Below are 144,179 nucleotides of genomic sequence, written 5' to 3' on the forward strand. Positions count from 1 at the left end.
CCTCAAAAAATTCGCCAGTATCCCTCTCTCTTTTCCTTCCTCAGAGAGCCATCCTATATAATGAATATTTTTTAAAGAAAAAGAGGAAGAGAAAAAAAATGAACAAAAACGATCAATACAATGAAAAAGTCTGAAAATATATTCAATGCTTTATACTCATGCAACTCCTTCCCCTGCAAAGGAGTGAGGCAAGGATGTTGTCTGGGTTGGATTTTACGAATCCAAGAATTAAAAACAGAGGCATCTCAAGGTGAAAGTAGAAAGCAAAGTTTATTACGATCCTGGGAAAGGGCCACTTGGACACCAGGAGCACCGGAGTTCTCTCAGTGTCAGAGCGCACTGGACACAGAAAATTGGGGTGTTTATATAGGTCCCTAACTGTAATTCCCCCTCCCAACCTCCTTCTTCTCAGCTTGCAGATGTAAGCTTTGAGGGTACAATCTGGACGCGATAAATCTATCCCAGGGACAATGGCAAGGAACAAAGTTTTAATTATTTTTGACAAGCAAGTGACAAACATGAACTTCCCACCATTCTTATTTCATTCTACTATCAATCTCAAGGTAGTAAATCTGTCTTAATGACAATGACAATGACGATTGAACAAACAGTTCGGTTATGGGTGACAGGCAGGAATTAGTTGTTAGTTACCTCATTTTCACATCTGTGGCTATGACGGATATCCCCAGTACCCTTACACCTTGTCTCCCATCATTCTTATACCTAACTGGTCTTTCACGTCTATATTGCACCTGGCTTTCCGGCTTTTCATCCATTCTTCTCCCAAATGGAGATTCCCTTATCCTAGGGTCAATATACAGGGGGTGAGCATCCTGTGTCCTATCCTTACCCTCAGAGAATTTTATGGTTGCTGACTTATTCACCTCAACCCTTCTTTTTTTAAGTCCTCTTGCCATTAGGTAAATACACAGGGCAGGAATATCCGGTGTCCGATTCCTAACCCCGGGACCCTGCGGTCACTAGCTTAGCTTGCAGAATGTAGAAGGAAAAATATCTGAGTAGAGAAACAGCCTCACAGAAAAGAGAATATCTAAGTAAATTGCTATCCTATTTATTTCTACTTATCTAATTCTTCCCTTTTTATGAGAGGTCTTCACTCATCCCACACAATGTTTTCTCATATCTCTATTTTAAGGCCATATTTGTTCTTTGTAATTTTGCAACAAACACTTTGGATTATTCTGTAGTGGTTATTCTTTCTATTTACATTATAATCATTACAAATATTGTTCTCTTGACTCTGTTTATTCCACTCTGTATCAGTTCATTTAACCCTGTGTTTCTCTATATTCATCATAGTGGCCAATTCTTATAGCACAGTAATATTCCATTACATTTATATGCCAGTTTGTTAAGCCAGTTCTCTATCAATGGGCTTCTACTTTGTTTCCAGTTATTTGCCACCACAAAATGTGCTGCTGTCAATATTGTGAGAAACGTGGTTTTGGGGATCACTGGACTTCCTAGGCAGGGCCAAAGTCCTGAGGAAGAACACTGTGATAATCCCTAGGGAAGGCTGTACAGACCGCAGGACTCCCAGGGAAAGACCAAGTGGTAGCCCCCCCCCTTAATCTGTGGGGAATCACAGGGCCTCCTAGGGGTCAGACCCTAAGGAGGACCCAAGTGATGGCCCCTTAGGACAGCGGAAAGATCACAAGGCTCCTGGGAAACAGGTCCGGAAGTCCCAAGTGATGTCCCCTTAAGAAGGCTGTGCAGACCACAGGGTTCCCCAAGGGAATCTGGAGTGGTAGCCCTCTTAACATGGCAGTGGGGATCCCAGAACACCCCAAGGCAAGATCCGGGAGTAAGCCCAGGACGAGCTTCCACTGCCTATTGTTTCCCTTCACTTGACCTTAGGAAGATCCATGTGATTTGCCCATTCTCACCCAAAGAACTCAAGACCAGAGTGGGCAGAGGAGCATCTCGAGAGAGCGGGTATAGTGCTCACGGGAACACTCACATTGACACAGCTGCAGGAGCAGGGGTAACCATTCCCTCCACTCCTGCTAGAGTTACGGTTAGTTTACAATCTTTGTTTTTTTACATAGTTTTCGTAGGTTATACAGTTTATATAAATAGGATAATAAGGATACAGAAGCAAAAGTGAAGTTAATTAGATTTTCCTTGTTATGTCAACTGTTTTTTAAAAGTTTGATGCATCAGGACCAGGAGTTTCCCACACCACCCCCTCAACCCTTTTGGTACTTCCTTTACAGCAAGTTTTATTTCCTTTTCTGACATTGGATCTCTTTTTGGATTTCTGTTAGTCTGAGTATTTTATATTTTTGAAGGCATGTAATTTTTTTTTTTTGCATTCTCAGATTTCTTATCAAATTACTTTTTAGCAGCTTCTTATAATTTTTATTTCTTCTGGTTTTTTTCTAATTTGACGTTGTTCATTTACTATTTTATTCCAGGTTAACTAAAGGTTTATCAATTTTGTTAGTCTTTTCAAAGAAGTTTTTATCTCTTCTACAGTCATTTTGGTTTCCAATTTATCTATTTTCCCTCTAATTTTCAATATCTCCTCTTTTGTTTTTGTTGGATTTCCGATTTTTAAAAAAATGTATTTTTAATACACTAGTATCCTTTTCTATTTTCTTAATGCATGTTTTTAGGAATATAATTTTTCCCCTGAGAATTGCTTTAGTTATATTTCAGAAATTTTGGTATATTGTTTTGATTTTTTATGTAGTTATTTTTATGATTTATTCTTTGACCCACTCATTATTTAGGATTTCATTGTTAAAGTCCTAACTGGGCTTGTATTTTTTTTTCTCCTCCATGAAATGATTACTATTTTATTGGATTATGCTCTGTAAAGGACATGTTTACTATTTTTGCCATTTCATATTTATTTACAATATCTCTGTGCCCTAATATGTGGTTAATTTTTTTTAAAAAGTTCCATGTGGTATTGAGAAATAATATTCTTTAATAGTTCCATTCAGAAGATGTGATGAGTTTTTAGCTCTGGTTTATCCAAAAAATTGTTCAATTCTATATTTTCCCTTTTACCTTTCTGTTAGATTTGCCCCAAACTGATAAAATACTAACGCCTGCTATTATTGTTATTGTCCATGTGTTCTTATAAATCAGTTAATATTTCCTTTATGAATTTGAAGCATAAAAGTTGGATATTGATACTGGTTTGCTGTTTATAGTTCCTTTCAGCATAATGTAATTCTTTTTTTAATCTCTATTTCTGTTGTGAATTATTGTTTTACCTTTGGTAATTTGATTGCAACTCCAAATTTTTTTGAATCACATAATGCATAGCAAAATTTTATTTCCAACTCCTCATTTTTATTCTGTATATATGTCTTCATTTTTAGGTGTATTTCTTTTTTTTAATAAGTTTTTATTGATGTTTTCTGATTTTTACGTCATTGTAATTATCCTATTTATCCTTTCCCCTTCCCCATGTGTATCAGTAAGGCAATAATAACAATGTATATGATAATTGTCAAAATGCCTATGTAGTTCTGTATCGCAAAGTATACAAGACTCTCTACGTAGAAGGCAGAAGAAGTAAACCATTTATTTAGACACCAGAGAACCATACCCCACAAGCCATTCATCCAATCTATCAGAGCAGTAAAACATTCAATACACAATATCACAACATGGAGCCTCGCCATCCCCAAACCTGTCTGAACTCCTGCTGGGGTCTTCCCCAAAACAAACTCACAGTACAGCTAAGTCAGCCTGTTCAGCTCTATCAGGACAGTGGGCATTAGCAGTCATAACTGCTCTCTCTTTCTCTCAGCATTTCCTGCAATATAACATCCTTTTCCTGTCAGGAAGCTCCTCCCACCACACGTGACTTAGGCTTCCTGTGACATAAGCAGGTCACATGGCCTATTAATGGGTGGGAAAGATCTTCACATCTAAATTGCTAATACACCAGGAGAAAGCCATCCCATGTGATGAATAGTATTTTTTTAATAGAGGAAAAAGAAATTAGCATAATTGATTGATACATTGAAAAAGTCTGACAATATGTGCTGTGTGTAACACCTGTGGACCTTCCACCTTCTCTAGGCTGGAAGGAGAGGGTGTCTTCTCATCTCTCTTCATTTAAGTCCTGTTTGATCTTTATGATTCTGTTACCTTTACTTTTGATTTTTTTGGCGTATCACTGACCTTTCTATTTACATTGTTGCAGTTACATATTATTTTCTTGGTTCTGCTTACTTTGTTCTGCCACAATTCATAGATATCTTTCCATGCTTCTATGTATTCATCACATACATCATTTCTTACGGCACAGCAATATTCCATTACATTCATGTGCCACAATTTAGCCATTCTTCAGTTGACTGGCATCTACTTTGTACCAAATTCTTAGCTATCACAAGAAATGTTCTGCTATAAATATTTTGGAGTATATGGAGACTTTTTTCTTATTGATGGCTTTCTTGGGGGTTTGAGTCTGATAATGGAGTTTCTGGTTTAATAGGTATGGATATTTAGTTACTTTGTATAATTCCAAATTGCTTTCCAAAATGGTTATACCACTTCACAGCTCCACCAAACTATTAGTGCACCCGTCTTTCCACAATCCCTTCAATAGTGACTGTTGCCATTTTTTGTCATTTTTGCCAATTTACAGGTGTGACATGAAGCCTCAGGATTACTTTGAGTTAAATTTCTCTTATTATTAATGACTTGAAACATTTTTTATGTGGTTGTAAATACTTTGCTGTTCTTTTAATAAGTTTGTTCATATCCTTTGACCATTTTTTTCTATTGGGGAAGGGCTATTACTATAGATAGATTATATACAGTTTATGTACATATGGTTTATATACATAAATATATGTGTGCACATATATGTGTATACATATTTTATATTGGATTCCAAACCCTTATCAGAGAAATCTGATACAAAGAGTTTTCCCCATACAACTGCTTCCCTTCTTATCCTAGATGCATTAATGTTGCATGTGCAGAAACATTTCAGTTTAAAGTAATCAAAGTTACCTATTTTATCTTTTGTAATTACCTCTACCATAACATACTATAACCCAAATGGGGTATGAACCATAGTTTAAGAAGCACTGAAAGGGTTGTGAGTGAAAAAGCTTAAGAAGTCCTAGCTAGTCCATTTGCCAAGACAGTTTACTTGGTTGTGGCCACTGTACATGCTACAGTTTCTTAGAGCCACAGGTGAGAGTTGAGTGTCTACCTGGTAGAAACCAAAGGTAGATGAGCAGCTCCAAAATGGGCTCAGCAAACCCTTATGCCAACAGTGCTAGTCACTATGGTGAGCTGGGAGGAGAGGGGAAATGTCTACCCCAAGCATGTGAAAACTTCCCCCTGGTGGAATGGGCAGATGAGAGTAATTTGTTCCGGAAACCATGAAAGTGGCTGAAGCAGGTACTGTGGAGTGCTTAGAGCCTCATCAGACATCGAAGACACTAAGGTCATCCACTGTATCCCAGGCCATCACCAGTCATCCTAACTTTTGTCTTGCCATTGGACTTTGATGATTCTGAAAGAGAGAGGCTGATGACTTGTGCAACTCTGCCTCACTTAAATCCAATTCACACGATTCAAGATGTCACCCCATGATGTCACTGATCCTTTTTGAAAATGAATTACGAACAACAACATTTCTTTAAAGAATACTGTAATTAAATCTATACAAGTTTTTTCCCCCTGTGCTTTGGGAGGTTGATCCCTATATGTTAAAACATCCATTTTTAGTTATTTGGAATGGAATTTCCTTTCTATTATTTTGTCTTGTGTTTTGTTATCATTCTGCAGAAATGCTATTGAATTTTTGAGGATTTATTTTGTAGCCTGCAACTTTGCCGAAGTTATTGTTTTAATCAATATTTTTGCTGATTCCCTAAGATTTTTCAAGTAAATCATCACGTTGTCAGCAAACAGGGATAGTTTTATCTCATCTTTACCCATTTTCAGTCCTTTCTTTTATCTTCCTGCTTTTGCTATCATTTCTAGAGCCAAATCAAAAAATAGCGGGGAGTGTGGGCATCCTTGCTTCATTCCCATATTTATTGAAAAAGTTTCTAGTGTATTCCCATTGCATATGATGCTTGCTTTTGGTTTTATATAGATGCTTTTTATGATATACTTTTTAAAGAGGTCCTTCTATTTCTATACTTAGTAGAGTTTTTAGCATAAAAAGTATTATACTTTGTCAAAGGCTTTTTCTGCATCTATTGAAATGTTCATGTGGTTTTAGTTTTTAATGTAATTACTTAGGTTGTTTTCCTAATGTTGAACCATCTGTGTACCCTTGATATAAATCCCACTTGATTACAATGAATGATTCCTTGGGGAAAAAATCATTGTAGCCTCTTAGAAAAGATTTTGTTTAAAATTTTTGAGTCAACATGTGTTAATGATATTGGCCCATAGTTTTCTTTCTGTGTTTTGTCTTTTTTTGGTTTAGGCACCAGGACTCAAATTGTCTTAATAAAATGATTCTGGTAGGGTGTTTTCTTTATCAATTTTAAAGAATAATTTGTGAAGTATGGGTATTACATTCTTTATAAGTTTGGTAGAATTCTCCTGTGAAGTCATCAGGACCAGGAATTTTTTTTTAATTTTGATAGTTTGTTTATAGATATCTATTTACTTTTCTGAGATTTAAAAAAAACTCTTTGTTTTTCTGAATCTTTACGTATTTTATAGTTTTGAAGGTATTCCTCTATTTCTTTCATGTTCTCAGTTTCTTGGTTTGTTTGCTTTAGCATGGGACTGTGCATAATATGTTCTGATTATTCTTTTTTTTCTGATTTTACCTTGCTCATTTACTATTTTATTGATTTTATTTTCTATTCTCTTCTTTTTAAATCAGATTAACTAAGGGTCTATCGATTTTATTAATCTTTCCAAAGGACCAGCTTTTATATATCATTTCTATGGGTTGTTTTTTCATTTCCAATTTATATATTTCCTCTCCAAATTTTTATACTTCTCATCTACTTATGTTAGGTTTATTTTCTAATTTTAAAATACAATTTGGTTCATTAATCTAGTCCTTTTCTATTTTGTTAATATGTTTGTAAAGATATAATTTCCCCAGCTTTAGCTGCATCCCAGAAATTTTATGTTATTTCATCATTGTCATTTTTTGCATAGTTATTGTTTCTATGATTTGTTCTTTGATCTATTTATTATTTAAGATTTTAATATTGTCTCCATTTGGGTCCGTATCTTTTGTTTGTGGTCCCTGAAACAATCTCTACTTTTATTGTGTTTTGGTCTGCAAAGGACACATTAACTGTTTTTATCTTTTTACACTTGCCCAGGACAAAGTCAATTTTTGTAAAGTTCTATGTAGTACTGAGAAATATTTACACTATTTTGCCATCCTACTTAGAAGATGTCATAAGTCTTCTAACTCCAATTTCTCCAGAAATTTGTTTAGTTCTATATTTTCCTCTTTGTTTTTCTGTTAGATGTATCTAAACCTAACAGATGGATGTTGAAATTTCCTGTCACTATTGTGTTACTGTCTATGTCTTCTTGAAGCTCAGATAATGTTTCCTTTATGAAATTGGATGCTAAGGCAGTTGAGGCATATTAGTTTATTAATGATATTGGTTTGTTGTCTATAGTTCCTTTTGGCACAATACAATTTCCTTGTTTGTCCCTTTTTATTTTTGAATGTTTGTTTTTATTTCGTCTGATACCATGATGGCAAGTTCTGCTTTTTTGGATTCACTTGATACATAGTAAAAAACAATTTTTTTGCATCCCCTCAGTTTTATTTTGTGCGTCGTTTGTGTGTGTGTTTTTTAAAATGTGTTTTTTTGTAAGCAACAGATTGTAGGGGCTTTTTTAAAATCCAATCTGTCACTCTTTTTCATTTATATGGATAGCATAATCCATTCACATTTAACATTGCAAGAGTGAGATTTATATTTTCCTCTGTGTCTAAAATTATTTTTCTCTAAGATATGACTTTCCCCACTCTTCAACTGTAAACACAACATGTTCCTTCTGTTACTTTAATCTTTTTTTAAGGTAGCCCTGTTCCCAAGAATTCTCTTCCTTTCACTCCTGATTCCCTTTTCTTAATTGTTACATATTTCTCTTTGGTTTTTTTTTCCTTTTCCTTTTATCTAATTATATATTTCTTCCCCCTTTTTTTCCTCTCGGTCAAATAGATATCCCTTCCCTTCCTTTCCATACAACTACTCCTGCTTATTAGTTTTTTTAATTTCATTTTTTGCACTGCTTTCCAAAAAGGATTTCTCTCACTCTCTTCATGAACTATCCTTTTGGTCTACTCTATATCCTCATTCTCTGATTAATGATTCCTATAATTATCTTGTCTCTTTTCTTCATGCATCATGCAGTCAAAACTCATGTATTCTAGGCTTTCCATTTCTGCCACTTCCTTATAGGGATTGTGCCATGGATTTCCCCTTTCCAGCATGCCTCCTTCCCAGAACAAGGCCAAGCATTGCACGTGTCAGAGAGGACACTTCCTCTTCCCTACCACATCTCTGACTATGCAGCTCCTTCAATGATCTACACCTTCCTCTGTTTATAATTTTTTTTCCTGCATTTGCCTCAAAATCTCCTGTTTTCATGCTCTCCCACTTTTCCAAGTATGGAGTTTCAAATTACCCCATACCAGTGTAGGACAATTAGACTTTTAAAGCAGCAAATCCCCAATGCCTCATCCAGTGTAAGGTACTCATCTCCCTTCACCCATTAGCGGACCCCCCTCCCACCTCCAAGGTAAGGCCTTCTTTCTGCCACCCACTCTCCTCTGGATACTTCTCTTTCTGAGACCAAATAAGCCCCCTTCCCCTCATTTCTAGCCCTTGATTTGATCCTGGCACATCACGCACTCTTCTCTATCCTCCCCTTTTCTTCCCTTATTTCATATATCCTCCCATGTTGTAATATAGCCCCACAAAGAAACATTAATTCACCTGTTGGCAAGGTGTCTCCAGATTCTGTCCATAATGCCCCCAGTCTACCTCTTTGGTTATCTCTACTCAATTTTTGCTTTCACTTGTCTTTTTGTGTACATTTAGCAAGAAGTCTCTTATTGGCCTCTGTTATTACTCTGTTGCTGTCCTTGCCTGATGCATTTATTCATTATGCCTATATTTATGTTGTTTGGGATGTTCAAGAAGCAAATAATCTCTTCAGTCTTGGTTTCTTTCTAAAAATGTTTCAAACTCTTCTTTATTACTGAGCATCTATTTTTATCCTATATGGCTAATTTTAGATTTGCAGAGTTGGTCACCCTGGCCTGCACCCTGAACTCCATTGCTCTTTGGAACATACTATTCCATCCTCTTCTACGTTTCTAGTGGATGCAGTACAGTCTTTCAATATTTGAATGTCCTTTCCTTTGTATATGAAGGTCTTTCTCCTGATGGCTTGCAGAATTTGTTTCTGAATTGAATTATTAAATTTAACCATTATGTGTTTTGGAGTTTGCAACCTTGGGTTTTGTTTTGTTTTGTTTTGTTTTCCTGGAGGCAATTTGTAAATTATTTCAATTGGAATTTCATTTTCTATGTTCAGAAGTTCTGGACAGTTCTTTTCCATTTTCATTATGGTGTTAAGGTTTTTTGTCCTGTCATTTCTTCTGGGAGACCTATGATCTTCATGTTGTACTGACTCTCTTTGTCTTCAAGATCAGTATGTTTTGCTTGCATAGTGAAAATATTTTCTTTTAATGTTACTGGGTTTGTTTGGCTTTTTTTTTTTTGCTTCTCTTCTAGATTGTCCTTCATTTCTGTGTATTTGCATTCCTAACCTATTGTTTCTTTGTTTCTCTCTTTTGTAGGATCTATCATTGCAGATTCCAGTTTATCTATTCTGTCCATTATTTTTGCTATCTAGGACATAAGAATTGCTCTCATAATTCTCATTTCTCTTTTGAACCACTCAGAAGAAGCATGTTGTGGTCTCATGTTCTCTTTGAATTCCACAGGGTCCTCTATCTCATCATGTATTGGATTGTTTTCCTTTGTTTTGCAGTATTTTTTCAAAGATACTTGAACTCATTTACTGTATTTTGAGGCCATATTTCTTTCTGTTACTGTTTTTCCTGTTCATTTATCTGTCTGTGTTCAAGGTCTTTGAGTTTTCTTCTTCCTGAAATTTTTGGTAATTTTGGTCTGCCCTTCTCCCCCTTATTTTCCCTAGCACTCACTTTCTGACTCCTTCCCCTCTGATTTTGTGTGTGCGTGCGTGTGTGTGTGTGCGTGTGCGTGTGTGTGTGTGTGTGTGTGTGTGTGTGTGTGTGTGTACTTCTTGAGGGCTAGATCTCAAAGTGTCTCAGTTTTCTCTCATACCGAGCATGGTTCAACAGACCAGGTCTCTGCTCCAAATGACTTTTGGGTAGATAGAACTGGCCGAGCTAGGTGCCTTGCTCTTTTTCTCAGGCTTGGTGGAGTGCTGCACAGTTCTCCTTCCCCTCTCAACAGTTTCCTGTTATGGTGACTTTCCCCATATTTCTTTTTCTCAGATCTCTGGCAATTCAGAGCCTATTTGTCCCAGTACTGACAGTTCAGAGCTTTGCAGGGCTGTTTTTCCTGGCACCAGTAAGATCAGAGCTATCAAGCTGCAGCTCCAGGCTTTTTCTCCTCAAGGGCTGTGGCCAAGCTAGCTGTCAAGGTCCAAGCATACTTCCCCAGCCTGGAACCAGAGTCTCTATGCATTGGAAAAGGGGAGAGGAGATGAGGGTGTAAGGGTGGGTATTGTTGCATGGGAGGTGGGGGAAGAGGGTATTTTTTTTTAACCTTCTTTTGGATTCTAGGTATCCTAGATCACGGAAAGAGCTGAAACTACTTCATCTTTGTCATATAATTTTTATTTTGGAGATGTTTGAAAGGTCACGGAAATCAGAGAAAATGTCCAGCCTTAAATGCTCACATGACCTGGAAGTCTGGTATATTTTTTTGTAAGCTAGAGATTGTGAGGTTTTGAATTCTTTTCTGATCTGTAGCTCTCTTTTGTTTTTACCTGGTTGCTTAATCCATTCAAATGTAAAGTTATGAGTTACGTTTATGTTTTACTCCATTTGCCTCCAATATTTTTTTTTAATTAGAATTTTTCTTTGTTCTTCCTTTTACTTGTTCTCTTCAGTCACTTTTGCTTGATTTACTTAAGGCAGTATCATTCCGCAGTCTCTCTTCCCTTTACTCTCAAGCACCTCCTTCTCATTCATTACCCATTTCTCCAATTTTGCTTAATTTCTTGTCTTTTTCTTTCTTTCATATAGTTATCTAATTCTCCCCCCTTTTCCCACCTTAGTTAGTCAACTAAAATCTCCCTTTCTCTCCTAACCCTTCAATTTATTTTGTTAATTTTTCAAAAATAGTTTTTTTAATTAAAAATTATTTCCCTCATTCTCTTTGTCAATTCTCTTCTCTTTCTGTTTATTCTAAACTTTCATCCAATGATTTCTGGTCTTTATATTTATTCCTTCATTTTTTTTTTTTGGAGGGGGAAGGCAGGGCAATTGGGGTTAAGTGATTTGCCCAAGGTCACACAGCTAGTAAGTGTGTCAAGTGTCTGAGGCCGGATTTGAACTCAGATCCTCCTGACTCCAGGGCTGGTGCTCTACTCACTGCGCCACTTAGCTTCCCCCCTTCCTTAGTCTTTATCTTCTAAAGTACCTATTTTGAATTTTTTCTTCTAAACAATTCATATGGTATTGCCTTGTAGGCTTGCCCCTACTCTTTTTTTTAGAAATATCAATTCGTACAGGGAGTAGTGAGGATAGTATTACCCCATGGTAGAAATTTCCTTGTGCTTTTGATCATGAGGTCCATTTTTACGTCCTGTCCTCATCATCATTTTTCTTCCCATTTGCCAGGAAATCTCCTTTCTGGATCTGTGCTCTCCCACACTTTTGAATACTGGTCGCCTCCAGGAACTCTGATTCCTCCATTTCTGAGGGATGATGCTGTCCATGGAGGCACAATATTTTCATAGGTGCTCTCTCTGATCACCAAATCTCTGCAGATGATTCCCATTGTGAGATGCCCATATCTTAACTGTAGACTATATTTCTCTCTCCATGAGAGGATTGTTAGGATGCCTTCCCACCACTGCATGAAGATTTCTTCCCTTTACTTCCCATTTCAATCTCTCCCTTTGCCATTTCACCCCTTCTCCCATAGCTCCCAGTCTTTTTGAGAATTATAGGAATTATTTTCCCTTCATTGTTTATCATTGACTTGATTAGTGTATATCACACATTACTTTCTCTTGTCTTTCTTCCCTCTCCCCCTGTTTATGAGCCCTTACCAATAAAGTTTAATCTCAACAAAATATTTTCATGTATAGTCAGGGTTTAATCCATAACGTTAAAGGCCTGTTCCCTTAACACCACTTCTTTTATTTAAGTTCTGTTTTCAACTTTATCTCCTTGTATACTTTTAGAGAAAAATCTCTTAATGATCTATTTATTGTTTTTTAACTGTTTTTTCCTTTTTTTCTAAAGAAATTAATTTTCTTATTTGTGCATTTCTTAGTAGCTATATTTATTTATCTCTTTTGTGTTTCTGTTGTCTAGGATGTTTGCAAAGCAAATAATTGTAGGTGTAGGTAGGAGTGGCTCCAATGACTCTCTTTTATTGAATGTCCATCTTTCTCATTGACGATTTGGCTTAGTGCATGGTATGTTGTTTGGGTTGCATCCAGTTCTTTTGTTCTTCAGAGAACACATTATCTCATTTCCTTCTGTGGTTTCTGATGAGTGTACAATATTCTCTTTATTCAAATTTCCTTTCCTTCATATTTGAAGATTTTTTCCTTCTGCTTGCTTGCAAACTCTGTTGTCATTGGAATTGTTAAATTTAACCATTATGTATCTTGAAATTTGTAGCATACTTTTTTTTTTTGTTTTGTTCTGTGGAGATGATCTTTGGATTCTTTCAAATGACACTTTGATTTCTGTATTCAACAGTTCTGGGCAATTTTCTTGCATTGTGATTTTCTTCTGAGAGACCTATGATCCTTAAGTTGTTTCTATACATCCTGTCTTTGAGATTATATCTTGCTTCTATAGAGATAATGTGTTCTTTTGATGTTACTGCTTTTTGTTTCTCTCCTTTCGTATATTTTCCCTCTTGATTTATTCATTTGTGCCAAAGGTTTTTACTAAGTTTTTTTTTTTTTCCTCCTGAGAGCTTTGGTAATTTAAGGGTTTTTTCCTTATATTTTCCCATTGGTCACTCCTTCCCCTTCGATAGTGAATCTCTGAGAATTGGACCTCAAAGCTGTTTCAGCTTCCTCTTACTTGGACACCAGCCTCAGTCTCTGTCTCCAAATGGATGCCAGTCTCCTTTCTTTCCTTCAGGCTTGATGCAGCTTCACATAAAGTTTAGTACCCTGCTCCAGCTCCCTGTGTTCTTTAGTTCTCTGGCTGAATGATGCAGTACTGCATCAGGCCACAGGCAGAGCAACTCTTTCTTTCCTATAACACAATCTCTCCCACAAGGGGGCAGGGTGTTTGAATTATGTTGTTTGTTGCCACAGAATGGTAAGGTGAAGGCCCGGGAAGTTAGCAGAGACTGTAGTATTACCAAGGAATTTACTGAGTAGACATACCTCAGAGCACAAGCCTGTGGGTCATTTTGTGATGCCCCTCCAGAGCATAGGGGATGGTCTCAGAGACTAAGAGCTGAATGAGCTCTAAAGATTAGTCTTTTCTGCTATTAATTCATTAGGGTGTTACCTCACTAGACTTCTTGGTGTCTTAACTGGTCGAAACAGCTGCATTTACTTTATGTCTTGTGTATAATTCTTAGGTTGGAAAGTATTTAAAGTGGATGAGGATTGAAGAACTTGCTTAACCTTCTTATCATGTGACCCAGAAGACTCTACTCTCTTTTATTTCAACATCCTGTTATTGGTTCTATTTGATTACAAGTCTAGTCTCTTCCTTCTTCCCTTCCCCATAAGATTCCCCTTCTCCCCACCTACTTTCTTCCTTAAAAGAACATAATCACTTTCAAATGGCTCTTTAAATCTCCTATGTAGAGGCAAATTTCTTGCCCTTGACCAAGGGCAAGGTCAAAGTTCTCCTTGGACAGGAGCATCATATGGGGCTAGGGATAACCAGTTCTTGGTATAGCTTCATAGTTAGTTTATGGTGCTAAAGAAGGGCTTAGCAAAGTGATACAGCTTAGACCTGGAGAGCTCAGAGCCATCCAGTTATTTACTAAGTAGACACAATTTTACTCTGATGTTCTTACATCTTTGCGTGTGCATTATACATTTTACTCTTTCCTATCAGGGTTACGACTAGTAATTTTGATGCTTACGGCAAACATCATAAAAAGTACCCTCAAATCAAGTTTTTAACATTAATTCAGTTGAGCAAGGGATGGGGAGAAATATCAAAACACTAAAGGAGTACTGAAGGGGGCTACTATGTAGGCAGGGCAGGGCAGGAACAGGCAGGAGATGATCAGGGAAGCTGTCATATTGGGACGAAAGTATTCCATTTGGTAGCTTCTGATTTTATTCTTATTAAGAAGGCATTAAGTTCAGTTGTTTTCAGCTACTAATGGTATACAAGTGCTTATATATTGTATATTTATTTGTCTTGTATATTTCATTCAGTAGTTGGGTCACCCTAGTTAAAGCTGTATTCCCTAAAGGAAAACATTCCAAAGAAAACAGGTCACTTTTATCCATAGGAATAACAACCTCTCATCAAATCTTTTCTCAAAGTTTACAAAGAATAAAGCATATTAAACCTTCCTTGTAGTGAGTGGTCAAATCATTTTTTTTAAAAGAGCTAAATTAAAGGAGGCCTGGATTATTTATTGAGTGAATAGTCTAGTTAATTATGCTTCATAGTTGTCGCTAAAAAAAGGAGGGTAGAATAGTCATGCTTTGTACTGGAGAGCATCAGTTCCCCCAAGTATCATTAGATTGCAATGGTCTTTCTTTGCACCTTTGACATTTGGGCTCCCTGAAGGTAGTATGTGGTAGTATTAATTTAGAATGCCTTATTAGCATTACATCCTAGAATTTTCTCCAACGATGAGACATTAATTACATTAGCAGTTATGGCATAATAAAAATACCTCTGTGTGCAGCTCCTATTAATTCCATCCAATTGAAGGTAGAACAACCAGATAGTCATCAAATCGGGGATGTTTATCTGTGTTCCTGGCTTCCCTTTTCTTTGTCTTTTTCAGTAGCCTTCATGATCTCTTTATCTCCTTTACCCAATCAAAACAGGAAAAGACTTTTCTGTAAGTTATCTGCCTGAGTTTAGTATTTGGCCCACAGTCTTCCTCTCTACTTCAAATCTTAATTTACATATTGGTAACCCTCAAATACTCCTGTTTCTCAGCTCAACTTCCTTAGATTCCATGATTTGCATGATCACTCCACCTTAGCCACACATATGAACACATACCTTTGGCTGCGTCTTCTCTAATACTCACAACTCAGGAGGACTGGAAGAAGATTCAGAATGATCTTTGCTCTCCATTGCCATTTCCAAACTATCCCTCTACTGCCATTATTTAGCAACCTCTTCACCTTCAAGGTTCATATCTAAACTTATCACTCAATCCAGATCCTGGGGGCTATCTACCAACACTCAGAACGTTCTCCCTCTTTTCTCAGTGAGTTCCATGCTTGGCCAATAGTTTCGCTCTCCACCTCAATTCCTGCTTTCATACTAGGGGAACCTCAATATATATGTTGACCTCCCCTCAAACACTGTAACCTTCCAGTTCCTCAATCTGCTTAATTCCTACAGCCATAGGAGGTCATATCCTTGATCTTGCCATCAACTGTAAATATTTCACTTTTTTATGATCAAGAATTCTGATGAGTATGATTAGATAAAGATAGAAATAGTTGGAATAATGATCTGTGCTACACATTTCTTGACCAAGAGCATTAGATTTGTTACAGAATAAGATATAAATTTTTAGATATGACAATATAGGAATTTGTTTTGCTTGACTATGCACATTTGTTATAATTTCTTTCTTTTAAATTGGGGGTAGGTAGGAAAGAAAACACTTGTTAAAGTAAAAAAAAAAATTCATCTTCACTGCAACCTCCTATCACTCCATCTCCTCCCTCCTTTTCTAGTCCATCACCCATGGTGTAGTCTCATTTCCCTCCATTTGCAACTTTGATGCTATAATTAACCAATTCAACTACACTGTCCTCTGTCCTTGAATCCTTTGCCAAACTTGAATCCTGGGTTGTCCTCACTATATGTTCTTATCTGCTCCTAATCACATGCTACTGAGTGCTCCAGAAGGGAATCATTCAGCTGTTGTCTGCATTCACTAAAAATCTTAACTAGGCACTAATTGCTGCATTGCAATCCTTTTACTCTTCCCTGATAATCATACTTCCTGTAACTTCTATTCCAAACCTCTTTTCTCATCATCCACACCAACCCTCCCCCTTCTTTTCAGCAGATATCACCTTAAACTTTAAAGAGAAAATGAGCTCCCTCATCTCCCTAATTTTATGCCTCAAATTCTCTCAACATCCCCTATTCTCTCTTTTTGCCCCAGTCCAAGAAAAAAAATGACTCTTGCAGAAGTCAGCCTCTTTACTTGTGTTCTTGGTCCCATTCCTTCCTTCATTCTTAAAAGATCTGCATTTGACTCTACCATCCCTTTGTAGGTTACCTTTATAGGTTAAAGTGGTTTTTGACTTGGGGTCTATAAACTTGTATTACAAAATATTTTGATAACTACATTTCAATATAATTGGCCTTTTGGGTGATCCCATGTGTTTTATACATCTACAAACATTACGTAGGCTTCCCCAGATTGCCAAAGGAGTACGTGAACAAAAAAGACTCAAAGAAGTTTAAGAACCCCTGCTTTTAAGCTCTGTATCTCCCTCTCACAGCTAAACTCAGGAAAAGTTTTCTGTACTCATGACCTACTCCTCATGCTTCACTCCTAAACAAACCCCTTACAACAATATGGCTTTCCTCCCCACCCCCTGAAACTGCTGTCTCCAAGATTCCTCGCAGTCTCAATAGGTACATCCAAAGACATTTTCTTGGTCTTCATTTGACCTCTCTGCAGCATTACACACAGCTCACCACCTCCTCTTCCCCAATGTTCTCATGACACTACTCACTATTGTTGTCTGACAGAACTTCCCCAATCTCCTTTGCTGGAACATCATCCATTTCTTGACTCCTATGCAAAGTTGTATCCTAGAGCTCTTTTTGTCTCTCACTACACTCTCTGTGATCTCAACAGCTCCCTCTATAAATTTTAGGCCCTGCTACGTAGTGATTGCTTAACAAATGCTCATATACTCAGCCATCCATTCATTCAGCTACTTATCCAACCTTATGAGCTCCAGCCTCCCATCAACTGCCTGCTGCATAGCTCTACCTAGTTATCCCAAAGGCAGCTCAAACTCAACATATCCAAAATGGAACTCATTATCTAAACCAGTTTTTCTTCCTAATTATCCTATTCTTGTAGAGCTGTGGTGTTAAAACTCCACTAGAGAAAGCAGCCACTAAACCATATACAAGGATCCCTGCAGATCACATATTAACTTAGAAAACCATGTTAACATTATTTGTCTTAATGTATTTTTATTTTGTTAAATATTTCCCATTTCAGTCTGGTTCAGGCAGCACTTGGGAGTGTTATGGGCTTCATATTTGACACCTCTGCTATAGAGGATAACAGCATCCTTTCTTGTCAATCATGTTTCCTACGTGGTTAGCCTCAACTTTTCTCTATCCCTTGTGTTCATATCCAATTAGTTGCCAAGTTTTGTTGATTCTTCTACCACATTTTTTATCACCTTCTCTCCACTCACACAATCATGACCCAAACTCTCCTTTTCAACTCTTACCCGGATAACTGTAGGAGCCCTTTAATGGATCTCCCTTTCCATTTTCTCCCCTCTCCAATCCATCTTCCATATAGATGCCAAAATAACCTTCCTAAACTCCAGGTTTGACTGTGTCAATCTCCTGCTCAAAAAACGTCAGTGGTCCTCTATTGTTTCTAGGATAAAATAGAAACCTCTCTGGTATTTAAAGTCTTTCACAATCTAGCTCCAACTTACCTTTCTATATTCACTTCACATAGCATCCCCTTTCCTCCCAATCCTACATTCCAAACTGGCCCACTTGCTATTCCCCATAAATGACATCTCATCTTCTCCTCCATGCCTTTGTATTAGTTATCCCCCATGCCTAGGAATGTCCTCCTTCTACTACTCCACTTCATGGAATCCCCTAGCTCTATTTAAGGCTCAGGTGGGATGTTCCCTCCTTTATGAAGTCCTTATCATTCCTCCAATTATTTTCATAATTTGTATTTATTTGTGTTTATGATGCTTTCTCCCATCAGCTCCTTGAAGGCAGGGACTATTTTAATTTTTGTTTTTGTATCCCCAGCATCTAATAGGTGCTTGCTGAATAGTTTTAAAGTCTTACTTCTCTCAATTTTTATTACAGATTTATGGATTGAAATTTACTAGCAAATAGCAATCAAGGGAATTTTTGGCAACATTAAGACTGGAGGTTTTGGGTGGTAGTTGGGTTGAGCATAGTGTCTCTAAAATTGTACTTCCTTTCTCCTTCTACTCTTTACTTTGTTCTCTTCTGGGAAATATACTATGTCTCTTGGGATTGACTTCTTCCAAGACCTGAAGTTCCCTCCCTTACCAGGGTCCCTTCCTACCAAATCCTTCTCTAAGTCCTCTTTTTCCTTTGCTTCCCTGGGCACAGGACGACTTCCTCTCTAGAAACTCTAACCTGTTCCTCTGGCTCAAGTCTCCAGTACTTTTCAAACCATTTTATTAGAACTTTACATTTTCATATCATAACTATTTTTAACTGTGGAATGTATTCTTATACTTCATTATCTGTTTCTATGAAGTTTCTGATTAAAATGTATCCTTTTAAAAAGGTTATATTTTACCCCTACATTGGTGGAATAGGTGATCTTAAGAACTAAGACTCCCTTAGAAATAAGGCCAACTAATGGTGGCAAGTGGGTACATTAACATTTACTGGGAACACAAATCAGTATCGGTTATTTTATGTTCAAGTATATTAATTAGGTCTAGCATTTTGTAGGAAATGAATTTTTCACTGTGCCTTGTTCTACAATACAGATAGCACAGTGTTTTTGCAGCTTTAACAACTTGATTATAAACTGTTTTTAAAAGTAATTTATTTGGATTTTTCACATCCTTTAATGAATTGCAAATATATTAACAGAAAAGACTTTCCCCCCCAAAGACTGTACAATTTCTGAAATAAGTCAAGAAAAGCAAAAAGGAAAGACACAAAATTACATTGTTTCAATGCAAATAGTACACATCACACCCACACTTGCATCCCTCCCTCCCACCCCTCCCCACCCTCCCACCGTGTTGTCATGTTTTGTATTAAGAAAATGAGTCACCTTATTCCTCAGTGAATACCCACACTGTGCTCCAGATCAGAGACCTCCAAACTATTTTCTTCAAAGTGTTTTTAATAGACTAAATACTGGTTATCACTGAGTTTTTTTGTTTAAGGTACAACAGCAGCATGGTTCAAAGGTTATTTTTTAGCTCTTGGAAAAAATAAAATTTCTTAAGTAATGAAGCATGGAGAAAGCAGGGACCATCTTTCATTATTGAGTACCACCATCCACTTTAGAAGAAGAATTCCTATCCTTCTAAAATTCCCGAGTTAAGAACCCTTTCCAAGGCAATTTTTCAAAACTGAATTCCAATGCAACAACTTGTAACTTCTGAACAAAATTAAAAATACATATAACACAAAAAAGGAAACTGTTAAGTTATACTTAGTAATTTAGTTTAAAAAATTTCTTCTAAATGAACTATAGCTGTTTGAAACAACTTTTTGTTCAATAAAAATGAGTTTCTTCTTTGGGTTTTTTTCATAACTCCCTTTTCAACCTATTATTTGAATGAGGAAGGGAACTAGGGGTAGGGGAAAGAATTAAGAGACTGTTGCTGGGTGAGGAAAAGCTCCATAGGATGACATGACTTCGAAAACTGGCCTAAGGAAGAAAGAAATTAAGATTGATCCCAACAAAATTGATGGATTCCCTTCCACAGTCATGGTATGCCCTTGACAATGACCATTTTCCACTCATCTCCAATGGACTAGCACCAGAAAGATTTCTACCTTTGGTGTAGTGGATGTAAACTTCCAGTACAGAAAGGTATCCAATTGTAGTTTAGGAAATAATGTTACTAGCTTCACTTTCTCCTAACAGTGCAGTGTGGGGTTTTGCAAGAATACCCCTGTTGAAAACTTTCTATGAAATGCTAGATGAGACAGCTGGCTTAAGGCTGGGCAAAAAGGGGGGAAAAACTAAACTAAATTTAAATGCTACAGAACTACAAGTGGATAACAAAATGCAATACTCTGCTAGAAATCCAAGCAGCAGCCCTTGGGAAATTTCAGCGGTGCTCCTTTCATTCAATCTGGGTTTCCTCATCTATTTTCTCAAGGAGCTTACACTTATATGCGGATCAAGTAGACAAATTTGATGAAATACCTCTCTGGCACCAAATACCTTCATCTAGTACTCTGACTTGCATTAATTGGCAACAGGATTTAGTGCATGTTTAAAAGAGCAGACGAATAGTGAATGAAAAGTCTACTCAATATTCTAACATTAGTAAATCCATAGATTAAAAATTTTTCATATCTCCTATAATCCACCTAATTTTCACAGCTTGGTTAGCAAGTACAAGTCAATAGCTGATAAGTTTTTCCTTCATCAAAATGACCCAAAACTGTATCTACTCCTGTCATTAAGAAATTGTCATTTGATATACACTATGACAATGGCACTAAATAAAAAAATGTTAATAACTAAAGGTCCCCTAAAAATTTCCTATGTTAAAATAAAGGAGGAACACACATTTAAAGACTACTTAAATAGGTTGTTGTGAAATTTCAATCATTTCCAATTTATTGTGCATAATTGGCTCTTTAAAATCCTGAAATATCATAAACTTCTGTCCATTCCCCAAGGGACACCATCGACCTAAATTGCTGTACACTATTTTGACACAGGAGAAAACTTCTGCCATCTTCATACAGTCTGGCTTATGTTTCAACTAAAAATTTCTAGTGGCCTAAACCTAACCTACTCCAAACCAATATTTTGGTGACCTATGCCATTGAAAATGAATTAGAAGCAGAGAACCTTAAAAATGGATACTACCACAACCCAAAATTAATTGCACATTCTTGCATCCTGCTTAAACAACACTTATAAAAGTTGAAAGGATACTGTCTTGAACAATATGAATTCAAGTTTATGGTAAAGGTTCTAATTATATTAAGGCTTCCACTGTCATGATCCCTTAGATTCTAGATTGATTTAGTGTTTGTATACTGTTTATTATTATGAATTTTATTTCCAGTTAGGGGACTTCGTTTGATCTTTTAATAGGCAACTACCCTATCTTTGAATGTTAAAGGTGATCCCACAGGGCTCTGAGAAGAGGTGACAACCAACTCTTTTAGTCTGTAATACCAAAACAACAGTGATTGACACTTTGAAGCTAGGTGAATAAACTGAAAACTCTCGGTTAGGTATAAAAACATTTTGTAAAAGCTGCTGTTCTGGGACACTCTCCTTTTACCAACCGCAAGTTTACACTGTATGGAGGGACATTTTATTCTTACACACACTGGTGTCCAGATTATGCCCATCATATTTGTTTATAGGAGACACTGTAGCTTTAAGGTAATTTACATTCCTTGGCATTCAAGTTACTCTGTAATAGGCAATGTCTTTTATTGTTCCATCTAGCACTTGCCAACACCATCCTTGAAGAACCTGGAAATGAAGGTCAGTCACTCCACTTACCAAGAACACAACTAAATTAAGACAAGTTTCTGGAGAAAGACCAAAAAATTCTGGTTCATCACTATTTCCCTTGGCTAACGGTTCCCTTAGGGCAAAACACAACTCTTCCTTCCATGATAGCTTTCCAACAAAGGGAGGCTTTAAAAAAAATTAGAATTAAAAAAACAAACAAAAAAGACAAAAGAAAAAAAAAGTCTTTCCCCCACAAACTGTCGTGTTCATATAGGTGAAAGAGCCAGTCTTGGTAGCAGATGAATATTGCACTGCCATTCATTCATTCTGTGTACAGTCTGGGTCCGATGAAAATGGCACATTCCTGGTGTGAGTGATGGACAATGACTGGCTCAAGATGTGAAGACTCAGAACATGGAGGGACAAGAAGAAATAACAGCACTAGTCATACATCCAGGTGCAAATGTCTGGCTTCCAGAAGTTAAAATTCATCACTTTCTGCTGCATGGAGTTGTGTGTCATCTGCATCTGTCATGCTGCTCTCTTGTGATTCATCTGTTCCCACTTTAAGAACAACAACCACAAAGACACAAAAATACATGTGATCAGTAGTAAGCTATGTAACAAATATGTCCTCTGTTATTATGAAAACAAGACAAGTAAGCAGTACTAGATCGAGACAAAATGATAGAAAATCCTAAACACAAATATTTAAATGTTTTCCTTCCTTGCATAAAGTACAATTCTTTCGGACAGAACTAGAGAGGGTTACTAAGTTATCCTGTTAAGGAACTCAAGGATAGCATGTCAAAGAGAAGTGACACTGGAGTTTACTGTAAGGATAAGAAAGGTTAGTGGATTCAAGGAAGTGAAGAAAAACACTTTCTTCTCTGTCAGACATGAAATCCAAAGCCCTTTACTTGAATGTCTATTAAAACAAACAAACAAACAAACAAACAAACAAACAAACAAACAGCAAGGGAATGTGAATCCCTGCTTAGTCTTCTCTTCTAATGACTCTGGACAGGTAACCACTTTCAAGCAAATTCTCTCTGAGAGAGGTATCTGGTTCTGGGGTTGTCTGTTGAAAGCAAGTTTTGCCATACCAGAAGGGAAACTATTAAAAATGAGATATATTGCATTTATGGTAAACATTGCCTAAAACAATCTAACTTCATAACCAGATATTTTTATACAATGGGATTTCCATACAATTCTAATAAAATAATAATTATGACAATTTTTATATGCTTTCAATTTTATAAAATATTTTACATGTTTTATCTCATTTTTGCCTTATAATCAACCATGGGGTAAACAGTGAGAGAAATGATTATTACTTTCTCATATTAACAATCAATTATTGAATTAGGACCAGAACTTTTTCAGAAGCCCGCAGGTTGTTCAGTCTCTGAAGGACACTGCTGACAAAGAGATCAAACTTTCTCTTCAATGTTGTTCAGACCCCATCCAGGAGGGGAAATCCATTGTGTTCTACACGGGTTTGAGTGGGAATAAATTATATGATTAGACTGCCCAAGGCAGGGCAATTTAGAAGTACATGACACCAAAGAGAGTCATATCCCTAGCCCCTCATTAGAATAGGTCCACCTCTCACTGTAATATTCATTCTTCTGATTAACTGTTAACCAATCAAAGGTGATTGCCACTCTCAGGAACACCCACTCTTCCAAGGACATATAAACTGTTAGCCCACTGTCATGACGTGTTTTTGGCATTCAAGAATGTCACTGACTCATTTTATTGGTAATATGCAAGCATTATTAAAAAACAATTAATTACCCAGAAACTATGTCTCTTGTACATTTTGAATGTTACAGTGACAGTATTATACTCATTTTACAGATGGGATTCAGAAAGAGATTAAATGGTTTGCCCAATGTCACATCACTAGCAAGCAGAGATTTTCTGACTGCCAAATCAAGTATTTTTCCTATTTCATGCTGTGTGGTTTTTTTTTTGTTTGTTTTTTTTGCTGTGTGGGTCTTGATACAGCAAACTGAACATATAAAAGGCACATGAAATTATTCTTGCCCTCAAAGAGCTTATGATCTAGTTGGGAAAACAGTGTATATGTATCTAAAAAGATGAATGCCAATACAATGCCAAAAGAGTGATACAGAAAATAAATGCTATAGGAATACACTTCAATAGGAACTAGTTATTATTTTAAAATTCCAATTAAAAACCAATTTTGTAAATACTATTTTATGCCTACTATTATTGATGGCTACCCTAAAAGTTAAAAACAAAACAAAGGAGAAATCCCAATCAATGCCTGCCCACTCAAACAAGGGAGACAGAATGTCTCCTTAACTGAATTTTATATACTTGGTTGTTATGAGCTGTTTATTAATGTCCATCAACCTACATAGTGGTACTTCAGAGTAGCAGATAACAACCACTATTTGGTGTTACCAAAAAGTTGGGTGGTACTTAATAGTTGATTTCATGTTGATCTTTGAAAGAAGCAATTGACTTAAGGCATTTTAAAATTAAATTACTGTTCTAAAAGGGCAACTAGGTGGCTCAATGGATTGAGTGCTGGGGCTGGAGTCAGGAAGACCTGAGTTCAAACCCAGCCTCATACACTTACTAGCTGTATGACCCTGAGCAAGTCACTTAACCTCTGTCTTCTTCAGCTTGCTCAACTGTAAAATGAGGAAAATGGGAGATTAAATATTGGTAAACTTCCTCCCTCCCTTCTTTCCTTTTCTTTTTATTCTTAAGTTTATATAGTATTAGTCATACTAGCATTTCAATAATTATTTCCTCAGAAACATGCTCCTTTTATAACTTAAAATACACAAATAATTCTCATTATATATTTCAAAGTGCTATTACTTCTATTATTGCAATTTACCTTCTTAACATCAGTCTCATTTTCCAGAAGGAAACCAAAGTGAAACCCTGATAAATTATTCAAAGTCACAAAACAAATTATCAAAGGAACAAAGGCTGGAACGCAGGTTTCCTGACTGCTAGTCTGACACACTTTCTACTACACCTTGTTAAAATATCTTCCTTGCAAACATCTCCCAGGAGAGTGAAAACCCCCTAGTAGAACATATGATTCTAGAGAGAATTTTATTTTTGTCTCTATAGCCCCAGAATCTATCACACTGCCTGGCACACAGTAGTTGCTTAATAAATATTTGTGGAATTGGGCTATTTGAATTACATTCTTTTGAGTTAGAAGAGTGTTTAAGTTTTTCCTTCATTTACTATGATTTGCAAAAAGGTCAAGTCAGTTCTATGGACAATACCTAATATAGCCATAGTTTCTTTTATTTCTATTTATATACTTGTGGGTGTGTGTGATATATTTTTATTGTTATAATAGTCTGAAAAACTCTTAAGTTATCCCAATGGGGATTCCCATGTGATATACCACACTTTTTTGGTTTAGAGCTAGAAATACAAACCTGATTCATATGGATAACACTCACTGATCTGTTCTTCTTGAGTTATGGGTTCCTCATCATCTGGGAGGTAACGCTTGTCAATTGCTTCTTTAATCTGATTGTTAGCTCCTTTAGGGTCTAAATCCATTGCCCAGGAGAAATTCATCAGGGCCAGATGAGTTTGACCTAGCTTCTTGTAAACCTAAAAACAAATATTGAAACTACATTTTTCATTATGTTGCTGACTTCAATCATAAAGAACACAACTTTTTAAATTTAAAGTGAGTTCCTATCATATGTTCTAAGTTGTCAGTTGATCAATTTGAATGTACTTTTACATTACACCTAAATTCATGCCTTTTTCTTTGATTTTTAATATTTTCAAAAGTCATTCTCCAAGTGCAATGGAGATCTTCCATGGGGGGCTATTTTCAGACTTTGAGATCTTCATTTCCTATAATCTTAGATCTACAATACAGAACATGCTCTTTTGTTGAAGCAAAAACCACCATGCAAAAACAGAGGACATATTTTAATCTCACATAACCTTGGTTTTCCACACATTTGAATTATCTTTCAACTTCTATACCCTCTGTTCCCACAATGGAGTCTTGATCTTGTGAATTTTAGTTGCTACTTTAACCAGGAGTTATCAATGTGCTTGATCTAGCTTAGAACACTTTCGGTCTTGGTAATTGTACCAGCTATCTTCCAGTGTTTTCCAGGTGGGAGATTCCAAATATAACACACACACCCACACACACACCAGTGGAAGCAGAAGGCTTTTCATGAATGTCACCTCAACTATGAACTTGCTGCTTACATGGCTGGCTAAAGAATGCTAATCTACTGCAATTATCTTTCTTTTAAAAAATGACCATAATGGATAGGGGGACCCATTTTAATGTGTCCTGTTTTATCCACAGCTCTTTAACACCCTTTGATGGAATGTACTTGGTCACCTCTAACTTTAAAGGCTCTAATTAAGAAATTATAAAACAAAATAAACAAAAAACCTAACAAGAGGACTTTCTTGTAGATATAATCCAATATACACTTCTTGAGTCCTTATTACAAACAAAGCACTATGCTAGGTTCTAAGGATGTTAAGATCTGAAAAACAAAAACAAAACAAGGTTCTTACCCTTATGGAGCTTGTGATCTAATAGGGGAGGGAGGGTGAATGGACTTATTGTGTACACAAATAGCACAGAAAATACAAAGTATGAGCTAAATAAATCTGAAGCAAATGAAATCATTTTCAACTGGGGGTAGGACACAGCTTGGTTTTGACAGAAGAGGTAAATATCTGGAATATATGAATTCTACCAAGCAAACATAATGCCTAGCAGTGACAAGTAGGAAAAACAGTAATAGAGACTTCCAGAAAGCTATAGAAGTCAAAGTTCAAAAAATGATCTACCAATAAAAAGCTTCAGATGTCTACACAAAAATGCACAAAATATGGGTAACAACCAAAGAGTTGCTCTTATTACAAAGAAAAAAATTTGGTCTTAAAACAGTGATATATATAAAATGAGACGATATTCCAAATCTAAAGACTTTTTGTTTCTAACTTCACAACATCTCTTGCATATGTCCCAATCACTTCTTGATTAGACTACTTTAAGAGTCTTAACTGGTCTCCCAGCCCCAAATCTCTCTCTCTGATCTATCCTCCATACAGCTGCTAAAGTGTTTTTCCTTTAAAGGCACATGTTTACTATGTCATTCCTTACTGAAAAAATCTGAGTGGCTCCCTATAACCTCTAGAGTCAACTATAAACTCCTCTTCCCAGCATTTAATAAGCTCTTCACACACATTACTCCCCTTCAGGTACTCTACAGACCAGCCTTTCTGGTCTACTTGCTGTTTCTCACACATGATGCTCTATCTCTTCTATTCCTTTGAACTGGTAGTCCAACACTAGAACGCTCTCTCCTTACTGCTGCCTCCCTGGCTTCATTCGAAGATCAACTTAAGCTCCTCCTTCTAGATCAAGCCTTTATAGACACTCCTAGATGCTCTGCTCTCCCTCCCAAAACTACCTTGTATTCATCATGTGGGCTGGTGTGTGCACGTGCACATACGCATCCGTATATGTTGCTTCTCCCATTAGAATGTGAGCTCCTTGACGGCAGGGGCTATTTCACTGTTGTCTGTGTCCTCAGCATTTAGCATGCTGTGTGACACAGTTATTTGTTTTTCAATCGTGTCCAACTCCTTGTGACCCCATTTGGGGTTTTCTTGGCAAAGATACTGGAGAGGTTTGCCATTTCCTTCTCTAGCTCATTTTACAGATGAGAAAACTGAGGCAAACAGGGTTAAGTGACTTGCCCAGGGTCACACAACTAGGAAGTATCTGAGGTCAGATTTGAACTCATGAAGATGAGTCTTTCTGACTCTAGGCCTGGTACTTTATTTGTCACCTAGCTACTCTTGGTACATAGTAGAGGTTACTAAATCTTTGATTGTTGACTAACTGGGTGTTCTCTTCAATGATGTGCAGACCAGAACCCATCCATGACTGCCCTTACTATGTAACTCTGATCCATTTCTTCCCATAAATTTCCCAAGGGGTTTATCCAATATGGAGGGAACCTTCCTTGAGTGGAAAGTTGGCTAAACTTTTGAGTTTTTATAGATACAATTTAAGAGGCTCTGTAAAGTTGTGGAGCTTGTTGCTATCAGGATTATGTTAAACCAGAACATCTGGAGGTCACTATCTACAGAGAGAGGAGGATTCCTCCCCTCTTTAATTTGGGCTCTGAGCTAGATCTCCTCCCTGACAGTGATGAATGAATACCTTTGGAGAGCATATAGACATTCTGACACTCTCCCTCCCTCACTATATATGTATGCTTATGCATGCTTCCCTTGATATGAATGTTCAGATCACTAGAAAAATTCTTTCTGTTGTTATACCTTTCAAGCAATCTTATATAATTTTGATCTATGTATGGTGGTCATTGTTGAAGAAGAAACTTTAAGGCAGAGTTTTACTCTAGTATACCAAATGCTTTTTGTTTTTAATTACTGTGTTGTAGGAAATGATAAATATGATAAATTTAGAGAAGCATGGAAAGATCTATATGAACTGTTGCAAAGTGAAGTAATCAGAGACAGAAAAACAATATACACAATAACTACAACCATGAAAACAGAACACAAAAAAAAAATCAAAAGTGAATGTTATTACAAATAGAAGCATGACCAAAGAGACCCTAACCATACTCCTTTGAAGAAGTGGAACGTATACAAGTGTGTACACTGCACATATTTTCAGATTTTTTTTGATGCACTGATTAATTTTTTGCTGAATTTTGTCTTTTGTTACATGGGATGATTCTTGGTGAGGGAAAGAAGGGAAAACTATGGTACTATAAAACAAAAAACATAAATAACTTTATTTTTTAAAAAAATAAGCAACAAGCACAGTAAGATCTTGTGTTCCTCTATTTTTGGTCAACTGTGTGATGGTAATAATGTAGTCTTCTGTAGAACATCTTTTATCTCTGGAAAGGTAAATGTTATTCAAAAGCAACAGGATAAGTAAGAGAGGGGGACAAAACGGCATGGCAAACACTCATATAAGGAAATCCAGCAATCAGGGGAGGAAGATGTGGTAGGATTTGTGATAGAGAAGGAAAAGAAAGTCAGACATAGTCAGACATAATTTGTATTTCAGGAAAGCAGATTTCGAAAGCTTCAGAGAAAGGATACGCAGAGTTCCACAGATTAATATTCCACAAGGGAAGTCAGGAGGGATAAGAAGAAAACTGATATTTTGAAGATAACCAATCTGACTGATGAGTAAAGAGCGGAGCTGCCTAAGACCAATGTGGAAACACAGGGAAATCACCAACTAATTCAGGTTTTTAAGACTTGTACCAAAGTTGGAAGCAAGAACAGGTTAAGAATGAATACAAAATGTGACAGCTATACAAGAATACTGTTAGGAATGCTTAAACTCATAATGACCTGAGGCTGGGAGAAAGAAAGGTAAATTTCTTGTATTCTTTGACTAGACCGAAAGAAGAAAAACCCAAAGAAGAATGGCATCCTTCCTATCTATCCTCTAAATACTTTAATGCAGGCTTTTCTATAACCTCATCTGAAGACTATGCCAAGACTTTTTGTCTATCACAAACTCTAGAATAAAATGGTCACTTCTAGCCTAGGCTTCCTATTATTTCTAACCCAGTAATCCTGTTAGTGAGGATAAGATCTAGAATAGAATTTCCCTTTGAGGCTTCCTCTGCCTGTTGACTTTGAAATTAATCTACTTTGTCTTGGTAGAGTGCTTTAGGAGATAACTGGATAACTGAAGTCCCTCATGACTATTATGCCATGTCTCTCTACTAGATTGGTGATGGTTTACCAAATCCTCACTTATTTCCTCTTTTTCTCCCTCTGCAGTATACTCCAACGATAAAATGGCTTCAATTTCTCCCTTCACTGGTCTTTACTCTCCATCATCTTTCCTCCCTCTGGTTCTCAGATTTCCTCACATGAGGATACCTTCTTAATATAGTGTTAGCCCATATTTCCTATTACATATGCCATTTCTTTTGAATTAAGTTATTCCTATCTGGAGCCATGATCCAGTAATGGGCTTTATCCCACCATGTCTCAGTGACACTATGAGGTCACATTCTCCTCAAATGAGGAATTCTAATTCTTCTTGCTTAAACTTTGGGCATTTGTGTGTAGTGACCTTCTGGGAATCTTAACTATTGTTCTTCCTTTTTTTTATAGCTACTTTCAAGGGTACCTAACTTACTCTTATTCACTTTTGTTAGGTGTACTTCATCTCTGGCCAGGAATCTCTTGTCCCTATACTTTAAACTTTGGTCCAGAAATCCAAATCCCATTCTTCAACACCGCCTAATTAGCTAGCTGTTCATTTTTCAAAATAACCTTTCATGCAATCCTCACCTTCAATGGTCAATAGTGATGAAAACATAACTTGTGTCCCTATGGTCTTCAGTTTCTTGTCAAATTCTATGTTCCCAACCTTGGTCTAATATAAATCAAGACATTCATAGCAATTACTTTCTGTAACAACCCATTATTTGGGTGCCCACTAATTGAGGAATTACTGACTATGATACATAAATGCAAAGTATATAATGTATATAGTACAGTAAGAAATTATGAATAAAGAATTCAGAGAAACAAGAAGATTTTGATTAACTTTATGATGTAGAGTGAAATAAGCAAAGCAAAAATCGCACCCCCCCCATATTACAATGTAAATGAAAATGTCATTAAAAGGAAGTTGAATTCTGATTAACAGAATGGTCCCAGAGAAATGACAATAAGATATCTGTCTTCTCCTCAGAGAAGTAGGGCACTACCAGAAAAGAATGCTAGAGACACTATCAGCTGTAATTAGTACATTGGGTAATCATACTTCATTGTTTTCCGTCATTACAAAGAGGATTACATTTCAAGGTGGGGTAGGAGACTATGAGCAGAAATGATTGTAATCCAATTTGCAGGGGATAGTATATTAACAATACCTCTTATGCCTGCTAAAATCATACAGGCATTTATGCGAGAGGTGGCCAGGGATATGACTTTATTCAACGATCATTAAATAATCATTTGCCATCAGCTGCTCTGCTTGGTTTTGACTCCATGAATATTTTGCCTCCCCCAGGATAAGCTCAACACCTGGAATCTCATCATCTTGAAAATTAATTCAGCATCTTCAGTTGCCTTTCCTCTAAGTTTGGAAAATTGAGCAATGAGGGCCCTCCCCCTTCCCCCGCCTCCAGACATCCCTTTTAGAGGATTCAAACTTTTCCAGGTATTTTCATTTACCAACTGCAGCTCCATTTGGTCTCTTTGCTAGAAACACTCTCCCACCCCTTACAGCTTCTTTTCGTGTATTGTCTTCCCCTAGTAAGATCTCTTCCAGGTCTAAAGCTATAATCCCATGATCTAGTATAGGAACTGCAGATAGTGATTTGGGCCTAGAACTGAATAGGAAATCAAATCAGACTGCATACAGCTTTCAATGATCCCAACTTGCTTGCTGACACACAAAAAAAACTTAGAAAATTTTTTATTGCATTTACATAATTTCTCTATATATACATATACATACATATGTATACATATATTTCCCCACTTTCCTTTGGTTACAAAGAATAAAAATAAGAGAAAATGGTTTAGCAAATGTAACTAGTGCATCAACTAAGTCTGAGGATATGATATGATATCAATAGGTCCCCTTCTTTGCAGGGGGAAGGATTTCAAGCTTGGTCATTAAAATTTTGTAGCACTCAGCTTTTTTTTTTTTTTTTTTTGCTTTTTCCATTTACATTTTTGTAGTCATTGTGTACATAATATTCCTGGTGTTGCTTATTATTCTTGAACTCTGCATGAGTTCAGATTAGTCTTCTCATGCTTTTCTAAATTTTGCATGTTCACTGTTTCTTATGGCACAGTAATATTCCATTACATTAATGTACTACAAACCGTTTGGTCATTCCTCAATCAATGGTCGTGTACTTTATCTACATTCTTTGTAAAAGCTCATATTTTTTAGCTTTATGCCTGCAACTCACAGTACACAGTGAATGTATCTCAGGAAAATCAAATTTATAAGTCACCCAAAGGGCAATGGAAGTAGGCTGCATGAAGCATATTACTAATGATCACTAATGATTCGATGAGAATCAGTGAAAAAGACAATAGTGAGAATGTGTGTGTTACGTGTGTATGTAAGTGTGTATAATTGGAAAAAGAAATGTATACAGAATGCCACACTGATACTCTCAGAGATACTGGAAAAAGTAAAGGAAGGTCTCCAGTGAGATGGCACAAGATGGCAAGAAGGCGGTGAGAGTTCACACACCAATGAAACATACATGAACTTTGCTGAGGAGATAAATGTAGATCTTCTATGTGTGAGGCAATAAATTGCACTGTATAGTGGAAAGGAAGCATTTTCATAATGCATATGGCAACCCTAATTATACTATTTTATACTATCGGGTGATATAGAGTTTAACTTGTGTCCTCTTTGAAATGATTAACCTAACCTTTCAACACAGATGAATGGATGTTAGGAACATACCTGAGACATTTCTTTATGATCATGGTAAATATATCAAGCAGATCTCATATGCTACAGAAGCCAACAGTCTGGATCACAAGCTTTTAAAAAATGTATTGTCTCAATATCGAATTTAGCTAACACTAACAAATATATTTAATAAGATGCTACATTACAATGAATTCTTGGGAGCTATGCTATTGGAACACAGGTGAGCAAGGCTCTGAATATGAACCTAACGACGACATCTATAATCTGAAGACAAGCCTGCAGGCATTCATCATCACAGAATGATGGCCACAGTAACTGCTGAAGACCATCTCCTAAAGTCATTTTAATGGAAGAAGCATATTGCCAATAAAATCTTGATCCTTCAAATAAGCAATTAACAATCATACTGTTGCACTGGGTTTGTAAATGAGCAAGGGCCCAGGTACCTTGAGAAATACAAAAAAAAAGTCTCACCAGATGAAAATAATTTGGCAGAAGGTTGGTGAAGAAAGGCTAACTATACTTCACGCGTGCACATGCACGCACACACACACCCCCTACACACACACACACACACACACACACACACACACACACACACACACACACATGTAGGGGAATTGTTGATGCTTTTAAATTTGATTTATTTTTGTTCATAAAATCATGAAGCAAATTGCCAATGCAATAGTCAGTATATGCCAGAGGGAAGACTTGACCCTTCAGGTCTTAGTCAATTACCCGATTAGAATTTTGATTAGAAAAAAAGTATAAACAATAGAGGATATTTGAAGAAAGGATCTAAATTAAATGGAGATGAAGTAACTCAATCATAAATAACTGATAGGTCAAAAAGGTCAAAAAAAAATCAGAATAAAATAGATAATTTCATCCAAGAAAATGCCAATTATAAGACAATGTGCTGAGATGAAGCCAAAGTAGTTCTGAGGGGAAAATATGTATTACTAAACACTTTCACCAACAAAAGAGAGAAGAAAACAGATTAATGAAATGGGCATGCACCTAGAAAAAAATTAGAAAGGCAATAAATGAAGAAAACTTCAACAAACACAAAAGCAATTCTGAAAACCAAAGAAGAGATTAAAATTGAAAGCAAAAAAAATTGAGCCATTTAGGAAAAAAAAAAAGGAAAGGGAACCTAACAAAATAAACTATTAGCTAATCCAATATTTTCTAAAAAGTAGAAAATCAAATTAGAAACTATTTTACCCAATTATATGCCAACAAAGATGACAGATGAAATAGATGAATACTTACAAAAATATAATATACATATTAATAAAATAATAGAGAATTAAAACAATCAAGTCTCAGAAAAAGAAACTCTGTAACTCATCAAGGAATTCTCAACCAAAATTATTCCAGACCCAGATGGATTTACAAATGAATTCCAACAAGACAAAAAAAAAAAAGAAAATTCCAATATTATATAAACTGAGCCTAATGATAGGGAAAGAAGGGATCCTATAAAATTCCTTCTATAAGACAAATATAGTCCTTATACATAAAGTAGGGAAAGACAAAGCACTTTCTCCTTAGCTCCAGTCCTGGATCACTAAGTCCCTGATGGATCTTTTAAATGGGATGTCTCATGTGCATCTCAAACCCAACACAGTCAAGTATATTGTGCTTTTTGCAGTCATCCAGATTTGGAACTTCAGAGTCATGATAATAGCTAGCATTTATAGCTTTACATTTTGCAAAACACTATACAAATATTATCTCATTTGATTCCCACAACAGCCCTGGGAGGTAAGTGCTATTATCACCTCCATTTTAAAGATGAGGAAACTGAGGCATAGAGAGAGGTTAAGTGACTTGCCCAGCTATTAAATGCTTGAGGCTGCATTTGATACAGGACTTCCTGAGCCCACATCCAGTATGCTTTTCAATGTACAAACTAGCTACCTCTGTAACTAGTTTTCCTATCTCCTGCTCTCTCCCCCATATCTAGATCAGTTGCCAAATCATGCCAATTCTTCTTTCACAACCTCTCTCATCTACCCCCTTCTTTCTATCCACAATCATTTTGGTTCAGGCTCTGATTGCCTCTGGCCAGCCTCCTGATTGGTCTTTTTGATTCAGATATCTACTCCCTCTAATCCATCCTCCCCACAGCCACCAAAGTGATTTTCCTAAAGCATACAGTGCATTCCCCTACTCCATAAACTCCCCTATTATCCTTAGTACCAAATATGAACTCTTCAATTTGGCATTTAAAACCCCTTATGTAACCTGGCCCCAACATACCTTTCTATCTTTTACACATCACTCTCCTTCACTAATTCTATGGTCTAGTAAAATTGACCTTTTTGTTGTTCCTCACATAGAACATTCAATGCCTCTCAGGTTAAGTTGATCACCATGATGCTTCACTCAGTTTTTGATACCTACCACCCTCAACTTCCTCAGCTGCCTTTCCCCTTTGAGTGGAGGGCTAGAGCAATCAATTTCTCCCAAGTCTCATATATGAACTTTCCAGGTTAACTCCATTTTTCACCAGCAGCTCCGCTTGGTCTTCAAGGGACATTATGCCCTTTGGTGACCTGCTTCCCCTTGCTTTTCAGCTTCCTTTTGTGTGTTGTCTTCCCCCATTAGACTGTAAGCTCCTTGAGGGCAAGAGATGTCTTCTTTGTTATTTGTATCCTGAGCACTTAGCACAGTGTCTGGCAAATTAAGTAGGTGCTTCATATTTATTCAGTTTCCTTTCCTGATTCCCATCAAGCTGCTGGAGCCTCTCTTTAAAAATTACCTCCTATCATGTATATGTTTTGTATATTTATATGTGTATGTTCTGTTTACCCAAAAGAATTTAAGCTCCTTGAGGACAGGGACTTTTCAAGAATATGTTTCCCTGGAACCTAACCTTAATGCCTGATTGGCCTTGGGCAAGGTCCTTGCTTTCTCTGGGCCTCATTTTCCTCATGTATGAAATAAGGGCTCAGGGCAGCTGAGGGGCGCAGTGAGTAGAGCACTGACCCTGGAGTCAGGAAGACCTGAGTTCAAATTAGACCTCAGACACCTGACACATTTACTAGCTGTGTCACCTTGGGCAAGTCACTTAACCCCAATTGCCCTGCCTTTCCCCCTCCAAAAAAAAAAGAAATAAGGGCTCTAGATTAGATTATCTCTGAGGTCCTTCATAACTGCAAAGTTCTAAAATTATAAGCATATCCTCAATTTCCTCATGACTAATTAGCTTCTTCATGGTACACTGTCAGGAAAGCCAACCATCTTTAATCAACTAAGAAGGCAAACTGCAGGAGTATCAAGGTAGCAAGAGATAAAAACATCCTTTTAAAATTTTATTGAGTGCCTGATATATGCAGGCAGGGCTGAATCATCTCAGAGGTCAGATTCAGAATTACAAAGTTCAAGGAATACAGCTATGCTCAACGATATCTGGACATCTTTAGCCCAGGCTCTAGTACTGCAGACCATGGACAAGTGACAACCTCTCTGAGCTTTAGAAACTATTAAACCAGGGGATTGGATTAGATGACCTTTAAGGTCCTTCCTGGATCTAAATTTTCAATCTTATGATTTAGGCAGGACTTTGTAGAAGATAGGCATTGAACCTCCCAACTATGATGGGAGAACTAAATTCTAAATTCTGTAGTACCCCTCCCCGCCCTCTCAGCCCCAGTCCAATACCATTCGCTCCTTCTTCTACCACACTAAGACAATCCAATTATCCTAGGATTGGCAAAAACTTTGGGAGCTCAGAAGGTCTGAAGGCCCTGGGACCAATAAGAGGAATAGCCTGACGTGGCAGTTACGAATTCAGGCTGCTGGCAAGAGAAGTTTCTACACTGAAAAGGACAGCCAATGAAAATAAGAGGAGTGACCCAATTCTAATCACATAACCATTAAACAAGTACTAGGAGTGTTTGGACAATATAGTGCCAAGGTGAAATGATAAGTGTCCAATTTTGTAGTCTTGAAAAACTGCTTTGTGTTCTGATGAGGCTTAAATATTAACCTTTCAGCTGATTATACCAGTAGATAAAGGGTACTGAATTTTGTTCTATAGTTCTGTTAATCTAACTCCTTGGACTTTGCCACCATGCTTCAGCAGCCTTCTTCTCCTGCAACTCTGTGATCTAAAGGTATAAAGGCACTCAGGACTCCTTATTAGAGTGGCCTTGCAAGCCTTTACAGTGTCCCTTTGCCACAAATTATGATGGAGTAAAAAGTATACTGGGCTTGGTGTGAGATGACTTGGGTTTGAATACCTAGGGGCAACCTTGGGTATGTCACTCATCACCTGTAAATTGGGGATAGTAATGCTTTGTGAGCTAAACACATATTGTGAAATCTTTGTAGCACTGGACACTGCTGAACACAAAGAATACTGTTGATGGTGACACTGTTCTTTGTCCTTTTCCTACCTGTCTGACCACGCTGCTCAGATTCTGTCAGATCATCCTATCGTGCCCCCTAAATACAGGTACTGCCAAGACCGTGTCTTGGCCTCTTCTCTCTCTACTCTACAACTTCTCCTTCGGATTGGCACCTTCATCAGCTTCCAGAGGTTCAAGGGTCATCTCTATGAACATGACTCACTGGTCTATACACTGAGGCACCACATTCCTGTCTTCACGCCTTTGCACTTCATCTCTTTAGGACCTCCAGGTTCTCTCAAGGCCCAGATCAAGTGCCATCTTGTACATGAAACTTTGCATGATCCTTTAGCTACCAACACTTCCCTCATCCCAAATTACCTTGTGTCTCTCTGGATATGCATGTACATGTACAAGTTGTTCTCCCCTGACTAGAATGGAGTTACTTGAGGACAGGGACTATTTCACTTCTGTTTTTGTATTAGGTGCTTGGCACATAATGCTTGTGGATTGGAAGTTATGAAAGAAGTGCTTTCCACACTTTAAAATGAAATATAAGTTCGAGATAATGATGGCAATATTATTATTAAAGGTCTTAGTTGATAAGAATACAATCAAATGTCACATTCTCATACTTATTAAATGTGTAGCCAAATCTTGAGGTTAAGCACATACCCTAAAGCTTCCCTTTTCTATGGTTCCATATTTCCAAAATCCCTAATATGGCACATTCCTGGCAAATGAAATATACGATATTGCATAAAATAAAGGAAAACACAGAAAACTTCAGTAAATCTCAAAACACTGGACCAAGAAATGCTCTTCTTAGCAATTAATGTGCATTCATAACATTTAAAAATGATGCATTAACTCTGATGAAATTTTCTTCTTCGCTCTTAAAATTGCTCAGCTTTCTTCTATAATCCCCCCAATTAATGTACTCTCTGCACTCCAATCTCCAAACCAGAGTTACAATTTAGATAAGTACTTGCTTATGTTTTGATTACGTATTTTCTTAACATCTTCTTTTCTATCATATATCTGTTCCTTAAGTGAGTGCTGTCGCCTGCTTAATTGTTATTTCCCCAGAGCACCTAATACACGGCATCTTAGACTTATTCTTTGTGAAAGTCTTATTTCAGGATTACAGCTCCAGCTTTTACCTTTCCTATTAAGAAGTAAACGAGAGACTCTTTGGGAACAATCTGTTTCAATTCTTCAAGTTCCTGTAAAGCAGACTGAAAGAGAGAAAACACAATTAAGTCTCAGAAGAATAGATAAAATGTTACAAGTTTTGAACAAAAAAAAATCCTGTTTTATAGATTTCTAAAACCATCTTAAATTCTCTCCAGGTGTATTTCAGCACTCTTCAGTTCTGGTTGGCTGCTATGAGAACAAAATGTACACACCAATAAAGCCAACAAAGAAAAGGACGGTGCTCAAACTGAAGAACATTATTAACAAAAGAGAAAACAAATCTTTGGTTCATCATTTTAGGTTAAGATCCTACTGAAACTACTAACAGTCCTGTTCTAATCTGAAATTCTATGAATATTCTTCCTTTGTAACAAAGTCAAGTGCTTTGAATACTCCCCTACCCCAAAATTAAATAGCTTTGCATTCCATCTTTAAAGTAAAAAAGAAAACAATAGTTTCTTTGAAAGTTTTCTCTTAAAGTTGCCATTCTTAAAACTGTATCTTGGAGGCTGTTTTGAATATACCACTAGTCTTTCTAATATACAAATATATATTAATATTAAACTACTGGTAAAGGAAAAACAAGTAAACAAAAAATCTTATATCTAAAGAGATTTAGAGTGAAAAAGTGAACAAGAAGCTGAAAGATGGAACTCTGTTTATATTTGTAGATGAGAAACCAATGAAAGGCAATGGCCAAAGACAATGAAAATGTCAGATGGGTAATAAAGGTGTCAGTGAATGGGGAAGCTTGACCGTGGAAGGAAGCAGTAAGTCTAGCAAGCTATGTACTTAAATACCTGTTGAATGAATGAATACAAGGAAAAAGTGATGCTATTTTTTATACACATTCTTGAAAAATTTTTTTAGTTTTTTCCCTCTTTTTAAAGCTTAGAAAATAAGGAACCCTCCTTCCCTCTCTGAGAATCTATATTTATATATTGATGTATGCACACTCCAAATGTTTAAGAACATCATTCTTAAGAAAATAAAATGAAGCATCCTTGGCTTTTACAGATTTTAAAATTCCATCTTTCTATTATGTGCTTAGATTACAGACAACATGGTCATTTAAAAACTAAAAGCTGATGAGCTCTGTGCACTCCTTTTTTTGTAGTATTCTTGGGGACAAAGATGGGGACCGGCCTGGGATTTCAATGGTGTAGGAACTTTAGGGTGAGGTAACTCCTTCTGCACAACTTGAGCTCCTCCTTCCAACAGAAGAGAGTAAAATGGGAGCAAAGGCACACTCCCTTGCTACTTATCTCTGGAACTTAAGATCAGACTCGCCAAGGTGGCACGGCAAGTGTCAGAGGCCACCCAGCCCCCACTACATCAAGTGAGACAGGCACTCGATAAACATTGGCTGAATTGAATGATCAGGTTTTTGTTCTGAATTACTTCTGGGGTGTGTATGTGTGTGCGCGTGCACATGCACACACGCTACAAAAAGAACAGGTCAGCGCCTCTCTATTCCCGTCCCTCTCTCTAACTCCTAGTTGGTCTTGAGAAAACAAAACCAAAGGGAAATGTGGGCTCCGAGCGCCTGTGCAAAGGGATGGAACACATTGATTTACGGGGCTGTTCAGCAACAACTGTCTTGCTTCCTTTCTACTGCACAGAGGAAGCAGATTTTGCAATGTGAGGCTTTGGAGATATAGAGGAATGTGCTAGATAAAAGTCTTTTGATAGTAACAGCAGTCAAACCTCATTAGACAAAGGACCACTGAGATTATTATATGGCATTTGATAACTTTCATATTTTAAAGGTCTCTTCAACAAGAGGCCTAATCTAAACAACACACCACCAGGAATAATAAAGATTTTCCTTCTTTTGCAGCATTAGATTTAAAAATTTGTTCAAACTCTAGAAGCACACACTTGAATGTACATCTAAGATATATGGCACTGAAGAATATTCAATAGCAAGCCCAAAACATCAATTGTTAGTTATTAAATAACAGGAATGCCACAGCTTCTTTTACATAAATCTCCTCTGGCACAGTCTCAGATTTTGTTCTTGTCAGTGTGACAATTTGAAATAAAAGCATACTTTTTGAGAAATACAGGTATCTAGTTGGAGTAAATCTTAAATATTTCAAGTTTTGCAATTAAATAACTTGAAATAAGTCATTTGCTCTCAAATATATCCACCTATAAAATAAGGATACCATCACTTCAATGATCTGTTGATAAAAGAGGACTACTATTATTGATTCAATGTTCTAGGTTTGGGGAAATATTCTGTTGTTTTCCAATATATTCAGCTATCAGGTTATGCTTAAAATATATTTACAACAGACATTAAGGATTTGCTTAAGCACATGAAGTATCATTGTTTATCAACACCATGCACCATCCCAATAATTATTATATATGGTGCTTTATATTTTACAAAGTACTTTCCTCTTAAAAATTTGTGAGATCAGCAGTTAATTAGTTCCATTTTACAGATGAGGAAACTGAAGTTCAGAGAGGCTATCTGATTTTACCATAATCACAGAGCTCGTAAGTGGCAAAAAAAAAAAAAAGAGGTTTCCTAAATCTAGGTCTTTTTCCATTATATTGTATTGCTTCTAGAAAAGATCACTTAAGTTCCTGTGAAATTCTGGTTCTACTGCTCTAAGAAAATTCCATGTTTAATATTCAATTTAGGAGTATTACCAGTAGGTTTGGCCTATAAATGAAAATGTCTTAAGAACCATCTTGCAAAACATCAAAAAACAAAATGAAAATACTCATGCAATTACTCCCCCTAGTGGATAGTAAAATGACAGAATTATTGGTTAAAAAGCAGAGCCATTCATGAGAGAGCTTAAAATTTTGGTGAAATGAAGTTCCTAAACTTTGGATAGGATATTGGAGGGATCAACAACTTTGAATTGAAAGATCAGGTTGATCCTGGGCCCTCAATCTCTGGTTCACTTGACAGTTTCAGATTATGGGAATAATCTGTTTTCCAAGCCTCACGTTGACAGTGGAGCATATGGCCAGGCAAAATACATGTTGATGACATATAGCTAAATTATAAGTGAGTGAAGGGCTTGCGATTCAGTCAAGCTAGAGGCTGTTGCCTCTAAATAGCCAGTGCCACTACCACTGTCTGTACACTACACCTGACCAAAAGTTTCCAGAAAAATTTATAAGGGCTGATTTAATTCATGAGATATATTCGTACCTGGTGTCATATCTCTTACGATGCTTCTCATGCACACCAAATTTAAATTAAATCCTTCTACTGGAATAATTGCAAAAGAAAGAAGACCTTTTCTTGAGAAAACAGAAATCCTCACTGAAGCATAAAATGAATATTAGTAACACAAATAGGATGAAATGAGACCAAAAAATATGGTAGATTAGTGTCAAAAAATGTCAAAGAGGAAAGTACAAGGGAAAGTCTGAAGTAGAAAAGTAATACTTAGATTTCTGAGAAATAATCAAAATTAAATAGAAAGGGATATAGCAAGACTGGCCAAGTGTCTACTATTGTCCAAAGATAGTATCAAAAGAGGAATGGAAGGAGAGGAGAAGCATAATAGCTAGATGAGTTAGAACAGAAATAAGAAACTGTATATTTATGTATATTTAACTCCTAGCTATGATATTTAGCCTCCATTAAAGTCTTCATCCATGCCTTTTCACAGCAAAGAAGCAACCCAGAACTCTCAAAGGCTATGCTAGCTGAGCACAAACTCCAGCAGGTTCTACTAAGCTTGATCACAGGTTCAGTTACAAACTGACCAGCCAATAGGTAGACTTAATACCAGAGTTGGCCTACAGCTCAGAAAGAAGCCAAAGTCTAACTTACTTAGACTTTGAGACTATAAAAAGACTCAAATTACAGAAAGTCCAGGCTAGAAAACAATAACTACCCAGGGGAAGAACCATACACCAACTAATCAGTCAACATTTACACTTTTATACAACATTTTATACTAACTGTTGCCTAACTTACCTTATATTTTTCATTTGCAAATAAAACCGAGGCTCTGTGGAATTTGCATAGAGGGTTCTTGGGATCAATAATGATGGCTTTGTTTAAGGTATCCAAAGCCTTTTCAGATTTTTTTAGTGCGTGCTGAACCTATGAGAAATATTAAGAGAGTCAAGTTTTATGCCCGTTTGATTTTCCGAAAGGAGATGCAGTATAATGTAGTGCTGAACCAAATCTATTACAAAAGAAATGAACACACACCACGCTCCCCCTGGCCCCCCCCACCCTCCGTCCCGCTAGTTAAAATGGAGGCATCTCATACTATTTAGTCAGACTGTTAAGATGTTATTCACTGGCCACTCAAAGAATTTGTAAGTAGTGAGACTGTATTTGCATCAAAGACTACATTTGTACTTGCTGGGCAAGCACCTGTTATAGTCTATGCAAAAAAGTGATACTCTTGTTCTATCTTCACAATCCAAAAATCCAAATTTTAGAGAGATCAGTGATAATACTAATTAATAGCTTTCTCCTCTAAAATAATGAATATGAAATTACATATATATAAAACGTTACCTGGTGTGCAACAATTTTTCTAAAATAAAAATAAGCACAATTTCCTTGATTTTGCTCTAAAATGTCTAGTGTTACCTTTACTATATTCCTTGGAGTCCTATCAGCAATTACGGGTTCTGGTCCAAAATGTTACATGGCCAAATGATTTTGGGGAACGCCAAGGTAGATAATTATTTTATTTCAGCGATCATGAGTACTTGTATAGCATTATCATCCAGATAATTTATTAAAAAATCAATAATGGCTCATATTTATACAGTATTTTTCCATTTACAAAACATGCTTTCTTCACAATTCCATGAATTAGAAGTATCATTAGCCATCTTGTAAGATGAAAAAAAATAAACTGAGAGATATTAGGTGACTTGGCCATGGTGACACAGATAGCGAGATTATCTTCCCAAAGAGGTAAATAGAATCAATGACCTAAAGGTAAGAGCATACTTCTCAAAATTCATTCCTATGTTTCTGGCCATGTACAGTCATATTCCTTGTAAAGGTCTCAGAATGGGATGAATGTTGGTGTGAAGCTTAAATTAAACAAAAACACTAATCAATGAGAAGCAGAAAACATGAAAATATTGACCACTTTTGATTATTAAGCCACTGTCTATGCAATGATCCTAGGAAGGCAAACTGTGCTATGCAGAAAGTTAAGACCAGAATTACAAAAGCTGAGAGTTGAAAGAGGCCTTGGAAGCCATCTAAGGAATCATATCCTATAAAAGACCCAAAAAGTGGCTATCCAGTCTCTCCTGAAAGACCTCTTGAAGCAGCCCCTCTGACTTTTAGATAGCTTCAAATGTTTGGAGGTTTTTCCTGATCCCAAACACTAAGTGTTTAAAAGAGATAAGCAGCATACATGGCTACACCAAGTTTCTGTTGCAAATGGATGATCTGGCATTTCCCATTTCTCTATTCTACAATAACTTGTTGAGGAGTTAGCATATTTCTGTATCACCCTTGGAACTTACAGTGCTCTCTACAGAGTAGCCACTAAAGTGTTTACTTAGTTGAATTTGTTTAAACGAATTTCCATTGGTGGGGGGGGAAGGGACAGAGAACAGCATTTTTTACTCAGAAAATATATACAAAATTTTAAAAAGCAACATTCATGCCTATCAGGATAAGATGATGATCACCTGAAATCATCTGCTGATTCAGTTTTTGATATAACACCCTCAGCTGCCTCTTCCTCTGACTGGATGGCTGAAGGGTGGAGCACTAAATTCCTTCCAAAATCCTCCCTTTAAAGAGAGGTCAGATCTGAACTTTCCAGATAACTCTCCATTTTGCCCCAGCAGCTATTTGGTTTTCACTCTATGGAACACAACCTCCCCCCACCCCTCCCCGCAACCCCATCCCTGCCACCCTAGCTTCCTTTTGCATTGTCTTGAAGGCAGGGACTGTCTTTCTTATTTTCATCCTGAAGGTTTATCACAGTGCCTGGCACAGAGCAGGTGCTTAATGTTTACTGAACTGTTCTAAAATAAAACAGAAAGCAACTTACAACTCCAATATGACAAAGTAGAACTGAACTCTGAGGGTTGATGTCAAGAGCTTTTTGGAAATGCATTTCTGCAAGGCTGAATTTTTCTTGCTTGTAATAAATCATTCCCAACCCATACCTGCAAGTACAAAAAGAAGTGTTATTTCAGTTCAACTGCTAGAAATTTTTAGATGCTAATCTTGCTGAAGAAGTAACTAAAAATTCACACCCTGGGACTTCAATGAAAAGGAATTAGTCAGTGACAAAACATTGGTGATCTTGTAGTGAGGTGAAAAGCTAACGAGTAAGGTAGGTAGCTAACTACTTTTAGAAACATCTTATTAAGAGTCCATGCAGTTAGGTACTCATCTTTAAAATTTTATGAAAAATAAAAAAATAGAACTGTATTTAGAAAATATTTTAACAAGGAAGCGGCTGTACAGCACCTTACATATGTTGAATGTGTTGGAAATCTACTCTATGTTTTTGCCTTCCACAGCGGTATTGTTACATGACTATTATTAGGTAAACAGTACTTGTATTTAAAAACAACACAAAAATTTGTTTAAGATGACTGTTCATGGAGAATAGCCTGTATCTAATTGCTTACTATCTTGGGGAGGGGGGAGGAGAGGGAAGGTGAAAAAAATTTCGAACTCAAAAATCTGATAAAAGAGAATGTTGAAAAAACAACACAAAACAACTAAGATCAGCTACCTTATGTATTTAAGCGCCAAATGGAAAAAAAACTGACCTATTAAACCATAAAACCCAACAGAAAAAAATGGATTTAAAGCTTTATATATTACTGAGTATTTTCAATATTATCAAATTATAATCTATTAACAAAACCTTATTTAAGTGAGTTACATCAATACTTCCCCTTGTCACTTAGTCTTTAACTCAATCAGGTAAAACAGTAAGTCATTGGCTGACAAGTACAGTGCTGAGGGAAGGAGACAAAAACCAAAACCTATTCTTTGTTATATCTGTAAAAAATAAGACTGGAAAGAATTGCTTCCCCAAGGAATATCAAAGAAAGGAAAAACACGGATGCTATAGAAGTAAATAAAAATTAAATGACATTTGGCTGGAACTACATCAAGAATATTTTTCAATATAGTTGAACTGCCATTTATCCAGTTGGTGAATTACCTAGGTCCCTTGCTCCTTTCCAGTTACCTTCTAACTATTGGTCATTCTAATGCTTTAATGAAAAGGGAAAATGGAAATTACAAATTAGTTAATTGTTATTAGTTATTAGCAGCCCTCATTAGGACACTTGGTATGGGTAAAGGTTAAAATGAAAATTTATGACTAGGCTCAGCTAAGGGTTGGTTTCATATGTGCTTCTTATAAAAAAAAAATTTAGTTAAACATTTAACCACCATCAAGGGTTGTTACTCGTAATACCTTCAATAAGCAATAGACAGTTTACTAGATTAAACAACTTCCAGAAATAATACAACAGAAAACTTTCCAAAATATCAACATTGTCATTAAGATGTTTTAGTATTTACTTACCATGCATTATAGTGTCTAGGATTGACTCTGATTGCATTTCTAAAACAGGCTAATGCTTTATCTAGTTCTTCAGTTAACACGAATTCATGCCCCAGCAGTGTATAGGCATAAGCATAATTTGGATCAACTTGGATAGCTCTCTGGAAGAATTTAATAGCAATATCATGCTCCCTTTGCAAACTGAAACAGTTTCCTGCAGCACACCAGGCCTAATAAAACATAATAAAATATATCTAAGACATGTGTTTACATAACAAAAATACCTAAACTCACAAAAATCCTAAACTCTTTTTATACCATAGAGGTAATTCAATTAGTCAGTCTGACTGGTATTCTTTATCCTAGTGCATAAGTGTAAGAGCATGATGTCACTATGCGGATACTGCTGAAATATAAAAATGAAAGAAGAGAAGAAAGAACACCTAGTTCTTAGTAAGTATTAGGAGGAGTAATTAGGCTCATGAATGAATGAGTGAATGGACATTTCAACTAAACATATTCTGTTTCATGAAACATCTCATTAACAGCAGCAATATTCCAGTCAATTCTTGATTAATAATGAGTTATCTGCCTTGTGATTTACTGATTATGGGGCTTCATCTCAACAACTTCCATTCACTTCAACAGTACTCACTATGTGCAAAGCACTGTGCTACTCACTATTGCGGCAAATTTGGATGCTGGCACGGGTGCATAGAAATGACTGTAAGATTCAGAGCTGGAAGGAGCCTTAGGCAGCCATCCCTTCCATTTTACAGAGAGGAGACTGAGGCCTAGGGAGATGAAATCATTTGCCCACAGTCACACACACAGAATTAGTAGAGCTAGGATTTGAGTTTGTATGTGGGTGGGACCAACAGGAAATGGTTACTGCCACCCTACTGCTCCCCATCTCTGTAGGAACCATAAAGATTTGACTCTACATATAAGTGTTAACGTCAACATGCCTCTGGTGAATTCTTATCCATGTCAGTTAAGTCCTTTGAAAGAACTGAAAGAGCAACATCTTTTTGAAGATGCCAAAGTGTTGTTGAATAGATCTCCAAGCCTTCTACTCGGTAATTTTCAATCCGTCTCACTTCTGAGAAGATTCGTTCTGCCTGAAATAGGAATGGAAACTAGTCAGAAAGAACAAAACAGAACACCTCAGTGCATAGAGAGCACGCTGCCTGCACTGCTGTAAAGGCACTGTCACGTACAAGCTTTGTATATGTACTTCTTACTTCTCAGGCTAGATGATAAGGTCTAATGGAAGGAAAAACATCTTAACTCACCCCTGTATACCCCTTCAGAGTGCCTGGCACAGCACAGTGCACTAAAGAGGCATTCAATAAGTATCCATTGGATAAAGTACAAGAAAGACTAGAAGGAGGCCTGGTGAGTTTGAAGATCATCCACTCCACTCCACTCTTATGAGTCCTAGAAATCTGACATTTTCCCCTGAAGTCTAGAATTTCAAGTTACATAAAAATATCCCTAAATTTCTACTTTAGTCATCCTTCCTAGGATCCTAGCATCCTAGGTCATCCTTTGTTCAACTGTCAAAATAGTATTCCTAAAGTGAAAATTTGTCCCTGCTCAAAAAATTCTCCTGAGATTTTTGCCTAAAGGAAAAAATACTTCTTAGCGTGACATTCAGTAACCTGCACAATGTCCTTTTCTACACTTATTTCACATTACTCTCCTTCAAATACTCCACGTTCCAGTCAAATTTGACTATTTGTTTTTAACACAAATAAAAAGCATTTATAAAGTATTTTAAGGTTTGCAAAGGGGCAACTAGGTGGTACAGTGGACAGAGTGCCAGGCCCGGAGTCAGAAAGCTCATCTTCCTGAGTTCAAATCTGGCCTCAGACATTTCCTAGCTGTGTGACCCTGGGCAAGTCATTTAACTCTGTTTGCCTCAGTTTCCTCATCTGTAAAATAAACTGGTGAAAGAAATGGCAAACCACTCCAGTATCTTTACCAAGAAAATCCAAAAGGAGTCACAAAGAGTCGGACCCAAATGAACAACAACAGAGCAAAATAGCAAAATGTTTTGCAAAAATCTCATTTTATCCTCACAACAACCTTGGGAGGTAGGTGCTATTATTACCTCCATTTTACAGATGAGGAAACTGAGGCACAGTGAGGCTAAGTGACTTGCTCAGGATTTCACAGCTAGTAAATGTCTGAGGCTGCATCTGAACATAGGACTTCTTGACTCCAAGACTAATACTCTATCCACTGTGCAACTTAGTTCCCCTGATCTTGACACACTAACTCCTGCCTATATCTATTTCCCATAGGTTATTGTCCTTGTCTGGAATGCACTCAGTTCCTCCTTTCATCACAGTCCAGGTCAGGTGCCACGTTCTCCAACAAACTTTCCTTCCTGGATACCCCAGAGCTAGCAAAGTGTTCTCTCCCTCCTCAAGTTTTCTTAAAACATTACCTTACCTATATACATGTTACAGGGGTCTGTATTATTTTTTATTTTTGTGCCTCCAGCATCTAACACCATGGTGCACACATAGTAACAGTAGTCACTTCATAAATGTTTAATTAAAATACACTCAATTTTATGTCAAGTTTGAACAAGAAGTATTTTGACAATTCTACATGAAATGATAAAGAAATAACATCTACCAACTGAAGAAATAATCTGCACTGTGTATTTGAACAGGATTAACTAGTGATACCATAAATAACAGTTCATTCAAATGAAATTATTTAGGCTCTACTCATATGCCAGGTATCAATAAAATCTGTTAAAATTATAAAACTTTTCAAACATGCTATTTTATTTTAAGATGGAAGATAAATACAAAACAAACCTAAGGGTTGTCTTGGTAACTTTTGAAGGAGGTAACTAATTTTGACAAAACTAGGTACCAAAAAGTTACTATGGAGCAGACAGAAAGATTAAAAAAAAGGCTTCAGATACTGAACCGAAACAATTGCTCCTTAGCAAGAAGTAAAAATAAAACCCGCATAGAGCAGATTTCATAAAGGATATGAAATACAAACAACCAAACAAACAAATCCCAAATTAAACAGTTTTTGTTTGCATGTACACATACATATGAGTGCTGGGCCTGGAGTCAGGAAGACTTAGTTCAAATCTGACCTCAGACACTTAGTGGTGTGACCCTGGGAGAGCCACTTAATCCTGTTTGCCTCAATTTCCTCATCTGTAAAATGAGCTGGAGAAGGAAATGGCAAACCACTCCAGTATCTTTGCTAAGAAAACCCAAATGGCATCATGAAGAGTTGGGACAAAACTGAAAAGGACTAAACAACACACACATGTATAGCCTCATTTATAAAATGAGTTGGGTGATCCTAAATGCTCGCTAAAGGCTTCTTCTAGTTCTAAGTGCTATGATCCTATGTATAAGGTCAAGACTCAAAGCTTGCAGCCTATGCTTTGCTATGGTACACTATGTTCTCTAAGCATATTTACATAGCAATATTGCCTTTACTGCTAAACAAAAATACATGAACACCCAATAATAAATATAGCAAATTTGGCAATTTGAATATTAGTTGTAAATATTTTATGTTTAAAAATAAATCAATTAGTATTGTTACCACATAAAATCTTTTCGAGAGAAAGATAATAAAGAAGGAAGAGAAATTATATTTTTGGTGTATTGTTCACTTTGATTAAATAATGCTCTTTCTTCCCCCTATCAAAACTAATTAAAAAAAAGGGGGGGTGAGGGGGTATAAAAATATAGCAGTAAAGATTTTGATAATTTCTTTTCATACTACGTATCTAATGTGCAAAACTTATTTTTATATACCAGAAATTCACTCTAATAATCAAGCCTGCACAAAGCACTTTGGATATCTTCTTTGTTCCCCAGATTTCAGTAGGATATCTAATGATCCATCATACTTGATCTCTGTTACAGGGGGTATGATTTCAGACCAATGCAACACTGCATAAGTCATTTAACTCCTCTGAGTCTGACAATATTAGTACTTACGCTTTCTAACTCACCTGGCTACAGTATAAAGAAAAGTGCTTTATAAACCTTAAAGTACATATAAATATTAATTATAATAGACTATCCTGGAAATGTGTAATTTTCCATCTTTGCCTTGCACAATCTCCAAAGAGATAAACTTACCTACCTTTCAAAATAAGGAAGAATAGTTTCCTCTAAGTTACAAAGAATGAGAAAAATCATAACACTATTGCAGTGACATTGTATAATAAATCAGGGCTGTCCAACCTTAGATTTTTATTGAAACAATAGACAATATATTTTGATTTGCCATTTTAGTGAGAGTGATGCAAAAGCTGGGCTTCGTTTACTAAAGCATTTATGTAAATTTCTATGCTTGTAGGTGGGCCGCTTTGGACAGCCCTGTTCTAAATATTTCAGCCTTATCCAGGGATGATGTTGGAAATTTTCACTAGCCTAAAGAAGTCTCTGTGTGTCTTTATGCATGCGTGTACATATGTATTTCTATACTCACCTGCATATATTCTGACAGTTCAAAGTAAGCTCTTCCAATCTGGCACAGTACCCAACCAGTATTATAGTGGTGAGAAGGGAGGTGGCTCAGTATGTTTATCGCTTCTTTGCAGTTATAGGAACACAAAGCTAAGTAACCTTTCCCCATATCACGAAGAAGGCTCATCAAACCTTCTAGGAGAAAACAATACAGTAAATAAAGTGAAAGAGCACAGTAGAACAGTACATGAATATAGCTACAATGTACTGAAAAACCTCCTTATCTTCTAAGGAAGAGGTAGCCAGGTGGCTCAACAGATAGATAGAACACTGGGTCTGGAATGAGGAAGAGCTGAGTTCAAATTCAGCCTCAGACACATACGAGCTGCGTGAACCTAGGCAAGTCACTTAACCTGTTTGCCTTCATCCACTGGAGAAGGAAATGGCAAACCATTCCAATATCTTTGCCAAGAAAACCCCCTGGACAGTATTGGTGAGCCATGGTCCATCACAAAGAGTTGGACACAACTGAATGACTGAACAACTTCTAAGGAAAGGGTAATTATGGAAGACATTAGGTCATTTGAATGAAAGTAGTGTAAATAATTTAAAGTGACGAGTGAATCTATTTGAAGCAAATATAAAGACATTATAAAAGACTGAAAACAGACCTGCTGCTGCTTTCTGAATAGTGAAAGCTTGGATCTGTGGTGTTACTGTGGATATTTTTCCTTCTGAAATGATAGAAGAGTCCAATTTTGTAATTTCCAGGCTATCATTTATGTTTGGCTGAGTTATTCCTCCTTTATTAGTCTTGCTTTTTGTTTTCCTGTTTGGAATTTTAGGTGGAAACTTCATTTTTAACTTTTTACTATTCTCCTGCAAAAAGAGGGAAAAATGACTTTTGGGACACCCTGTATATATCCCAGATAACTGGAATATAAACAGATGTGCATGTCTGAACAAACTATATATCGTCTTCCATGAGTTAGATGGCACTAGCTACCAGCTTCTTCCTAGGGCTGTCACCATTTTTTGTGATACATGGATTTTCACATAAATTTCTGCTCAGGAAATAAGCTTTTTCATAAGGAATATATTCTTTAGCCACTAATTTTGAATGCAACAACAGGCAGACTGACTAATCATTACAATCAGTCAACAGAAGTACAGTTGCTGGTGGCAAGTACATCATATGCTTGAATTTATCAAAAGAAGAAAAAAAGCACATGTAACATTACATGGGGACTTGAAGGCAAATGAACTCACTGCCAATATTAAGGGACCTTCATTAAGAACCATACAATGTTTCCTTCCAGGTGTCATAGGATGACTTATAAGGGACCCACAAGGCTTGTCCAAGGTTTTTAAGACCAGGCATAGCAGTGTATACTGGTGGTCCTGGGAGAGGATGGCGGAACTCTTGAGTTTGGGAGCTGAGCTATAGTTGTGCCAAAGCCAACAAGATACCCACATGAAGTCTGGCACTATATGGCCATCCCCCAAGAGTGGGGAATCATCTGGATGTTCAAGGAGGGACAAACTGGCTCAGGTTAGAAACACAGAGCAGGTAAAAGCTTCCATATCGGTATTGGCATCAGGCCTGTGAGTGGCAGCTTCAATTCCAGTCTGGGCAAGATAGGGAAACCTAGTCTCAAAAACAAACAAAAACCAAAACAAAATCAACAATAACCCAAAAACCCAAAGAAAAATGAGAGATAGTTCTGAATACCTAGAATGATTTTAACTTCCAAAATGGTTGCTTGAAGAAGTAACTACATACTAGAGATGGAGGACTCAATGAACAAAAATTTTGCAGTGTAGTAAGTATTAAATCAGTTACCTTAGTTGTAGAGCTGTCACTAGTAAAAAGTCGTGAGCTTCTTCGAGGCAGTGCATTGGGTGGAGCAGCAATAGTGGGGCTCAATACCTGAGGTGTTGTACTATTAAAAAAAAGATTATTAAACAAATGATACACTTAAAAAATACATCTTAAAAGTTAAAAATGCTAATTACTGTTTCAACTCAAGAGATAAAAAAAATCAGATGTGAACTCAAGAGGTGATGACTTTGACTTTTTCTCCTACTTCTATGAAAATACATTTAAATTTCATGTATTACAGTAACACTGCTGAGGCACAGCAACCTTTTATTTGAAATTGCTAATCTAAACCTCACTATATGCACTAAAACTCTAGGGCAACAAACTCATTCGTAACCCATTTTATCTTTATATCCATCTTCAGTATAGTAAGTCTAAGGCAGTAGGAAAACAGCTGGACCAAGAACACATTCTGAACTTGTTGCTAACAAAAACATGAATGTTAAACATATATATCACCTCCCCAAAATAATTCTTCAATCCACACAAAAGCATCACCACAAGGATTTTTGTGCTTGAGAAAAGAGCACTTTTATAGCCCACTAGACTAGTACTCAGAAGACCATGCCAAACTCACAATCCAGCTAAACTTAGGGTAAGTCACTTAACTACTCTGAGCCTCAGTTTCCTCATCTGTAAAATGGAGATGCCTCACAGAGTTGCTGTGAGGGTCAAATGAAATGATATGTATGAAAGAGCTTTGAAAACTACCAAGTGCTAGACAAATGTAAATTAATATTATGATTAGTCAGTCTGGCATATTTTCCCTGTATATCAAACTCCAAATTACACAGGGAATCAATGCCTTTGTGAAAAAACAACATTGAATACAGCAAACATTTATGCCTTGAGTACCCTTCCTTATGAGGCTCTATGCTACGTGCTAGGGACACAAAGATGAAAAAGGACACAATTCCTGCTCTCCAAAGAGCTTACAATCTAGTATATTGTGTGTACATGTGTGGTGGGGATGGAGGGCTGGGGTGGGAAGAGAAAGGAAGGACAAGACACATACAAAAATACACACTAAATGTCTATGTTAGAGAAGTACATAGGAAAGGTAAGAGTGATATGAGAGGAAATGAGGAATCACTTCTAACTAAAAGTATAAGGGAAGGATTCACAGAAGAGGTGGCAACACGAAGAAAAAAAGGGCTTTGGAAGGGGGAATTGAGGGGGTAAGGAGTGAATTTTCATTTCAGGCCCATTGGAAGATGGTGGTCAGGCACTATGGACAACATGATGACGTTAAGCTTCTGGAGGAAATTGGTTGTGGCTACAAATCTCTCACAAAAAGAACACTGTAAGTGCCCAGGGGCACCAATATCAGACAGGTGGGGGAAAATGGAGAAGGAAAGGTGGAAACGTTAACTCTACCCTTTTGGAAAAACAGGAACAATAGGAAAGAGATCATCTTTCTCCCTACCCCATGATCTGGTCCTTGGGAATCAAGAGAAAGTAGCAGAAGCCTAGAAAAGATTATGGGCAGCAGAAAAGTATCTCTGTTCAAAAATATTTTCCCTATGCCATCGTCTGGTTAGCTATTTGTTTGGGTTGACAAACTTCCCTTTAAAATGCAGATATCCCTTGACAAAGTTAAACCTATTGGTCAGTCACCCTCAATAATAAATGATAATGTTTTAAATCAGACCTCCAATCAGAAAAAAATCTTTCTAAAAGCATCTGATGGCTAGAGGAAAATTTGGGGAGACTAGGTAATTTTAGGGAAGGGGTAAGAGGAAAGAAATTTTTTTTGAAAAGGAAACAATCTAGGAAGGCAGGTCATGAAGAGGCTATTTGTGGAAAAGGATACACAAATGGGGAACTCTGAACCACAGAACACTGTTCTAGGTGTGGGGATTGGAGGATTGGGCTAAAACATGGAAAGTGCCAAAGAAAAATGTCTTCTTGGTTTTGCCCAAGATATTGGTGATTATAAAGTCCCTGGATTCCACAGGAAAAAAAAAATCAGCAAAATGCCAGGTATTTAGCCTATAAATGTGAATGTATGGAATGGGTGAGCTGAAACACTGGAAATGCTATATCAAGTGCATACGTATGAAAAGACTGTGTAAATGGGAGTCTGCATAACTAAAGTCCTGTGAACACCGCTAAATGGTGACATTTTTGAAATCAAAGTCAAGTTTGAATTAACACCAAAACTCTTAGCCAAGGTAACCTCATAAGAGGAACACCATCCTAAACAACAACAAAGGTAATTCATCTTTCCCTGAACTTCTCAAAATTTGCTCTCTTGAATGTATATACCAATTCTAAATGTTTTTATTCCATCACTGCGGAGGCACAAGAAAAATCAGGATGCTGCCCAAATCTAGCTTTATCAATTGATTTTGGGAGATGTGTGTCAAAATTTCTGCTTTCTTTGTTAATGCCCTGTTTTTATGGCTTTCTAATGAAGTCTGAAATGCTCTTACAGTTGTCAATAGATTCTCAAGCAGAAGGAATAAAATACTTTGAGGAAAATCCTGAACATTGCTACAGGACAATTTATGGTTGGAGGAAAAAGTAAGCACCTCAAATTGCCTTGAGCAATTTTCCCCCCCAATTCTAAGAAAGAAGACAGGGTTATTGTTAATTAAGTCTTTGATTAACATTTAATATAACCATCATAATAGTTTTAGGTTGAATTTTTCATAAACTATAATTGTATTTCCGTACATTCCTTATAATCAAGGTACGGAGTTAGAAGAGGCTTGTGACTTATAGGTAAGTTATTAACTTATTTGAGCCTCAGTTTCCTCATCTGTAAAATGGGTATAATAGAATCTTGTGTACTGCCTACCTCACAGAGGAGTTACAAGGATTGAATGAGATAAACCTTATAAACTTTAATGTACAGTATAAATATTAGGTATTACTACTTTTATTACATTTATGTCTATTTTATGACAATATAAGTTTACTATTTGAAGTAGTAGGTGTGCTGTTCAACTATTGTTGTATCTTTGTCATGACATACTATTATTCACATCTATGATCTATTTGCTGCCGAATCAGGAATATAACCTCCATTCATACATAAGTTTTTTTTAAAGAAAACTGGAAACTTATTCCAAGGACCTACATACTGGCATAGTTTTCAGAAATCAAACACAAGGAAGAGTAGAAACTGCCAAAAATGGACCCTTTAAGTATAACACGTGTATAAACAAGCAGAAGATGTTTTATCTGGGCAATCTGAAATGTTTACTTTGGATATAAACTTATGCAATGATTAGTTTTGCCTAAAGATGTTTTAATTAGCTGGTAGCCTTTTATTTTTAATTGCAATAGGCATTTGAAGAAAAAAAAAGGTTTAAAATACACCAGTTATGCAAGCATAACCATTTTGCTGAAGCAAGAACAGTATAGTTTTGCTTCAGATTCAATTTAAATTATATAAAGATGCATAAAAACTCAAATCTGGGCAACTTTATGTTTTAAAAAGTTATGTGAAGATTCTTAAACACTGGAAAAGTTAAAACCTTCCCTAGATCAAGAAACTATGAAAATACATGGTGCCTCAGGGTGAGAACTGCAAAGAAAACTATACAAATGTAGGAGAAAAATACCAATAAATACCTTGTCTGTGGGCCAGAACTTTGTGTTTGTGCAACAAGGATTGGAGTTACCTCTCGACTATTTCCACTCTGTGAGAAGACAGACTTTGTTCCAGCTTGGCTGATTCTGCCAACAGACTGCATAACACAAAATTTTTATGTTTGCGATTGTGGCAATAATCGTACTGTGAATCACAAACTTAGTCATATACTTTTCCAGATACATGTACAAAGGTCTCATAGTATATATGACCACTGCTGTAGCTTAGAGCATTAAATCATTATTTCTATTTCACCTAAGCTCAGACATAGATATTATCTTCACCCTCCTCTCAACTTATTTGCATTTGTATACCACTTCTAATGTCAAACTCGTTCCAAAATTAGGGATACCAGAGCCAACTGACTCAATCCCTGCCCTCAGGGGCCTTACAATCTGGACCAGGGGGCTATATACATAAAAAGATAAGGAATAATACAAGGAAGAATCCCCTAAGGGCCAAATAAATACTACAGAAATTTCTGAAGGAGGGATCTCTATCCCAACACTTCCCAATATCTGAGCAGCGTTGCTCCTGAACTTATCCATTGCTCTCCAGCATCTCCAATCTCTCTCCTTCCACTGACTCTCCTAGATTGGAAAAAACCTTCACTTGACCTTGCTGTTCCCTCTATATATACTCTATTTCTAGACTTCCTTTCACTGCTAAATTTCTTAAACTAACGCATTATATTTGCTGCTTCCATACCCTTTCCCTTCTCCCCACCTTTCCCAGTCCATTTCCCATTCCTTAGCCCAACCTTCCATAATTTCATATTGATTGGTCCTCATTACCTAACAGGTTCTTAAGATCACCTTCTGGTTAAATCCAATTGTCTTTTATATGTTTTGATTCTGTTTGACCTGTCTAGGTCAATATTTGACACTGCTGACTCCACCCCTCTGCCTCTAGACCCTCCACCATAGGCTTCCGGAAAGACTTTTCCACTCTTGACTTTAATAATAAGGACATTATCTTTATTCTTCTATTTCTTCTCCCTGAGGACACTACCTATTCTTTAGCCCTATGATTACTCTTCTTCTTAAGAGAACTAATTTGTTTTCATGGCTTCCCCTATATTTGCTGATAATTCCAAATGGTTACCATTAGGCTTGACAACTTTCCCTTACTTCCAGCCTCCTGTTACAGAAAGGATGCCTCATCACCACAAGCTCACCATATTCAGTATCAAGTTCATCATCATTTGTGCTCAAACCCTGGAGTCAAAGTTGACTTTCTTTCATCTATCAGAAGTGGCCCCACACTCACTATTAGGTTGGCTATTTTTAGCTGTTTTCACCTGAGTGCCTCTACTCTGGCTTCCTCAGAATCAACTCACCTAGAAGAAAAATAACAGCAGCCAAGGTGCTTATGCTGTATGTGCCTGTTCACCTGTTTGCTTTTCCCCTTTGCTTCCTTAATGTCTGTGGTCTTTAGGCTGCTGTCAGTATTATATATTTCTCTTCCTCTTTCAACTCTTACAGATTTCCTATTTGATGACTTTCTGTATTGATTCTGGACTTCCCACCTTGCTTGACCCTTCAATTATCTGTATTCCCTTGATTTCTATTTATCTGGCCTTTGACCTATTGTTTTCTTGACCCCTGCATTCCCTATATATTTAACTTCCCAAACCCCAATTTTAACCCAGTTCTTTTGATCTGCTGCCACCCCGTGGTTTGCCAGGATACTTATCTTTTGTGACGAATCTGTTACTTCTTTTTCTGAAATTTCCCATGATGTGCTACCTCACTTCATACTTAGATTACTCCAACAAGCTCTTTGCTAGCTTCTAAAACACTGATCTCTCTTCCCTCTATATCACTGCTATTACTCCTCCCTAAAACATTAATTTCATCACTTTCCTGCTACGCTAAAAAAAAAAAAAATCCAAAACCCACATACTTACACCCTCTGCTTCCTCTGTCTATTCTTCTACTTGGCTTTTAAGGCTATCCATGATCTGGTGTTACCCTGCTTACTCAAACCTGTCCCACCACTATCTAATAATAACTATTCAAGGCATGGAAAAGGCTATTTACCTAAAATATCTATTAGTTTAAAAACACCAAAACTAAGTATAATTAGTTACTTTTAATCAGATATTCGAATTCATACAGGTCCACAAAAATTAGACATTAATTATGTTAACTAGAATAGTATTAACTAACTTAAAAATATTAATTTACAATAGCTTCACCTTGACCTGACCATATTATCATACTTAAACATACATTCATCCCTTTTCCTACCTTCTGTCTTTTCAAATCTTAGCAATCCTTCAAGAACTGATCAAATCAAGGCCTACGTCTCCATGGAAGCTAATGATATTTCCTAAATTATTATAATCTAACTTCCGTGGGAAGAGACTACACTTTATTTCACTTATATTCTCATAGTTCCTGAAACAGCACAACTTTATGAGTAGTACAAATTAGCATAGCCATTCAAATACAATAACAATACAATTACAGGCAGTTCTTCCACATTGCTAAAGAGTTGTCATCGCTATCTAGAAGACTCCCTAATACTAGACGCCCTACCACAGTCATGCGAGCTCCTCGGAGCTTTTTGAAAATCTGTGAGTTCATAAATGAAGGAGTGAAGAAAAAGTGAAAAATAGGATCAGTTCTGAGGAACTAAGCTCAGGAGTAAAAATTTAGGCAGGGACAGCTTACCTGGATGGTGAAGGATGCACGAACCCTTCACACCCATCATTTAAAATTAGGCTAATACTGACTGAAATTTTCACACTGACTGAATTAGAGATTCATTTGGGTTTAAAGATTAGAATTCATTTGGGCTAAAAATACAAATAGCTACAGAAAAGAAAAAAAGACAGCCATTTGCAATTTAATAAGAAATATTTGAGAAGCTTTCCTCTAATTGGAGACTGGGTGAAAGGGAAAGATTCTTGGATAAAGATAAGGTCCAACAACATGCTAAGTACTGTCCTAAATGTTGTAGGTACAAAAACAAAAGAGAAGACAAACCCTGCTCCCGAGGAGCTTACATTCTGTGGAGGGAGACAACAAATAAGAGTGTGGTATACTGGGAAGGTTATTTTGATTTGGAAAGTTAAAGAAATGGTAAGTTGAGACATGGGGTGGGGGTGGGGGGGGTAGACTCACAAAGTGGGCAACTAAAAGCAACATGAGAACACTGGGTACCTAGGAGAGATGGGTAGAGAAAAGGAAGTGAGAAGATACCAATGCTAAATCTAACCAATTAATATTTTTTTGTCTAGGACTATCCACTTGCTTAGAAGGGAGACGGAATGACATTTTATTATCTTTCCCTGCTGGGCATGACCTTCTTGCCTTTAAGACTTCAAATTCAAATTGTTATTACTACAACTGAGCTTTGTTATGGGTTAAACAGGCTTTGGAGGGACTAAAGCCAGGGAAAGTAATCACCAAGTAAAATATAGTTTGGTTTGGGAAAATGCATAGCAAATTTTAAACAACTTAAATAAGGAACTTCTAGAACACAGGCCATTTATAAACTAGGGGACTTAGAAATTGGTTTTAATCAATGAGCAAAGTAATTCTGAGCTAATCCATTTATATATTTCAAATTTTCTTTGAAAGGGAAAAACATTCATGCATAAGTATATATTCTTAGATTGAGAATGCATTTTTTTAATTTAGCCTAGAAAATGGCCCTTGACATCATATGAATGGCTCTGATGACCTTTGCTTAGTAACTTCAGAAGTTTCAGTATTCATATTGAGACTAAAGTACTCATGCTTTAGACTATAGATCTTATCATTTTAGAGTTCAAAAGGCTTTTAGAATTCAAACTCCTCATTTTACAGATGAGAAAAACTAAGGCCCAGAGAGTTTAAATCAACCAACACGTATTTATCCTGTTTCTATTTTGAACTGGCTGCTCCATTGGTATCCCAAAGTCAACAGGTCCAAAAGAGAACTTACTTTTCCTCCCCAAACCCACCCTTCTTTCAAATTTCTATATAATTTTTTAGGGCAGCACCATTCTTCTGGTTATTCAGGTTTGCAACCACATTGTCGGCCTGGACTAATCACTTTCACTCACCCCACACAATATCAAATTAACTGCAAATCTTGCCATTTCTATCTCTACAACATCTCTCATATATGTACCTTCTCTCTCGACTCACATAGCCATTACCTAGCCCTCCTCACTCCTCGCCTAGACTATTACATTAGTCTTCTAACTGGTCTCCTGACTCAGGTCTCTTCTCTCTCCAATCTATCCCTTCACATAGCTGCCAAAATGATTTTTCCTAAAGTGTACCTACTCCTCTCTTCCCTGACTGCCCCACTCAATAAACTCCAGTAGTTCCATAATACCTAATTCTAGGACCACATAACTCTCTTCCACATACTCCTATGGTCCAGTCATACTGGCCTCCCTCTTGTTCCTTACACAGGACACTTCATTTCCCATCTTTGTGCCTTTGTACTGACTCTTCCCCATATGTGGATTGCTCTCCCCTTATCTGTGTCTCTTAACATCTCTGGTTTCCTTTAGGACTCAGCTCAAAAGCCGTATTTTACATGAGGCCTTCCCTGACTCCCCAAACTGCTATCTTGCCCACTAAGGTTACTTTGCTTTTACTTTTTAAGCACCTTGTATGTACCTATTTATATGTACATGTTCACACACACACACACACACACACACACAACCCTTCACCCCAACCCCCATTAGAATGCAAACTCCTTAGGACAGAGACTGTTTTTGCTTCTTGTGTCTCCAGCACTTAGCACTATGCCTGGCATAAAACTTGTGCTTACTATAAGTGTGTGGGTCAGTTGATTAGCTAAGGTCACACAGTTTTTCTAACTCCTAGGCCAATTCTCTTTTCACTAAATTGTATTAAGAGTCGATTTACTTCCTTTATCTGTTTGCCTGATTATTGGGTTTGATAAGGTAACAAATTTTTATATATAGCCTTGCTGAATATGAGTTATGTAACTAAAAGTGTCCAAAGTGTGTACTTAATGTGACCACTCACTAGTCTCACTAGTTATGTGAGTTTTGTAGGATTTCCTTCAGATTCTTTATTATGAGAAGTATTTAAAATTATTTCTTTCCTGAAGAAAGAATGGGACATCCAAGCAATACATTCATTCTGGCTCTAAGATGCCTGAAGTAGGGAAAAAAAACAAACTCTTCCACCTAAAACTATTAATTTAAAAAGACAAAGGCTAAATAAAATTAAACATAATTATATCTAAATTACAAATACATAAAAATTAGAAATTGACTTTAACACCTAAAATTTTATTAAGTTTTAATAAAAATTTAAAATGTGGAATTTAACATTTGCAGTAAATTTTTTAGGTTACAGAGGAATTGTATTATTGCTATAAAACTGACAAAAATATGAACAGCAAGCCAAACTCTTAGAGAATATTTTGCCCCTGTATACAAAGTTATCTAAAAAATACTAATTTTGCTAAGAATTATATTAAAAGTATCACGGATCTTATAAATAAGTAGGAAAAAAATGTGGATATATCAATTAATGAATTAAAATTAATGAACTGTGTGTGACTGTGGGATTTTTGTTTCAGACCCTAACAATTTATTCAAATCAAATCTATAATCAAATTTATAAGGGGAAATCCTGATTTCAAGATCCCAGGTCACCAATACCTCACTCAAGGCAGGCTTCAGACCCTTTTTAACTGTACAACCCTTAAAGGAATGCCATCATCATGTGCCCTGACATACTCCCTTTGCCACAATGGAAAAATTAGAAAGTCAATTTTCACATTGCTTAAGACTCTCTCTGAAATACTAATTTTGTAAACCAGAATTTGTAAACTAGAATTTACAACTAATTCTTTTTAAACAAGATCAAAACAGCATTTCAAAGGCAAGGTACCTTCTTTGAGGGGGCTCCTGTGGATGGCACATCAATTACAGAAGACGAATTAGTGTAGTTTTGTAGATATGATCCATCTCCAGGACTTGGAGTTTCTAGTGGCAGTATCCCAAAACTGAGAAGAGGTTGAAATCAAGATGTCAAAAAGTCATCAAGTCACAACATAATATAGCAGTATACTTAAATCAGAAGGTGAAAAAGCAAGTGAACGGTCAATTAGTTGGAGGATTTGAAGGGCAGTTTGGCAATAATTGATGATTGTGAATTGAATTCTACCCAAGACTAAAATATAGCATGAAAATTAAATTGTATAACAATTGCTGTCAGAAGTGATGTTTAAAGAGATTTAGAAAGTTGCTTTCATAAAAGACACTCCATTGATGGAAACAATTTTCAAGCCATGAGATTAACTGAACTTCAGTCTATAGTTAAAAGAGACAGTCAAAAATGAAAAATCTAATCAGGAGAGCTCCTGTGGCAACTGAAGCCAACCAAGTATGTGGAGGTCCCTTCCATATGTAACCTTGTACTAACATACTCTTGGATCCTCTGGGGAGAAGGCAATGGTGACTTGCCATTCAATGCTGTATCACAAATTACTATTATAAAAACACACAAACAGCCCAGCCCCATGGGTTGCAATGGATCTTCAAACTCCTTTGCACTTTCTCCAGCATATTTTGGCAAATTATAATTTGAGAATCACGATTTTATTTCCCCTATTTAGCCATTTAAAAGGTGCAGCATTTCAAAAGGTTCATCACTATACACTAAATATATATATACATATATATATATATATATATATACACATACATACACATACACACATATATATAGACATATACTAGAGAAACAATATATCTGAATGCAATGTCTAAAGCATACCAGTAAGTATTTTATCTAACATTTAATAATCCAATTAGAAAAACTACACTTACTGTACTTAAATTACTTCATTTTCTGAAAATAGAACAAGTACCAGTAGTTGATTCAACATTTGCTTCAATTTTTAGTAGCCCTCAAGTTAACTGCTGTAGTACAGCACAAAGTAAGCACTGTTTACCTTACCTTGGAGTTAAAGGGCTGAGAGCAGCTGGTCCTCCTAATAAACTCCGCCCAGTTTTTGGTTTATTTTGAGCCTGTTTAGACAGTATGGTAGTTCCTGTTCCAAGGGGGACAGTGTCTGGTGAAATTACAGCCGAATCAATATAAGACACTGAGGAATCTGTGTTCAAGGAGTACTTTGAATTGGAGGATTCTAAATTCAGTCTGTTTAATTCCTGAAACAGAAAATTTCTACAATAATAACAACAGACACATGTGGTGTTTTACGTGTTTTGCAAACAATTTTGCAAAGCATTTTATGTATATTATTTCATTTGACAATAAACTTGTGAAATTCTGGAAATATCATTTTTATTTTACATATGAGAAAACCAAGGCTGAGAGAGGTTCCGTGACTTGCCCAGGATCATCCAGACAGCAAGTACTGGAGGTGAAACTTGAAGCCAGGTCTTCCTGACTCTTGGTCTAGCACTCTGCACACAATAACAGGCTGTCTCTCCCATCACCACGTCAACTAAAACACATTAATTTCTATCAATGATTCTAATTTGTATAACATTAAAATTTGAAAGTAGCAGTGTTCAAAAGACTTACAATTGTATCTTGGGGTGTTTCCATCAGAACTGTCTCAGGCTGTCTGTGATATAAATTGTGATTAGATACTAGGGTTGTGCAAGTGTTGGGCAGACAGCTGCTAAAGTTCTGTAACGATGTTAATTTAAATGTTTGGTCAGGATCTGGCTTTTCACCTGTGAAGACAAAAGACCGCCCCCACAGCAAGGTTATAAAGGTTAAAATCTTTTCTAACTTAAACACAAATAACTTGAATTAATACCTAATAAGTACACAAGTTCAAAATTCACTGACCATTGCAAATGATTTTGTAATTTTCCATCTTAATCTAACCCCTCCCCCATCTTTCAATTGTTCAGATTTGTCTAAAATAAAGCTGAAACCAGACTACCATGAGTCTATTTTTTCCTTTGTTGTTTTTCAGAGAGAATAAGCTATACACAAGAAGGATAATGGTTACCTAGTTCACAGCAAACAATTTAATCATTCCTAAAATCCCATGGAGAGAGGTTATGGTGTTAAAATAAAAGTCTATCTAGAGCACATGTCAAACACATGGCTAGAAGCAGCCCACACTCTCAAATGTGGCCCAAACTGGATTAAAATGTAATTGGGAAATATTTAACAAAAATAAAGAATATAATAAAACATAGATACTATTAATGCGATTTTCTAAGCCAATATGAGGCTCACAGGTCATGTTATATATGGCCTAGTGGCCCCTGTTTCTATTTGAGTTTGACACCACTGAGCTGCAGTATGTGCTTGCCACTCGTTTTCCAGCCATCTGAAAATATTTAGGTACCTCTCCTCCCCGCTTAAAGCACAAATTTGTGCTTTATCCACATAATGGTTTCAGTCTTTGACATTCTGTGAATATCTTTTGTGAAGAGTTAATAAGTATACACCTTACCAGTGCTGTATTCCCAATACCCACCCAGTGCTAGAAATAGTATAGTTAACATTAAAAACTTCTAAATAGTAAAGATTAACAATTTAATATTTCTAACAAATTCACCATTGAAAAGTCATAGATGCTAAGGAATATAAGCAGGGGTAAATCCCTAAATCAAGTCTCAACAAGCATTTAACCCCAACTGATGATCATGCTTTCAATCTTGTCTTAGCAGGACTTTGGAAAGAAAAACTTTTCCTGTAGATAAATATTTTTCCTCTTAAGAAAAAGAAAAAGCACAGGGGAAAAACAAAAAACCCACCTCTACAAACCTACCTATTTCACATAATGATTCAAAAGGGGACCAGAGGAAAGGATTTAAACTAAGGCTCTTTTGGTAACATTCTGATCCTTTGGCAAGCCGATCTGTCTTGCTGTAGAGAAAAACAAATAGTTTAAACAAGAAAGAGAACCCACAACATTTAGAATAAAGATAATTACGGAATAGAAAAAGATACACCTTATGTAAGCACAAAGGGTCCTCTTCCTCAATGCTTCCCTGAAGTGTCAATTCCCCCTACTTATCACCCTTCAACTATGACTCCAATAGGTCAGTTCAAACCAGCTGTCAGGTGGAAGCACACATACACCTAAATTAGGAGAAACTTGAATAAAATTAAATGAGCTATCCACCACCTCCCTGATAGACAAAATGCTAGCTTTTCTTTCCTATCAGACATCTAACAAATTCAAGTCCTGAAGGGAAATAATTCATGAAGGTACCCAACCAAACCTTATTTTTAAACTTCTGGGAAAGACAAGCGACTATCCTTAAAGTGCCTTAATCACAGCATATTTGAAAGGAATACATGTACTGCCTCACTTTACGGTGACTATAAAAGCTCTTTTATCACAATCGAAGATAACTCTCATGAAAGTTTTTTGCTTAGCGAAAGGGGGCAAGAAATTCTGCTGTACTTACTTAAGTAACTTTAAAGTAGTTGTTAAGAGGCCTATATTACAGAAGATCTAGGACAGAAGTAGGGAACCTGTGGCCTTGAGGTCACATTTGGTTCTTAAAGTCCTCAAGTGTGGCCCATGTGATTGAATCTAAACTTCACAGAATAAATCCCTTAATAAAAGGACTTGTTCTGTAAAACTTGGACTCGGTCAAAAGGCCACACTCAAGGACCTAGAAGGCCATATGTAGCCTCAAGGCCATGGATTCCCCACTCCTGATCTAGGACACATTGATTTGTGAGATAACTTATATTTTACAAACCTTATAGGCCATACAAACATTAGTTATTATTACTGTCAAGATAGGGACTTAAAATGATGTAGGTGTCAAAGTCATTAAAAAGTTTACTTCTACAGAAGAAAGCTAAGATTAGTCATATTTTAGAAGGAGAGAAGAGATATCAAAGAAAACTAACACGAGAGTGATTCTTGCAAAACTCCAAGGTTTTGTGAAACATCAGATGGCATCCAATCAAAAAGTTTCAAAGGAAAAACTGTAACGCTAGTAGCTAAAATGTATAACATCATAAATGGCCACTGTGTCAAAGGATGATGCCAAGCACAAAGTAAATGCTTGGTGTGGAGGTTATTTTTGTTAAGCACTTTATAAATGTTTATTTAATTGGATTAATAATTTAATTAATTGTCAATATAACATCTCCTGCAAGAAGAATTCTATATAGCCTGAAAATCCTCTTTTCCGAACCTGGTAGATAATGGAATCTATAATAAGATGCAAGATAAAATGAATAAAAAATGTATAACAATTGTGGTAAAAGTAAATTTTTCTGTGCGAGGGAAATCCATGTTTTATAAGTCATCCTAATATCAGTTCATAAAACACACAGACAAAAAAGGACGTAATCCACCTAGATTTTTTTTAAAGCTTCTCAAAGCAATATAGCAAAGGTTATTTAAATCTTAACAATACAGAATTATCACAGAATCACATGAAATAGAGACCAACATAGATATAGAGATACAGATATAGAAGTCATTTCTTCCAACCTCCTAATTTGCAGATGGGGGAAACTGAGGTCAGAGAGGAGAAGTACCCAAGGATATGGAGTTAAGAATGATATTTTCATTCATTCATTTATTCATTCATTCATTCAAATGGGTTGAAGGTGGGCTAAGTATAAGACAAGAATCTGGTAGGAAGGGAAACAACTCAAACTACAGTAAGTTGAGGGGCAGTTAGGTGTCACAGTGGATAGAGTGCCAGGCCTGGAATCAGAAAGACTCATCTTCTTGAATTCAAATCTGGCCTCAGACACTTATTAGCTATGTGGCCATGGGCAAGTCACTTAATCACGTTTGTCTCAGTTTCCTCATCTGTAAAATGAGATGGAGAAAGAAATAGCAAACTATTCCAGTATCTTTGCCAAGAAAACCCCAAATGAGGCTGCAAAGAGTCAGACATGACTGAAACAACTGAACGACAATAAGCTGATGACATATGAATTATGACTATCATAGGCATACAATAATTGTCCTGTTTAAATGTGATGATTTGAATATAAAGGTAGGATTTAAAATATTCATTTTATAATGAGCCAAGAAGTGATTCACAGGCAGTGCAACAATCACAGCGGGCATTTTAAGGCTTACAAAAAGTTTTACATACAGGATATAATTTGATGCTTACAAGAATCTCACAGGTAGCTACGTGGTACAGTGGATCCAGTGCTGGGCCTGGAGTCAGGAAGACCTGACTTCAAACCTAGCTTCAGACACAGGCTGGCTGTGTGGTCCTGGGCAAGTCACCTAACATCTGTCTGCTTCAATTTCCTCTACCATAACAGCGAGATAGTAATAGCACCTTCCTCCCAGGGTTGTTGTGAGCTCAAATGAGATAACATTTATAAAGTGCTTAGCACATAGCAGGTGCTTAATAAGTGCTTATTTCCTTCCTTTCTTCCTTTCTCCTTCTCCTATGAGGTAAGTGGTTAGAATGCTGAAGTAGGAAATCAAAAGACTATTGGAATAACAGGGAAGTTTGGCCTTGGAGTACAAAATAAAGCAAGGAAAAGACTAAAAGCATTTTGTCAAGATAACTTGTTGGTCATAACATTCTTTTTTAACAACCCAAAAGGCAACTATACACACAGACATCACAAGATGGTCAATAAAGAACTCAGACTGATTATGTACTTTGCAGGCAAAGTAGAGAAGCTCTAGATAGTCAGTTAAAACAAGACCTGGAGCTGACTGGATCAGAGCTTCTTAGTGCAAAATTCAGACTTAAATTTTAGAATGTAGGGAAAACTACCAGACCATATAGGCATGACCTAAATAATATCCCTTATGAATATGAACTGGAAGTGATAAACAGATTAAAGGGATTAGATCTAGTAGACAGTGTGCCTGAAGAACTATGGACAGAGGTTTGTAACATGGTACAGGAGGCAGCAACAAAAAACATTTCAAAGAAAAAGAAGAAAAAGCAAAATGGCTTTCTGATGAGGCTTTACAAACAGCTGAGGAAAGAAGGAAAGCAAAAGAGAAAGGAGAAAGGGAACGATATATCCAACTGAATGTAGAATTCATGAGTAGCAAGGACAAATAAGAAGGCGTGCTTAAAATGAGCAATACAAAGAAACAGAAGAAAACAAAAGAAAGGGAAAGACAAGAGATCTCCTCAAGAAATTAGACATGTCAACTGAAAGTTTCATGCAAAAATGGGCATAATAAAAGACAAAAATGGTAGGAATTTAAAAGAAGCAGAAGATATTAAGAAGGGAAGGCAAGAATACACAAAACAACTATATAAGAAAAATCTTAATAGCCTCATAACCATGATGGTGTAGTTACCAATCTATAGCCAGATATCCTGGGGAATTAAGTCATGTGGTCCTTAGGAAGCACTGCTAACAATGAGGCTAGTGACAGAATTCCAGCTGAGCTATTAAAAACCCTATTAAAAATAGTGGCCACTGGCAAGGGAAATAATTAAAATCTAGTAGACTTTGTTCTGCATATTTTATCCAAGATAAATATTTGTTTGGTGCTTCTTTTCTTTGATAAAGAACATTCCCATTTTCCATCTCAGCTGCTGGACCTAACAGCTTCTTAGAGAATGCTGCTATTCTAGAATCAAGGCACTGGTTCAGGAGCCCTGTTTCCTGGATCCTTCCTGGCCAGGAACAGAGAGGCAGTAGTCTTAACAGGAAAAGTCTGTTGGAAGTGGAGACTGCTCTTGTCTTGTTACATTTATGTAAAAGATATTTTAAAAGGTATTAGTCCTTTAGGTAAGGGCTTGAAGCAGAAGATTTGGTCTGCTCTGCCCTACCAGTGAACTTTTAAGAAAGACTGAAAAGACAATGAACGCTAAGGATTGTGGCTTGTTGCTGAATGGCGAAATCATTGCTGCCTCCAGTAGATGAATAAGTGGTCTTTGTTCATTTTAGCAATAGGTAGCAGCCTAAACTCAGAGACTAATAACTGATTCTGTGCAATGTTTTGTGCTGTAGGGGAACAGCTGAAATAACTTATTTTTTAAAAATTCAAGGAAGCTCAGTATAGCCTTCAGTTATCTGAGGTAAGTCATCCTGTGACTTTTAACTTCCTCCCCAAGTATTGGCCTGAATCCTATCTTATTAGGAAAGGATGAGCTGCTGGGAGAAATAAAAGCTCTTCTGTTTGAGAACTTTAAACAAAAACTGAACCAACCCCTTATTCTCCCCCCACCCCAACAGATGACTGAAATAATAATTTTATTACCCTTTAAAAAAAATAGTAGCCACTGGAATGAAAAAGATCAGTTTATGTCCCAATTCTAAAGAAGGGAAATGCCTAGGAATGTTCAAACTACTGAACAATTGCATTCATTTTATACACCAGCAAGGTTATGCTTCAGATTCTGCAAGCTAGGTTTCAGCAATATGTAAACCAAGAATTACCAGAAGAACAGGCTGGTTTTTGAAGAGGCAGAGGGACTACAGTCCAAATTGCTAGATTATGGAGAAAGTAAGGGAATTCCTGAAAAACTTCTACTTCTGCTTCATAAAGCCTCTGACTGTGTGAATCAAAACAAAATGTGGCAAGTCCTCAAAGAGATGGGAGTACCAGATCATCTTACTTGTCTCTTAAGGAACCTGGATATAGGCCGAGTCGCAAGCTAGAATTGAACATGGAACAACTGACTGGTTTAAGGTTGAAAAATGAGTACAAGGCTTTATTTTGTCACCTTATTTATTTAACTTATACGAAGAGTATATTATATGAAATGCCAGGCTGGATGAATAAAAAGCTGGAACTAAGCTGGGAGACCTGTATCAACAATTTCAGATATGCAGAACAATACCACTCTGATGGCAGAGAGTGAAGAAGAATTAAGAAGCCTCTTGATGAGGGTGAAAGAGGAAAGTGTAAAAGCTGGCTTGAAGCTTAACATCAAAAAAACTATGATCATTGCCACTGGTCCCATCACTTCCTAGCAAATGGAGGGAGAAGAAACGGAAGCAATGTAGGATTTTATATTCTTAGGCTCAAATATCACTGACTACAACTGCAGCCATCAAATTAAAAGACACTTGCTTCTTGGAAGGAAAGTTACGGCAAACTTAAACAACATACTAAAAAGCAGAGACATGAACTTGCTGACAAAGGTCTGTATAGTCAAAGCTATGGTTTTCCCAGTAGCAATGCATAGCTGTGAAAGTTGGACTATAAGAAAAGCTGAGTGCCACAGAATTATGAATTATAGCGCTGGAGAAGACTTTTTGGACAGCAAGGAGGTCAAACCGAATACTTAAATTAATTCGGGCTATTCATTGGGAGGCCAAATGCTGAAGCTGAAGCTTAAATACTTTGGCCACCTAATGAGAAGACAGGAATCACTGGAAAAGACCATGATATTGGGAAGGACTGAAGGCAAAGGGAAAAGGGGATGGTGGAGGATGAGATGGATAGAAAGTATCATGGAAACAACAAACATGGACAGACTTTGAGATATAGCAGAGGATAGAAGGGCCTGGCTGTGCTATGGTCCATGGGGTCACAAAGAACTGGATACAACTGAACAACAACACAAAAAGGGAGCAGGGAGGTCCAACAGGGATAGGTGGAAAAGAGTGATGTTTGGATGTCAGATGGGAAGCTATCCTGAGCAACACAGTTATCAGCAAGCCAATCAATTAACAAACATCTATTGAGCACCTACTTTGTATAACTGTGCTAAGTACTGAGGATATGAAGACAAAATTGAAATAGTCTCTGCCCCCAAGGAACTTACATACTAATGAGAATCAATGTGTTTGTCAAGACAAAAGAATAAGAAAGTAGCTGCTGAGGGGCCTTTGTAGATATGTATTAAAAGGAGTTGCTGGGCAGATTGCACGGAAAAAAACAAAAAACAAAAAACAAAGGAACTGAGGAAGTTTAGTTTCCCAGATTTGGAGAAGGCAGATTAAATATGAAACTGAGAGGTTGTAAATGGAATTCAACTAGGAGATTCCCCAAGTGTTAAGAGTTAGATGGCATGGGAAATAAATATATTGGTACCACGAAATAACCAGAGTTATTAAGCCAAGTCAAGATGTATAGCAGTAGATTACTTAGCTCAATCAATCAGCCAGCATTTATTAAGAGCCTACTAGGTGCTGGACAAAGAGCTGGGGACACAAATAATTTGTACTCAAGGACTGTAACAACAATGCTGCTAGCAACTGCTGTAGGAGTGTAAGACTAATACCACCAGCACACTGGAGGGCTGCTAGCACAGGTTCTTTCATCTGCTTTTCTAAGGAAAGCAACTTAAAGGGGTTTACAATCTCACTTTAATCAAACGTACACATATCATTCACTTAGTTCAGGGGAAAAAGTCAGCACCCTGAACTTCAGAGCAAACAGAAGTTACAAACAGAGACAATATAAACAGAGCAAATAACACAAACCAATAGACAGGCTTCTAGCTGTCTGACCAAAGTTATACATACATAGTTAACAGAGAGAGAAGCACCAACATCTGGGTTTTCAAAGTGGGGGCGCTCCTTAACAGCTACCCAGAGTCTCCACACCAACACTCTTCCAATGAGTGTGCCCCAAAGCAAAATGCTAACCTCGGAGTATATATGCCCTTTTTCAGGGCCAGAGAGCTTCACACTTCTCAAGGGTTTCACATCTCGCCTGACCTAAATAGCAAAAGGGTGTGGGCCTTCCTACAAACAAAGGCAAGACTCAATCAAAAGGCACTTGATTGCCTTGGTGCAGAGAAGCACTCCAAAAGAAAAAACAGTAAAAAGTCCCACTTTGCTTGCCCTTACAAGAACTGCTTCATAATATAGAAAGATATTTTTGCACTCTAAATGGATATTTAAATGGGCGACATTATTAATGCATCCAACATATTACAACCACTCAATTTATAATGTACTTTAAGATTCACAAAGTACTTTCGTCCCAAAAGCCCTGTAGATGGGCAGTACTATATTAAGAAACTAAGGTTCAGAGAGGAAGTGACTTGCCTGAGGTCACACGCAGGATTTAAACTCAAGTCTCTCCTGATTCCAAATCCAGCGTTCTTTCTACCACTGCACACCAGCAAAAGGGGGAAAAGGGGATAAAAGGAACTAGATTACAGGTAGTACAAACCGCCACCACCACCACTGCTACTTTAATCACCATTTTCCCTCAGACCCCTGTGGAGGCAGACCAGAACCCTGTGCCCAAGAGCCTGGGAATAGTACCACCTTGCTTCCAGACTATCCATGAAGCTGCTGTCTAGAGAAGCAAACTTTGTCTCTTCAGCAGCCACAGCTACTGGATACATAGGGGAAAAAAAAGGTCTCACCACCAAATTCCTTGCTACTGTTAAATGGTTTAAAGTCAGGGATATAGTTTTATCAATAGAACTGATACTAAAGAAGCAGCATCCTCCTAAGGACCACTGGTTCTTTCCATCTGCCCTACAACTCAACTTTCATATATATATATATGTATATATATATATATATGTATATATATATATACATATATATATATATATACATATATATATATGTATATATATATATATGTATGTATATATATATGTATGTATGTATGTATATATATATATATATATATATATATATATATATACATACTATCTCCAGCTATCAGGATGTGAGCTCCTTGACCCCAAGGACTGTTTTGCTTTTTCTATTTGTATCCCCAGCGCTAAGCATAGTAAATGCTTAATAAGTGCTTTTTCATTCATCTTCAAGATCTCATTCTAAAGGAACAGTCCTTCTAAGCCTCTGATGACGGTGGAAGTTACCTGAAGGTGATGGTTCAGAAAGGGATCTTTAAGATTCATTCTGACTATTCCTTAACATTAATGTGTTCTGGCAATTCTCCACACCACATCCTCCTATCCTCCTCTCCATCTCCCCCCTCTGCCCCTCCCACAACCCTCCCCCAAAAAGAACCAACCAAATTCTAGGCATTATCAGAAATTATACTAGAAGCAAAATACATATTGCCCCATGTACAAAACTGTGGTAGGTATGCACCTAGAATACTGTGTGTAGTTTTAGTGTAAACAGATACGTGACATCTAAGATAAACATTACTGGGTAGGACTGTCCTACTTTGGGAATTCGATTCTACTTCCATCTACCACTTCTATTAAAATAAGTAATGAGATACTCCAGAGAGAAGAAGGAAGCTATTTTGTTCTCCCTCTACGTGTGTCAGGGTTGCTTAACTATACAAACCTAATCTATCATGTTCCCAGACCACTGCCACCTCAAACTCTCAAAACACTACAGAGCTGTCTATTTTTCCTTTAGATATAAGAACAGGAGGCAGGTGAGATAACAAGGTCTCATAGATCTCTGCCAATTCAAGTGTGTTGTACTTTTCCTCTGTTATTGTATCTCCTCAATACTCACTACTACCAGTTATTCTCCAATTCTTCATTAGGTCTTTTTTCCGCCCTCTAAAACAGGAAGGAAATCTCAACTCTCTCACAGAAATGACACAATTATTTGGAGCCTAACATGCCCTAACTGATGATCATAACTGATGAAATGCCATAAAGTTTTCACCCTTGAAAAAACAAATCTCTAGGGTTTAAAATTTATGACTTCCAGGTCTCTGCCATAATATTGGCCTACAATAACTGCCATTGTATTTGCCAGTTACTTTAAGAAACCTATAAATCCACCAGCCAGCCAGTCAACAAACACTTAGTAAGGCCTTCCTATGCGCCCAGCACTGTCCTAAAAACTGGAAATACAAAGAAAGGCAAAGATACTTTCTGTTTTCAAGGAGCTCAGATTCTAAATGGTGGAAAGAAACATGACAATAATAAGGTACACAGAAGGTAATCTGAAAGGTGAAGGCACTAGAATGTGGTGGGGGTGGCAGGAAAAGGCTTCTTGAAGAAAGTGGGAGGAATTTGAGCTGAGTCTTGAAGGAGGCTGAGGTGCAAGTGAGGAGGGAGGGCATGTCAGACATGAAGGATAGTCAATGCAAAGGCACAGAGATGGGAGATGAAGTATCATGTTTGAGGAACCAAAAGACCAATATAGTTAGACTGTCAAGTGTGTGGAAGGGAATAAAGAGTAAGAAGACTAGCAAGGTAGGAAGGGATAGGTTGTGAGAAGCTTTAAATGCCAACAAAGAATGTTGTATTTGATCCTGGAGGTAACAGGAGCCACCAGAGCTTACTAAGAAAGAAAGAGAGACAGTGTATGTGTCTCCACCTGGTCTGATCTGATTTACTCAGGGAAAATTACTTTGACAACTTAAAAAAGGCTGATTACAATAAGTAAATGCAGAAGGCAAGGGGGCCAAATTAGGCTACTATGATATTCAACTACTACCTAGGGCAGCAAGGTGGCACAGTGGATAGCACGCTGGGCCTGCAGTCAGGAAGACCTAAGTTCAAATCTGGCCTCAGACATTTACTGGCTGTGTCATCCTGGATAAGTTACTAAAACTGTGTGCCTCAGCTTCCTCATCTGTAAAATGAGGATAACAGCACCTACTTCCCAAGGGTGTTGTGAGGATAGAGTGAGATGCTAATTGTGAAGTGCTCGTCACACAGGAAGTGCTATTTCAATGTCACCTATTATTATTATTATTATTACTATAACACTCTAAAAGTGATGAGGGCCTGAACTAGGGTGGTGCTGTCTGGATAGAGGTTGCTAAGACAGAATCCACAAGACATGTCAACAGACTGGATATGTGAAGGAGTCGTCAAAGATGACATGAAGATTTTGAGTCTAGGTGAATGAGAGGATGCTAATGTCCTTGACAGTAATAGGGAAGTTACTGATGGAAAGAAAGTGGTGGAAGTCTGGTCTGTGGAAGCCGGATAGCTGTACTTCCCAGAATGTCTAAAACTTTAAGATGCTTACCATTTTCTCCCCTTCCTCTAATCCCAGTCTCCGACCCTGACCCCTGCCTTTTTTCTCCTGGAACTATGATCCTTGTTCTTGGATGGGATATGTCATTCTAGCCCCTAAGGCTCCATTAAGCAACTTTCACTGACTTTCAGGACTAAAAGGCCCTTAAATGGTTGCTATGTCTGTCTGTCTGTCTTTCTATATCGTCTACCTTTATTAGAACAGAAACTCTTTGAGGCAGGAATTGGCCTTGATTTTGTATTTGTATCCCTGCTGCTTAGCATGGTACTTGATACACAGTGTAACAATTAATAAATATTTTTTCATTAATTCACTAATTTATTCATGATAATGTGTGGGAAGGAAAGAGAAAAGGAAGAGACAAAAGTCAGTGGCAGCATAATTATATGATGATAATTACTTGGATTGCCTATAATTAACTAAAAATTCTTAGGTGAAATAATATATCAGCCAAGGGAAGAATAAAAGGTTCCCAAATGGTAGATAAATTTATACCAAATTGATAAGAGTCAAAAGGATGTTAGTTTCTCCAGACTTATTCGATTTTTTTTTTTAAAAAGTTTATCTTAGGGCAGCTAGGTGGCACAGTGAGTAGAGCACAGGCCCTGGAGTCAGGAGGACCTGAGTTCAAATCTGGCCTCATGACACACTTACTAGCTGTGTGACCTTGGGCAACTCACCTAACCCCAATTGCCCTGCCTTCCCCCCTCCAAAAAAAAAAGCCTATCTTATACACTTGTACAAAGACTAGAGAAACTTTGGAATGGGCTCGAAAGTCACAAAGGCACAAAGTCATATAAAATCCTTAAGAATCTTTCACTGACATATACTAGAATATTTAAGCCAGAGTCTTTTATAAGTTGTAGTGGCTTTATACATGAAACTAAGCTAAGCACCCTACCATCCACATTCTATACCAGAGTGTGGAGTCAAAATGGTGGATTACTGGCAACCCAGCTGAACGCTCTCAACATTCTCCTCTAAACAACTTCAAAATAACACCTCAAATCAAATTTTGGAATAGCACAGCCAACAAAAGGTCAGGGTGAGCTATTTTTCTAGGCAAAGAAAACTTAAGTGTTGGCAGAAGTTTGTGACACTGGAGTGGAAAGCCCACACACACTTCGGCAACAACAGCAGCCACAGGAGTTTTGTGAGCTCTCAGACTAGAGATGGTAAGGGGGTTGGACAGCTGGTCAGAAACAGATTACAGGGGAACCACTGCTGGCACTGGGTACAGCTGGTACTTATTGGCAACTCTATTGCCCATTTGCAATGCTGGGTTGTCTTGGAACTGCAAGTTGGGCAGGGGGTCAGTCACAAGGGAACAGGTGGCCTGGTTGCAGTTCCAAGGCAAAGAGAGTGATAGCACTTAGGGGACCAGGGACCCTTCCTAGGTAAAATATCAGAGTACAGACCAGCAGAGCAGTGACAATACCTCTCCCACTACAAAGAAAAATGTTAATTGGACACAAGCACAACAAGAATTCCTGGAAGAGTTAAAGAAAGAGATAAGAGTGGAGGAAAACTTGGGAAAAGAAATTAGAGTGATGCAAGAAAATTATGAAAAGAGAATTAACAGCTTGGTGAAAATAGACAAAAAAATACTGAAGAAAATAACACCTTAAAAAACATAATTGGCCAATGGAAAAAGTTATTTCTTTAACAATTAGAATTGGGAAAAATGAATAATTTTGATTATATAAAATTAAGCAGTTTTTGCACAAACAAAACCAATGCAACCAGGATTAGAAGGAAAGCATTAAGTGGGCAAAAAAATTTTTTTTGCAGCAATTTTTACCCACTTTCTGCTTTTCTTCTAATCTTGTTGTAAAAGAAAACACGGGACCTCCCCCTAAAAAAGGCCTCATTTCTCAAATATAAAAGTGAAGAGTCAAATCTGTAACAATCTGAGACATTCCCCAATTGATAAATGGTCAAAGGATATGAACAAGCAGTTTTTAAATGAAGTAATCAAAGCTTTCTATAATCATATAAAAATGCTCTAAATCACTATTTTTTTTCTTTTTTTTTTCTATTTAAATTTATTTAACATATTTGGTTTTCAGCATTGATTTTCACAACATTTTGAATTACAAATTTTCTCCCCATTTCTACCCTCCCCCCCACTCCAAGATGGCTTATATTCTGGTTGCCCTGTTCCCCAGTCAGCCCTCCCCTCTATCACCCCCCTCCCCTCTCATCCCCTTTTCCTTCCTTTCTTGTAGGGCAAGATAAATTTCTACGCCCCATTGCCTGTGTATCTTATTTTTTAGTTGCATACAAAAACTTTTTTTGTTTTTGAACATCTGATTTTAAAACTTTGAGTTCCAAATTCTCTTCCCTCTTCCCTTCCCACCCACCCTCCCTAAGAAGTTGAGCAATTCAACCTAGGCCACACATGTATTATTATGTATAACCCTTCCACAATACTCATGTTGTGAAAGGCTAACTACATTTTGCTCCTTCCCAACCCATCCCGCTTTATTGAATTTTCTCCCTTGACCCTGTCCCCTTTCCAAAGTGTTTGTTTTGATTACCTCCACCCCCATCTGCCCTCCCCTCCATCATCCCCCCGCCTTTTATTTTTTTTTATCTTCCTCCCTCTTCTTTCCTGTGGGGTAAGATACCCAACTGAGTATGTATGGTATTCCCCCTCAGGCCAAATCTGATGAGAGCAAGGTTCACTCATTCCCCCCTCACCTGCCCTCTCCCCTCCTCCCATAGAACTGCTTCCTCTTGCCACCTTTATGCGAGATAATCGACCCCATTCTATCTCTCCCTATCTCCCTCTCTCAGTATGTTGCTCTCTCATCCCTTAATTTCATTTTATTTCTTTTAGATATCTTCCCTTCATCTTCAACTCACCCTGTGTCTGCTCTCTCTCTTTTACATATATATATATATATATAAACACACATATATATATATACACATACCTACACATACATACATATACACATAGATATATACATACATCTAAATCACTATTAATTAGAGAAATTAAATTAAAACAACTCTCATACCTATCAGATTGGCTAATATCACAGAAAAGGAAAACGATAAATGTTGGCGGGGATGTGGAAAAACTGGGACACTAATGCACTGTTGATGGAGTTGTAAACCGATCCAACCATCCTGGAGAGCAATTTGGAACTATGCCCAAAGGGCTATAAAACTGTGCATACTCTTCAAGCCAGCAATATCACTTGTAGGTCTATAACCCAAAGAAATTTTTTAAAAAGCAGGGAGGACCAAATGTACAAAAATATTTATAACAACTCTTTTTGTGGTAGCAAAGAACTAGAAATCAAGGAGATGCTCATTTTTAAAAGATAAAAAGAAATGACAAGCAGGATGGTTTCAGAAAAATCTGGGAAGACTTACATGAACTGATGCAAAGTGAAGTGAGAAGAACCAGGAAAACATTGTACACAGTAACAGCAACATTGTACAATGATCAATTGTGAATGACTTAGCTAGTCCGATCAATACAATGATCCAAGACAATTCCACAAGACTTATGATGAAAAATGCTATCTACCTCCAAAGAGTCTGAATGCAAATCAAAGCATACTTTTTTTACCTTCTTTGTTTTTCTTGTTTCTTTTTTTTTGGGGGGGGGATCCCATGTTTTCTTTTGCAACACGGTTAATATGCAAATATGTTTTGCATAACTTCACATGTATAATCTATATTAAATTGCTTGCCTTCTCAAGAAGGAAGAGAATTTGAAACTCAAAATTTTAAATAAATGAATGTTAAAATTTTTTTTACATGTACTTGAGAAATATTTAATGAAATAAAAAATATGTTGGGGGGAAAAAGAGAAAAAAAATTCTATACCAAGTGGGGTCAATTTTCCTTTCAGAAATAACAGAGAAACAGTATGGTGTAGTAGATAGTTAGGCTGTTTCTGTTAGGAAGAACTGTATTTCAAGTCCCACCCCTGATGCCTATTGGCTCTGAAACCCTAGGCAAGTCATTTAATCTCTCAGTGACTGAAGGAAGGGCAGAAGTGAGGAAGGAAGAAAGAAAAGAAGGGAGGAAGGAAGGGAGGGAGGGAGGAAAAGAAATAGGATGAAAAAGAGGAAGGGAGGGAATGAAAGAGAGAGGAAGGGAAGGAACAAGGAGGGAAGGGAGAAAGAGAGAAAAGGAAGGAAGGAGGAAGAAAAAGACTTCTCCAACATGCTAACAAATTCTGAATCAAAACTACTTTCCATGGGGTGGGGAGATATTTAAACTTAGAGAAAAGCTTCAGATTTTACTCTCTTCCTTACCTTTTTCTTTCTTTTCAATGACCTACATTTTGGTATTCTTCCCTCCAAGGTGAGGGAAAGGTATATGTACACTCTGGAAATCATAAAAAGGAACAACTAGAGAGGGAGACATAGAAGCCAATATATCCACTAAATTTATATGCCCCAAAAGCCTGGGAACCAGATGATTATAGCAACAGATGGGTAAATGCTATTTGATAAAAATAAATCAAATTGGTACCACCTTTTAGACTTGTAAGAACTCATGGGTTGCAAACAATTAGTTTGATTGGTAAGGCACAGAATAAGTTAGATAACTTGGGTAGAATTGTCATTTTTATTTTATTATAAACAATCAAAGATTTATAACAGTTGAATTAATTTTCACTTACCAGTATACATGTCCCAACAATGAAAGCGTGAAGCAAGCTGAATCACCAAACTCTGTGACAATATCATCATGGCTTTTCTGCTTATTTAAAACTCCACCAGATAAGATCTGTTCCCCCTCAGCAAGCCTTAAAATAAAACACAAATTTAGGCACAAAATCATAAATTACTGTTTATAAAGATATCTTCTATTACCAACCTCTACTAGAAACAGAAACAGATAAGGTAATGGTCTGTCAGAAACATACCAACCAACACTCATCTGACTCTTATCCTTAAGTAGGTTAGGTAACTTGAGGTATAAAGCTCTTCTGGGCACTTAGGGAAGAAAAGGCAGGCAGGTATTTTTTTAAAATATCACCAAAGTTTCTCCCAGTATGACTCTTTTTCCCCCTCCCAGAGCCATCCCACATAATAAAGAATATTTTTTAAATAAAAGAAAAAGAAAAGTTAGCAAAACCAATCAATATACTGAAAAAGTTTGAAAATATATGCAATATTTCACACCTGTGAACCCCTAATCTTTGCCAAGGTGTGGGGTGAAGAGATCTTCTCATGTCTCTTCCTTGGGACCAGGCTTGTTCTTTGGAGTTTAACAACATTCACTTTTATTTTGTCGTGGTTGTTCATTGACATTATTGTAGTCACTGTGTACATTGTTTTCTTGGCTCTGCTTACTTCACTCTGCATTATTTCATGTAAGCCTTTCCATGTATTTATCATTTCTTAGAGCATACCACATTTTGTCTAGCCATTCCCTAATTGATAGTTATTTACGGGGCAGCTAGGTGGTGCAGTGAGTAGAGCACCAGTCCTAGAATCAGGAGGACCCGAGTTCAAATGTGACCACAGACACTTGACACACTTACTAGCTGTGTGACCTTGGGCAAGTCACTTAACCCCAACTGCCCTGCCTTCTCCCCTCAAAAAAAAAAAAAGATAGTTATTTACTTTGTTTTCAGTTCTTTGCTGCCACAATAAGTGTTGATACAAATATTTTTGCATAGATGGGAATTTTATATAAGCAGGTACTTTTGAATTTTAGGGTTAGGGGAGCATATCTTTATTGAATTTCAGTTTTGTCTTAGAATAAAGAACAAGTCAAATAAATAATAGAATGTTAGACCCCTGAAAGAGGTAGAGAGACTTGTTCCAGCTTGTTACATAGCTAGAAAGTGACAGAGCCAAGATTTGAACTTAAGTGACCTGATTCTAAAGCTAATACTTCGAATTTTGTGAAACTGTGGATTTTTTCTAGGCAACACATATAAACTGACCAATACAAATTTTACCTGGGAAAATAATTAACTGGTACTATATTAAAGAATGATGAGATACTTAGCAGTTTCGTGATTTCGTGAAATAGAAACATGTACTAAACAAAACTAAATGTAATTTCTTGACATTAAACAAGTAGTAATCAGTAATTTACTTATTAATATTTCCTTGAAAACATGATTCATCCTTCTATCTAAAATGACAGAAATCATAAACTTAGCAAAGCATAGAGACTGTCAAGTCCAACCTTTTTATTTATAAAGGAAGAAACTTAACCCAGAGAGATGAAGTGACTTATCCAAAGTCATATAGTGAGTTAATTACAGAATCAAGACTTCCCTATTAAGTTCTACCTAGCAATCTCTTAAAGTAGTGATGAATGAGAAAAGAGGATTCTGATTCTTAAATCGGTTTGTTTACAATAGGAAATTAGGGTTCATAAAGGTTTATATTTTAAATTTACTTTTAAAAATAAAGTTCTATCATGAAAAATATTTCTAATTACTAACATCTATTCTTGACTAATCCACTTAACCCATCATAACTATAAAAATATGGACTATATAAACATTTAAAACTATAACCATCTTAACATAAAAAATGGCAAGCTATTGTTATTTTATATAAGATTAATTTCTTGTGCATTTAAATTGATTTGAATATAAATTAAGAATATCTAACCTGGGACTTTTGCCTATAGAATCAATGAGCAAAATACATGCATAGATAGGCTTTTAGGATTTGATTTCTTGATGCTTTTTTGGAGTGTTAAGTATCTCACTGAGAAACTTTTGAGTGGAATATTACTATACGGTAGGAAATGATAATATGAAGAATTCAGTGAAGCATGAGAAGACTTACATGATTGATATACAATGAAGTAAGAAGAACAGAAAAACAATAATACAAAATTATTACAACAATATGAATGAAAATTACAAAAAAGAGAAAATGCATGATGTATAATAATAATGACCAAGCTTGGCACTGGAGAAGAGATGAGAAAATGTACCTCCTTTGCAGAGGTGGGGGACTATGGATATGGAACATTACATAGGCTGTTATATTCTGCTACTATGTTGGCTAGTTTTGCTAAACTGACTTTTTTTTCCTGTTCTTTTTTAATCTTCATTACAAGTTAGGTTGGACAGAAGGGACTGAGAGGGACAATTGGAAATGCAGATAAATGGATATGGTCACAAGTCACAAGTGCTACAGTTGGGTAAATTAGTTAAAAATGTACAGGAATATTAAGAATTACCATACCACTTCCCTTGCTTGACAGGAATTCAAAGAAGGGGAATTTGCAAAAAAGTGCCTCCTATCTACCCTCCCTTAGTCACAGGGAATGGCTGGGAATACATAATATTTATTAGCTCCAATGAGGCTCCCACCCTGGATGTGCAGGCAGATGCTTATTTCCAGGTTTATTCCACTAAGTCCATATCTGAAAGCAAAGGTAATGTCACTTGCAGCACTGAGAGTCAGTGAGAATTTGTTAATTATAGATTAAATTCCAATAATAATTGTTGTGATATTACCTTTGCATTGCAATAAAAACACTCCAATTATCTCACTAATTATTCAAATAGAACAAAGTTTTAATACAAAAGAATTTGGACAGTAATATTGAATTTATAACAGGACCTGACAAGTAACACAGTGTTTTGCCTAATATACCGCATTACTAGAAGAAAATTAGATAATTAACTTACTTGCTGAGGTCGACGCAACATTTTGCAAGTAGATATTTACACTGTGGTGTAGTACAGCTGTGTCCCTTCAAGAGTCTATACGCTTTATATGCCTTTCCTGAGCGATAATAACAGGTTGCCAGTAAAAACAATGCTTCTTCTGAGTGTACTGAAGGGGGAAAAATTTAAAAAAAGGTTATAATTTTGTTCTCAATAACAAGCAACTGCAAGAAATAAGATTCCATTTGACAGCAACTAAGATAGAGATCACTCACTACTAACTAAAAACAAAGGAAAATTAAGCAATTACTTAATACAAAAACAGTTCAGAAATTTTAATGAGGATAAAACAACCTATAGTTGAACAACAGAGTAATTACTTTTCAGAAGGATAGAACAAAAATATAGATCCAACTCTATTATACTTCCACTCAAAAATCTTTAATGGCACAAGAGCTAAAATCTTAAGAGAAAGAATGAAAAAGTAGGAATGAAGGGGAAAAGGCCCATCCAGGTTTCAAACTATATTATGAAGCAGTAATTATCAAAGTTACTTGGTAATAATTAAAAATAGAAAAATGGATCAGTGGAAAAGGCAAATAACTAATTACCAGAAACCACTGAATGCAGTAGCCCAATGCTAGCTAAGCCCAACACTATCTGGAAAAGTAATATCTATTCAAAAAGAACTAATGGAAAAACTGGAAAGCAATTTGACTACAACAAAAGTTTAGACTAGCACCTTATACTATATACATCTTAGTAAGTTCCAGGTAAATATGCCACCTAGCTATAAAAGGTAACATTGTACACAAATTGGAGAAAAATAAGAAATGCCTTGCACAACTATGGGAAGGGGGAAAATTCTTAACCAAACAAGAGAAAGAAATGATTATTAGAAACAAAAGTCATTCCCCAATTGGTAAATGGCAAAAGGATATGAACAATTCTGAAAAGAAGTCATTATCAATGACCATACGAAAACAAGAAGAAATATACCTCACTTCTTCTAGTGCAGAGGCAGACTACAAGCACGCAATATGGCACATACTTTCGGATACCAGTTAGTCAACAAGCATTTATTAAGTACCTACTATGGGCCTGGTAACGTGGTTTTGGTTAACTTTTTTTTTGTCATAAGAAAAAGCTCTGAGTGAATGAAAAGTATGTCTTGAAACAGCTGTGATGTAAAAAGGCATCAATAAAGTTAAATAATTAAAAATAATACTTAAAAAATTGAAGATTTGAATAACTTGAAAAATATTCATTGTTCATGTGGATCCACATCAATATAAGAAAATTAAAATCACTTAATTTATAGAATTAATGCCACATCGAACTACCAATACTTTTTAGAACAGAAAAAATAACAAGCTTCATTTGGAGAAACAAAAGGTCTAGCATCTCAAGAGAAATAAAAAGATTGGTGGCATAATTTTATTTAACTGAAATTGCATATTTTATGACTTATGATCATCTCCATATCTTGTTTTGTTAAGATCTTTCCCAGTAGCCATAGTTGTAAAAGATAATTTTTACATTCTCCTCTGACTTTTTAAATGATGTGACCTTTTACTTTTAGGTTACAAATGCATTTAGAATTTATTTGGTATATGGTATAAATGATTGTCTAACTCTTTGCTGTTGATCAGTGAACCAGAAGCGTCTGACCCTTTGTGAACCTGTGGACCAACTGCCCATAGGGTTTTCTTGGTAAAGATACTGGAATGATTTGCCATTTCCTTCTTCAGTGAATCTAGTAGATTTTTTGTCAGGCAATCAGAAGTTAAGTGACTTGCCCAGGGTCACACTGCTAGGAAGTGTGGATTTGAATTCAGGTCTTCCTGACTTCAGAACCAGTGTGAGCCACCAGCTCTTTCACTAACTCTAGTTTCTGCCAAATTGCTTTCCAGATTTCTCAGTTTTTGTCAAATAGAAATGGAGTTCTGGAAATGTTATTATGAAGCTGTATTCATTAAAATTATTTATTACATTAAAAAACAGAAAAGCAGTTTAGTAGAACTGACTAGACAAGCATGATCCAGAAGCAATCAAACACAGTAGCCCACAAAATTACTAGAGGGAGGGTTTCCTATTTGATAAGATTGGTTGAAAAAACTGGAAAGCATTTTAACAGAAAGTAGGTTTAGACCATCACTTATACATATATCACAATAGTGTGTGAATATCATTATGTGAAATAAAGCCGGAAAGGAAGAGAAAGAGTGCATGGGAAGGAGAAGAAGGCCCAGGAAACGAACCTTGAGTAACACGCCTTCTTGGGGATGGGGCAGGAGAGAAAGAGGGGGAGGAAAAAGAATGAACTAGACAAAAAAGACCAAAAGGAGCAGTCAAGTAAGAAGGGAACTGAGAGAAAAGCATTTTTTAAGCTCTTATCATGGGAGGGACACTGGAGATACAAAGACAAAAGTGACAGTTACTGCTTTCAAGAAGTTTAGATTCTAATTAGACCACAGATACACAGATGAATATATACAGAATACACATAAAATGAAGGCAAGGTAGTTTGGGAAAATGGGGGTACTAGCAACTAGGGCAGCCAGGAAGTTTTATGAAGAAGGTGGTGCTTGGTCTGAATCTTTAAGGAAACCAAGCATTTCAAAGTACAGAGGTGAGAAAGGAATGTATTACAGTCACAGAGGACAGCTAGAAGATGAAGTGGTATGCTTATGGGACAGTCAGTAGTCACAAAAAGAAAGGTCACCTCTTCCTCAGAGATTAGAGCAAAGGATAAACACAGTGAAAAGATACAACAGTTTTCAAGCATAGAATAGCGGGGTGGGAAGGAGTTCAAGAAAAAAGAGTCTATATTTTTTCTTTGAAATAGGAATTAATGTGATTTGCTCCTAAAGAGAAAGGCAAGAGACTATGTAGAAGCCTTGAGAAAAGAAGAGGAAATCTGAAAGAGCCAACAAGGCCAGGGCAATAGAGACTCAAATGAGGAAGAAAAGGATTGCCATGCAGCAGTAACATCTCAGCTAAATTGAAATCTGGGGTGGACATAATTCCTTAACTGTTCAGCAGCAAAGAAACAGGAACAGAGAAGGCAGATATTGGGGGTGATATATGGTTGGGATCCATGGTTGTTGTTGTTCAAGTTGTGTCTGACTCTTTGTGACCCCGGGGACCATACTTTCCAAGGCATTGGAACACTTTGCCATTTCCTTCTCCAGTGGATTAAGGCAAATGGAGGTTAAGTGACTTGCCCAGGGTCACACAGCTAGTAAGTGTCTAAGGTCACATTTGAACTCAAGTCTTCCTGACTCCAGGCCGGGTGCTCTATCCACTAAGCCATCAAGCTACCTCCTGGAATCCAGAGTAAAGGAGAGTTAATAATAGAGTGTAGGCACAATGAAATGAGAAGACAGAGGAAGATATGGCTATAGAGCCATAATGCTGTGGTGGATATGGATGAGACATAAAATGGGAAGACGATTTTTACCATAGAGAGTGACTGTGAATCACAAGGCCAAGGGTAGCAAGAGGTACAAGTTTGTCAGCCACAGGATAAAGGAAATAATCAGGTCAATACGAAAATGATAGTGTCAGTGTCCACAGGTCATCACTCTATACATTGGGAAGCTGGGAATACAGTTGGCAGGTAGAGGTGGGCAAGGCATTGTGGCCTCTCCCCTAAATCAGTAGATATTTGGTGCTTTTGTCCCTAATGACTGGGAACCCACTCAGCAATGGCTTCATTCCCAATAGTGATACCTTTTTCAAGGAGTGAACTCCCCATGCCTTAATCCTGGGAAGCATAAACTCTCTAGTAAGGTCCCTAAGACTCAAGATCTCTGTTGGATGTAAATCTCCCCTGGCATATGCCAGAGAAGCCAATTAAACGGAGGAAGAATCTTAATTCCCTTAGCATTTCTCTCAAAAGCAAATTCCTGCCACCACAAAATCTGACAGTGGTAAGTGGCCATCTAATAAAATCCATGTACACTTATAGTTTGTCTTCTAAAACTAAAACTATCTATAAAACAAAAAGCAACAAAACCCTTGTCTATAAATTGAGCTTTAAGATTTCTGCCATAAACATTTCTTCTGATTCCCACTAGTAAAGACAAGAAGAGAGCCTGAAACTGCAAATAATATTAAAGAGCAAATTTAAAACAAATGGGTCACATACCTTCAGCATACAGTCTTTCTGCAAGGAAAACTGCATCTCGGAAAGCATAGTGGTTTAGTGCTTGCCATATAGCAGCCTGCAGAGAGAAAAAAAGACCTCTGAGATCTTGAATGGTTTGTGCATATTTCAAAGAGCTTATTTATTTCCACAGTGCCTACACCTAACACAGTAGTTAAAGGTTGAATTGAACATTTCAAATTAGCACCCACAATTCAAGCAATGGCAATATTTGGCTGCCTAGCAAAATTGATGCCTTAGCTAAAATTGTTTTGGGAACTTGGGTCACTTTAAAGTGATTGATTAATGTGGGGATAAGCTCAATGCCAATACTATCAGTAAGCATTTGTATTTTAGCAACAAAGTTTTCTCATTAAAGATTAAAAACTACAAACAAGGCAACTCCTCGATTCTGGTTCCCCAAAGTCACTTGTTTGACTCAGTTGCTTATTAAGCACAAAAAAATGCTCAACTCCACACTTTTTCAAACCAATTCAGATCTGGAGGAAAGTTGGGAAGGAAGAAGCCTACTAAACAAATAAGACCAGTGAGAAGGTTCCAATTTCATCGTTATTCTACCTCCTGACTTTTTCCAAACCCAGCCAGTACCTACAATAAACCAAATACTGTGATGAAACTCAACAGGGTAATAATACCAAAAAGAAGGCTCTATCACATTCACTACTGCAGCTCAATGCTACCACCAAAGGATTAAAGGAACACTGAGAGTTACACCTACTTGTCTTTAGTTGTCTCTAGTCCTTTCCCTTCTTCATGGTTATCCATAAATTCATTGTCAGACCATTTAAAATAATGAACTTAATTTATGAGGAAATTTGAGTAAAAATTATATATTGAGCAGATATATAGGTACCTATATTATTCGTTCCATTCAGCTTGTCTCAGTCTTAACACAGGAACCAGATTTCTACAGTTCCCTTTGTCATCTGGCAGGCTGATTGGTTTATTTTATGTCACTTCACTGGGCAATCTCATCAGTTCCTGTGGATTTTACTACCTTTCCTGCCCCAATCTCTCTGCTGACCTCCAACCTCACTTCTCCAACTGCCTTTCAGGCATCTTGAACAGGATATACAGTGACAAATTTAATATGTCAAAAACAAAACTCATTATCTTTCCCTCTAAACCCTCCTGCCCTCCTCCCCTCCCTATTATTGTAGAGGGAAATATCATCCAGTCCCTCAGGTTAACAATACAGGAATAATCCTGGATCCAACACTATCTCTCACCCCCCACATCCAAGCTGGTTGCCAAGGACTGTTGATTTCACCTTTGCAGCATCTCTCTAAAACGCTCCCTTCTTTTTGACACTGCCACCAATCTAGTGCAAGCTCTTATCACCTCACAGCTTGATTATTGCAACAGCCTGCTGATGGGTCTGCCCGCCTCAAGTTTCTCCCCACTCCAGTCCACTCACCATTCAGCTACTAAAGTTATTTTCCTAAAGTAGAGGTCTGGTTATATGATTCCTCTACTCAATAAACTCCAGTAGCTCCCTATTGCCTCCAGGAGCAAATACAAAATGCTTTTTGGTATTCAGAGTCCTTCATAACCTAACCCTTTTCCTACCTTTCAAGTCTTCTTATACCTTTCTCCTCAGCATGTACTCTTCAATACAGTGATATTAGCCTTCTGGCTGTTCCATGAACAAGACACTACATCTCTCAGTTCCATGAATTTTCTCTGACTGTACCCCATGCCTGGAAAGCTCTCTTTTTCTCTGCTCCTATTACTGACCTCCCTGGCTTCCTTTAAGTCCCAACTAAAATCCCACTTTCTAAAGGAAGCCATCCCTAACTCCTCTTAGTTCCAGTGCCTTCCCTCTGTTAATTCCTATTCATACTGTATAAAGCTTGCTTTGTATATATTTGTTTGTATGTTGTCTCCTTCATTGGATTGTGAGCTACTTGAGGGCAGGAACTGTCTTTTGCCTCTTTTTTGTATCGCCAGCACTTAGCACAGTGCCAGGCACATAGCAAGTGTTTAATGTTTATTGACTGATTGAATCCTATGCTAGAAAAGCTTTAAGAATAGGTCCAAGGATAGACCATATTATCTGTTATCGGAAGACCGGTCCTGCTAAGTTCAGAGAGGCTCACTACTACATTGACAATAGGGTGATAAGCTTTTCAGATACACAAATCTTGAAGACACTATCTACGAAGTTGATAATTATGAGTTATAAACTACTTCAGTGAAAGGTGTACCAATGCTGATGTAAACACAAATTCTAGAATATTACTTTGTAGTTTCAATTAGGACTTTTAAATTGCCACATCTAATGGTCTTTTCTCAGCCCTCAATCTCTCTGACCTTTTCCTATGGCATGAGACTACTGATTCCTCCCTTTCTCTTCTTGATATTCTTTGGTCTCTCAGATTCCAAAACATGCTCCCTTTGGTTCTATTCTAAACTGTCCTTCATTGATTCTTCCTCCTTATGCCCCAAAGTGGGTATCTCTCAAGGATTTGTCCTCAGCCATCTCTAGACTTTTCTTCAACCAATTTCAAAGCTTCAGTTATTATGTCTATTACATTTGGATGTGAATTTTTTTTTCAATTAAAAACCAATTAAGTTTCTGTTCCTTCCATCTCACCCATTGAAAACAAAAACAAAATTCTTGCAACAAATATGCCTAGTATAGCAAAACAAATTTGTACACTGGTCATGTCCAAAATGTATTTTATTTTGCATCCTGGATCCATCCCCTCTCAATCAGGAGGTGGCTAGCATGTATTATAATTAGATCCCTGGAATCATAGTTGGTCATTTATTGAATTGATCTGAATTCTTATTACCTCTCTTTCAGGTGATTACCCAATCTCTCCTGAGATCAAGAAACTTTAAATGAGAAAAAAGTCTAAGCAGAGGATAGAGAACACCAAGTTGGCCACTTTTGCTTTTAGAGTTGAAAAAGGACTTTTACAAATTTTCTAATCCAATCCTTCACTTTTTACAGAAGCCCTGAAAGGTAAAAAGGTTTGCTCAAGGTCACACATTATAAATATCAGAGTAGGGATTAGAACCCAAGTCACCTGGCTCCAAGTCCAGTGCTTTTTCAAATACGTCAGAGACGTTGGTACAATGGATAGAGCACTGTGCTTGGGAGTCAGGAAGGCCCAAGTTCAAATACAACCTCAGACATTTACTAGCTGTGTGACCCACTTAAGGTCTGTCTGCCTCCATTTCCTCAAGGAAACTGTAAAAATGAGGATAATAATAGCATATTATTATAGTCTCAAAGGGTTGTTGAGAGTACCAAATGAGGTATTTGTAAAAAGTGCTTAGCATAGGCCCTAGCATATAGTAGGCACTATATAAATGTTTATTCCCTTCCCTGCTTCTCCTAAATCATTGCCTACTTTACTAATTGCTTCCTAGAAAACTTTAGTCAATCAAAAAACATGTATTATCCATCTACGTGTCAAGAGCTGGGGTGGGCACTGGGGATATGAAGACAAAACAAAAATCAAACAATTCTTGCCCTCAAAGGATTCACATTTCAACAACTTGAGAGACAATGTGTGTATAATTTTATATAAAATATATACAAGGTAACCTTGGAAAGGAAGGCACTAACAGCTGGGAGGCACCAGGAAAGGCCTCATGCAGAAGATAGCAGCACTTTAGTTGAAGTTTTGAAGGAAATCAGGAATTCGAAGAGAAGGAAGTAAGGTAAGATAACTTTTCAGCCATGGTGGATGACCAGTGTAAAAGCAGAGATGGAAGATAGAATGTTGTGTGTCAGGAATAGCAAAAAGGCCAATATGGCGGTATTGTAATGTGTAGCACCTGGAGAGACTGGATGAGGTCAGGTTATGAAGAGCTTTAAAAAACAAACAAAAGAGTTTATACCTGATCCTAGAGGTAAAGGGGAGCCACTAGAGTTTATTGAGTGATGAGGTCAGACCTAAGCTTTAAGAAAATGATGCAGGTAGTTGTTTAAATGATGGATTGGAGCAGGGAGCTAGAAAGACTACTGCAAGTAGGGAGGCTACTGCAATAATCCAGGAAAGAGATGAGAAAACTTGAATTAAAGTGGTTGCCATGTAAGCAGACAAAAGAGGATGGATGAAAGAGATGCTATAGAGATAGAAATTATAAGATATAATTATAAGATGCTATAGAGATAGAAATTAATGAAGTATTAAGGATGACACTGATACTGCAAACCTGAGCATTTAGAAGGATGGTGGTACTCTTCATAGAAATAGGAAAGTTTAGAAGAGGGGAAGATTGGAAGCAGACAGGAGTTATGTTTTGAACATGTTGTATTTGAAATGCCTATAGAACATTTAGGTAGGAGTGGCCAAAAAGCAATTAGGACTGGAGAGTCTTTACTTGTATGTTCTGCAGACATCTGAAAATTAACATGGAAAAACATTTTACCTCATAAACATGCCATTTTTTCCAACTTTCCTACTGTCATCCAGAACTGAATTCTCAGTCATCTATGGCTCCTTCCTCTCCTTTACACCCCCACATCCAAGGAGTGACCACATCCTCTTGATTCTACCTTTCCAATCTCTTACACTCATTCCTCTTCTCCAGTTTCATTATCAACATTCTAATTCAGTCCCTGATCATATCTGCCTTGTACTATTACAAGAGACTAACAACTGGTATTACTATCTCTAGTAGAATCCATTTCCTACATAACTGCTAAAACAATCTTTTTAATACATAGGTTTGATGTCACAGCTCTGATCAAAACCCTTTCAGCAGCTCCCAATTACTTATAGAATAAAACCTAATTCTTTAGCCTGATATTTAAGTTTTCCACAATCTGATTCAAGCTAACCTTTCTAACCTCTCTTTCCCATAATAATCCCCTTTATATATTCTATCTTCCAACCAAATTTGATCATTTGCTGGTCTTGAATCTGTAATGTTGTTTCCAGTGCCTAAACCACATAACTTTTTCTATGTCGACCAGTTGAAATTCTTCCCTTTCTTCAAGGACCAGCTTGGAGGTGTCTCTTCCATCAAGTGTCCCTGATGCCTATCTCCACTTCCAATGCACTCCTTACCTTGCCTTTATCACATATTATTTGTGTACATGTTGTATCCCCAGCGCTGGATTATAAATTTCTTGAGGACAAAAACTGTGTTGTTTTTCATCTTTATTTTCTTGTGTGGGATGAAAGACCCTCACCAATTAAATTTATAATAAGGAGCCATCTCAGGGTGGGAACAGAAATAAATTTTATTCAATTCTTGAGAATAGGGCATCCTCTGCCAGAACAGATCTAGCAAGGGAGGCACTTTACAAAGGGCAAAGCACCAATAATTATACCTAACACAAGAGAATTCCTGCCCACCTCTGACCCTTCTCACCTTTGGTTGGGATGCGGGCCTACAATCTGAGCACAAAAGCTAGACAAAGAACTGGGAAATTGAGGCACAGAAACTTCATTTCCCATTCCCTTAGTTAATGATTACAACTGAGGTGACATCTATAAATCTAAAGGAGAATAGCATAAGGCGAGGAGGAGACCCTTTCCATTCTTCTACAGTACTTTTACAGTAAAGGAAAGCAGGTCACAGTGACCCTATTCTTACTGAGCAAATCTTTAAACCAGAACCAGAAGAAAGAATGAAAAGTTTCAGGATAAACTTTCCCAGAGGCTGAGCCATCAGACTCTCACGGCCTCAGAATTCTCCACTTCCCTATTTCCCTATTTCTTGATTTTTTAAACATTTCTTAGTATAGATATAGATATATATTTGTATATATCTTCCCTGTGAAGTCATCACATTTTATTTACCTCAAACATTTCTCAATAGGCCTTAAGCACTGTAGGTACCTAATAAAATTTATGTTGCACCACTGTATCTCCAACACTCAATAGTGACTTTTACATAGTGGGCACTTTATGTCTGCCAAACTGAACAGAATCCATCTATTTTCCCTGATAAATGGTATACTCCTTTAAGGCAGGAATCCTGTCCAATTTATCTTTGTACTTTTTGCAACACCTTCCCTAGCATACAGTATGGGATTACTAAATGCGCACAGAATCATTCCAATTCATAGGCTCTCTAAATAACCTCCACTGCATTCTGCTTGCCATCCTCCTCAGCAAATGGTTACCAGTTTGCATACACCCAAACTTTAGTCACTCATTAAACTAACACTTGTGAAACTTCCTTTTCCCCATAAAAAGCTTATCTTTTTAATGAGGATAGAGTTCTGGGGAGAGATTCATTTCTTTAAACAACTCTGTCTTATTCTACCACGTAAAGATGTAGCCCTGCACTTGCACTTTGCCTTAAAAGGCAAATTTTCAAAGCAGAATTGAAACACTATCATTTTTGTACCCCTAAAACCTAAAACTTAAACTTAATGCCCATGCAAAATTTTTAAACCTACTTCTCTCTGGGAGTAGGTGACCAGAGGAAGAGGTAATAAAAGACAAAACTAGGCCTGTAAGTATACATAGGGTTAGGGGAAATGGGTTAGAGTGAAGAATGCTGCTTGCTTCAAATGGTTCTATTCATCTCTTAGGGTGTGCTTATAGATTTCAAGAGAAATTTTTCATATAAATGACCTATACAGGCAATGGGCGAATATGAATCCAAACTCCCAGCTCCTACTCTCCTTCCTCCCCAACAATTGCCTTTTGTTCCCTTACCAAGGAATACTCAGAAACTGATCCCCTAGTACAGCAGAAGAAACCTTCTCTTATGCAACTGGAGGATTTAAAAACTATTAGACACTCAGAAGCAACTAGCCAAACTCTCTGGCCATGCAGGTCTCTCTGTCCCTCTCTCTTATCTTTGAGGTTGAGGAGTAAGAACTATAGTGCTAGGGAGCCAGGAAATATGTTTTAGACTTTTAAGTTACTCAGAACAAATTTTGCCAGTTATAAAATGGTGGTTAAGGAAGTTGAAATGGTTATTATTCATAAACCATTAAAGCTGGAAAATGGCCTTTGATTATTTAGTCCAACCCCCTCATTTTACTAATCCCAAACCATGGGCCACAATGCTAAATACCTCACCCAAGGTCTTCCAATTGCTTACTCACTGGCAAGAGTGAAATTAGTATTCTATCTTCTATTCTAGTCCTTTTTCCACTACATTAAGCTGCCTACCTTTCAGGTACATTATGGTAAGATAGGCTTTTATGAGCTGGTCTAGGAACCTAACCATAGTTTACTACACATTGTTTTCATGAGAAAATGCATCCCGAGTTTCAACTAACAACTTACAACCCATCCCTAGTTAATTAAGTACTGCTTGTGATGCAGTTTTCAAGTAAAGTTACTGTTAGTTATTAACAATAACATCAAAATAGATGTTATAAAACAGCCATTCCTTTGCTTGGTGCCACAGCATTAAGTCCCAAAGACAGAGATTTAATAGCAAAAATAAAAAAGTCAGGAGGGAAATTGGGAGACGCTTGGCTTTTTGGCACAGTACTCTTATGAAACAGAGTCTATAGACAACTGGAAGATAGTAGCAATCACCTATTTGATAACGTGGTAAAAACTTTAAGAAAACACACACACACACACACACACACACACACACACACACTTGCCCCCACAGAGCAGAAAAGTTAGTCTCCCAAATTACCAGAATTTGGGGAGACTGAATTCTTTGACTGGGTTTATCAAAGCTTGATACTTAGGTGTATCAGGCTTTGTGAGCAATGGTAAATTAAGAAATAGTGGAGAACTCAAGACAGGAATTCTTTCACTCCAGGTGATATAAGAACTGACTCTTTTATTAAACGAGATTGGCCAGAGGAGAGCATAAAGCCAGGATGCAGATGAGGTACGACAGAATTGCTGCATACCCCTTATCTACATTAGGCTATTAGAAAGTAAGCTTCTCACTGGGCAGGGGACTGCCTTTATCCCTATTTGGAAACTGCAGGAGAAACTCCAGACACTGTGCTGACTGGCTCCACTACAAATGTATGTCACATAATCTCAGTTGGGCCCACACTGTAGCAAGACCTTCTGCACTAGCTGATTCACCATCCCAGTCATCACAGAGACTTTCCCAAACCTTTGCACCCCTCTTTGGGCCCTCCCATGGCTCTCCCTCCCCTTTCAGCTGAGATCTCTGCCTCCTACTTCACAGCTAAGAGTTGCCTTTTATTCTCTCCTCACTTCACATCACTCAGATGTCGTCTACCACTCTACCTCTACTTTACTCTACTACTCTTTAAGCCCAGTCTCACACTGAAGAGGTGGCCCTTCTCCTCGATCAGGCTGGCTCCTCAATGTGCACAAGGGATCACATTTTATCTGTCTTTTCTATCGCACTGTCCCCTTTACTTATCTTCAGTCTCTCTGCTGATGATTATCTGATTTATTTATCCAGCCCTAACATCTCTCCTAATCTCTAGACATGCATCTTTGACTGCTGGTTGGACAACTCAAACTGGACATCCCATAGATATCCAAAACTAAACTCATTCTCTGGTCTCTTTGTCATTCCTCAAAGTACTCTACTATCTCCCTACTGTGTGCATTTTCTTTTTCTTTTTTTTAATTTAATATATTTAGTTTTCAGCATTGATTTTCACAAGAGTTTGAATTACAAATTTTCTCCCCATTTCTACCCTCCCCCCCACTCCAAGATAGGGTATATTCTGGTTACCCTGTTCCCCAGTCAGCCCTCCCTTCTGTCACCCCACTCCCCTACAATCCCCTTTTCCCTTCCTTTCTTGTAGGGCAAGATAAATTTCTACGTCCCATTGCCTGTGTATCTTATTTTCTAGTTGCATGCAAAAACTTTTTGTTTGTTTTTGAACATCTGTTTTTAAAACTTTGAGTTCAAAATTCTCTCCCCTCTTCCCTTCCCACCCACCCTCCCTAAGAAGTCAAGCAATTCAACATATGCCACATGCATATCATTATGTATAACCCTTCCATAATACTCATGTTGTGAAAGACTATCTATATTTTGCTCCTTCCTAACCTATCCCCCTTTATTGAATTTTCTCCCTTGACCCTGTCCCCTTTTGAAAGTGTTTGTTTTTGATTACCTCCACCCCCATCTGCCCTCCCTTCTACCATCCCCCCCCCCTTTTTATCTTCTTCCTCCTTCTTTCCCGTGGGATATGATACCCAATTGAGTATGTATGGTATTCCCTCCTCAGGTCAAATCTGATTGAGAGCAAGATTCACTCATTCCCCCTCACCTGCCTTCTCTTCTTTTCCTACAGAACTGCTTTTATTTGCCACTTTTATGCAAGATAATTTACCCCATTCTATCTCTCCCTTTCTCCCTCTCTCAATATATTCCTCTCTCATCCCTTAATTTGATTTTATTTCTTTTAGATATCTTCCCTTCATCTTCAACTCACTGTGCCCACTCAATCTCTCTCTCTCTCTCTCTCTCTCTCTCTCTCTCTCTCTCTCTCTCTATATATATATATATATATATACACACACATACATATATACATACATACACACACATATACATACATATACATAAACATACATATATATAGATATATATCTGCATATTCCCTTCAGCTACCCTAATACTGAGGTCTCATGAATCATACACATCATCTTTCCATGTAGGAATGTAAACAAAACAGTTCAACTTTAGTAAGTCCCTTGCAATTTCTTTTTCTTGTTCTTTTTCTTGATTACCTTTTTATGCTTCTCTTGATTCTTGTGTTTGAAAGTCAAATTTTCTATTCAGTTCTGGTCTTTTCACTGAGAAAGCTTGAAAATCCATATTTTGCTTTGGAGCAGATAGTTTTGCTGGGTAGGTGATTCTTGGTTTTAATCCTAGCTCCATTGACCTCTGGAATACTGTATTCCAAGCCCTTCCATCTCTTCATGTAGAAGCTGCTAGATCTTTGGTTATTGATTGTGTTTCCACAATACTCAAATTGTTTCTTTCTGGCTGCTTGTAGTATTTTCTCATTGAACTGGGAGCTCTGAAATTTGGCGACAATATTCCTAGGAGATTTCTTTTTGGGATCTATTTGAGGAGGCGATCGATGGATTCTTTCAATTTCTATTTTGCCCTGTGGCTCTAGAATATCAGGGCAGTTCTCCTTGATAATTTCTTGAAAGATGGTATCTAGGCTCTTTTTTTGATCATGGCTTTCAGGTATAAAATTATCTCTCCTGGATCTATTTTCCAGGTCAGTGGTTTTTCCAAGGAGATATTTCACATTGTCTTCTATTTTTTCATTCCTTTGGTTCTGTTTTATAAAATCTTGATTTCTCATAAAGTCACTAGCTTCCAATTGCTCCAATCTAATTTTTAAGGTAGTATTTTCTTCAGTGGTCTTTTGGACCTCCTTTTCCATTTGGCTAATTCTGCCTTTCAAGGCATTCTTCTCCTCATTGGCTTTTTGGAGCTCTTTTGCCATTTGAGTTAGTCTGTTTTTTAAGGTGTTGTTTTCTTCAGTATATTTTTCAGTATTTTTTTGGGTCTCCTTTAGCAAGTCATTGACTTGTTTTTCATGGTTTTCTCGCATGCTTCTCATTTCTCTTCCCAACTTTTCCTCTACTTCTCTAAATTGTTTTTCCAAATCCTTTTTGAGCTCTTCCATGGCCTGGGACCAGTTCATGTTTTTCTTGGAGGCTTTTGTTGTAGGCTCTTTGATTTTGTTGACTTCTTCTGGCTGTATGTTTTGGCCTTCTTTGTCACCAAAGAAAGATTCTGAAGTCTGAGACTGAATCTGGGTGTGTTTTCACTCCCTGGACATTTTCCCAACCAACTTACTTGACCCTTGAGTTTTTCAGTGGGGTATGACTGCTTGTAGAGTGAAGAGAACTATGTTCCAAGCTTGGGGGGAGGTGCCAGCTCTGCCACACCAGCACTCCTCCTTCCCCAAGAACCCCCAACTCGGACTGGACTTAGATCTTCACCAGGCTCTGCACTCCTGCTCTGATCTGCCACTTAATTCCTCCCACCAGGTGGGCCTAGGGCCAGAAGCAATTGCAGCTGTAATTCTGTAGCTGCCCCACCTCCGCTGTCCCCCAGGGCGGTGGCCAAACCATGAACGCCTTTTTTCACTCTGTCCCCAGCAGCTTTTCCCACTAACCTTCTCTGTTGTCTTTGGTGTTTGTGGGTTGAGAAGTCTGGTAACTGCTGCAGCTCACTGATTCAGGGTGCTAGGGCACGCTCCGCCCGACTCCTGGTCTGGTTGGTCCGCACCGCCCAAACTGGGCTCTGCTCCGCTCCCCTCCGCTCCCAGCTCCGTGTGCAAAGACCTCACCCAGCAACATCCAGGCTGTCCTGGGCTGGAGCCCTGCTTCCCTCTGCTATTTTGTGGGTTCTGCAGTTCTAGAATTGGTTCAGAGCCATTGACAATTTCAAAGGACACATAATGAAAAATGCTATCCACTTCAGAGTGCATATTGTAGCACTTTCCACCTTTATTTTCCTTGCTTTTTATTGTTGTTCTTGGCAACATGGCAAATATGGTTTGCATGACTTCATAGGTGGGAGAGGGCAGGAGAGAATTTGGAAATGAAAGTTTGAAAAATGAATGTAAAAAAATTGGAAAATGCTTAACAAAATAAAAATATAATACAACATAAAAAGGACTGAATCTTTTCCTCAAAAGCCCTTTATTTATTAAAATTTTCATTGCATTGTGTCAGTAAAGCATGTCTTTAATATCTATTATTTTGCATTTGTTTATGAGATCCTAGCAGATAAGTCAATTTTTGACTTTGCAAAGATGCTATACACAGCTGACTTAGTCAACAAACACTAATTAGATGCTTCCTGTGTGTCAGGCACTGATGGGGAGATTATGTACATAACTAGGTACATATGAGGTATATACAAAATAGATGGAGGTAATCTGAAAGGGGAAGGTATGAGCAGCTTGGAGGGTATACCTCCTACAAAAGATGGGATTTGAGTTAAGTCTTGGAAGAAGCTGGGAAAATTAAGAGTTGGAGATGAGAGGTTCATTCCAGGCATAGGGGACAGTCAATGAAAAGTGACAGAGATAGGTGATAAAATGTATTGTTTGAGGAACTGTAAGCAGACCAGTGTAGCTGGATTATAGGATTGCATGGAGGGGAATAAAGTATAAGAAAGCTGGAAAGACAGGAAGGGGATAGGACAAGTTATATACAGTCAGAGAAATTTTATATTTGATACTAGAGTTAACAGGGAATCACTGAAACTCACTGAGCAAGATGGTGACATGGTCATATCTATAATTTGGAAAAATCTCCATGGCAGCAGAGAGAAAAATGGAATGGAATAAGGACAGACTTGAAGCAGGGAGACCAGTAAGAAGGCGTTAATCTAAGCAAGAGGTAATGAGGGTCTGAACTAGGGTTATAGCTATATGAGAGAAGGGAAAATATAGGAGAGATGTTTATGAAGGTAGAAAGCACAAGATTTGGCAACAAATTGGATATGTAGGATGAGTGAGAGTGGAGGTACCTTTAACAGGAATAGGGAAGTTCTGAAAAGGAGAGGGAAAAGGAAAGGTGGGAATAATTAGTTTTGTTTTGGATGTGGTGAGTGTGAGATGCACATAGGACATCCATTTTGAGATGTCCGAGAGACAACTGGAGATGCGTGACTATAGCTCAGAACAAAGACTAGGGCTAGACACAGAGAACTGAGAATCATCAGCAGAGATGATAATTAAACTTATAGGAGATGATGAGATCACCAAGTGAAACAGTTTAGGATGAAAAGAGAAAGGGGCCCAAGATAGAACCTTGAGGGACATATACAGTTAGTGGGCATGACATGAATAAAGAACCAGCAGGGTAGACTGAGGATTATTTGGACAGAGAAACCAGGTTGCTACTTTCTTATCCTTTAAGAATATAATGAGTTTAAATGTCGCATCTCTTCCTACTCTATCCAATTCAGACAAGAAGGAGGTTCATAAGATACCTGTTCCCCCTACCCCTTTGTCCAACTTTATATATTCTTCTCGTGAGATAGTGTTTTGCCCCTTATTTCCTTATTTCTTCCTTAATGGATTTTTCATCCAAGACCATCAAAAAAGAACAAAATTATCCCTAGTTATCAGAGAATTGAGAAAATTGCGGGAACTGAGTGAACCACACTGACTCCATCTTCTGACTCAATTCTGGACGTAGCTCAGTTCCCTTTCTATTCAATTATGGGGCTAGCTAGTCCAATTTCTGTCTTGTGAGAAAACTTTATTAAATTGTGGCAAGTGAGAGAAAACTATTGCACTGTTTGAACCTAGTTCTGCATGGCTGGGAAGCTAGACCACCCATCCTCAACTAAGGACCTAGGTTATGCTGACCCAGTCAGATCCAAAGAGTTTTCTCACAATTATACATCTCAAGCAACTCATATGTCTTATCTGAAAATTGGCCCCATACTGGTCAATCAGCTACTGTTTCTTTATTCCTTTCATTGCAGACACTTGGGAGAGGGGAACATCTTTTTTTTTTTCCCTAACTTCAGGTAATTTCACCTGTTTGTTCTCCCCTTCCTAACTTTGAAAGTCCCTAATCTTTCCTCCAATTAGAAATCAGATTACCTAATATTGTATTCTGGCTTATATCTTGTTTTTTTTCTTCTTTTAATGCATAAAAATCAGTCTCCCCCTGTATTCAGCGTCCAGTGCCAAGCCAAGGAGGCCTGGTCCCAATTTGTTATGCAATTGGCATGCACTGCTTAATAAATTAATACACTCGGAAACTCAAACTTTTGTTTCCTCAGGTTATTTCAGATTTTACCCAACACAGTTTTATCAGCCACAGTTCCCGTTTCCCTTATTTTTAAAAGTCTTTCTGTGACACTAAAAAGTCATTAGGATTCTGGAGGGTCTCTTGTTTTCCTAGTAGAATATAAGTATTTAGTCATTGTTTAGCCCTTTCCAATTGCTCAAATATATCTCTTTCTAGCTTTTCTTTCTTCTTGTGTTTGCATTTCAATATTTCCATTCAGCTCTGGTCTTTTCATTAAGAATGTTTGAAAGTCCTCTATTCCATCAAAGATCTACTTTATTCTCTGTAGTATTATACTAAATTTTGCAAGGTATGTTATTCCATTTCCACAAATGAAGTCAATCAAAGAGGCCACAGATTGCCATGTGTTTAGTGGACTGGAAGCACACACGCATGCTGTGTCATCACTCTCTCCCAGAAGCAGGCTCCTTAGTGCCTCCAAATAAGGAGATGCCATCAAAGGTATTCTGTGCAAGCACCAGACCTCTGTTAAATAAGCCTTTATATTTTGCCTTTGGGAAACAGCATATTGCAAACTTTCCTCTCATTTATAGTGATAACTACAAATGACAGTGACTCCTTGGTTGGTCAACAAGCATTTATATAGGGCTTACAACATGCCAGGCACCGAGCTAAGCTATTGCTGTTGTTTGTCTTTCGTTCTCAAAGAGGACCACGACATCAGGGAAGTGATGCCATGACATGCAAGTGAGTCAGATTTAAGTGAGGGAGGGCTGTGCAAAGTCACCAGCATTACTTTCTCCTCGGGCCAGTGGCAAGATATAGATCAGGATGACTGGAGATGGCCTAAGCTAAGCACACAATATTCAAAGAAAGACAAAAAGTTCCTACCCTTGAAGAGCATGCCACCTGATGGGAGGAGACAACATGTAAGTAATTAGGTACACATAAGATATATCCATATTAGATGGAAAGTTATCTGAGAGGGGCACGCACTACTTGAACTCCCTCTTTCTGGTTGCTTTCACTATTTTTACTTTGTCCTGGAAGGTCTGGATTTTGGCTGTGCTATTCCTAAGAAGATACACGGACATGGCAGATGAGCATGTGCTTGTCTAAGTGATCCTGTGACTGGATCTTAAGTTCCTGTCTCTTTTTTTTCTTGATCATTGTGTCCCAAATAATAATGCAGAAATAAATAAATGAGCAAAATACTTACTAAGCACTTACTATATGCAAATCACTGTGACCACAAATAGAAAAGACAATTCTTGCTCTCAAGGAACTCACATTCTACCTGGAGAGACATCACATATAGAAAGTTTCAGGTGCAAGTCAGATAGATGGAAAGATCTCAATGTCCTTAGGGTGCAACGGCAAAGCAGATGTTAATGCCTCTTCTCTAATGCCATTTCTACTGATAAACATATCTGACAAGTGCCAAGGACTCTAGTGGCAAGAACTTTCTTTCCTGAGTCTTCAGTAACTATGGCTATAGCAACTGCAGGAACGGTATCATCTTCCTAAGATCCATGCCGTGTGTCATTCAGTGAATATTTATTCACCATCTATTAGATACAGACTTGGAATTAGGCAATACAAGAGAAGCAAACATAAAGAAGACTATATATACACTCAATCTCTTGCTCCAAGACTTTCGATGGCTCTCCACTCCCTGTGAAATAACATCCCAGCTCCAGAGTAATAACATGTAAACATCTATCTTATCTCTACAAATCTGGGCCATGTCACAGCCTCTCTTTCTTGCCTTAACCTCCCAACAGTACAATATACACACCCTACACTTGAGGCCAAACTGTTTTATCTGCCATTCCCTGTTCTTCTCTACCTCCAAACCTTTATTCTTGCTATGCCTCTGGATGAGAATTTTCTCTTCCTCCCATCTCCACCAGTGGAAACCATATCTATCTACCATAGAATAGACAGCATTTGAGTGCTGGACCTTGAAGTTGTGCCCAATTACCTCACCTAAAGTTAATCTTTCCTGTCCCTATGTACCACTGGCACTCTGCCACATCAGGGCTATGTTTAATTTCCTCACTTACACACTCCTTGGGACCCAGAAATGGTTTCTTATCCATTCTTGTCTTCCCCATAGTAGCTAGTACAGCATCTTGTTCAAGTTAGGTGCTCAAATAATATCAATTTAACTTAAAAAACAACAGCATCATCAAGCACCTTCTGATTACAAAGCACTGTGCTAAGTGCTGAGGGAGAAACAAAGTTTTGATAAAACATGACACTAGCCTTCATGGTACTCATACCCCAGAAAATGGATACGAGGGAAACAGATTCCACATCAATCTAACACAAGCCTGCAAAACTTGAGGCCCGTGGGTTGCTTGCTTGCAGCATGCCAAAGAATTTCCTCTACGTACAAAGGATGTTTTCCTCTACATTTTTCACAGGCCGCTGAAATCCTTTGGTAGGTCGCAAGTTATGCAGGCCTCGTCTAACAGAAGATTACATAAGCACATGAGAAAGGTACTATAAAAAAGCTATGGGAGAGATGATTAACTTCCTTTTCAGTTCTTCCTAAATTCAGTTTCTTCCTTTTCAGTTTTTCCTCTTCCTTGCCTATAACCAAGACCTCTAAGTGGCACCCAATGACATCCATGGGCCTTCCTTAGTCCCACTGGTAAAACTGTTAAATAAAGATTAAAAAGTTATTATTTATATCAGAAAAAAAATTTTAGTTACAAAAGCTACAGTGAAACAAGTTTTCAATTCACCTCAATGTTACCAAATGTAACTATGAAACAAGTCAAATTAAGTATCAGTTAAACAAGCTAAAATGCACTATTAATAAACTGCTATGGCAGGGATATTCAAATGCGTACAACTCTTAACTATTTGATATAATATTTGTATTATGGACAGTATGATATGACATAATAATAATAACAAACACAACTAGACTAAGTTTTTCTCAACTGTGTCCAATTTAGATTATATATACCAATCACCTTACCCATGCCCACTCTCAGCCCCCTATAAGCTTTCCTTCTGAATTCCTTTAATACTAATACTTGAGAGCAAATAACCCACAACTTATTCATACACATAGAATTTTAGGACTGCAACTCATTGTAACACAGTAACAACGTATTTAGGGTCTGCTACTGAAAGACACTATACTATGCTCCTCACTAAGGAGAAAATAAAGATGAAGAAATGACTCAAACGGATCTAAGAATTCACCAAGTATGCCCCTCTTTATTTTACAGATAAAGAAACTAAGGCAAAGAATAGTAAAGGGAACCATAAAAATCAACCAACAAGTATTTATTAAGTGTCTATTTTGTAACAGGTTGGGAACAAAAGTACAAAGAACAAAACAACCCTTAAGCACAAACAACCCTTACTCACATGTTTTAATGGAGGAGACGAGTACATATAAAAATATATAAAGACAAGTACATATAAATATATATAACACATAAATATAAATTGAATAAGTACAAAGATATACAAAATAATTAAATGCAAATTAGTTTTGCAAGGAAGGCATTAGCAGTTGGGGGGTTCAGGAAAGGCTTTATACGGAAGATGAAGTTTGGGTTGTCTTAAAAGAAAAGAGGTTCTTCATGAGTTAGAGATAAGGAAAGATTGAATCCCAGGCTTATGGGATAACCTGTGCAAAGGCACGGAGATGGGGAATAGTGACATGTGCATGAGGAACAGAGAAAATGCTACCTTGGTTAAATCGTTGGTAATCCTTCATTTTTCATCAGCAGCTCTGCTTAGTTTCAACTCCATGGAGTAGCCTTTCCCTTATCCCCTCTTCAGCTTCCTTTTGTGTATTATTCCTCCTCCCCCCATTAGACTGTAAGTTCCTTGGGGGCAGGAGCTGCCTTTTTCTTGTTTGTATCCTGAGCACTTAACATAGTGCCTGGGACATAGTAGATGCTTAATAAATGGTTTTTAAAAATTGAATTGAATTGCAAAGTGTGGGAGGAAAGTAATGTCCAACGAGGGTGGAAAGAATAGGTTGGGCCAAGTTTTGTATGGCTTTAAAAACTAAGCAGAAAAGTTTATATTTTATCCTAGACACAACAGGAAGCCAATGGAGTGGAATGAGTAGGAATCATATGGTCAGATTTGTGCTTCAGGAAAATTAATTTGGTGGCAGTGTGTAGGAAGGACTGGAATGGGCAGAGACTTGAGTCAGAGAAACCAATTAGGAAGCTATGGCAATAATCTAGGTGAGAGGTGATGAGGGCTTGAACTAAGTTGGTAGCCATGTTAGTGGAGAAAAGGGGTCAAGTCAAGATGCAAGAGATGTGGTGAGGGCAGAAACGGCAAGATTTTGCAACTAGATGTGTGTGATGAGAGAGAGAAAGGAGTCAAACATAATGCCAAGATTAAGGATCTAGGAGACTGGAAAGATGGTGGTGTCTTTAACAGAAATAGATTTGGAAGAGGAGGTTTGGTTTTGGAGGAAAAGATAAGAAGTTTAGTTTTGAACATGTTGAGTAAGCTGCCTCCATCCATTCTGACATATCCAATAGGTAACTGGTTTTGTAAGAATGAAGCTCAGGGGAGTGCCAAGGGCTAGATATATAGATCTAGATCTAGTCATCTATATAGAATGATAATTAAAACCATGGGAGCTAATGGGATTGCCAAGAGAAATAATGTAGAAGGAAAAGATTAAAGAAGAGGGTCTAAAACAGAACTTTGAGGAATGGCTCTGATATGGATGTTTTTGTTCAGTCATTTCAGTCATGTCCAACTCTTCATGACCCCACTTGGAGTTTGGATGATGAACCAGCAAAAGAGAAAGAATGATTAGACAAATAGGAGGCGAACTGGTAAGAGTTGTGTCATAAAAACCCAGAGAAATCACTGCAGTTATTCTCAAAGAATTCAGTACCTAGAATACAGTCCTCTTCTTCAAACCACACCATGATCTTATATTAGAAGACTTCAACATATATGTTTGATGTTTCCTCAATCATCTTGGCTTCCTACTTTCTCAATCTCCTCATTGCTCATGATCTATTCTTTCACTTCACCAGTCACACAAAAGGATGGTCACACCCTTGATCTCACACAAGTTTTCTATTTCTATCATTAACAAATCTGAAATTACTTTATCTAACCATAATCTATCATTCCATCTCTCCCGATGCCTTATTCCTCCTCTTTGTCTTCAAGATGATATCCAAGTCTCCTACCCTCCCAAACCAATCTGATTTTTCTCCACTCCTGCCTTCACTTTTTGCTTTTTCTCTTCTCCTTCCCATTTCTTCCTCATCTTAACCTTATTGTTAACCAGTTCAGTGTTAAGGAGTCTTAACTTTGATTATCTTGACTGCTTGTCCTACAGCTATTGAGATCTTATGCAAGTTAAGCATGGGTTACTCCCAACGGTACTGGTTTTAAAGAGTGCTAATCACTCAAACAAACTAACTGGGTCCCCTCTACAAATTAGTGTACCTGTTTTGCCACAACCCCTCAACATTTGTCATTTTCTTATAATCTTTTACAACCAGATGTAAAACAAGACAGTTGTAAAATGGAACGTCAATGTTGCTTTAATTTGTACTTCTCGTTATCTGTAATGTGGAGCATTTTTTTCATTTAATTATTGATAGCCTGGATTTCTTTCTCTGAAAACTGCCTTTTCATATCTTTTGACCATTTATCTATTGAGGAATGGCTTTTACTTGTATACATTTAAATCAGCTGCTTATATATCTTGGATAGTCGATCTTTATCAGAAAACATTTTTTGCAAAGAATTTTTTTCCCAGTTAACTATTCCCCTTCTAATTTTTGAATCAGATTAAAGATCTGTTTAAAAGTGCAAAAGCTTGGGGCAGCTAGGTGGCGCAGTGAGTAGAGCACTGATCCTGGAATCAGGAGGACCTGAGTTCAATTCAGCTTCAGAGCTTGACACACTTACTAGCTGTATGGCCTTGGGCAAGTCACTTAACCCCAATTACCCTGCCTTCACCCCTCAAAAAAAAAGTGCAAAAACTTTTAAAATTTAAATAATCAAAATTGTCCATTTTATTTTGTGTGATCTTCTCTATCAGTTATTTAGTCACGAACTATTCCTTCCACTATGCATAGATCCGAAGGGTAATTTCTTCCTTTCTCCTCAAATTTGTTTATGATGTGACCTTTTTCTATGCAGGTCACGTATCCATTTGGAATTATGCTTGGTATATGAAAATGATGGCCTGAACAGGATTTCTACCAGATTGCTATCCAGTTTTCCCATTCTTTTTTGTTAAATAGTAAGTCCTTCCCTTAGGAACTGGAATCTTTGGGTTTATCAAACATTACGCCAATGTTCGCTGCAAAATCTATTCTACTGATCAATCTTTTTTTTTTTTAAACTGGTACCAAATTGATTTAATGGTTGTGGCTCTGAAGTACATTTTGGGGCTTGGTACTGATAGACTCCATTCCTTCCCACTTTTTTCATCATTACCTTTGAGATTCCTGACCTTTTGTTCCTCCACATAAATTTTTATTATTTTTTTCTAGGTCTATAAAATATACTTATGGGAGTTTGGCATAACGATAAGCAAGTAAATTAATTTAGGTAGTATTTTTGTTTTTATTACATCAACTCTACCCATGAATAATATTTTTTCAATTATTTATTTCTGCAGAATGTTTTATAGTTAGACACATACAGTCTGTAGGTGAATCTTGGAAATATACTCTCCAGCATTTTATAGTTTCTGTAGTTATCTTGAATGGAAATCCTCTTTCTAGCTCTTCTTATTGGGTTTTGTTGATTATTTATCAGAATGCTGATGATTTATGCAGACTACAACTTTGCCTGAGTTACTATTTCAATTGATTTTTAACGGACTCTTTAGGGTTCCCAAATGGTACCATCATTTCATCTGTAAAAAGTGATTTTGTTTTCTCTTTGACTATGCCTATTCTCTCAATTTCTCTGTCTTGTCTTATTGCTACAGCTAATATGTCTAGTATGTCTAGTAGTAGGTCTACGACCATGTCAAGTAGTAGTAATAACACGTATCCTTGCTTTACCCCTGATCTTAATGGAAAGGCCTCTTGTCTCACCCATTCTCAAAAAAACAAACAAACAAGCTTCCCCTATATCTTTCCCTGATTCTCAAATTCCTGGAAAATGCTGACTGCTCTTATTGCCTCCATTTCCTCTCCACTCACTCACTCACTCACTTCTCAACCCTTTGCAATCTGGTTTCCAAACTCATTTCTCAAATGAAACCTCTTAATGATCTCAAACTCTGTTGCTCTTTTCTCATTCCTCATCCTTCTTGATGAATACCCTGTCTTCTTAGGATACTCCCTTCTCTCTGGGATTTCATGACATTGTTCTCTTGGTTTTCCTCCTACCTGAATGACTGTTCCTTCTCAGTCTACTCTGCTGGATCATCATCTATATTATGCTCCCCAAGTGTGGGCAGCTCCCAAGGCTCTACACTAAGCCTTCCCTCCTTTCTCTACATTCTCTCATACAGTGATTACATCAGCTCCCATGGATTTAATTATCATCACCATGCAGATAACTTCTAGATGTCTACCTTCTGAGCTCACCAACTGCCTCCTCAAGCTCCTCTTCAGTAAAATTATCTTTTCCCACTCTGGTCTTTAAAACTTCCCTACTTTTGTCAAGCATGCCACCAACCCTCTAAGTTACCCAGGTTCAAAGTGGCATTATCCTAAACTCCTTACTCTCCCTCACCTCATATATTCAATTAGGTTTCAAGTGTTTCCAATTCTACTTCTGTAACACCTTTCATATCTATAACTTTTTCTGCCGACATACAGCTACCACTCTATTTTAAGCCCTTATCACATCTTATCTGGACTACTGAAATAGACACAACTTATGTTCCTGCCTGCCTCAGGTCTTTCCCCTTTCCAGACCATCTTCCATATTGATATGGAGTTGGATTGATATTCCTTTGGTATAGGTCTGACCAAGTTATTCCCCTGCTAAATTAATTGGGGCTTCCAATTTCCTTTAAAATCAATACAAATTTGTCTGGTGAGCATTTAAAGCCCTTCCACAACATAGCTCTAACTTACTTTTCCAGCTTTATTACATATCATTCTCCATCACACACTCTATGGCCTAACTAAATTGGCCTTCTTACTATTCTTCAAAGAAGACCTTCATCTTCTCTGTCCATGCTTTTGTATAGGCCACTCCTGCCTCCTCCTACTCCAGTGCCTAGGATGTACTTCCTCTCTCATCCCTACCTCTAAGAACCTCTTGTCTTCAAAATTTAGCTTAAGAGCCACCTTTCAGGAGGCCTTTCGTAACTCCTCTCTCCTGAGCTACTAGCACTTCTCCCCAATTAAATCACTTTGTATTTATTTTGTATGTGCTTATATGTGTAGAAGATGTGTCCCCCAGTAGAATATAAGTTCCATGACAGTTTAAGAGACTTTCATTTTTGCCTTTGTTTCCAAATGCTGCACTTACCAAGTTCCTAGCATATAAAAGGCCCTCACTAGATATGCTTGTTAACTGAATGACAGTGGAAGAAAACCTAGACTGAAAATGAGTCCTAGATCCTAGCTCCAGGTCTGCCACTCTGTATGATGTTGAACAAGTTATTTAATCTCTTTCAATCTTGACTTCTTTATCCATAATATTCTATGACTTTAATTAACTTTCTATAGTTCTAATTAAACCTGCCAACTCTGAAGATTTTGATAGTGTAACTTTCAGGGGAACAATTGGCTTACTATTAGCATATTTGATTATTATAGTAAGCTACTATGTCATTACCTTCCAATTCACTGTGCATACTACTACTTTCCTCCTCTCACTGTCATACTCAAAAACCTACAATGACTTCCTATTACCAGACTAAGTCAAAACTCATAAACCTGGATTTCAAGATATTCCATAAATAGCATATTTCTGGCACATGTAATAATGTCACTAACCCATAAAGATAAATGTGGGGGTAGAGGGCAAGAGTTAGTTGTATAGCATATTCTTGTTTGGAGGGATATTTGATAGGTAGGGTAGAGTTAATTTATGGCAAACACTTCAAGGAGTTAGAATAAGGTAGGCTATAGCCTCTACCCCAGCCGAGAAATTCAGCCACGCTAGCTGAATCATTACCTCCAGGCCCAAAAGCAGTTTTGTAAGCAAGGGATAAGACAGCTGGAATCTCTAAGGAGGTGGAGAAGCACCACATACAAATCAACAAGTCTGCTCTGGCCTCTCACTTTTTTGGGGGTATTCTGGGCATTCATCCAGATCCAGTTCTTCACTATTGACTTTGACTTCCTCAAATACACAGTGATCAGACTCAACCAGTACTTTAAAGTGGAGCCTCAAGTGTTGGCCTTGGAAATGCCAAAGTGACCAGACTTCCACCCTGTCCGCTCAGCCAGACCTGCTCTCCTCAGGGCCCCTCCTTGGCTCTTGGACTCCTGCTTAAAGGGGTGGGGCAAGAGAGGGATGCAGGTGGGGGTCTATCTGGTAGGGCAGTCAAGAAGCTCATCCTCTGTGCCTCTGACCAAGGACCTCTCTGCTGTCTGGCTAGTCACTGGAACTGATGGGAACAGCTCATAGTGCCCTTCTCCTTCAGCTTCCTTCTCCCAAACTCTGGTGGGGAGAGGGGAGTGCCTGTAGAGTACCAGGGATTATCAGCGTTCTAGGGCAGAGACCAAGACAACCAATGGGAACCATAGGAATCCTCCAAACATCACATTACCCTCATTTCTCTTTGCTATCAGGGATGCCTTATTTCTGTATTGGACCATGCTCAGCTTGGGTGGAGGGTAGAAAGGGCTCCTTTCTACCACCAATGCCCATAGTATCTCTAACTCAATCCCTTCCCCCCAGTCTCCTACTCTTCTCAAGCACCCTTTCCTGAAACTAGCAACACAACACATCATATACACGGATGTACGTATCTTGGATGGAAAGAGCCCAGGTTGGGAATGGCTCCTCCATCGACAGCCTTATCTGATCCCCTGGTACTGCTCCCAGCCTTGTACTTTCTCCAGACCCAATTACTACCTCCTAATCTCATCCACCTTCAATCCAATTTCACTCATTTCCTACTCAGGTCCTGGGGTCTGTGTTCCCTAGCCCTTGGCCAGCTCCTACTACCTTGTGAAGGCCTAGTGACTAGAATGTTGCTATCTCACTCCCAAACTGTCATCATATTTGAGACTGCCTGGGGGAGTTATGGGGTGTTACTGGGCAAAGCCTAGATCAGGATGTCGTACTAACCTCAATCCTTTGAGAATCCACAGTCTCATCTCCCTTCCCAATCCAAGACGTCTACCTAACCCTGTATTTCTATTGTATACACTGGACCTGAATTAGAGGCCTCTCCCACTTAGAGGGTCAGTCCTGGGCAGCATGGAGAGAGGAGGCATATCCCAATAAGCAGAGGTTCCAGGAAAGCCTGGGAATTAGTGGGCCCCCTGGTTAGGATCTGCCCTGGACATAGGCAGGGGATATCCTGACCTCCTGAATCCTTTCATCAACCACCACTCCCCCTCAGCAACTGACTCTCTCTCCCCAGACTCCTTCCTGACCCCAGTGCTCCTCATGGGACCCTTCTCAGCTCTGGCATGTAAAATAAACCATGAGATTCAGGGGAGAAAAATCCAGTTCTGTCATGACAGGGATAAGAATGCAGTGTGGTGTATTAGGAGGCTGGTGTCAAATCTAGGAAGTCCTGGATTCAAGTCCTACTTCTTCCAAACCCTGGCCAAGTCACTGCTGTAGGCAACTATTTAAGATTATAAAGTTGCAGAGAAGGTGCCAACCTGCACTGGCAGAGGAAGTTCCTCACTGGGGTCTCCCTATACCAATGAACACCTAACAAGATCATAGGCTGCAAGAGGATGATGCTACTATTTAACAATATGTCTTATATTTCTCTTGAATAGTCCTAAAGTGCCCACCTAATACAATGCCTAACTCAAATTCTTGCTGATCATTTTCTCAGCTAGATTGTTTCTTACCACCCTGGTTATTATTCTAGTGTCTTCTTCAGCGGTTCCATTAGCATACTAGTTCACACTAATCGTAGCTTCTCAGGGCTCTATCCTTAACTCTTCTTGCTTGTGTAGGACTCTAGGCAACATTACCTATTCTATTAGATTAAATTAAACATTCTTTATCCAGAAATTTACCTCTTCAAATTATTTCCTATGTGCTATATTTAATATGTATCAGGCTGCTATATTTTAACAATGGAATTACTAAAGACAGAACTGCTGACTTTCCTTAACCTTTCCCTATACTCAGTTGATAGCATTATCATCATTTCTCAAAGCAAATCAGGCAAAGAAACTCAAAGTTCAACTCATCTTTGTTCTTTCATTCAGATGAATGCCAAATCACACTGCTTTGAAATCTGTCAATTTTTTTCAGCAATGATTTGCTAGGTAGTGGTGGAATACATGTGTGTGATATTTTTCAGGGGGGTAGAGAGGAATGGTAAGAGAAGTTTCTTCCAGCTATGCACTGCAAGTGCCAAAATTACTTGCAGCCTATATAGTGGTCCCTTCCTATTAACCCAGGGAAATGTCATCTTCTGCCACCAAGAGTGTTCTATGATTTTACTACCAACTTTCACACTATGGAAATTTATAGACAGAAAAAGAGAGAAGGACCCTTAAAAATCACCTAATCCAACCCTACTATCCCCTCCCCTCATTTTTACAAGAAACTGAGGCCCAGAGAAAAGACCTGGCAGAGCCAAGTATTAAACATAGGTCTTCTGTCTCTTAAGTTCAGCATTTTTCCCCTGCAACATGATATTCCTTTTTTGTTTTTTGGGTGTTTTGGCCACATTTCATAGTGAAACCCTCAGTTATCCTAGGTTTTTCTCACTAATGTACTACTGACTACAGAGAAAGTGTACAGGAAAAATAAAAGATACAAAACCTCTAAAGAGAACTAAATAGTTTCCTCACTGGTTACATTGAAACTAGATTTCTGTTCTCTACCTTTAGGAGGACTGTGGTCGACCTTTCACTTAGATGGGAAAAATCAGGCCCTTTGTCTAGACCAGGGCTGTCCAAAATGCATGGGCTGCATGCTGCCTGCAGTGGGATTTATACCTCCCACCTACATGCATAGAAATTTACATGAATGCTTTAGTATATGAAGCTGAGCTATGCAGAGCTCTCACTATTGTTTCAATAAAAACCTAAGGTTGGACAGCCCTGGTCTAGAGTCTGCTCCTTTCCTCCTGGTCTGAAATAGAGTTCTTCAATCTTAATTACAACCTGACTTCCCTTCCTCCCACTTCTTATCTCTGTCTCCCACACCACCCCACTTTCTTCTCCTTTCCCACCCATAAGCTTGGGGAAGGGAAAAAGAATTCAGTTCCTCCTAAAGTTGAGCATGGTATTATGTTGTTTTTGGATTACGGAATGAGTTGGTGTAGTAATGGTAATCTACCAGACCAGTAGCAGATCAATATTTGTTTCAAAGACAGCCCTTTGACTCAGTCATCAATCCATTAACTTAGAAAACAAATGGAAGCCTCTCTCCTTACTTACCCCAAACCAATGGCTCTTCTTCCTTCTCCTAGGATGTACAGAACAGGGGTCAGCAACTTGGCATCAAAACTTTAACTACAGCAGATCAACCTTGCCTTTTCCCAGGGTTTGGAAATTTAGAGGGTGCCAACAGCAGCTAGAAACAACTGAGTTCAACATCTACTTGGCAAGACCAATCAGTTACAATGAGAAGCTATCAGATGGTGGGTGGCCACAGTCCAGGTGACTTTTTACCCAGCCTGCCAGCCTACCACTTCCCCATCCCTTCTACTCCTGATGACCTCCACAACAACATTTGATGACATTTTGTGTCACTTGCCTTAAACACAAAAGTAGCTAGTTTACAGGTCTACTCTGGTTTCGGTAGACAATGGGATAAATCCAGACAGCAAGCTAATCCAAGAGTTTACTAGTAGAGTAACTTGTCCTTTTTACACTTTTGCAAGGGTGGGGCAGATGAAAACAAGTGAACTGTATATCCCTAAAACTCCAGGAACCCTTGTGTCTGAGATTTTCATGACATAAAGGGCCTAGTACACTCTGGAAGATTTTTTTCCCTTCTCATAGTCCTTACCCAGAAAATATATACATGGTATATTGAGATCAACACTCTCCCTGCAAGTTCTCAGTTTATGACATAAAAATTTTATTAAAAGAAAATAAGATATTCTTGAACGACCACCTTTAGCTTCAAAGACAGACAGAAAGATACAGACATTCCCAAACACAAGTACTTCCTGCTACTCTCCTGCTCCTATAAGAACTGTCTTCTCCAACTTTCCCTATGAGCAGGAAAGTCTTTAACTTCACAGCCAGCTCCACAATCCATCCAGTTTCTTAGGCAAAGTAAGGTCATTATAATCTCTAGGTTCTATCTTTCTCCTGAAGAGAAGGGAAATACTTTCAGAGTCCTCTTCCTTTTCTCAGTTACTATCATTTCCCTATCTTTTTCCTTCCTCCACTAGTTACTAGCCCCATCCTTCATCCTACTGCAATTTCAAACACCATTTTTTTTCCCTCTCTAGTCCCTCAAATGGGCAAAGGAAGAGGAAAGATGACAGTAGCCTCTATGCTCTAGTATAAGTCTTTGCACATATTATGAGTGCTCTCATTTGGAATGGCTTCTTCTTTTCTGCTAGTCCATATCAACATAGCAGGTGAATTCCCTTGCAAGGAAAGGGGAACGTATACCTTGACTTTAGAAGAGAGACATTAGAGGTAGCATGGTGGTAGTGGAAAGACGGCCAGCCAAGGAGTTAGGCTAAGGAGGTTTCAAGGGCTCCTTCTGATATATAAAAGCTATGTCACCATGTCAGTCAATCGCTGGGGGTTTTGGGAAGAGGAAGGCTTCCAACCTGATGAAATCAGAGATTCCAATAAAAAAACTGTTTTTCAGAGGCAGTAGGCCCAAGGTACATGAGAAAGCAGAGGGTGCTCTGTTTGGAGGATTGCCCATAATGCTGGGAAGAGGAAGGCAAGTATACCATTTATGTGGTCAGCTGTCAGCCCAGGGACTTAACTTTCCTGAGCTACCCAATCCAATCTACCAAACATTTATTAAGCACCTACTATGTACAGGGCATTGTGGTAGATTCTGGGAATAAAGACAAAATTAATCTTTAAAAAGTCCCTACCCTAGAGGAATTTCTATTCTATGGGGGGATATAATGTGTAAACAGATACATGACACATACACATACATGTATATAAATGAGATAATTTGAGGAGGAAAGAGAATGACTGGGTGATCAGGAAAGAGTTCCTATGGGAGGTAGCCCTTGAGCTGAGCCTCTTGAAGGAAACTAGGGTGTCTAAGAGATGGAGGTCAGGACACAATGAATTCCAAGGATGGAGAGGAGGGGGGAAAGAGAGAGCCTGTGCTTGAAGGCAAGTGACAGACAGAATGCCAAATTCAGGAACAGAAAGGAAGCCAGTTTTGCTGGAACACTGAGTGTGTGAAGGGAAGTAATGTGCAATAAACCTGGTAAAGTTAAGCTGGAGTCTGAGCAGATCTTTAAATGCCAAAACAAAGGAGTTATTATTTTAATCTAGAGGCAAATGGGAGCCACCAAAGGTATTCAAGCAGGGGGAGTGACATAGACTTGTTTTAAGACTATTATTTCAGCAAATATCTGAAGGATGGATTAGAAAATGCAGAGACTAGAAGCTGAAAGCCCAAAATGGAAGCTGTTAGAGTATCCAAGCAAGAGACAATGAGGATCTGAAAAAGGGTATGTGAGTGGAAAAAAGCGAATAGGTGGAAGAGACGTTTTGAAGGCAGAATTGACAAAACTTGAAAATTGACTGAATATGGGTGGTAAAGGAGAGGGAAGAATGAAGGATGCCTGAAAGTGAAACTGGGTAAATGGAAAGATGATGGCTCCTTCAACAGAAAAGGGAAGATTTGTGGGAAGGATGAGTTTGTGTGGGGAGATAATGAGTTCCACTTGAGATACTTTGGGTTTAAGTTGTATATGAAGCATCCAGTTAGAGATATCCAAAGACAATTATTCAGGACTAAAGCTGGATATACAGGTTTCAGAGTCATCTGCAAGAGATAAAGCCATAGAAAGCAATGAGATCCAAGAGGCATTGTTGAGAGAAAAGGGGGCCCAGGACAAAGAGGACACTCATGGTTAGGAGTCTGAATAAGGATAGCAATTAGTAAAGAAGATCAAGAATAGTCAGACAGGTGAGAGAACCAGTAAAGAACAGTGTCATGGAAACCCTGAATGGAGAAAGATTATTAAGAAAGATGGGATAGTCAATGCTGTCAAATGCTGCAGAGAGGTTAAGAATGGTGAGGCCAAGAAAAGGCCATTAAGTTTAGTAATTAAGAGATTATTTTGTAAAGAGCAATTTCAGTTGAGTGGAGGGAATGGAAACCAGATTGCAAGGAGTTGAGAAGTAAAACCAATGAGTGGAGACAACTCTTCTTAGGTGTTTAGTGGTGCAAAGGTGGAGAATGAATAACCTGAGAGTATAATTTTTTTTAAAAAGTGAAAGGTTTGGTTTATTTTTTTAAGGGTGATAAGATCAAGTAAAAGTTTTGGGTTTTCTTTAGGGATGGGGAAGAGTAGGGCATGTTTGAAGGTAGTGAGGATGGATTCAGCAGGTAAGGAAGGAAAGCTTGAAAATTATAGAGAAAGAATGATTGTGAGGGGCAAGCCTGAGGGAGGGCCCTCTTCCTTCTCAAGGCTAACCCCTCTACTTGTACTGGAGCAAGTCTGCAGCAAAGGAGGACAGGGTTAGGGATAATGCTGGGGACTTGATGTGTAGCAGAATTGGAGAGAACAGGAGAGCTCATGATCGGTAGCCTCAATTGTTTCAGTGACATATAAGGTCAGATCCTCTGCTTGGGGGCAGGGGAGGGTAAAGTTAGCTTGAAGAGAGAAGAGGTCTGTAACAGAGACTGTGGAGAGTGGGACAGCAAGTTAACCAGGAAAGAATAAAAGATTTCTGTATAGCAGTAAGGAGCCAATTGAGATTACATAAGAAATTTGTAGTGGATCTACTCAAAACTCCCATATATGCCTCCCTCTATCTTTACAGACAGCACCTTTACATATGTATTTATCTTTCTGCTATGCTACTACAAACTCCTCTTCCTCACTCTAGTCCCAGCCTCAGCCCCTACCCCAACCTCTGGCACCATCCTATTTTGACTGATCCTCATTGGCGGTTGCAAAAAATGTCTGCTCGATGATTCTGACCATGCCACCTAATCAAAGCTTGGTAGTGAATTCCTATTGCTCTACAGATCGAACCCTGAAAAAAACCTCACCTGGACAAAAGACCCCTGAAGCAAAGGAGAGTGATTTGTTTGTTTTGTTTTGTTTTTAACCACATGAATTTAATAAGCTACTGGATTCTAAGGCTTAAGAAGGCCTGAAGTGCATCATTTATAAGACTGTATGGATGGAAAGGAAGGAAAACTGGTATGCATCATCCAAGGGTTCTGGATCACAAATTTCCTCTCCTTTTTGTTAAAACATCTGATGCTCTTTACAGAGGTTGTAATTATTAAGTAATGGCTGCATTTCAGTGATGACACAAACCAATCACTTTAGGGGGAAAATAATAGCTAATAATAATAATAGCTAACATTTATATAGCACCTAGTATGTGCCAGGAACTATGCTAAGCATTTACAAATATTATCTCATTTGATCCTTACAACCCTGGGAGATAGGTTCTAAAAAAAAATCTTTCAAGGCTGGAAAAAGCAAATCTATAACTCAGAATCAGCGTAAAATGTCTTGGATGAAATTAATCTGAAATGCAAACAAAGTAACAGAAGCAAGCATATACTCACTAAACTGAGAAGGGGCATAGGTAGCTATAAATTTTATATAGGCCCCAAAAAGGCAGGACTTCTAATTTAGGCTTATTTGTTAACAAGAGAAAGGCTGGGGTGGGTCAAATCAAGAAATATTTTTAGATTTTCACTTATTACGCTAGGACATCTCATATATGGTTACAATTCTAAATTAGAGCCCCACTTCACATTGACTCAAACACTAATGGCTTTGCAACTAACAAATGGGGGTGACATTATTTAAATATTTGTTGGTAGTAACAGGTACATTGATGTAGGGCACTCTCAAAAACATAAAGATATACTACCAAGTCCTTCCTGACCACCATCATCATCATTTGCTTTAAACCCATAGAGAAACCCATGACAGAGGTCAACTCATCTGACATAATGTAGAACTCTCACCTCCCCAACCTGGTGCATCACCAAGGCACAAAGGATTCAGTTCCTTCAGAAAGCATAGCAAGAAATGATTTGGCACTGCATCACATTCTCAAAATCCAATAGGATTTCTTCTATTCCATCCCAATAGAACAGTGTAAATCAAAAACATACCTGATTTGGTAATGCCAGTAAAGATTTAAGGGATTTTAAAAAAAAAAGATGGGAAAGCCATTCGAAATTTTTTTTAATTATATGGAAGAGGAAAAAATACCCCGTGATCCCATCATTATCTGTGACAGAAAAACCTGGCATTGATAACCATCCCCACCCTGCCCTGCCCTACCGTGGCTGTTAGGCAAGTGTCTGTACCTTATACCTGAATCCAGCCAGACCAAGCCACATGTCCAGTGGTGAATTCACACTGAAATCAGAAAGCAACAGGGGCTGGGGAGAGGCCAAGTCACCCAAAGGCCAAGTTCTCCTTTAAAACACCATCCACTCCCTGCCCCCCGCCCCAAATCTGCAACCGCGCCAAAAAAAAAAAAAAAAAAAAAAAAAAGCAAACCATCCCCAAACTCGTGGGTTCCTGGGGGACGCCAAGCCAGCCCCGTGCCCATCCTCCTCCCCCTGCACTACAGACACTACCCGAGCCGACCCTCCCGCCGGCACGACTCCGGCTCCCTCCCTCTCCCTCCTCGGTGGCGTACACGAGGCGTACTTCTCCCCCGGGAGCTCCAGGGGGCTGACAGGAGGGGCGGGCGGGGGCGCGCTCGGGATCTCGTCCCCGCCCGGGGGCTCCCGGGGGCGTGGGCCCGGGATCCGGCAGCCTGAGGGCCAGGCCGGGCCGGACCGGTCCGCAGAGGAGGAGGAGGAGCAACGTCCCGGGGCCTAGGCCGCGCCAGGCCCTGCCCGAGCTCGAGCCGCAGCCCGGCCGGGGCCGAGCGTGGCCTCCACGCCGCAGCCGCCGCCGCCGCCGCTGCTGCCTGGGGCTGAAAGGGGCGACGTCCTCGTTACCTGGACGGGTTCCTGCAGCACCGTCATTCTCAAGGCTCAGGCCCGCTCTCCGTCGCGCCTCAGGCCCCCCCGTAGCGGCTCCGGCCCGGCCCAGCCCCGGCTCATTTAAACTCAGCAGCGACCGTTACCGGGGGATGGGGGAGGCCGAACGGCTGCCGAGTACACCCGAGTGAAGTACGGAAACTGCCGAAGCTGGGACTGGCCGGAAATACCCGAGCTCGGCCGGAAAAACACGAAGGCTGGCGGAGGGGCAGAGCGTTGCCGGAAATGCTAGAGGATTAGCCGAAGGAAAACCGAGGCTGGTTTAGACAGAGGAAGCTCACGCTGCTCTAGAGCTCAGTTACCCGCGCACTCCTTGGCCAATCAGCTGCGAGCAGGCTAGCCGTGACGTCGCGGGGCGGTGGCCTTCGCCGCCCCGTCGCGGCACCTTCAGACTAATCAATTTAGCTAGCTTTGGCGTCCTTTGGCGTACTTTAATTTCAGGATTGGAACCTGGACCTCAGTGACTCAGCAGAGTATTTGGATATGGAACCGCGGGTTAGAGCAGGAATGAGAAATTCAAACTGTGGTTGAGCGAGGGCAGTGCTGGAGTCGGAGGGGCGGGTTCGAGTGCCCCTGCCTCTTGTAATCAATATTACCTTGGTCCAATCATTTAAACTCCCTGGCCCTTGGTGCCTTCGTCTGTTAAAATAAGGCGATTGGATTGGATGGCTTCTTCCAACCTATGAACCTGTTAAGAACCTACCATGTGCATGTATGGCTTAGTCTTTGAGTTACCCCACGCACTGAGTCACGCCTCAAGTTTAATTGAATTTAACAAGCATTTATTAAGCACTTATGTATGATGTGCGAATATGGCTTAGTCCTTGGGAACCTCCACAAACTGAGTCAGGCCCTTTAAATTTAATTCACTTTAACAAGGCATTTATTAAACACCCACAATATGTCTTAATCTATGCCTCAGCCTTCTGGGGCCTACACAAACTGAGTCAAGACCTTTATGTTTAATTCAATTTAAGCAATTGTTAAGCACCTACTATATCCAGGGCACTGTGATAGGAGAAGGGAGAAACAAAGACAAAAAAAGAGAAACTATCCCTGCCTTTAAGAAGACCGCATTTTCCTTAGGAAGAAGGGAGAAGATAAAACATTTACAAAGAAAAATAAGTAGGAGATAATTTAAGAAAGGACCCCCGAAAGTAGAGGAATTAGCAAAAGCTTCCTTTCTTTTTATATAAGTTCAGTCTTGGCTTTCAGGCCAAGGGGAATCAATTCACACTAACCCAACTTACAAGAGATGGATTTATTTACTAGAATGCCAAATTATAAATTTGCACTGGGAGATCTATCTGGCAAGGTAACTCCAGTCATTCACTCCAGAGGCCAAATTACAGATCAGAACACTGCTTGGTGAGTCTGAGAGCAAAATGAGTTGGGTGTCCTTAAGGGATATTTCCATCAAGCTATGGTGGCCATATAAATTGTTCTTCTTAGTTCTAGGGATAGATATATTTGAATAAGGGGTTTCTGGTTTTTAGAATCACAGCAGTCTCCGTCCTGGAAACACACTGATATATTCTTACTGTTTTTGCTCTCTGTGCCTGGAATACACTCCCACCTTACCTCTGTCTCTTAGAATCCCTGGCTTCCTTCAAGACTCAACTCAAATGACACCTTCTGCAGGAGATCCATTGCTTCCTTCTATCTACCATAAGGTTGTCTACTCTGAGGTTATGCTCCCTCTAAACTTAGCCATCTAAGTGGCACAGCACATAGAGCACTGGCATCAGTCAGGAAGAGCCCAAATCCAAGCTCAGACACTTACTACCTGTGTGACTTGGGCACTTAACCTCTGTTTGCCCAAGTGTCCTCAACTGCAAAACAGGGATAATAATAGTCCCTGTCTCCCAGAGTTATGGTGAGGAGCAAATGAGGTAATATTTTGCAAAATTACAGTGCTGCATAAACTATTTAAATGCATATTGCTTCTTCCATTAGAATGGATTAATTTTTGCTTTTTGTTTGTTTTCTCAATGCTTAGCTTACCCAGCACATAGTCAGTGCTTAATAAATGCTCATCAATTTACCAATAGATTGTGCAGACCGACACCTTCTTATTTATGAGAACTTTACCTTGAGCACATTTCTTTGGGTAGATCATGGCTCATCTTACCTTAGTTACATGAGAGGAAGCATGGTATAGTAGAAAGAGACCTGGGTTTGAATCTCGACTTTGATACTTACTAATTGTGTAACCATGGACTAGTCCTGTCAATTCTCTGAACCTGAGTTGCTTTGCCTGCAAAATACCCCTAATGCTTACCTTATAGGAAAGCTGTGAGGATCAAATGATGTAAGATACTTTGCAAACCTTCCAATACTATATAGACATCAGTTAGTTATATTTCCAATACACTATTCATTCCTATCCATTCCGTACTACATACTATCCATTCCTATATATTTCCTGACACGTGTTATACCCATATGTAACATATGTGTTGACAGATATAGTTTTGCCTATATTTTACATCTATAGCTATGTGAGTTATATAAATTATATCTTATATTTGTATAAAAGTTATGTATAGTCTCCGTAGTGAGATTAGGAAGATACCCTGGATTCCTTGATAGAGACATAGGAGATAACTTTTAGAAACCACCTCCTCCATAGATAGTTAACCTTATAAATCATTTGGTTTTGATTCTTCTGGGTTTCAGCCTCAAAGGGTGATAAATCTTGTGAAGTTCTGAGGGCGCAACTTGTTTGGGTTCTTTCACTAACTCATGCACTGGCTATATGTAAAATACAAGAGTCATGTAAGCTATAAATTGTGTGAAAAAGCAAATTGGATGGAAAATGCATTTGTATGTGCATATTACTCTGCATTGCGAACTATTGCAATAACCATCTTCCTGCCTCAGATCTCTCCCTACTCCAACATATCCTCTTCTCTGTTGCCAAGGTGATTTTTTCTAAAGCACAGATCTGACCATGTCATCCCTCAGCTTTGTGAGCTCCTATTTTTCCTATTACCTCCAGGATCAAATATAATGTCTTCTGTCTGGCATTTAAAGCTCTTCCAAATTAATCTCAGCACACTGCCTGGCGCATAGTAGGTACTTAATAAATGCTAATTGACATGACTTTGTGATCTGACCTTATTGGCCTCCTCAAATTCTTGCTGCTTCTCACACACAACACTCCCTTATCTCTCCTTCATTGTACTTGCAGAAAGCCTCTCCTAATCCCCCTGCTACTACTGTCTCCCCCCTCTCAGATTACCTTCTAGCTACTCTCTCTGCCTCTCAATAGACAGAAGACAGATAGATAGATAAACAGGCAGGTAGATAGACATGCAGGTAGGTAGGTAGATAGATAACAATGTCCGTCACGCTGCCTCTCATGTAACTAAGGCAAGATGAGCCATGATCTACCTAAGGAAATACGCCCAAGGTAAAGTTGTCATAAATAAGAAGGTGTCAGTCTGCATAATCTATTGGTAAATCGATGAGCATTTATTAAGCACTGACTGTGTACTCAGTAAGCTAAGCTCTGAGCAAAACAACAAAAAAAGCAAAAATTAGTCCATTCTAATGGAAGAAGCAATACGCATTTAAATAGTTTATGTAACACTTTAAGGTTTGCAAAATGCTTTTCAAATATTATCTCATTTGCTCCTCACCATTACTCTGGGAGATAGGAACTATTACTATCCCTGTTTTGCAGTTGAGGAAACTTGGGCAAACACAGGTTAAATGACTTGCCCATGTCATACAGGCAGTATAGGTAGAAAGATAAGTAGGGAGAGATAGAGATAGATAGATAGATAGATAGATAGAGAGAGAGAGAGAGAGAGAGAGAGAGCAACTTACAGTTTTAAGCACCCTGTATGTTATATATCTCATATGCACATAGTTATTTATATGTTGTCTTCCTCATAAAAATGTGAGCTCCTTAAGGGAAGGGACTGTTTGCCTTTGTGTCCCCAATGTTTAGCACAGTGCTTAGCACATAGTAAACACTTAATAAGTGCTTGTTGAACATGAAATTGGCTGGGAATGTGAAATAGCAGCGTGATATAGTACACAGTGCTAGCTCTAGGACAATCTAGGTTCAAATCCTACTCCTCACATTTACTAGCAGTGCGTTTGTGTGCATGTGCGCATGTGTGTGAGTTTGATGTGTGTATCATATGTATAATGGGGAGCAAACTGCTTGACCTCAACAAGCCTTAGTTTCTTCATTTAAAATAGGACAATAACGTCTCTGCTACTTACCCCATATGGGCTTGTCAGGAGGCCCAAATAACTTAGTGTATATAAAGCACTTAGTAAACTTTTGAGTGCTCTGTAGATGCCAGTTATTGTGCGCAGACTATTCAATTAGTTCGCTAGTACATGTATTGTGGACAGGTGCCACAAATAGGCAATGAACTGGGCCCAGAATTGAGTAGGACAAGGCTAGCTAGCATTGAATTTGGGAAATTGCACTGGGCTCTCAAAGATGTCAAGTGGTTTACTGCTAGAAAAGCCTACCTTTTTCACATCAATATTCTCCCATAGACGTTAAATGGCTGCTAATCATGAATCACTGTGATCTCAAAATGAATAGGTCTACTTGCTGGTCCTGGATTTCAGCTTCCTTGCTGCATCCTTGCATCTCTTCTCTTAGAATTCTTGCCTTTCTTAAATATTCAGCTCAGGTACTTGCTCCTACAGAAGCTAAGAGGCTGCTGAGACTTGATGGAATGAAACCCATGAGTAGACAGACCATGGTTCTTCATTGTTGTTATTCAAAAAAACAGGATAGGTGAAAGGGGATACAGTGGATGGAGCAGCACTATATATTAAGAAGATCGACTCATATTAGAAAATCCAGGAAATAAAAAAAGGAAACATGACAGAGAGTATTTGGGTGAAGGTCAAAGGAGGGAGAAAGGAGAAAACAGTAATGATTTTGTCATTGGAGTGTACTAGAGACCACCTGGACAGAAAGAGAGGATTATGGGAAGCATAGTTTTGATTATATGAAATGCAAAACGTTCTAAACAAGCAAGACTAATATAGCCAAAATGAGAAGGAAAGCAGGAAAAACTGGGGAGGGGAGGGACAGGATTATAGCAAGTTTCCCTGATAAAGGCCTCACTTATCAAATATATAGGAACTGACTCAAATTTATGAAAATAAGAGCCATTCCTCAACTAATAAATGGTCAAGGGATATGAATAGGCTGTTTTCAGAAGAAATCAAAGCTATCCGTATATGAAAAAATGCTCTAAATCACTATTGGTTAGAGGAATGCAAATCAAAACAGACTTTGAGGTACCAGCTCACACTGATCAGATTGACTAATATCGCAGAAAAGGAAAATGATATATATTGGAAAGGAAGTAGAAAAACAAGGACACTAATGCATTGTTGCTGGAGTTGTGAACTGATCTAACCATTCTGAAGAGCAATTAGGAACTGTGCCCAAAGAGCTATAAAACTGTGTGTGCTCTTTGACCTAGAAATAATACTTTTAGGTCTGTATTGCAAAGAGATCAAAGAAAAGGGAAAAGGACCCATATGTACAAAAATATTTATAGTAGCTCTTTTTGTGGTGGCAAAGAATTGGAAATTGAAGTGATGTCCATTAATTGGGGAATGGCTAAATAAGTTATGGTAAGTGATTATGGTGAAATACCATTATACTATAAGAAATGATAAGCAGGTGGTTTCAGAAAAACCTGGGAAGACTTACATGAACCAATGCAAAGTGAAATGAGCAGAACTAGGAGAACATTGTACACAGTAACAGCAATATTGTAACAATAGTGAACTGTGGAAAACTTAGCTACTCTGCTTAATACGATAACGTAAGATAATTCCAAAGGACTAATGATGAAAAATACTATCCACCTCCAGAGAGAAAACTGATGAACTCTGAGTGCAAATTGAAATATAGTTGTTTCACTTTCTTTTTTTTGGTGGTTTTTTTGCAACATGGCTAATATGAAAATATATTTTGTATGATCTCACATGTATAATTGATATATTGCTTGCCTTCTCAATTGCTAGGGGAGGGACAGGAGGGAGGGAGAGAATTTGGAAGTCAAAATTTCAAAAAATTTTGAAATAAATAAATAAATGTACATTTTCTTAGTTTGTAGATCCCTCATCATTTTGATTTCCTACTCCACACACATTCTGATTGGTACATTTCTATTGTTAAATTGTCAAACACAGTATTCTAGATATGGCCAAATACAATGGGATTATTATTTCCTCTGATCTGTATACTAGTCTATACATGTAGCCTAATATTGTGTTAGCTTTCTTAGCAGCCACATTGTGCTGATGATTAAGGTTGTGGTCAGCTGAGACCTGCAGATCAAAATCAAACCAGGCTTTCCTCCATCTAGTTGTACAGTTGTGATTATTTGAACCTAAGTATGAGAGCTTACAACACTTACAACATTTATCCCTACAAAGATTTTATGTCAAATAGTAGTGACTGTACCTGTGATTTGAAGAGTCTCCCTGTGATCCTGGCCCCTTAGCCTTGTGTCAGGCTTATTTAACAGAGGGAACTTGCTCTGACTTGCCCTTCCTAGTGGAGTATATACAAAACAGACACGGATATTCTCTCCTTGGTTTAGGCCTATCACATGTATCTCTGGGGAACCAGTTTCTGACCATTAATGACTGAAGGGCTTGTTCTAGATGATGACAAAAAACCTTTTAATATAATTCCAAAGAGCTGATGACTTCATGGTTGCTGATACAGAACTGAATAGGTATACAAAGGGAATGGCCTCTATGTTCCTCTCATTCTTTTGTGACTATGAAGAGGGAAGACTTCTTTGACCTGACTTCCCAAGAGCTGGTGTAAAAAGGGCATCTGCTTCATCTCCCAGCTGGCCATGGTGGTTCTGAACACATTGCCCCCTCTGTCCCTTTGTATCTGTTCTTTCCTAATTTAGGTGAACATGTATTCTGAGATGGAAATGACCAGGCAATTTTGTGCGGTCAGGAGAAACAAATCTCATTAGAGGTCAAAGCAATGATAGTGCCAGTGTCCACCAGAGGCACTAGTGGTCAATGGTAGTAGAAGTACCTCCAATGGAGATGGAAAGATAATCACTAGAAGATGGCTGCAGCATGACCCTTCATGGTAGATGTAAGGGATCATTGAATTTGTTTCTACAGAAATCATATGAAACATGATTTGTGAAACCTAAGGAGTCATGCTTGTGGCTGGTATAAGAGAAGAACTAATTGTAGTGGAGGGCGATGTGGGATGTTGGCCACCTGTTAATCAGCATATCTAAGAGCAGTCTCCCTTTCTTTTGTTCTGTGAAGGCCTTTTCCCAGTGTATCAAAACTGCCAGGCCAGGTGTGGCTCACCAAGGATGAGGTTCATTGACGCAGATGCTGTCTTAGATAGTGGGACTTTTTGTTATGGATATCCTGGATTGAATCTTCAACTCACAACTTTTGCCATCTCTCTTAGCTATTGAGAAAATTCCTTTCTCATGCTATGGAGATCATAAAATCTGATGCTGACAACCTGGGATGAGACTAAAAGCATTTATGGCTTGGCATTTCCTTTACTAAATAAAGTATAAAATATGAGGATGTGAGAGATTGGTAAAAGTTAGGGAGACTTAGGTTTCCACAGAAGAGTTAATTAAGTTCCACAGAATAATTAATTGAGTTATACAGAACAAATAATTGTCAGCTTGAACAAAGAAGGGAGTAAAAATTAATCAGGTTGAGTATCCCCAGCCAGTCAAAATAAAGTTTGCAGTTTTGCAGAAACCACAGATTCAGGATGTTATTCAAGATGTTAGGAAAACTCGTCTAAACTGGCCAGATAATGGTCAGGGTTGAAGAGAAAACTGGGTCAAATGGCTACCACTCATGCTTAATTGGCTAATTGAATATTACCTTACACACCCACAGGGAGGAATTTTCCGCCATTTTTGAACATGGGTTGGGGGTGGAGCATACCAAGGAGTTGCATGTTGGGGGTGTATAGGGAAGATTGTAACCCAGAAAGGAGCAGAACAATCCGTTCCCTGAAGGGAGGTACTGAGCATCAATCTATGTCAGTCTAACAGAATAAAGTTGGTCTCACTCCTGTATTCTCCACTCCCTCTTCCTCAAGAAGGGTGGAATCTGCTCCTGGCCAGGAAAGTTTACCAATTCCTTTGGATTCCTCAATAATAATAAATTGCCCTTGATACCTGAATTTCAGTGTCAAGGGTATTTCTAACAAGAATGAAAGGGGAGGAGGGAATTGAAATGTGGAAATGAGAGATGTAAGCAGGGGTGTAGACCCATGTGAGGGTGAGGTTTAGGTGTTTTCAGCCTGACCAATGGCATACGGGTGGAAATGTGAATCAAGATAGAAATCATAACAGGGCTTTGTAATTGTCTGGATGTGTACTTGTGCCTGCTAGGTTACCCTTTTCCACAAGGGGGTGAAGGTCAGGTCACCCATCCAAAATGATGTGAAATAAAAATCTTTTTTTCTAAATTCACTAATGGCCAGGTGAAATTCTTGGTAAGACAATTATTTCTCACAGAAGAGAGAAGCACTACATATGGATTAGAAAGGCACCTAGAATTTCTTACCCATGGAGCCCAGCAAAGAGCTACAACTAAAAGGAGTTGCATAAATTTTATATATGGGGGAAAGGGCTTCCAGAGTCAAGATTTAGGAGGTTCTCCTTTTTATGGGGATGAGATCTGAACCCCCAAAAGGAAAAGACCATGTCTTTGGGATCTGGACCCCAAAAAGGAAAAGGCCCTGGACTTTCCCATGTGGCCCAGGTCCCTAGTGTTTGCCTGGGGCAATCAGCCCTTCCCAGTTAATCAACTGCCCTTTCATTGTCTGCACCTGGCCCCACCCTAGACCTTCACTCCCTCAATTCTATCTAGACCCCTTTTCTGTTCCTACAGTGTTCTGTATATAAGATACATCTTGTATCCATCTGTATATAAGATCCATTAAAGTGCTCAGATTCCTTGAGTCTGGCCAATATGGCAGATTTTTAGAATCACTCCCACCCTGACCTGTGTTCTAATAAACCTTGTCTTTGACTGAAAGAAGGCTTGGATTGAATTCATTTGAGGCAGGACCCGTGTGTCACTATTGCGGGGTCCCAGCACCCCTAAACCTCACCACTTTGAAATACATGTTCTCTACACATATACCTCATTACCATTGCATTTGAAGTTTGAGCCTGCTTTTCTGATGGATGTTGTGTGTATTTATGGGAGAGTGTACTCCAGTTTAGGGGAGTCATGTTTTATACCAACTATTCTTACCATAAATCTTAATAAATACCTTTGCAAAAGCTAATTAACTCTACTGGCTGGTTGTTTATGGGGCTCCTGAGCAACAAAGTTAGAAGTACTGCCTCTCAGAGTTATCCTTAAGAATGCTGAGAATAGTAGTAATCACCCTCAGGGGACCTAACCTGCCAATTCCAGTGCAAGTTGGGGAGTAGGCCCTAGAGGGAATGCTAGGCTCAGAGTTCATCCATTCCAGATGGTTGCATACCAACATGATTTATCTGCTGCTGCAGTTCCCCAGCCAGTCATTAAATAGACTGTCCTTCTTTGAAGTTATATCTCTGGAGATCTTAAAATCATTTCCCTCCCCCTGCTTTCTCTCTTCCTGGTTGAGCCACACAGCAGTTGTCTGGGTATATCCTGCTGGGAGGGTATACCCTGGACATGTGTTTAGCTAAATGGAATTGTAAATTGGGGAAGCTAGGTGGCACAGTGGATAGAGCAATAGGCCTGGAATCAGGAAGACCACTCCAATATCTTCACCAAGAAAATCTCAAATGGAGTCACAAAGAGTCAGACATGATAGAAACAACTGCACAACAACAACAACAAATATTGAACAAGCTGTGCATTCTTGGTATATCGAACTTGGCCATTATTCATAAACATTCTAATATTTTGTTACTGTTCATTTGCTAGCATTTTATTTAAAAAAAATTATGTCAATGTTCGTAGGAATATTGGCCTACAGTTTTTTCTCTGCATTGTCTCTTTCCAGTTTAGGTATCACATAGATATTCATGTCATAGAAAGCTGCTGGAAAAATCTCTTCACTTCCTATTTTTTAAAAATAGTTTATATAATAAGGAAATTAATTGTTCTTTGAATGTTTAATAAAATTCACTTGTAAATCCATCCGGTCCTAGAGTTTTTTCATTTAGGATTACATTTTTGGCTTGCTAATTTTCTTCTTCTGATATTGAATTATTTAAATTAAACACTTTTTCCTTTGTTGATCTGTTTATGTTTACATTTTTCTAAGTATTCATCCATTTCCTCTAAGTTATCAGTTTTGTTGGCATATAATTGGGCAAAATAGTTTCTGATACTTTCCTTTATTTCATCCTCAATTTATATGAATTCTCCTTTTTCATTTTTGTTATAAACAATTTAGTTTTCTTCTTTTTTTTATCAGATTAGCTAATTATAGGCATGCTTTATTTAATTGTGGTACTGGCAAAATCAGGAGACCCCTGAGAAACCCCAGTTTGCATGATAAGAAATGGACTTAGACCTTCTGGCATTTAGCAGATATCCCTGGGGCTCCGTGACTCCACCAAGGAATGTCAATAAGATTATCCCACTTAACGGTAACCTGTCAGAATCTTTTGATCAGTCAGGACCTTTGTTCCTGTTCCCCCCACCCTGTGACCTGGCCTGTAGATTCCAGGAGATAATTAACCTCTGTACCCCATATTTTCTATATAAGCCACATCTTCACCCCAACTCATGGTCATTTGATTTGGGTAGCAAAACCCCAATGGCCACCGGCTAATAAATTCTCCATTTTAAACTTATACTCTGTGGCATGTCTCATTCGCTTCTGGTACAACAAATTGTACTTCACTTTATTTTATTACCCTTTGTGGATATTGCATTTTTAAAAAACTGAAGGCTTGTGGCAACCCTGTGTTGAGCAAGTCCATTAGAGCCATTTTTCCAATAGCATGTGCTCACATTTTGTTGCTATGTCACATTTTGGTCATTCTCTCAATATTTCAAACTTTTTCATTATTATTATATCTATTATGGTGATCTGTGACCAGTGATCTTTGATGTTGCTATTGTAATTATTTTTGGGCACCACAAACTGTGTTCATGTAAGACCATGAATTTAATTGATAAATGTTGTATGTGTTCTGATTACTCCACCTATTCCCATCTCTCTCCCTCTACTTGGACCTCCCTATTCCCTGAGGTACAACAATATTGAAATTAGGCCAACTGATAACCCTACAATGGCCTATAAGTGTTCCAGGGAAAGGAAAATTCAGTTGATGTGGCAAACTTCATTGTTGTCTTATTTTTTTTTTAATTTAAATTTATTTATTTACCATATTGGGTTTTCAGCATTGATTTTCACAACAGTTTGAATTACAAATTTTCTCCCCATTTCTACCCTCCCCCCCACTCCAAGATGGCATATATTCTGGTTGCCCTGTTCCCCAGTCAGCCCTCCCCTCTATCACCCCCCTCCCCTCTCATCCCCTTTACCCTTCCTTTCTTGTAGGGCAAGATAAATTTCTACGCCCCATTGCCTGTGTATCTTATTTTTTAGTTGCATGCAAAAACTTTTTTTGTTTTTGAACATCTGATTTTAAAACTTTGAGTTCCAAATTCTCTCCCCTCTTCCCTTCCCACCCACCCTCCCCAAGAAGTCGAGCAATTCAACCTAGGCCACACATGTATCATTATGTATAACCCTTCCACAATATTAATGTTGTGAAAGGCTAACTACATTTTGCTCCTTCCCAACCCATCCCGCTTTATTGAATTTTCTCCCTTGACCCTGTCCCCTTTCCAAAGTGTTTGTTTTGATTACCTCCACCCCCATCTGCCCTCCCCTCCATCATCCCCTGCCTTTTATTTTTTTTATCTTCTTCCCTCTTCTTTCCTGTGGGGTAAGATACCCAACTGAGTATGTATGGTATTCCCCCTCAGGCCAGATCTGATGAGAGCAAGGTTCACTCATTCCCCCCTCACCTGTCCTCTCCCCTCCTCCCACAGAACTGCTTCCTCTTGCCACCTTTATGCGAGATAATCCACCCCATTCTATCTCTCCCTATCTCCCTCTCTCAGTATGTTGCTCTCTCATCCCTTAATTTCATTTTATTTCTTTTAGATATCTTCCCTTCATCTTCAACTCACCCTGTGTCTGCTCTCTCTCTTTTACATATATATATATACACATATACATATAAACACACATATATATACACATACATACACATACATACATATACACATAGATAAATACATACATACACATTCACTTATATATATACATAAACATATATATATATATGCATATTCCCTTCAACTACCCTAATACTGAGGTCTCATGAATCATACACATCATCTTTCCATGTAGGAATGTAAACAAAACAGTTCAACTTTAGTAAGTCCCTTGCAATTTCCATTTCTTGATTACCTTTTCATGCTTCTCTTGATTCTTGTGTTTGAAAGTCAAATTTCTATTCAGTTCTGGTCTTTTCACTGAGAAAGCTCGAAAGTCCTCTATTTTATTGAAAATCCATATTTTGCCTTGGAACATGATACTCAGTTTTGCTGGGTAGGTGATTCTAGGTTTTAATCCTAGCTCCATTGACCTCCGGAATATCGCATTCCAAGCCCTTCGATCTCTTAATGTAGAAGCTGCCAGATCTTGGATTATTCTGATTGGGTTTCCACAATACTCAAATTGTTTCTTTCTGGCTGCTTGCAGTATTTTCTCTTTGATCTGGGAGCTCTGGAATTTGGCAACAATATTCCTAGGAGATTTCTTTTTGGGATCTATTTGAGGAGGCGATCGATGGATTCTTTCAATTTCTATTTTGCCCTGTGGCTCTAGAATATCAGGGCAGTTCTCCTTGATAATGTCTTGAAAGATGGTATCTAGGCTCTTTTTTTGATCATGGCTTTCAGGTAGTCCAATAATTTTTAAATTATCTCTCCTGGATCTATTTTCCAGGTCAGTGGTTTTTCCAAGGAGATATTTCACATTGTCTTCCATTTTTTCATTCCTTTGGTTCTGTTTTATAATATCCTGATTTCTCATAAAGTCACTAGCTTCCACTTGCTCCAATCTCATTTTTAAAGTAGTATTTTCTTCAGTGGTCTTTTGGACCTCCTTTTCCATTTGGCTAATTCTGCCTTTCAAGGCATTCTTCTCCTCATTGGCTTTTTGGAGCTCTTTTGCCATTTGAGTTAGTCTGTTTTTTAAGGTGTTGTTTTCTTCAGTGTATTTTTCAGTATTTTTTTTGGGTCTCCTTTAGCAAGTCATTGACTTGTTTTTCATGGTTTTCTCGCATGCTTCTCATTTCTCTTCCCAATTTTTCCTCTACTTCTCTAACTTGCTTTTCCAAATCCTTTTTGAGTTCTTCTATGGCCTGGGGCCAGTTCATGTTTTTCTTGGAGGCTTTTGTTGTAGGCTCTATGACTTTGTTGTCTTCTTTAGGCTGTATGTTTTGGCCTTCTTTGTCACCAAAGAAAGAATCCAAAGTCTGAGACTGAATCTGGGCGCGTTTTCGCTGCCTGGCCATATTCCCAACCCACTAACTTGACCCTTGAGTTTTTCAGTGGGGTATGACTGCTTGTAGACTAATGAGTTCTATGTTCCACGTTTGGGGGGGAGGTGCCAGCTCTGTCAGACCCGCACTACTCCTTCCCCAAGAACCCCCAGTCCAGACTGGGCTTAGATCTTCAGCAGGCTGTTGCACTCCTGCTCTGATTCGCCACTTAATTCCTCCCACCAGTTGGGCCTGGAGCTGGAAGTAACAACAGCTGTAGCTGCCCCACCTCCGCTGCCCCCGGGGCTGGAAGCCGAACCGCGAACTCCTTCCACTCCCGCAGCTTTTCCCACTAACCTTCTCCGCAGTCTTTGGTGTTTGTGGGTCGGGGGGTCTGGTAACTGCCGCAGCTCACATATTCAGGGCGCTAGGGCCCCCTCCGCCCGGCTTCTGGTCTGGATGGTCCATGCTGCTCAGGCTGGGCTCTGCTCCAGTCCGTTCCCAGCTCCCAGCTCCTAGCTCCGTGTGGAATAAACCTCACCCAGAGACCATCCAGGCTGTCCTGGGTGGGAGCCCTGCTTCCCTCTGCTGTTCTGTGGGTTCTGCCGTTCTAGAATTGGTTCAGAGCCATTTTTTATAGGTTTTTGGAAGGACTCGGATATGGAGCTCACTCTAGTCCCTGCTTACCAGCCGCCATCTTGGCTCCGCCCCCCATTGTTGTCTTATTTTAAGAAATTGCCACAGCCACCCCAACCTTCAGCACCCTGATAAGTCAGAAGCCATCAACATAGAGGCAAGACTTTCCACCAGCAAAAAGATTACTCATTGAAGGTTCAGATGATGCTTGGCATTTTTTAGCAATCAAGTATTTTAAAATTTTCAATTTAAAACACTAGTTTCTTTTTTAGACATGATACTATTGCACACTTAATAGACTATAGTATAGTACAAAACATAACTTTTTTATGCACTGGGAAAGCAAAAAATTCATATAGCTAGATTTGTTGCCATATTTGTTATATTGAAGTGATCTGGAAACCAATCCGCAATATTTCTGAGGCATGCCTGTATTTATTTATTTTATTATTTTTCTTAAAAAACTGAACTTATTTATTAATTCAATGGATTTTTGTTGCTTTTAATTTTATTAATCTTTTCTTTCATTTTCAAAATTTCTATTTTGCTATTTAGTTGAGGCTTTTTTATTTATTATTTTTTGTTTTAATTGTATTTCTAGTTTATTGATTTGTTCTTTCTTTTTTTGATAAAAGCATCCAGAGATATAAATTTTCCCCTCTAGACTACTTTAGTTGTGTCCCCTAACTTTTAGTACATTGTCTCATTATTATCATTTTATTTGATGACATTTCTATGGTTTTTGTAATTTGTTCTTTGACCTATCAATTCTTTGGAATAAAATTATTGAGTCCAATTACTCAAATTATTTCATCACAGGTATTTTGTTGGGTATAATTTCTATTGCATTGTGATCAGTAAACAATGTGGTTAGCATTTCTGCTATTCTGAATTTTGGATGATTTATTTATTGCGCTGATATAGGGTCAAATTTTGTAAAAGTGCAATACACAATTGAGATAGTACATAAATTGCTTTTTATTTTCATTCAAGAATCACCAGAGATCTATCTTCTTTAATTTTTTAAGTTCTTTTCAGATCCTTAGTTTTTTTTTTTGTTTGTTTATTTCTCTTTTGGTTAGATTTGTCTAGATCTGAAAGAGATACATTGAATCTCTCCACTATTATGATTTCACCACCTATTTTCCCATTCAGTTAGATTGACTTTTTCTTTATGTTTTTAGACACTATGCTATTTGATTTATATGTATTAATTATTAATATTATTTGTTACCTATGGTGCCTTTAAGCACAAGTTGTTTCCATATTTGTTTATTTTTGTTATGATTATTTTACTGTAGATGTATTTGGCATCATCATTTCTATTTTTTCTTTTTAAAAAAATTTCAGTGAAGCATTGATTTTCTTTCAGCCTCTCATTTCAAGTCCATGAGAATCTTTAACTTTCAAGTATTTCTTGTAAATGACATATTGTTGGATTTTGTCTTCTATTCTGTTTTATGGGTGAGTTAATTCCATTCACATTCCAGTTATGATTGTTAATTATGTGTTTCCCTTCATCCTGTCCTTACACTTTTTTCTTTCTTTCCTCTTTTGCCCAACATCTGATCTACATAGCCACAGTTGAAGATACTGTACATTGACCCTAACACCATTATGTCATTAGTTCTCCTTTAGAATGAAGGACGAACAACAACATACAATAGCCCATTGCCCCTCATACTGCATTCTTATTCCTAGGTTTTTGCTCTTTCTTCCTTTTCTTTTACACATCTCCTCTATTACACATTCCAATATTGTAGTTGGAACATCTCTCCCAAAATTATAGTTTGTTTTGCTTATACCTATTCCTTTATCTTCCTCTTAACCCCCATCCCCGCGCCCCATCTCCTCTCACTGTCTCCTATTTCCCTTCTTAGTTCAATATATTTCTATTTGGTGATCTTCATGTGTGCATGCATGTGTGTGTGCAAGCATGGGTGTGTGTAATTGTGTCCAATGTTCTTTTGTTTGGCTCAGATGAAAGTGAAATTCATGGGATTCCCATTCCCTCCAATCTTTCTCCCATGTTTAAATACTCTTCATTTTATGCACCTACGTTATGACAATAATGTTTCTCACTCACTTCCTCCTTTCTTCCCCAGTTCTGTCTGCCACATCTCCTGTTTCTATCTTATGACACCATCAAAACAACCCTCAGATGTTCTGTAATGTTTACTTCTATTTATGACCCTTCAAGGTTTTGAGAAGACATTTGTTTCTCAGCTTATAAAAAAAATTATCACCACATAGTCCTTCCATTTGAACAAATGTATGTGCCTTTATATTTTTTTCTTGGTGCCCCCATTTCCATTTCAAAATGTCTACTCAGTTTTGATTTTTTCATCAGGAATGCTTGAAAATACTTTATTTCTTAAAGGTCCATTTTTCTCCTTGTAAACACATTAATCTCAAAACTATCCAAATTGTATATACTTTCTTTTGAACTTCCTTATGTTCTTTTCTTTGATTTTTAAAAAAGTGTTTAAATGGCCCTCTTGTTCTTTTTTTTTAAATTGCTAATTCCCTCCTCTCTTACCTGCTCTTCCCCCCCCCCCGCCCCACCCCCATTAATGAAGAGAAAGAAAAGAAATAAAACCCTTGTAACAGATAAGCATAGTAAAGTAAAATGAATTTAAACAGTGGCTATATCCACAACTGTGTGTCTCTGCATCTTGTATTTATCATTTCTCTGTCAGGAGATAATATGCTTCATCATCAGTCTTATAGAGATATGGCTGACTTTGATGAGAATTCTTAAATCTTTCAAAGTTGTTTTTCTTTACAATGTAACTATCCTTGAACAAACTGGTCTCCTGGTTCTGCTCCCTTCACTCTGCATCAATTCATACTACCCAGAATTCTCCTAAATCATCTCTTTCATCAGTTCTTAGAACAAAATAATATTCCATCCATATATACCACTATATCACATTCTCCTATTGTCTAAGCCAATTCCAGGCTCTCCCTTAGGTTATAGTTTTCCTTCTCCCCTCCCCCCCCATTTTATCTGCCCTTCAGAATTAGGAAGTTTATTTTTTTCTTGTGATTATTCCATCCACAGCATTATCCTTCTGTAAAATTGAAAATTGATTTTATTTCTATTTTTAAGACTTAATCAAGTTGGCATAGGTTAATGCTCTGCTATACAGGGTGAGTCTAAACTCCTTACCCTTACTGATGGGGTACTTGGGTGTTTGTGCTTGGACTCCAATTCCAAGATCACATTTCTCCTTAGCTTCAAAACACTATCCCTGTCTCTCCAGCCCAAGGACACTATGCCTAGCAATAACTCATGAGTGGGCCCCAGTAAGACAAATTATGTTTCCCCACAATTACTCGTGAGTAGGCCCAGTAAAACAAACTATCTTTCCCCATTACAAAAAGAAGCTGACTTCTGTAGAAACTCTCTTGTAAAAACAGGACTATCTTGTAACCACAGAATTATCATGTATTGATTCCCAAAGTTATTATGTTCAATCCAGAGGTCAAGCTATAGACATCAACTCTCAAAGCTATCTTGCTACAGACATAAAAGACCAAAGATACACCCCAGAGAAACCCCTTCCCCTGGTTTCCAGTAGTGAACAACCTGTGACCAAGGCTGTAAATTATCACCTAATTAGCATATCTGCCAGATAATCCACTACTTTTCCTATATAAGCTTTAGCATCATTGCTGTTAAGTGGCACCCTCCTTAGGGAGTTCTGCCCACCATATTGGCATTACAATAAAGCTTTGCCACCTTGACTTAAAGAATGCTTGAGTCTGTGAATTCATTCCAGCTGACCCTGTCCAGTACTCTGATTTTTGGGGGTTCCCTGAATCCCTTAAACCACATCATTACAACTTCATCCTTCACCTACATTCTGGAGAAGCCTGCCTAAAGGTCAAGCTTTTTGTCTAGCTACTTCTACACTTTGTTGTTATTTGTCCTTCATTTTCAAAGAGGACCAATGACATTACAGAGTGATGTCTTGATTTGAACATGAATTAGGTTTAAGTGAGGCACAATTGCACAAAGTCCTCAGGAACACTATTTCTTCCTGAATCATGGGAGTCCAGTGGCGGAATTCACCCAGCATACAGTGGCATACCTTGGCATCTTCCATGACTGACCAAGCTCGAAGTACTCCACAGTGCCTGCTTCAGTCATCTTTGTGACTATTGGAACTGATTGTTCTCATCCACCCATTCTGCTCGAGGAATTCTTCACATGTTTGGGATAGACATCCCCCTACCTCAATGATGGGTTTGAGGCCTGTCAGTTGCCCTCAACCTGGTTTAGCTGCCTGCAAAGATTAACTGCAGTATAGTCACTGCACATGCTAACAGCTTCTTGGAGCCACAGGTAAGAGTTGGGTGAAAGGTGAACACCAAAGGTAGATGAACTGCCCTGAAAAGGACTTGGCAAGGCTTCACATGAGAGGTGCTAGTTGGTTCATTTGAATCTCAGTTCTATTATTTTAGTTTGTATCTCTGCCCTGGTATTGTCCACCTTTGTAACCTCAGCTACCATCTACTCAACCTAAATTCAAATTGATTCAATCAAAGCCATGTTCTGCAGATTTATCCTATCACTTGAGGATTACTCCTGTCTCCAAATAAGGAAGTAATAAGGAGGAGCTGAGGTATCTCTTAACCCATCTCTTCATTAAAATGCCTACCAATCAGGATTGTCTTGCCTTTGCCAGGGGAGGTCCAACTTTGTACTGTCAGGCCAATCAGAAGGAAGACACACCTAGGTTTGAAAGACCCTGTTGTCCCTCATTCAGGCTCTTTGGTCATTAAGAAAGGCTATTTACTCAATTTTTTGGTTACTGTTAGCCTAATGAGGAAGCTAGGTGGCACAATGGACAGAGTGCCAGGCCCAGAGTCAGGAAGACTCATGTTCCAGAGTTCAAATCTAGCCTCAGACACTTACTGGCTGTGTGACCCTGGACAAGTCACTTAACCCTGTTTCCTCATCTGTAAAATGAGCTGGAGAAACCACTCCAGTATCTTTGTCAAAAAAACCCCAAATAGGGGTCACAAGGAGTTGGACACAGCTGAAAAACGACTGAACAAAACACCAAAAGCTAGCATAACTAATTAATCGATCACGCTTAGGTCACTGACCCCATTGAAAGGGGAGACAGTTTGACTCATATCATTAATAGCAATATGTCGTTCTATTAACAAACTGTAATCTTGCCCTGGAGAGCATCATGCCTCAATTTACCTCAGGGTCATTTTACTCACCACACTTCTTACTGCTCCCCATAACCATTTTTTCCCCTTGTAAGTTTAATGTGTTTATACCAAATTGTGGGTCATGAAGAGTCAGATGTGATTGAAATGACTGAATAGCAACAACAAAAATACCAAGCTGCATGTGCATGTTCAACTCCTCTTTGTTCATTTCAGTTCCTACTAAGCCCACTCCTTTCACCTTTCTTCTGTTTGTATATTTTTCTCACATACTCCAATTGTGAGAAATAGCAAATTCTTCCTGCTTTGTCTTCCTTTCTACATTAGTGCATCTGAGGTTGCTATGGACACAACACGGAGTACTAATCACTACATGATCATGTCTGTTTAGGGAGGACTGGCACCTCTAGTGCGAGGGCTTGCCAAGCCCTTTTCAGGGCTTCTCATCCAGCTTTGATGTCTACCTGTCACCTAATTCTCACCTGTGCTCCAAGAAGCTGTAGCATGCACAGTGGCCATATCCAGATAAACCGTCTCAGCAGATGGGCTAAACCGGTTTGAGGGTAACCCACAGGCCACAAACCTGTCAGTGAGTTGAGGGGATGTCTACCCCAAGCATGTGATGACTTCCTCTGGCAGAATGGGCCAGTAAGAACAATTTGTTCCAATGGCCATGAAGCAGGTGCTGTGGAGCGCTTAGAGCTTGGCAGAAACTAAAGATGCCAAGGTCATCCACTGTATCCTGGGCCATCACAAGTTGTTTTGATTTTTTTCCTGTCACTGGACTTCTGTGACTCAGGAAGAGAGGGTGAGGCTGATAATCTTGTGCCTCACAAGCCCAATTCATGCATGAGTCAAAGCATCACCCCATGATGTCACTAGTCTTCTTCAAAAATGAAGGATGAACAATGCTAATGTACTTTTACCTGCCTATTTCTTTCTACTCTTAAAGCCCTCAGAACAGAACCACTCTACCTGATAGAACTTCTGTTTTTCTTATTTAACTCCCTTATAAGACATCAAGGTTCTGAAGAGATGCTTGTTTCTTCTCTCCCAGTAAAATGTGAGCCCTATATCATCATACGGCTACTGCCATGTGCTCCAATAAATTTTCCTTTCTCTATTTCTTTAGATTCTTATAGTTTTTATTTCAAAGTTCTTACTCAGCTCTGGTCTTTTCATCACAAACGTTTGAAAGTTCTTTCTTCCATTAAAGGTACATCCCCCACACCCCCTTAGCTTTGCAGTTAAGGAAGTCATCCTTGGTTTTAAGCCTGACATATTGTATTTTGAGATCTCTTATTTTTAGGAGAAGCTACCAGGTCATGTGTGACATTCTAATTGTGGTTTCTTGATATTTAGACTGTTTCTTTCTAGATGTTTGCAATATTTGTTTGTTTATTTGTTTTTAATGAGAGAACTTTGGATTTTGGTGATGACATTCCTGGAACTTTTTCTTTTGGGGTTCTTCTCAGGAGGAATTCCATTTCTTGGCTAAAGTTTACCATTTTCTCTTCTAAGTTACTTATTCTTTAATGCTTTCTCAAGCATTTTTATTTCTTGCTTCATTTCTATTTATTTTGTCCACTTGGAAAATCTATTTTTTTCCCTTTAAGTCTCTGCAATTGTTTTAAAGTTAGATTTAATAAAACATTTTTTAATATTGATTGGTATTTTCTTTGATTTCTTTGACTTTCCCAGTTATAGAGTTAGATTTGATAAAATATGTGTGTGTGTGTGTGTGTGTGTGTGTGTGTGTGTGTGTGTGTGCATTTTCAATGATTTATTCAAACCTCCTGTCTTTCTATCAGTACTAGTCTTGTTAACCCTGCTTGGTCTTACCCTTACCCTTGGGTTCCCTGGGTTCTTCTTCTGATCTCTGTTCCCTGGGGTTAGATCCCCCTAGATCTTTTAGGCTCCAAGTGCTGTATCTTCAGGGCCCTAAATGACATCTCAGCACAGAATGTTAGGAACCTCAGAGCCCCTAGACCTGGACTGTCATGGTCTGAGAGCTGTGGCACTGCGCTTGGGTCACATTAGTCACCCCATACTGTTCCTCCCCAGGTCTTCCAAGGTCCCCACCCTAGAATTTTCTGACTACCCTGGGGCTTTCTCAGGGAACTTACTCTTGTTACCTCTGGACACAGAGCCAGGGAGGCTACATGTGCCCTATCTGCAGTTATGCGGCTTTTGCTTTGCAGCAACATTTTTTTTTTAATTGTTATTGACCATGACCTTTTTGCTGATTTTTTGTGCAGTTCAGTTTTGTGGTGGAAGAAATCACCTGCAACGAGAAGTTTTGTCATTGTAGATTTCTCGATCATTATTCTGTCTGTTGTAAACTTCAGAGTTTTGCTAGAGTAGGTGTTGGGGAGCAGGTTACCCTGCCTCTTATTTAGCAGGATCCTCAGAAACACTGATTTAGGGCCCACTATATTCCAGGTATTGAGGTAGGCACAGGTGATACAATTACAAAGAATGAAGCAAATCCTAGCCTTTGGAAACTTATATATCCCTTTTTCACCAGACCATTAAAATTGTCTAAGCCTTTTTTATTCATCTCTCTAAATAATGGAACAAAGATAGAACATTATTCATGTTTAAATAATTCCAATAACCAATATTGTTAGTATCTCAGAATATCAAGCTTTATGAAAGGAGGAAACGATGAAAATCATGAGGAGTTCAAAAAGTTGATGATGAAAAATTATATTGCTTTTGTGGAAAATATTATACTATTTTATATCATTTTTGTAATTTCAATAAGACTCAGGGCCTGAACTACTTAACCAGAAGAAAAGCCTGATCCTAACAGTCTCTTTGTTCTCTGAGTAAGCTCAGAGATATCTCTATCTTATATCAACAAAATCCAGATGGAGCATTCCTTGCTCTATCCATGGCCATTAAGGGTGAAAACCTTGACCCCAGACACTATCTTGAATTATGTGACTTTTCCTTATCTTAATATTTTATGGGCATATACTATGTTGTGGAATGTTAATGGCAAATTAAACACAGAGATCCTGGGGTAGTAATTCCAATTGACACTCTCAACTATCTAATTTGTTGTATTTATAATCTATTCCATTAAGGAAAATCCTCTTCTTGTATCATGGTTAAACATACATGGGGGTCATAAAAATGAGGTCATACAGGCTTGCTAGCTCTGCTAAAATAACGTATATAAGTTTTCTCATTGCTTTGTTCAGGCAGCCAGAGTTTATACTCTGACTCCTTGTACGTACAAGTAAGCTAGCTCCGCTATGCTTTAAGGGAAAATAATAAACAACATGGATTTTTCTATCACCTAGCTCTGTTGTTTCTTCAACCAAATTTTCAGGTTTAACACTTTAAAAATGATTCATCAGTATTTTTCCTCTGCCAGGATAAATGAATCTCCAGGTGTCCTTAGAATAGTTGTTTTATTTTTAAAGGAGTTTTTCTCCCAGGATGGGCTTTCCTGTTCATTTAGATTTAATCAAAGAAACCCATCTTTCCTTTTCAGCAAAAGTTTAGTTCAATTAAACTGCTATCTCTAGCCCATGTTGTCTCCTTCTCACAAGAGACTTCATGTCCCTTGATGCTTCAAGCTGATCTGGATTCATCTCTAGGGGAGCCTGATCATTTAGAGAGGGAATCAGACTTTTTTTTCTTACACTCTTTGGCTTCTTTCTCCCAGCCCAGAGTTCTGGGGAAGATGGGGAAAGGTCTCTTAAACATGGCTTTTTTTCTATGGTTTCCCCTTAAATAGGATCACCAAAATTCTTTCTAGGAAAGATATAAGTAATTATAGCAGGTATGAGTTAGCAATTATTTTCCATTCCAAAACAAATGCTTAAAACACATCAGACTCATAAAGATGTTAATACACTCTTTAAAATGTGCAACAGTAACTCATCATACATATTATACTCTCTTAAAGTATTGTCTTTAAAAAGGCAAATGACAAAAAAATCGTAATTCAGAAAAAAGCAATATTAGAGACAAATGGAGGAAAGTTTAAACTTTACTTGTAACTTTAAATGTGGATGAAAAAATTCAATATAACAAAAAAGATGACAGACTGGATAAAGAAGGAAAAAGAACATTTATTAAATACCTACTATATACTAGGCACTGTGCTTAGAGCTGTACAAATAATCTCATTTGAACATCACAATGACTTTGGTAGGTGCTATTATTATGCCCATTTTCTAGTTGGAGAAATTGAAGCAAAGAGAGATTAAGTGAGTTTCCTATGGTTACATTGCTAATAGTAATCTGGCCTGGGGTCAGATTTGAAATTAGATCTTCCTAATTCCAGGCCCAATGTTCTACGTATTGTGCCACTAGCCGCCAATAAAACAAAACAAACCCCACAATCAGTTACTTGCAAGAAACACACCCCCAAAAGGAAAGACATAAATAGAATAAAAAAGAAGCACTGGAACAAGTTTACCGTACATCAGGTAAATCCATCAAATTAGGATTTGCAATCATACCAACATCTGACAAAGTACAAATAAAAATGCACAAAATAGAGATAAACAGGGGAATTGTATTATGCTGAAAAGATCTGTAGAAAATAAACCAATATTAATATTACATTTTTATGCTTCAAATGTCAAAGTGTCTACATTCATAAAGAAAAAATTAGCTGAATTACAAGAAGAAATAGACAATAACACAATACAACTTGTATACTTTAATACCCCTCTTTCAGCTTTGGACAAATCAAACAGAGAGATGAGCAAAAGGGAAGATATAGAATTACACAAATTGCTGAGTAAACTAGGGCTATTATTTCATATAATTCTAGAAATGCTAGCAATAGCAATAATTCAGGAGAAAGAAATTAAAAGCATAAATATAGACACACATAAGACAAAACTATCCCTATTGCTGATGACAATAGTTTACTTAGGAAATCCTAGGAAATTAGTAAAGATATCAATTGGGAAAGTAATAACTTAACAAAATTGTAGGCAACCCCCCCCCCAATCATTAGCATTTCTATATCAAACAAAATTAATGTATTTATTATTAATATTAATAATAAAACCCAAGAGTCAATAATAGAAGGGGAAATAAAACTCAGAAGAACTATAGCACATAAAATATGTGGAGATCATTTTATCAAAGCACAGAAAGCATTTTTATAGATTCAATTACAAAGTGTTCCTTTAAAAAAGTGACTGGCTGAGTAGCTGAAGGATGTTCAGTGCTCATGTCTGGGCCCCACTAATATAGCAAGAATAACAATGCTACCAAAGCAAATTTATCGTTTTAATGTTATACCAATTAAGCTATCAAGCAAATACTTTGCAAAACTTAATAAAGTAATAATAAAATTCACTTGGAAAAAAAGATCTAGAGTGTTAATGGAAATAAAAATGGTGAATGAAGAGGAAATAATGAAGAAATAGCATTTCCAGCCTTCAACCTATATTATAAAGTAGCAGTAACCAAAACAATTTGGTATTGATTTAACAAAAATAGAGTGGATAAAAAAATACAATAGGTAAAAAATAGAGTGGAATAGATCAATGGAATGGACTAGGCAAGGGAGAATCAGAAACAATGGAACTCAATAACCCAGTGTTTGATAAACCTGAAGACACAAATTACTTAGGAAAAGAGCTCCTTATTTGATGAGAACTACGGTGAAAACTAGAAAACAATCTAGCAGAAATGGGGTTTAGATTAACAGCTTGTACAATATTCCACTGCAAATACAAAATGGATATGTGATCTTCATATTATAAATCAGACCATAAAAACTCTAGAAGAGAAGCAGATCATATACCTCTCATAGGTAGGAGAGGTATTAAAGGTATTTTGAAGGATAGAGAAAATTACAAAAAATAAAAGAGAAAATTTTGATTACATGAAATTTAAAAACTTCTGCACAAACAAAATCAATGCATTTAGGTTAAGAAGGGAAGTGGTTAAATGCGGGGAAAAAAACATGGGAGGAAGCAATATAGGAGAAAATAGATGATGTAAGAACAAAATATAAAAATAAAAACTTGTTTTAAAAATATATAATGTAATAAGTGCAAGGTAATTTTATATGAGAGATTTCTCAGATAAGTGTTTGGTATCCAATATAAAGACAAGCTACCTACCTACCTACTTACCTTTCTCTCTCTCTCTCTCTCTCTCTCTCTCTCTCTCTCTCTCTCTCTCTCCCTTTCTCCCTACCTCCCTCCCTCTCTCTCTCTCTCTTTCTCTCTCTTTCTCTCTCTCTCTCTTTCTCTCCCTCCCTCCCCCCCCACCGTCTATCTGTAATGTACCATGTATGGGTTATATTAGCCATTCCCCAATCGAAAAATGCTCAAAGAATGACTCAAATGAAGTGTTGCCAACTCTTAACAACCATATGAAAGAATGTTCCACATAACTAAGAGAAATTCATATTAATATAACCCTGAGGTTTCACTTCACACCACACCCTTCAAATTAGCAAAGATGATAAAGTATTGGACTACAAAATGTTAGAGGAGCTGTAGGAAGATTAGCACATCTGTGCATTCCTAGTCTCCACCAGGAATTTTGGAAAACCATTTTGGAAAACAATTTGGAATTATCCAAAAAAAAAGGTGACAAAAAAGTAAATATATCCTTTAATCCAGAGGTTCTACTACTAGGCACATATTATGAGGAGATCATTGATAAGAAGAAAATTCCCATGTACACTAAAATATTTATAGTGGCACTTTTTGTGGTAGCAAAGAACTGGAAAAAAAGTAGACACCTTTTGATTGGCTAAACAAATTGTGGCACATGAGATGCAATAGAATATTACTGTGCCATAAACAATGATGAATATGATGAATACAGAGAAGCATAGAAATACTTATATGGTCTGATGTAAGGTGATGTAAGCATAACCTCCCCCCCACAAAAGCCAAACCCAATACACACAATGTCTACAGCAATGTTTTCTACAAAATATTTTATTTTTATTTGCAGTTACAAGTTCTCTTCCTCCCCTTTACTTCCTCCCACGCTC

The 144,179-nt window shown here is 37.9% G+C and overlaps 1 protein-coding gene across 4 annotated transcripts; it reads right to left on the minus strand.

Moving 5' to 3' along the window:
* Positions 1-19,173: 19,173 nt before the first annotated feature.
* Positions 19,174-117,958, minus strand: CDC27 (cell division cycle 27). Of its 4 annotated transcripts, none has more exons than XM_036754870.1 (19): positions 117,783-117,958; positions 85,882-85,957; positions 81,750-81,897; positions 78,759-78,884; positions 64,062-64,159; positions 62,852-63,006; positions 62,261-62,472; positions 61,190-61,304; positions 55,292-55,407; positions 51,671-51,770; positions 50,499-50,706; positions 49,850-50,022; positions 46,327-46,479; positions 45,380-45,588; positions 43,877-43,994; positions 41,812-41,940; positions 37,823-37,897; positions 25,283-25,439; positions 19,174-22,376 (listed from the first exon to the last, which is right to left on the minus strand). In XM_036754870.1, exons 1-19 carry the CDS (start codon positions 117,807-117,809, stop codon positions 22,294-22,296), a joined length of 2,478 nt encoding a protein of 825 aa, XP_036610765.1. In that variant the 5' UTR covers positions 117,810-117,958; the 3' UTR covers positions 19,174-22,293. The 4 variants fall into 4 exon arrangements, with proteins under 4 accessions (XP_036610765.1, XP_036610764.1, XP_036610766.1 ...); XM_036754869.1 differs by having other exon boundaries at positions 25,259-25,439; positions 49,850-50,019; positions 117,783-117,932; XM_036754871.1 differs by having other exon boundaries at positions 19,368-22,376; positions 49,850-50,019; positions 117,783-117,921.
* Between the last annotated feature and the right edge of the window lie 26,221 nt (positions 117,959-144,179).

Source organism: Trichosurus vulpecula, chromosome 4 (assembly GCF_011100635.1).
Source record: "Trichosurus vulpecula isolate mTriVul1 chromosome 4, mTriVul1.pri, whole genome shotgun sequence".
Lineage (NCBI taxonomy): Eukaryota > Metazoa > Chordata > Mammalia > Diprotodontia > Phalangeridae > Trichosurus > Trichosurus vulpecula.

Excerpts from the sequence above, each read along its gene's own strand:
- CDC27 (XM_036754868.1), bottom strand. The coding sequence starts at position 117,809 with ATGACGGTGCTGCAGGAACCCGTCCAG. Across the intron at positions 85,958-117,782 it reads TGCTGCAGGAACCCGTCCAG|GCTGCTATATGGCAAGCACT; the intron begins GTAACGAGGACG and ends TTCTCTCTGCAG. Across the intron at positions 37,898-41,811 it reads TTGCAAATGAAAAATATAAG|TCTGCTTTACAGGAACTTGA; the intron begins GTAAGTTAGGCA and ends TCTCTCTTTCAG.